The sequence below is a fragment of the Pongo pygmaeus genome, chromosome 9 (assembly GCF_028885625.2).
Source record: "Pongo pygmaeus isolate AG05252 chromosome 9, NHGRI_mPonPyg2-v2.0_pri, whole genome shotgun sequence".
Classification (NCBI taxonomy): domain Eukaryota; kingdom Metazoa; phylum Chordata; class Mammalia; order Primates; family Hominidae; genus Pongo; species Pongo pygmaeus.
The window spans coordinates 121979283-122120505 of NC_072382.2; the positions used below are offsets into that span (position 1 = coordinate 121979283).

At 48.2% G+C, this 141223-nt stretch overlaps 4 protein-coding genes and 1 long non-coding RNA gene across 18 annotated transcripts in view; 4 read left to right on the forward strand and 1 right to left on the reverse strand.

The window, feature by feature from the left end:
• The first annotated feature begins 5544 nt into the window (after positions 1–5544).
• On the forward strand, positions 5545–25191 carry OAF (out at first homolog). Its single transcript, XM_054439143.2, has 4 exons — positions 5545–6306; positions 20948–21082; positions 22073–22253; positions 24129–25191. Exons 1-4 carry the CDS (start codon positions 6076–6078, stop codon positions 24401–24403), a joined length of 822 nt encoding a protein of 273 aa, XP_054295118.2. The 5' UTR covers positions 5545–6075; the 3' UTR covers positions 24404–25191.
• A 10178-nt stretch (positions 25192–35369) lies between these two features.
• Positions 35370–118091, forward strand: POU2F3 (POU class 2 homeobox 3). 7 transcript variants are annotated; one of them, XM_054439146.2, is made up of 14 exons: positions 35423–35601; positions 41320–41431; positions 41683–41751; positions 66018–66052; positions 95057–95182; positions 96427–96529; positions 99080–99162; positions 101856–102038; positions 102470–102611; positions 104255–104391; positions 106187–106348; positions 112126–112192; positions 113997–114132; positions 115124–118091. In XM_054439146.2, the coding sequence occupies exons 2-14, from the start codon at positions 41416–41418 to the stop codon at positions 115161–115163; spliced, it is 1299 nt and encodes a 432-aa protein (XP_054295121.1). In that variant the 5' UTR covers positions 35423–35601; positions 41320–41415; the 3' UTR covers positions 115164–118091. The 7 variants fall into 7 exon arrangements, with proteins under 7 accessions (XP_054295119.1, XP_054295121.1, XP_054295125.1 ...); XM_054439145.2 differs by lacking the exon at positions 35423–35601 and adding an exon at positions 41085–41188; XM_054439144.2 differs by lacking the exon at positions 41320–41431 and having other exon boundaries at positions 35370–35601.
• Positions 45007–62170, reverse strand: LOC129007849 (uncharacterized). The gene is made up of 8 exons (XR_008492405.1): positions 62105–62170; positions 61566–61679; positions 57570–57600; positions 52326–53307; positions 51137–51289; positions 50427–50489; positions 49899–49969; positions 45007–45653 (listed from the first exon to the last, which is right to left on the reverse strand). It is a non-coding gene; the product is annotated as an uncharacterized LOC129007849 (long non-coding RNA).
• A 3800-nt stretch (positions 118092–121891) lies between the features above and the next one.
• Positions 121892–130408, forward strand: TLCD5 (TLC domain containing 5). Of its 5 annotated transcripts, none has more exons than XM_054440724.2 (3): positions 121892–122098; positions 124168–124367; positions 126707–130408. In XM_054440724.2, exons 2-3 carry the CDS (start codon positions 124169–124171, stop codon positions 127243–127245), a joined length of 738 nt encoding a protein of 245 aa, XP_054296699.1. In that variant the 5' UTR covers positions 121892–122098; position 124168; the 3' UTR covers positions 127246–130408. The 5 variants fall into 5 exon arrangements, with proteins under 5 accessions (XP_054296699.1, XP_054296700.1, XP_054296701.1 ...); XM_054440725.2 differs by having other exon boundaries at positions 124179–124367; XM_054440726.2 differs by having other exon boundaries at positions 121930–122098; positions 124193–124367.
• Positions 130409–132776: 2368 nt separating this feature from the next.
• Positions 132777–141223, forward strand: part of ARHGEF12 (Rho guanine nucleotide exchange factor 12) — a 154288-nt gene continuing 145841 nt past the window's right edge. Inside the window, exon 1 of one of the 4 annotated variants that reach the window (XM_054437882.2) lies at positions 132777–133900. In XM_054437882.2, the coding sequence (XP_054293857.2) occupies positions 133869–133900 (32 nt within the window). In that variant the 5' untranslated portion in view covers positions 132777–133868. The remainder of the gene's footprint in view (positions 133901–141223) is intronic. The other 3 variants (XM_063671504.1, XM_054437881.2, XM_054437883.2) reach the window with 3 other exon arrangements.

The following is a 141223-nucleotide window of genomic DNA, read 5'->3' on the forward strand; positions in this document are numbered from 1 at the left end:
TGCTGAATTCCGACCCCTCTCCACACCCCTACTGCCGCCACCACCATCCCGCTCACCAGCACTACTCGTCATGGCCACAATCCATTTCCCGAGCACAATCTTTTTAAAATACAAGTCTGATCATGTCACCCCTTATATAACACCTTTCAATGACTGCCCATTGATCTTAGGAAAACAAAACAAAACCAAGCCCAGTGCTAATATTGCCTCCAAGGCCCTGTGTTTCTTGGGCCCTGCCAAACTGTCCTGCATGATTTCAAGCAACTCTCCTCCCCCGTCATGCCCTAGCTACTTGGTGATGTTTCTGGGAAGCCCACCAGACTCAGGTCCTGTACACAAGCTGTTTCCTTTGCCTGGAACATTGTCTTTGCCGGTCAATGCTGATTCATCTCTTAAGATTAGGCTACACCTGGAAAAGCCTTCCAAGAAGGCCTCCTGGTCTAGGCTAGACTCTCCTCTAATTCTCCATTATAACAATTGTAATTATTTTGTTTTGCCATGATTTTATAGCCTGCTTCTCTTGCATGTTCCATCTCAGGGTAAATAATTGTTGCATCTGCCTTGTTCCACTGCTGTGCCCACAGCATCTAGTGCAGTGACTCACTCTTCACGTGCTAGATGACTGAATGAACGAGTGAATGCATGAGTCTGGGGGTGGGGAGCAGGGAAGGCCTCATGGAGGAACTAGCATGGAGGAGAAGAGGTTATGTTTGGGAGGTTATGCTTTTTTCTGTTTGTTTGTTTGTTTTGAGGCAGAGTCTCGCTCTATTGCCCAGGCTAGAGTGCAGTGGCATGATCTTGGCTCACTGCAACCTCCGCCTCCTGGGTTCAAGCAATCCTCCTGCCTCAGCCTCCCGAGTAGCTGGGACTACAGGCACACGCCACCATGCCCAGCTAATTTTTGTATTTTTATTACAAACGGAGTTTCACCATATTGACCAGGCTGGTCTCGTACTCCTGACCTCCTGATCTGCCCGCCTCGGCCTCCCAAAGTTCTGGGATTACAGGCATGAGCCAATGTGCCCAGCTATGTTTGGGACTTTCAAGAGTCAATGGACAACATGGAGCTCTGTGCGGTGTCAAAGGAGAAGATGAGCCCTGGCTTCAGAACGCCAGGCTTCTAATCTGAGCAGCACCACTTACAGCTGGCCTAGGTTCTTTTGTAGCCTCTGGTTTCAAACACAAATACTGTGAAATAATTATAGCAAGAGGTAGAGGGTAAAAGGCACCTGAAGAGCTACCATAATCAATGGACTAATCAACGGACTGAGATCTGCCTTGACTTGCAGCTCTGATCATCCAGGCTTCCTTTTCCTTCCTGAAAGTCATGGATCCAGCCCATCTCCATGACAGCTTCCCTTCTGCCTGGTTTTTCCACCTGGAAAGAATGGCTTCTCCATGCCTACCCCAGCCATCTCCGCTTCTCTTCCCTTTCCACTCAGTATCCCCACCAGCTGTCTCTCCAATCCACTTTCCCACCACACCCTTGATGGATGGAACTGCATAATTGTGTGATGGCGGAAAGCTAATTTGTACTTCTGTGCTGGCAATGAAGTGTCTGGAGCTTTGCAGTTGACATTGAGAAGCAGAGGGGATCCCTCACCCCATCCCTGGTTCTCCCTCAAACTCAAATCACAAATCCTCCACTCTATCTGCAAAGGCCCAGAGACAGAGGGGCTGTAACCTAACCCAAACCAAACAGCCTGTCACAGAAAGTCATGGGAAGAAAAAAATCTTTCCAGTCTTGCAAAGACAAGCACCTGGTGGTTCTCTCCCTGTCTCTCGGTAAAGGTCGTTGGTTCAGTTTCCCTTTCCACTTCCTGCAGGGTCTTGTCAGCACCTGTTTTCTTGGGCACAGATTAGGAGATGGTGTGGTGTTTCTCTTCCTCCCAAATTAAGGCACACTCAGACCAAAACGCAAAGGGAAGTTGCCTCCCGAGGTTTTGCTTCTATCCATTTTTCAGTTTCAGAGGTCTCAAGACCCATACAACTTAGACACCTAAAGAGGGTAGAGAGGAAAAAATGTTTCTTTTCTATGTATTTATTTTTTTCTTTGAGACCAACTCGCTGTGTTACCCAGGCTGGAATGCAGTGGCACGATCTCAGCTCACTGCAGCCTCTGCCTCCTGGGTTCAAGCGATTCTCGTGCCTCGATCTCCGGAGTAGCTGGGATTACAGGCACCTGCCACCACACCCGGCTAATTTTTGTATTTTAGTAGAGACGGGTTTTGCCATGTTGGCCAGGCTGGTCTCGAACTCCTGACCTCAGGCGATCCACCTGCCTCGGCCTCCCAAAGTGTTGGGATTACAGGTGTGAGCCACTGTGCCCAGCCAAAAAAATGTTTCTGAAAGAATATGTGTATGTGCACGCGTACACATGTGGCAGGGGGTGAGAGGGAGAGACTTGTATAATCAGAGATTTAGTATTTGATACAATGGGAAAGAATAAACAGAATTAAGTGATAACAACCACCATTTATTGGATCTGTACTATATGCCAAACATGTTGTGAAATGTTTTATGCACAATGTTTCATTTAACTTTCAAAGCAACCCAGTGAGGGAGAAATGTATGAGCCCATTTTACAGTTGAAGAAACAGGCTCACTGACACACAGCTCATGAGTGGGGCCGAGCTCCAGGACTGAGATCCTGATGCCCATTTTCTGAACCACTGCTGGCTACTGCTTTCCAAGGGCTAGAGATGAGAAAAAAAAGGAAATTGGTTTATGGTGTGGCAGAGGTCTTGCGATGAGACATAAAGAATTCTCTGACAATGAGAGCTGTTTGGTTGTAGTCGGAGTAATTAGGCTTGTTAGAGCTCTTCCTCTGAGGGCCTTTACATTTAAGATGAATGGATGCTTCTATGCCTGGATTGTTTGAGGGAAACGCTGTCTATTCCCAGCGCGGGGCTGGCCTGTTTGAACTAACTGACAGCCTCACTGGGGATACAGGTTTGCCACACGCGAAACCGTTAGATAACAGGAGAAGATAGCGCAGGATATGAGCCCCGAATGGGACTGGCAGAAAGTGAGGGCTACCGACAGGCAGAGGCTACTGTGGTTCAAAGCAAGGGCTTTGCGGTCAGGCGGGCAGACTTGTGTTTGAGTCCCGGCTGGCTCTACTGCTTTTGTGACCTTGGGTACGTTGCCTAACCTCTCTAAGCTTTGGTTTCCTAGTCAGTAAAAAGAGCCTAAGAATAGAACCTACTTTGGAGGGATGCCATGAAAATTAAATAAGATGATCCATGTAAAATGCTTGGCACAGAACCTGGACATAATCAGAATACAATGGGGGAGGAGCTGCTATAATAATGACTATTGTTGGAGTCCAGAGGCGGGAGACAGCGGCACAGAACAGAGGGCTAGGTCGGTGGGAGTCGAGAAAGTCTTCCTGGGAAACCTGAGTTTCGTCCTGGAGCTTGAAGAGGTGGTCAGGTGAAATGAACAGGAAGGCACAGAGACGGAGGTAGGCAGGGCTCAGGTAATGGAGTGAGATTTCAAATGCCCTATCGCTTTCAAAGAAAAATCTGGTTTGATCTGTGGTTGAAGTAGAGAAGGAAGTTGACTATGGGGAAGAGGTGGGAAAGAGATGAGGTCTTCCATCCTTGTTTCCAAACCCAAAATGTGAACAGAGACGAACCTCAGGGACCTAAACAAGAAATCCGACACCCAGGGCTTCTTTGCCCACTTCTGGGCTGTTGTGGGAGGAGAAGGGGTAAGAGCCTGGGAAATGGCTGAGGGCAGAGCTGGTGGCGGATGGGGACAGGACCTGAAACAAGGGAAGTTAGGAAATGTGGGCGAGGCCCTTAATGACTGTGTGGGCTGACTCATGTGGGAGACCTAGCTTCAAGGCCGCATGGAGATCCAGCATCCTGTCAGGCGGGAGGCCAATTGCGAGACCCTGGGCATCTCTAGTCTAAAGAGTTGCCAGCTAAGCGTGGGAGTCCCTAGGGGAGCAATCCTTGTGCTAATCCAATTATTCCCTAACAGCCTGCCTTACCTCCCTGATGTGAAGATGAACTCCTTAGGAGCCAGGTTCTCCAGGAAAGATGCTCTATGCTTTTTTTTTTTTTTTTTTTTTGTAGAGACGGAGTCTTCCTCTGTCACCCAGGCTGGAGTGCAGTGGTGCAATTTTGGCTCACTGCAACCTCTGCCTCCTGGGTTTAAGCAATTCTCCTACCCCAGCCTCCCGAGTAGCTGGGATTACAGGCACACGCCACCACACCCAGCTAATTTCTTTTGTATTTTAGTAGAGACGGGATTTCACCGTGTTGCCCAGGTTGGTCTCGAACTCCTGAGCTCAGGCAATCCGCCCGCCTCGGCCTCCCAAAGTGCTAGGATTACAGGCATGAGCCACCCCGCCTGGCCCAGACGCCGCTCTATGCTTAAACATCTGCCAAATACCTGCTGTCAACCACTTATGTCGAGCATCATGTGGGCCTTGCCAAAAATGCTAATCCTCAGTTCTTTTCCCTAGAATCTGATTCCATGGGTTTAGGGATTCGGGAATCTATTTTCTAACAAGCATCCAGGTGATTCTTCAGGAAAGGCAAATTTGGAAAAGGCTGACTTGATAGTCTCTTAAATTCCCTTCAGTCCTAAATCTAGGCAGCAGAGAGTGTGTAGCAGGAAGAGCCCCTGGCTGATAGCAAGAGGCCGATTCTAGCCGGACCCTGCAGTTCACATGGCCCTGCGCTGGGGAAGCCCTAGAAGGGAAGGTTGGCTGCAGAGAAGGGAGTTTTCACCCATCAGTAATCAAGGTCCCAATAGAAGTGAAAATGGAAGTCAGGGAACAATTGGTTTTGAGCATCTTCCTGGGGCTTTTTCCCTTGCCTGGGACTGGCAGGACAGTGTAGGTCTGAGCCGCTTCCACGATACACAAGGGGGCACTTAAGCCCAAAGAATTTTTAAAACGTGCCTAAATTCCACAACTAATCAGAGGAGGCAGCAATCCAGATCTCCTGGTCTTCACCCTCCTCATTGTTGGGGTGCACCGCAGGGCACGCATGTTTCCTTGTGGCTTGTGGGAAAGCCATTGTCGTGGAGCGCCAGCGTCCTGAGTCCCTGGAAATTCTCCCAAGTGACCTGGAATCTAACATTTCCCTGGATTTGCACAGTCTATGATTGAAAGAACCGGGTCTGCGGTGGTGGGCAGGACTGAGGAAAGACCGTGAAAGCGGTAAGCACGGGAAGCAGGACTGAAAAGGAAAGAGGCACAGGGGCTCACAAAACCTGAGGGCCGCGTCCCAATGGGTGACCTGACCCATCAAGGTCTAACACCTGGCGGTGGCAAAGCTGGGCGAGAACCCCCGATCCACCTTTCCAAGCTGGGGCAGGGAAAAGGCAGAGTGCGAAGCGAGGTCTGATTTTGCAGAAGCTTTTTAGAAATTCGCTGTCAGAGAAACCGAAAGACCAAACAAAACCCCTAAAAATCCAAGCCCGATTATTTCATCCACGTGGCACAAGAGCAAGCCAAAAAAAAAAGAGGGGGGTGGCGTCGTAGGGCGGGGGAAGAGTCACCCGTCCCGCCCCTGCTGGAAGGAAGGGATTTGCCGGGAGAGCAAACTTCTGACACCGCCTGGGTCGCTGACTCCGCGCGGCCGGGCGGGAGGGAGGTCGAGGAGGCCGCTCGCACAAAGCCGCGGAGCCGCTGCCCCCTCTCCCCGCCCCCTGCCCGGCCAACGCCGAAGCGCGGAGAGCAGCCGCGGGCCCTTTAAGGGCCGCGAGGTGCGCGGTCTCTTTAAGGCGGGTCCTGGTGGTTTCTGTTTTCTGAAGGAAGTGACGGGGGGTGGGATTGAATGAAAAGTGCAAAACACAGGCTCGCAGCGCTGAAGCCCGGGGCCGCGGAGCCGGGCCGGGGCAGCGAAGTCTCCGCCTCGGGGCCGCCGGGGGCGCGCTGCCGAGCGCTACCCACGTGCGTCCGCGCCACCTCGCGGGCGACCCCGCGGCCAAGGCCCCCGGCGGAGCGGCTCCCGGGCGCCCCGAACTAGCCCCCAACTTTGGGCGAAGTTTGCCTGCGCTTCTCCCCGCCCCCACGCGGCGCGCCGGGGCCGCGGACTGCAGCGGCCCCCGGGGATGCGCCTTCCCGGGGTACCCCTGGCGCGCCCTGCGCTGCTGCTGCTGCTGCTGCTGTTCGCGGCGCTGCTGGGAACGGGTGCGTCGGCCGAGCTGCGGGTCCGCGTGCGGCTGCCGGACGGCCAGGTGACCGAGGAGAGCCTGCAGGCGGACAGCGACGCCGACAGCATCAGCCTCGAGCTGCGCAAGCCCGACGGCACCCTCGTCTCCTTCACCGCCGACTTCAAGAAGGTGAGGCGCCCTCACTCGCCGGGGTGGCACCTTCAAGCCTGAGCCCCCCGGGATCCCAGGCGCCCTCTTGCCTGCAGACGGAAAGACGGGCCCAGGAGGGAGACGCGGCTGGCCCAAGGTCACGCCAGGCTCTTCTCTACACCTCTTTGCCCACTCCCCAGGGCCCACCCCTTCATTCTCTCCAAAGAACCCCTCTGCTGCCCTTTCTCACTCCCTCCTCCAGCGCTCCCAGAGCCCCCCAGGTGCTAACCCTCCTCCAGAACTCCTACTAACGACTGGACTCCCTTCTTGGAGTCATAACCCTGTGCTCTAGTGGGAAAGTCCTAGGCGAAGTGTTCTCACTGTGGGCTCTCACTGTGGGTTCTCGCTGTGTGATCTAGAGCAAGCAAGTCTCTTTCCTCCTATGGGCCTGGCTTCTCACCCCTGTACAGGGCACTGAGGGGTATGCGAGGCCTCCCAGCCCTGACATTTTGGAGTCCCTCTGTCACCTCTCCCTCTGTTTCACTTTTCTGGGGAGAGCTGGTTGCCCCGGTCCCTCTCAAGCCGGGAGAAGTCCTGTCTCCTCTTTGGTCTGGAAGGCTGGGGCGCTTGCAGCAGGAGGATCCTGGAGAGATACCCCAGCTGAGGCCCCCTCCCTCTGGGAGAAGTGCTGCCCTTCACTCTGCCTGGCAGAGAAGCGAGCCAACCCCCCTATTTTGGCCCAGATTAGTGTGTGTGTGTGTGTATGTGTGTGTCTGTCCGTCCCAGATTAGGGTTAGGGAGTTAGAGACCAGCCCGGGGTGTGTGTGTGTGTGTGTGTGTGTGTGTGTCCCAGATTAGGGTTAGGGAGTTACAGACCAGCCTGGGTGTGTGTGTGTGTGTGTGTGTGTGTGTGTGTGTGTGTGTGCGTGTGTGTGTCCCAGATTAGGGTTAGGGAGTTACAGACCAGCCTGGGGGTGTGGGTGTGTGTGTGTGTGTGTGTGTCCCAGATTAGGATTAGGGAGTTACAGACCAGCCTGGGGTGTGTGTGTGTGTGTGTGTGTCCGTCCCAGATTAGGGTTAGGGGTGTGTGTGTGTGTGCGTGCGTGCGTGCGTGCGTGCGTGTGTGTCCCAGATTAGGGTTAGGGAGTTACAGACCAGCCTGGGGTGTGTGTGTGTGTGTGTCCGTCCCAGATTAGGGTTAGGGAGTTAGAGACCAGCCCGCTCTTGGTGTGTGTGTGTCTGTGTTGGAGGGAACAAGAAGGGCCTTGCACCCAGGGGGCTGGGGGATTATCAGGAAATGGGCCTGGATGGTGAGTGACTAACAGTGACCCAGGAGCAGGAAAGCTGGAGGAAAAGACGGTGGGTAAGTCTTAGGTATTCAAAAGGAGCGTTCTGTCTCCTTCCCCCAGCTAAAGAGAGGCCCTGTGAGGCTCTGTCCCTGGGAGAGTGCAGGGGTGAAGCAGATTAGATAGCTGGGGGAGCCCCGGGCCGTGGGGACCCTTGCTGAAGCGCCTGTCTTTCCTCCCTCGTAGAGACAGGGCGCTTTAGAGGAGAGGTGGCGGAGTTTGGGGAGTCAGTTAGGGACCCAGCCGGATTGCCATAGTTAGCAGGGGTGAGGGGTTAGGCTTGATCGCTAGAAGGAGGTGGGGTTGGGGGTTGAGGCTTGACCACTGATTGCCCCAGGGCCACGGAGTTGTCACTGACATTGGACATAAGCAGGCAGATGGGGGGTGGGGTAGTGAGCGTTCACACATGGGAAGACTTTGTAGCCCATCCTTACTCCGCAGGCCTAAGCTAGACTCTCAGATGCAGGTTGAGAGAGAGGGAAGCTGAGAGGGTCGGCTTCCCCCCCACTGCCTCCCCACCTAAACCCTAGGAGAATTTTATCAAGTGTGTTCTGTTCCTGAAAAATCTATGTTAGTGGCTGGATCCATCAGGAATCGGGGATCTAATCTTCTGTCCAAGCCCTTTGTCCTTGAAAGTTAGCCTTAGGCCAGGCTGTGAGGCTCCCACCCCCCCTGCCCACTGGACGTCATCTTGTGGCTGCACTAGAATCCTGCAGAGACTTCCCTGGCTGTGGCCAGGATAGTGAAAGGCAATGGGTAGGGCTGAGCTTTTATAGCCTTTAGCTACAGCTGGAAGGTTTTTATTGCTTTGATCTGAAGGGAGAGGCTAAGAAGTGCCCAGGTAGCTGTGCCCAGGCAGCCACTAGTGCCCAGGCAGTAGTGGCTGATGGCAGGGGTGGGGTGCTGGGGATTGGAGTGAGGGTATGCTGGGCATCTGACTGCCCAGTTAGAAAGTACATTTGGAGATTGTGAGCACCTCATTTGAATCTCTGCAGTGGTTCAGACCTCCATCCAGGTTTCTGAAGTCTGATTTTCAGGTTAGCCTCTGACCCAGAAGCTACCATTTCATACCCACCTCTGGCATCTCCAATTTCATCAGCAAGGGAGGGAATTGGGAGTGGAAGACACAGAAAAGAAACCAGCTTTCCCGAGTCCCTTTAACTCCAGGTTTCTCCATTGGCCTAGGACGGGATGGAGTTGGAGAGTGCAGTGTGGGGGAGAATAGCCTTATCCTCACCCAGGCTACTCACTCACTGCCTGCACTGGCCATAGCAGCTTCTATGTCCAAATCCTTCCAGGGTGGGTCACCTCTCAGTTCTCAAGGCCTCATGCCTCATAGTCTTTGTCAGATTTCTACAAGAAAGTTCGGTCTAGAAGGAATGATTTTTCCTATAAGAAAAAGACTCGGGCTGGGTGTGGTGGCTCACATCTATAATCCCAGGATTTGGGGAGGCTGAGGCAGGCGTATTGCTTGAAACCAGGAATATGAAATCTTCAGGCCAAATGAGACCCCTGTCTCTACAAAAAATTAAAAAATTAGCTGAGCACGTTGGTGTGTGCCTTGTAGTCCCAGCTATTCAAGGAGGCTGAGGCAGGAAAATCACTTGAGCCCGGGAGCTGAGGCTGCACTGAGCTGCAATTGTGCTACTGCATTCCAGCCTGGGAAGTCGTGCTTTTTGTGTTTCTTGTACCAAACTCATTTGCAGTGGTTTGGGAAAAGTCCTAATCTACTTGGGAAGAGTCTTGTTTGCCATTTGATCACATTGGGGAGAACAGTCCAGACAGAATGAGACAGACTTGGTTTACCACTTATTAGCAGGTTCACCCTGGGCAAGCTATTTGATCTCTCCAGGCCTTCATTTCTTCATCTGTAAAGTGGGCATATCCCACGGTTAGTAGTGCCTATGACATACTCACTCTGTATTAGATACTGTGTTAAGTGCTCAAGACATAGGAGCCGTTAGCTTTGCTAATTGTGGCTCACACAGCATTTCAGCAAGGATCTTCTCTGCTAAACTTGGACTCAAAGACATTGAACAACAGACCCAAGGTCATGCAGAAAAGTCAGTACTGAGCCTGGAGGAGCCTTGAGCTCTTCATCGTAACCTTCTCCTTGAAGTTCCATAATTGCTGGCCAGCCCCTCAGAGCAGGAGCAGCCATCCTTGTCCTGACAGTCCACCCAGGGCAGCAGTGAGCCCCGCTGTGTGGGATGGGACCAAGGCCTGTATCTGATTCCCAACCCTATCCAGCCCCCTCTCTCCAGCCCTTCCCACCCGTTTGCCTCTACCCGCGTCAGAGTTCTGACAGTCTAACTCTTTCCCACACTGCCACCCTGAACCTTGACGCAGCACAGCAGTCACAGTCGTCAACCCACTGGAGGACACTTAGCCTGGAGCCCAGGTGAGGCTTGCAGACTCAGTAGCTTGCAGCTATCAAATGGCCATCATGCATTACTGCAAGCCCTGCCCAGAGGCTGAGTGAAGGCCATCAGGCTGACTGAGCCGCAGCTCTGAAAGAATGCCACAGCTCCGAAAGAATGCCACAGTTCAGTGGCTCGCAGCTTTGCCGCACCTCACAATCACCTGGGGAGCTTTGAAAACTCCCAATACCTGGGCTGCAGTGATTTCACCCTACCAGTGAAATCAGAATATCTCAGGATGGGAGTCAGGCAGCAGTCGTTTTGGTTTTGTTTTTTCTTTTAAAGAACCCAGGTGATGTAATCCCAGCACTTTGGGAGGCCGAGGCAGACAGATCACAAGGTCAGGAGTTCGAGACCAGCCTGGCCAATATGGCGAAACCCCGTCTCTACTAAAAATTAAAAAATAAAAAAAATTAGCTGGGCATGGTGGCATGCACCTGTAGTCCCAGCTACTCAGGAGGCTGAGGCAGGAGAATCGCTTGAATCCAGGAAGTGGAGGTTGCAGTGAGCCAGGATCGCGCCACTGCACTCCAGTCTGGGTGACAAAAGAACCCAGGTGATTCCAATGTGCAGCAAAGTTTGGGAACCACTGGCACAATTGCTCTAGGGGAGGGGAGGGGACCTGGAGAAGGAGCCAGGTCAGGTTAAATGAGGGTAGGGCCCAAACTCAGTCACATATTTGAAACCTGTCATCTTACCCACAGTAATCCTAATGTGTTTTGAGCAGCACATATACTTCAGGCCTAATGCTGTGTGCCCTCAGTACACAAACTAATTCACAGTGTGCCCTCGGTGGGCAACACTCTCCTTTATACTCCACATCCTATGGGTGTAATTAGCCCTGGATGTACATAATCACTGGCATATCTAATCATAGGTGTGTCACCATCCCCTCTCCCTAACCTGGCTGTTTGACAGCCCTTCTGGTCTACCTCCTGGAAGCTGGTATTCTTGCCAATTTCTCTTTCACCTCTGTCCCCCAGTCCGAGTGGCCAAAAGCTGGGAAGAGGATGAGTCACGCTCCAGGCTGCCTGCCTTGGGGCTGACCGGATGGGGAGGGTGATACTGACAGATATGAAGAAGGTCATGTGTGATGGCATCAGGGTGGTGGGTGGTGGGGGTCCCTTTCCCCTCCCAGCATCAGGGAGGATAAGGAGACACAGACTCCAAAAGTGTGGAAAGAGGGGATCCTGAAGGCCCACAGCTGGAGCCTTGGAGGGAATAAGCAAGATAAGGGGAACCGTACAGCTGTGTGGGTCAGCTCAGGGCCACTTCGAAGGGACGAGGACCCATGGAGGCTGGAAGCTTGAGCCCTGTCCTGGGCACTGATGAGTGAGTGGGAGCCAGAGGAAGGGATAGTCCAAAGAATGCTAGAGCCCCTGTGCCGGGGGGCCTGGTCTGGGGGTAGGGGAGCAACACGGGAAGCCTTGAGTTGCAGTCAGTGAAGATGTGGAATGTGCAGTGTCCACGTTGTCACCTAAGAACGTGTATCCCAAGGAGATATCACAGCACATAGATGTGGCACTGAGAAGCTTTCAGGGCCCAGTCTGCCTCTACCCTGTCTGTGTTAGTACCCTTAAGATTTGGCATGGAGACATCTGATGGATGGAAAGTCTCCTTGGGGAGGAGAAGGCAGTGGAGGTGCTTTCGGGAGAGGCCCAGACTTTTCTGGAGCTCAGAGCATTTCCTCACAGGTATTTACAAGAAGTCGCCAGATGGAATGACCAGGCTTACTGACATGGGGCTCCTGGGTCTAACACCTGTCCCTCCTCTGCGTGTGAGGAATTCCTCCTTAGATCAGGGATGGGCAGCCCTGCCTGAGGGTTCAGACCCCCTCCCTGGAGCTTGGCCAGCATCTCCCACCCCTGAATGCTATGTCCACTTGGAGTCCTAGCAAAAGATCCAGGCAGGCCATGAAGACTGCCACCTGGGATAATGGAGGATCCTGCTGGGAAGCTGGTGGGGAGAGTGAGTTAGTTCCCTCCCAGGCTTCCCAAGGCACAGAGAGGTGGTGGAGATAAACTTAGGACAGGCTCCTGTTCCGCAGGTGGAGGGCCCAGCCTTGAAGTGAGGATTGCATAGGGTCTGGAGATCACCCATTGAGCAGTCCCTCATGTCATACATGGTCTTATTCGATCCTCACTGCCACAGACAGCAGGAGGCAAATGGTGCCTCTCTATGTAGACGTGCAGGCTGAGGCCTGGAGCTCTCAAGTAAGGCTGACAAGATCAAGCAGCTGATGATCCGATATTAGGACCCAGGGTTCCTTTCAGTATATCCTGACTGCCTGTCTGCCATGGTACCATGAGTGGGCTCCTTCCAATAGGCTAAAGAACCCTGGGGAGGGAGGTGGAGGGGAGAAGGAGGCTGGAAAAAACCTTGGTGCAGAGGAACAAATCCACAGAGACCCTCGTTTGTACAGACGTGGGCTGGGCCACTTCCCCCACGCTCTTACCTACAGTGGATGCAGTATTGGCTACTTGGCCATGCCTGCAACTCCTCTCTCCCTTGCATGGCCTCTTGGGGAGCTGGGTGAGGGGGATGAGTTTGGAAAATATCTCACCAAGGCCAGATGTGGTGGCTCATGCCTATAATCACGGCATTTTGGGAGGCTGAGGCAGGCGAATTACTTGAGGCCAGGAGTTCGAGACCAGCCTGATCAACATGGTGAAACCCTGTCCCTACTAAAAGTACAAAAATTAGCCAGGCATGGTGGTGTGTGCCTATAATTTCAGCTACTCTGGGGGCTGAGGCAGGAGAATCACTTGAACCAGGGAGGCAGAGGTTGCAGTGAGCTGAGATCACGCCGTTGCATTCCAGCCTGGGCAATGGAGTGAGACTCCATCTCAAAAGAAAAGAAAATATCTCACAGACATTAGTGAGCAATCACTATGTACGTTTTTTCCTGCCACTTACCCACTGTGTGACTTGGCAAGTCACTTAACCTCTCTGAGCCCCAGGCCCCTTGCCGGTACACCAGAGACAACAGTGTGATGCTCGGGGCTCAGTGTGCGCAGTGACTAAGAGGCCTTTCGCAGAACAGAGGCCCGCGTGGGCATGTGAGGAGCGAGGTGCCAGTGCCTGCAGGCCGGGAGGTCCCTCTACCCCACCGTTAAGCATGTTGCTGCTGCTGCTTTTCTGCTGTAGGGACCAAAGCATCATGAGGAGCTAACATCCTTGAAGTTGGCAAGTGTTGAAGTGGCTGCCACTAGGGATTCAGATAAAGGGCAGGGAGCAAGGGAGGCATCACGGCTGGGAATGCGGGTGAGAGGGAAGCATGGAGACCCGTCTTAGGAGCACTGAGTCAGCGGCACAGTGGGGCGCAGTTGATCCACATAAAGCCTCACATTTTTCCTGCAGCAGTCAGGACAGTGGTGACCTTTGGGATTCGGCTGACAGAGCACTGGTCTGGGGAGGGGCTGGGGGCAGGAGCACTGCTCTGGGTGAGTGGTTGTGCTAATGCCCCATGACAAGCGGCCTCTGTCCAGGCCTAGCCCTGAGGGGATGCTGGCATCTCATCATGGGGCAGCCTAGGTCCCTGGGCACTGGCCTCGGGATGTGCGTGACCTGGCTTTGGGTGGAATCCATCTACCCCGTTCCTGCTCGAGAAGCCTGGGCAGAGCAGCCAGGGTGCTTCCAGCTTTGCCGTGGGGCTAGGAAGGCACTGCTTCCTGGCTGGCTCTCCAGGCTAAACCCCCTCTCCCCTCCCCAGCCCAGCGAAGCCAGCCCCTTCTCTAGCCATAAAGCAGCCCCAGCCAGGAGCAGAGGAATAAATATTTAGATTGGCTCAGCCCGGGCCCCAGAATCACGCTCTCTGGTGTGACATGAAGGAGACCAAGATGGCAGAGGACACTCCCAGGAGACAGCGCCAGCTGTCCAGGAGCAAGGGGGCTGGAAGAGTGGGAGGGGGCCAAGTGGCTTTGTGTGGCCCTAGAGCGATGACCTGCAGCCTGGGCCGTGACCAGCACTGGACAGTGGTGGCTGGAAGCAGGGTGTGGAAGGAAGGGGCAGTCTGCTTCTCTGGCCCCCTTTGCTTTCCATTCCCCTGCAGGCGGGCCTCCCCTCAACCCCCAGGGCTTTCTGGGGAGGGGCTGAGGAAGAACGCCTGGAGAATGGGGCCAGCTAGGAGCCATGATGGGAAGGCAGGGTGCCAGAGCAGACTAGGCAGGCTGGAGCGAGGTGATGACATGCGGTGAGAGTTTGTGCTTCTGCATGTACGCATGTACACGTGTGTGTGTGTGTATGTGTGTGTACACATGTTATGAGAAGTGGTGTCGGGAGGAGGCGTGTGAGGAGAATCGAGCAAGTGAGGAGGGTGATGCGGGATGTGCCCTGACACTGGGCGTGGGATGGGGAATTCACAGGGGGGTGTGTGTGGGGACTGCGGAGAGGGGTGTGATGAGAGGGTGGGGAGTCACCTCTGCCGGGAACAGGGAGACTGAGGGAGGAGACAGGCCCAGATGCGCCCCTGTGGAGGGAATGGGAATGTGGAACAGGAGCCACTGGGAGACCTTGCGGGAAGGAGACTGAGACCCAGCTTGTCTGTGAAAGAGGACTGTGTGCGCAAATGGGGAAGCTGTGTGAGCCTGTGTGTCAGTTCAGATTAGGCTCGGCCGTGAGTAACATAAACCCCCAGGAACAGCGGCTGAGGCTGTGGCAAAACAGCCTGTTTCATTCTTCCCAATGTTATCTGAGTCTGGAAGCCAGTCAGGGCTGGTGTGACAGCCCTGCTATCCCCTGGGATCCAGGGGCTCCCTCCCCACCCTCAGTGCTGAGCACAGGATGTCTGCCCAGGGGTGCTCTGCCGTGTCTCAGCACATTCCCCCAGTACGGCTGAACCAGAGCAGCCTTCCCTCTGGAGACACAGGTGGATCCCAGTCAGACAGCATGGCTGGGATGGGCACAGGGAGGAATTGAGTATCTAGACAAGGGCTAAGAGGGGAGCCAGGACAAGCATGAAGATCACTGGACTCAGAGTCAGGAGGTCTGGGCTTCTGGCCCTGGCTCTGCCACTGTGTGACTCATGAAGGTTACTTCCCTGCTGAACCTCACTGGACCATGAACTAGATGATCCCCTAAACCTTCTAGATGCCAAAATAGCAGCTGTAGCACTACCAGCCTGCAGGAGCCCAGCTACAGGAAAGGCCAAGAAGAAAGAGTGTCTGCACATTGGAGGCCGGTGGGTTGATGGAGGCCCTAGAGCATTCATTCGTTCCTCCAGCTACTAAGCATTGAGTCCCAGCTGTGCGACAGACCCCAGGGTCACTATGTGAGTAGGCTAGAGTCGCTGCTCTTGAGCCAGAGGCAGGTCACAGAGGGCCTGGATGACTTACTGCCTGGGCAGAAGGTGCTCCATGAGGACAGAGATCATCTGCCCGGGGCATTGAGATCCAAGGCACTCTCACAACCTCAGGCGGAGTCTGATTCAGCTCCAAACCACAGGTCCCTCATGTCACCCCAGGCTCAAACCCACCAATGACTTCCAGAGAGGCACAAGAGGAAGCCTCCCACTCCTCCGCCTGGTTCAGACCCTGCGTCCTGCTTGTGTCCTGGCCCCTTGCCAACCTCATCAGCACTCACTACCCTTCCCTTCCTCCCCTAGTACATTCCACCACTTTTCTCGGAGAACTTTTCCATGCTGTTGTTCATTCACCCTTCACGTATTCCTTATCAGATGTTTATTGAACACCTGCTGTGTTCCAGGGGGCAGGGATGCACTTCAAGCAAGCCACTTTTCCCGGCTCAAGAAGTTGAGTCTGGAAAGAAAGACAAGTAAAGAGGTCAGCACAAACACAGTGGGAGGAGACAGTGGGATTTGTGCTCTAGAGGCAGCGACTGGGATTGGCCAACTCTGCAGAAGGGCTGGTGAGGGCAGCACTGGGAGGGCAGTCAGAGGAGGGTCGTTTGTGAGCTGTGCCCTGCACACAAGGCACAGATGAGACAGCTCTAGACAGCTGAGCACAGGGCATCCAGGCTGAGGAACCTGCTCACAGAAAGGCCTAGGGGTGACAGAGCATCGCTCATTCTGGGAACTACAAGCTCTCCGGTTCAGTGCATGGGAAGTGCAGCAGTTGCTGTGAGCAGGGACCTGGGATGCCAGGCTCTGGGGGTAGGCTTTCTGGTGAGGACAAAGGGAGCCCTTGAAGGGCATTCGGCTGCTTGGGTGATAGTAGCATGGAGGGATGATTGGGTGGGGCATTGGGAGACTCACGCCTCGCTGTCTTCTGTAAACGCCTCATTGCTGGAAAGCCCTCCAACCTTTAACTGTCAAGGGCCAATGAGGCGTCCCTCACTGTGCGAAGTCTTCCCTCCCTCATGCCACCCTCAGCCCCAACCTTAAGGGGACAACAAGCACTCCCTCATCCACCCTTTACCTCCATTGCACTTGGAGTAAACCTCAACCCTAGGCCTATTGTTCACTGACTTGAGTTGTCAGAAGTCAGCCTCCTCCACCATCCCCTGGAAAACAGGAATCTGTCTTGGCCAAGGCCACTCCCCTGCCAGGTGCTTGTGAAGGCTCTGCCCCAGGTCATGCTAATCAGTGCTCTCCCACTGATTGGCTGATTACTTGCAAGCCCCAGAGGAGTCAACTGACCTGTCTAGGCCGTAGATACATCTAGAAGAGAAAAATCTTGGCTCCTGGGTCTTCAGGAGTGGAGTAGATTTCAGTTGGAGCAAGGCAGACATAGAGCCAGGAATTGCAGCAACAAGAGAGAAACCGAATGTTCAGCCCACTGTGTTCTGAAACCTTTCACTCATTTATTCCCTGCAACAGTCCCTCGAGGTAGATACCGTCGTTTTACTCATCTTGCCAATGTGGAAACTATGGTACAGAGAGGTTAAGTAAATCCCCTCAAGGTTATGTGGCCAGCAGAGGCAAAGCCAGGATCTGAACATGGGTAACACTGGCTCCAGAGCCTTTGTTCTTAAATTCTGTGCTATCCTAGAGCCTACTACTCCTTACTTAAAACTACAGACGAGGACCCTAGCAAACACTGATTCCCTGAGGTACTTGCCACACCCTCTGCATGGCCCAGATCCTGGCCCTGGATGTGGTATGTTCCAGTTCTTCCAGGTAGGCTGGAGTTTCCTGGAAGCTTGTGGGAGAAGGAGCCTTATAACAACCTCCCGTCTTGGGGGCTCCCGTCCTGAGCCTCAGGAGCCTGCCTGCAGCCCCTGTCGTAGGCTCTTCCCCAGCTAAGCATCTGCTTTAGGCATTAGGCCACATGAAGTACATCATCCCAATAGATTCCTGGGCAAGGAGGAAGCCTGGGAGCCAGGCTTCCATCTGGCCTGGGCTTAGCATCTGAGGGGACTTTCACCCTTCCCTGTGAAGGTTGGAGGAAGAGGGGGCCCCAGAACCTTGCCAGGGAGTCTGAGGTGCAAGGAGTGGAAAGCAGGAGGGACACTGGTCAGGATGATAGAGCCCTGTTACCAAATAGACCCAGAAAGTAGGGCTGCCCGCTCCTTCTCAGGGATCAGCAAGTGGAATGTGCTTTTCTGGGGAAATAGGACGAAAGGGCCAGGCGCAGTGGCTCACGCCTGTAATCCCAGCACTTTGGGAGGCCAAGGCGGGTGGATCACCTGAGGTCAGGAGTTCGATACCAGCCTGGGCAACCTGGTGAAACCCTGTCTTTACAAAATACAAAAATTAGCCGGGCATGGTGGCACATGCCTGTAATCCCAGCTACTCCAGAGGCTGAGGCAGGAGAATTGCTTGAGCCTGGGAGGTGGAAGTTGCAGTGAGCTGAGATTGCACCACTGCACTCCAGCCTGGGTGACGGAATGAGATTCGGTCTCCAAAAAAAAAAAAAAAAAAAAAAAAAAACACGCACACAAAGAAGAGACTGGAGAATTTGCGGTTTAAAAAGTCCTGGCAGAGGCCGGGCACAGTGGCTCACGCCTGTAATCCCAACACTTTGGGAGGCTGAGGCAGGCAGATCACAAGCTCAGGAGATCAAGACCATCCTGGCCAACATGGAGAAACACTGTCTCTACTAAAAATACAAAAATTAGCTGGGCATGGTGGCCCATGCATGTAGTCCCAGCTACTCGGGAGGCTGAGGCAGGAGAATCGCTTGAACCCGGGAGGTGGAGGTTGCAGTGAGCCAAGATCGCGCCATTGCACTCCACCCTGGTGACAGAGCAAGACTCTGTCTCAAAAAAAAAAAAAAAAAAAAATGAAGTCCTGGCAGGGCAGGCAGGCGGGTTAGAAGGATATTCCTTCCTCCTCTTCTCCTCTTATTTGTGTCATGCTTTTTGGTAGTTGCAGGAACCACGAGCCAGAGCTGCCACATTCCAAGGCAGGTGTGCTGACTTAAGGCAGGCTGCCGCCAGATGGGCATGATGGGGAGCGGGTCCTAATCCCACCTCTGCTGCTGGCCAGCTCAGGCATCAAGGGCAGACCCCACAACCTCTGTGTGCCCGAGTTCCAGCTTCTTTAGCTGAGCATCAAGGAGATGAGACTAGCTGATCCAGGAGGCAATTATGGATTCTGGTTAAGACAGCTCAGGCTTTGAAGTCAGACTGTCTGGGTTAAGATCCTGGCTATGTTTCCTCTTAGTCCATGACCTTGAACAGCTTACCTAATCCAAGCTCGGTAACAATCATAGCTCCTACCGCCTGTTGTAAGGATTTTAAAGAGGATCATACATCCTTTTGACCCATAGAAACAATGTTTTTTCTCTTCTAGTTACAAATTTCAGTACCTCTTTTTCCTATACAAATAGGAGATACGGAGGAATTCTTCTCTGTGAGAAATTATCATTCCCTTCCTGCACCCCCAGTCAGTTCCCATTTTGACAGCATTTTGTTATTGTCATTGATGACATTATTAATATAGAAGCAGGAAAAAAGCTCAAATAGATTTCTTTCATCCTCTAGTCTGGTCTGAAAGTTCAAATACCTTCTCTTGCCAATGGTAGTCAGGTGATGTCACCAAGCAAAGAGACCCCCTGAGCAGCCCTGAGACTTCCGGATATTTCATGCACCTGTGGTATTGGAGAAGCTGCTGTGAGTATCCAGATAGGCTTCTCTCCAAAGAGTCAGAGCTGAAAATACCAGGGAAGTGGTTTTTGGATCCTTCCTGGGGGATCCTGCCAGGGACATGGCCTGGCTCAAGCTCTAGCAGGGGAAGTCTGGTATCAAGTCTCACCTGGCAGGAATTGAGCCCAGAATGGAATATGCTACAGGCAGAGCAGCCTCCCATCTCTCCTCAGCCGACCTGAGTGAGGGGAAGATCAGATAGCCCAGGCTGGCAGGACAAGGAGATTGCAGCATCATGACCAAGAAGGGATTTCCTGTTGAGAGGAAGCAGGGGTTAAGCTGAGCTCTGATTCACCTTCTTCACAAATCTCTGGGATCATAAGGAACCTAATGGAACCTTCCTCAACAGCTGAGCCTCAGTTTCCCTTTCTGGAAAACCTCCCCCTATACTTCCATACCTCATTGTTCCAGAGATCATTTACAATAAAAGCAAGTAAGAGAAACTCTGTGTAGAGTTAAAGGATTGCAGAAATACATGGGCATTTATGAGATGACATGCACTTGTTTGTTGCAGACTACCTACGATGCTTGCTGGTCACCTACAAGAGTAATCCCAGCTAGCGCTTACCCCATGTGAGAATCTTCCAGATAACTTACTTAGTCCTCACCACGACCCTGTCACATAACTGGGATCATCCCCATTTTACACATCAGAGAAATTAGGGGAAAGCCTGGAGGACTCACTAATACATTGCAGCTTCGGGGCAGAGCTGTGAGTCCCTTGCCACATGTATTGGACTCCAAGGGGGCCACTCAGAGCCTGTTGCTGAGACACTTCTGTTTTTGAGGGTGTACAGCAAGTACTCAGTGACTGTGTGGTGGGGAGCTGGGGCCCGGGCATTAATAGATGATCCACAGAGCTGTCATTCTAAGTCTCAGTGCAGAGCCATAGGGGTTCCCAGCAGAGAATGGTCACTGAGGCCAGGGTGCCTCCACCACAGGAGGGGTCTTGACAGATGTAGACCACTTCTGACTGGGACCCACTAACTTCTCACTGGGAGCAGAGTTAATCAAGTCACAGAGATGGGTAAGAAGGCAAGGGGCCCCTTCTCATGTGGTGAGCAGTGCAGGTGGGCAGAGCACAGGGCTCCAGCAGCCAGATAGGGAAGGGGGCCCCAGCCCACCCTACAGCTCTACTCCCTCCATCCTGCTGCAGACCCCCCATTCACACAGTGAGTCAGTAACAGGAAGGAGCCCTTGGACTGCGGCAATGCCATTAGCGACCCCATGGGGGAAAGGGGAAGTGGGGAAGGAAAGGAAAAGGCGAGGCATCCTAGCTCCCTCAGGCCGGAAGGCTGCAACAGCTGCAGCCAGCCTCCCTGTCTGCCCTCACCCCGTCCCGGCTCCGCCACCCCACTCACTCAGAGGTCGGTGGCCAGGAGCCTGGCCAATCAGAAGCACCAAGGGCATCTTGAGACCTCTCCCCAAATCTACTGAATAAGAATGTCTAAGATTTCTAGCCATTACAACTACAAAGAAAAAAAAAGTCAGAGAAAGGAACTCTGGAATCAGTACTGGAAAAGTCCAGCCCTCCTCCATGATGCCCTGGTCAGGTGCCTGTAGAGGCCCTGACCCACCCTGATCAGGGTGAGGTTAAGGGGTTCCACCAAGAGGAATCATCAGCTGGAAAAAACTCTAGTGGTTCACTTTGTCAATTTTCCAGGAGGCTTTGGAACATTTGGGGTGTGTTCTTTCTTTTAAGTCACGGGTTTAAATGGAAAAGATAAAAATTCCTAGACCAGCAGGAGGGAGGTGTCTGTTGCCGGGCAGTGTCCAGGCATCCTCTTCAGGGGCCAAGCTGAGCACCCGGTGGGCCAGTGGGAAGGTCCCGCACCCTCCAGCTGTTCCCATCCTCCTGCCCTTCTTCAGGATGTGAAGATCTTTCGGGCCCTGATCCTGGGGGAGCTGGAGAAGGGGCAGAGTCAGTTCCAGGCCCTCTGCTTTGTCACCCAGCTGCAGCACAATGAGATCATCCCCAGTGAGGCCATGGCCAAGCTCCGGCAGGTAAGTGCCCCACCAGGCCTGCCTGGCCCAGATCCCGACCCGCAGACCCAGCCCAGATCCCATCCCACAGACGCGGCCCCTGCAGCCAGCCTAGCTCTAAGCTCTGATTCCCCAATCTTAGCCTCTCACCCAGCTCCTCATCTTCATGCTGTTCCTGGACCCACTGCCCTTGACCTGCCCTCATCCCTGGTACCCCATTCACCCTAGAGTCCTGAGCCCCTGATTTTGCCCCAGGCCAAACCTGACCCTACAGCTGCAGATCGCTAACTGAACCCCAACTCTCAGATTTCTCCCGTCTGGTTCCAGCACCTCCCCGTGTGTGACAGGCTAGGGGCTTGGGCTCTGAGGTCAGATCAGGCATCACATCTCCTCCGTCACTCATTAGTTGGGTGACATTGGACAAGTTACTTTCAAAGCCACAATTTTCTCATTGAAACTGGGTTATGGGGGAATTCAGTGAGCTAACATATGTAGTGTTCAAGACCCTCAAAGCTGCCGGCCTGCTCCTGCTGTCTTCTTAGACCCAGGGCCTTGCCCCAGCCTCATCTAAGTTCCCTGGCCTGTCCAGCAGAGCCCGCCCTGGGGGCCTCCTCGCCCCTGCGCTTCAACTGCTTTCCCAAAGGGACTTGGTTCCCTGGATGTTGGAAAGTACGTGATTCCAGAGGTCATATGCCCTGGCACAGCTTGCCTGGCCCACCCACCTCCACCTCCCATCCACACCTCAGCATTCTCCATCAGGCCCCAGAGGTCAGCCCAGTGGCCAGCACATAGTTTGGGAAGTGTCCATTCTGGATAGAAGCTGAAAAGGCTGGACTGTACTCTAGGCATCAGTTTCACTACCAGTTGGAGACGGGTGGGGCTGCCACCCTGCAGATGGCCCCAGCATTCTAAAGGCAGTCAGCCTGGGCTTGCCTGACTCTGGAGGGTCAGGGGAAGATGGACAGGGGGCATTCTGAAGCCAGGTAGGAGTGACTTCTCTCCCACACACAGAAAAATCCCCGGGCAGTGCGGCAGGCGGAGGAGGTTCGGGGTCTGGAGCATCTGCACATGGATGTCGCTGTCAACTTCAGCCAGGGGGCCCTGCTGAGCCCCCATCTCCACAACGTGTGTGCCGAGGCCGTGGATGCCATCTACACCCGCCAGGAGGATGTCAGGTTCTGGCTGGAGCAAGGTCAGCTGGGAGCTGGGCACTGCCCACTGCTGGGTGGAGGGAAGGGGACGGGGAGACAGCACAGAGCAGTGGAGGAGGGCAGAGGCATCATTAGCCGAGTCTCATCATTAGCCAAGTCTCATCATTAGCCTTTCCTTTGTTCAGGAGACATTTACTGAACACCTACAGAGATGTATTGGCACAGGAATCAGAGATGTAGACACTCAGTTCCTGTCCCCCAGCAGGGTAGATCTGCACAGAGTTAAGTGTGATAGAGTACCATGATAGCTACAGGTGTTCAGGGAGGGACCCCCAAACCAGGCTACAGTTGGTCTGGGAAGGCTTCCTGGAGGAAATGGCACCTGTGTGACTATTCAGTGAGAAGATTCAGCCAGAGGAAAGGGCCCTACTCCAGGCAGGGCACACAGACTCTGCTAGGCCCTGTGGAGGGAGATTCCCAGGTACTTCCCCTTGTCCCTGCTCTTAGTGAGGACACAGAGATGGGGCCTTCTGTCATGGGTGTGGGGCACAAGGACACCCTGCCCCCCTCCACTGTCACCTCTCAGATATCAGCTTCAGGCCCTCCCTGGTGCCAGCATCTCTGCCCCAAGATCCTTGGAAGCTCCTCTCCATACTACATGGTCCCTGCCTTCTTGACCTCTGTGACTTCAGCGCTGACCCCTCTCTGGGTACCTTTCCCAGGACCGCCCTCAGGTCCTCTGTGTGGAGGGGAGAGGGAAATGGCGCCATTCCAACTCTGGGCCCCTGTGCCTTCTGCCAGCCAACTGAGCACTGGAGAAATGCCTGCTCCTCCCAGGGCAGGCCCAGATTTAGAAATGCCCAACCGAGCTGTGGTCTTGCCCTCCACACGTATACACCCTCCCCCATGGCCTGCACCCCAGACTATGCCACAAGCTTGACATAAGCGTCCTCCAGAAGCTGGCCTTTCCCATACAGCCCCTGAGCCTAATAGGGCCAGTCGCTTCCGTCTCCTCCAGCGCCCCAATATGCACACTTTCCCATTTGATACGAGCCCTGGCCACCCTGACCGGACCTGCCCCTCTGTGGGTGTGCTTAGCTGGCCCTTCTCTGCCTAGCCCTACTCAGATGTCACTTTTTTTTTTTTTTTGAGATAGAGTCTCACTGTTGTCCCCCAGGCTGGAGTGCAGTGGCACGATCTCGGCTCACTGCAACCTCCGCCTCCCGGGTTCCAGCAATTGTCCTGCCTCAGCCTCCAGGGTAGCTGAGATTATAGGTGCCCGCCACCGTGCCCAGCTAATTTTTGTGCTTTTAGTAGAAACGAGGTTTCACCATGTTGGCCAGGCTGGTCTCAAACTCCTGGCCTCAGGTATCCACCCACCTCAGACTCCTAAAGTGCTGGGATTACAGGCATGAGCCACTGTGCCCGGCCAGATGTCACCTTTTTTAAGAAGCCTTCCTTGACTTCCAACCTTGTCTCCCCACGCCTCTATCTCAGCACACTCCAGTATGGTGATTTTTTAAAGCACTGGGTGGCAGTGTGGTCGAGTGGAGGCCTTGAAACCTTGGCCAGATCATTAAACTCTGGGTCGATGTTCTCATCAGTAAAACAGGGATGACGATACTTAGCCCATGGAGTGACAGATGGAGGTACTGTAAGTAGAGCCCGTGGCACACGTTGATGCCGTAGAGGAGGGTGATTCCTATTTAATCTGTCTCTCCCACGAGCCCAGCACGGAGGAGCCTAGTAACCAGGTCTTACCTCTGTGTCCCATGGCAAGCTTGGAAATGGAGGTGTCTGTAAATGCCTATTGGATGACAGAGGAGACCAAGTGGGGAATGGCAGAGGCCTCTGGCTAGGGGAGCTCCTTCCCTCCCTCCCTACCTCCCTCCCTGATCCTTGCCTCTCTCCCCCAGGTGTGGACAGTTCTGTGTTCGAGGCTCTGCCCAAGGCCTCAGAGCAGGCGGAGCTGCCTCGCTGCGGGCAGGTGGGGGAGCGCGGGCAGCCTTGTGTCTGCCGCTATGGGCTGAGCCTGGCCTGGTACCCCTGCATGCTCAAGTACTGCCACAGCCGCGACCGGCCCACGCCCTACAAGTGTGGCATCCGCAGCTGCCAGAAGAGCTACAGCTTCGATTTCTACGTGCCCCACAGGCAGCTGTGTCTCTGGGATGAGGATCCCTACCCAGGCTAGGGTGGGAGCAACCTGGCGGGTGGCTGCTCTGGGCCCACTGCTCTTCATCAGCCACTAGAGGGGTGGCAACCCCCACCTGAGGCCTTATTTCCACTCCCCTGGCCCTAGAGCCTGGGCCCCTCTGGCCCCATCTCACATGACTGTGAAGGGGGTGCGGCATGGCAGGGGGTCTCATGAAGGCACCCCCATTCCCACCCTGTGCCTTCCTCGCAGGCAGAGAGGGAGAGAGGGGCTCCCCAGGCCTACACCCCTCCCTCCTGCATCTCCCCTGGAGCGTTCACTTACAAGCTGCCAAAACGTGATGGCCTATGGTTGTTCTGTTGAACTCCTTAAATGTTTAGACCCTAAAAGGAGTCTATACCTGGACATCCACCTCCCCAGACACAACTCCCCTCCCCATGCACACATCTGGAAGGAGCTGGCCCCTCAGTCCCTTCCTACTCCCCAACAAGGGGCTCACTATCCCCAAAGAAGGAGCTGTTGGGGACCCACGACGCAGCCCCTGTACTGGATTACAGCATGTTCTCATTTCTGGCCCCGAGGCTGCCTGTGGGGCGAATGGAGACCTCCCACCACTGAGACAGATCACAGACCACGAGTGCCTTTCCCGGACCTGGACGTTGCCTCCAGAGCAGGCACCAGCTCTTTCCCTCTCTACACAGAAATATTTTTGTAAGCTTCTGGGGCAGGGAGGGAGCATGAAGTACGAGGAAAACTTGAATTCCAGATTTTTAATGCAAAGTATTTATCATTTCTACCAGAAATAAACGTTTTAAGTTTTTACTTGACTGACGAGACCCAGAGTTTGGAGAAAACTTTTGGCCAGTGCTGCCACCTGGTGTCAGAAGTGTCCCCACACCCTAGCAGTGGCCTATCTTGGAACAACAACTTTGAAAGCACCTACTGTGTGCTCAGCCATTTGAGGAAGGAAGGAGGAGAAGGAAGATGTTACTAGGGAAGGATGAGATAAAACTTCTCCACCCAAGACAATGAGACAGACATAGCTGCAACCGTAGTAAGCCAGTCAGAAATAGCCAGCGCGAAGGCAAGAGATGGGATGGAGATTGGAACCCCGCTTCAGATCTGGGCTCAGCTACTTACCTGCTGTGCAGCCATGGGTCAAGTTGCTTGACCTTTCTGTGCCTCCACTCCCTTAGCTATAAAATGAGCTTACTTAAGAGACTGAAGTGAATTCTTGCATGTCAAGCATCTAGCACATAGTGCTGTTAGCCATTCTTAGTATCATTACTATTAGTGAAAAAAACAGACATTCCTGCAGCTATAAGTCTGACTCAATGAAATCAGACATCTGGAAGGCTCTCCACTTCCAAAGTATCTTTCAACATGAAAAGGCTGTAATAGGAAGTGCCGGGCAGGGTTCTGGATGGTTCCAGAACGAGGGATGTGCAGGTTGCATGTATTGGGAAAGGCTTTCCGGAAAAGCTGGGGTGTGGGTTGAGGCTGGAAGATGGCAACGATTTGGTAAGATGGAGGCAGGAGTGTTTTAGGGGCTGGGAGAGTCTCATGGGTTCCCCAGGGGACTCAACTTTCTCAAGGAAGAGATGGGGAGAGTCAGATCCTTCCCTGAAGGCCTTGGCGAGGGAAGGGGTTTGCAGGGCGGTCCCCTTTACTCTGCTCCCAGAACTCCCAGAACAGGCTGCAACCGCCCCTTGAACTCATGCAGGCCAGAGGGTTGAGGGAGCTGGGCTTGCTTGGCCTTGGTTGAGCTGAGGGTCAGCGGGGAGATAACCCTTTTCAGGTGGGCACACCTCCCTTCTGAACCTGTTTTCAAGGACCAGCTCAGCCTTGCTGGGGGATGGGGAGGGAGCTGTCCCATCAGTCACCCCCCAGGCCTTTTTCTCCTTCCCTTTCTGCCAGGACCTCCATCCCGAGCCCCAGCCATTGCTCCAGGAGGGCGAGGGACACTTGGAGAAGGCACCTGCTACCTCCTGTGTGCCTTTTTTGATGGAAGGGGAGTCCCCAAATCAGTATGTCTTCCCTTCTGATTTCCAAGTCACCAAAAATAATGCTTTTTTAAAAAGCAATGTTTTTAAGACTTGGAGTGTTTTTCTGACCTTCCTTGACTAGCACCTCCTAGCTTGTCTGGCCCCTGCAGTGAGGGGGCTCTGGACACCATCACTACAGACATCAGCTGCCTTGGGCTCCTTCTTAGTCTCAAGGGATGGTGATGAGAAGATTCCCTGAGACTGTTGGCTGACCTTACACTCTGCAAAGTAGGCACCTCCCACAGGGCCACATCCAAGGGCTCGAGTCCACCATTCCAAAGCACTCGCCCAACCGCCTCAGCCCCACTGTCACAGCGCCTGAAATCCTGCCGTGACAGTCACTTCTTTGCTGAAAAGCAAATTTTAGTGTGCGTCAGAATCACTTAGGAGCTTGTTGAAATCGATGTAGGTGGTCAGCTGTTTGGCAAACACTGAGATAAGACTTCCCTATCGCAGGAGGCTTTTGTGGCCATGTAAAACACTTGGGAGTGGTAATATCGGTACTTATTTCTCTGCGGACTTCAGGGTTTACAATGTGCCTTCATATAAATTGGCCATTGGCTTCTTGTAGTGATTCTGTAACATTTTATAGATGTGGCTCCCTTATAAAATTGTGTGACCAGCCCAAGTTCAAGTCCAGGCATCTTGTTAGAACAGAACTGAGATCCAACCCCTGTCCTTCCCAACCCCCTCCCAACCCAAAGGGCTTTATGAGGTTGGCCAGCCAGAACCTCCAAGAGCACAGCTCACCCACAGGAGGGGGACCCAGGCTTCGGTGGGACGGGGAGTAGTGTGGAGTGTAGAGCACCTGCTGGGCCAGTCTCTAGTAGCAATCACTGAACATGTGGGCAGGGGGTGGTGGGGACAGTGTCCAAAGCTTCCTGGGACCAGAATTGGCAGGAAGAAGTGCCTGATTTCCCTTTGCCAGGGTAAGCAAAGCACCCTTGGGGAGGCCAGAAACCCAGCCCTGACTGCTGCAAGCCGGGAGGATGAGTTGTGCCTGGTTCCCTGGGCAACCTCACCCAGGCTGGGCTGGACCTCACTGTGGACTTCCTGTGGGTTTTCTTCAGGCATCTCTCCCTTCAGGCTTGTTAGCCAAGGGAGGCCTTCAGTGGGGGAACTGTGGGCCACAGCTGGAGGACCTCTGCCCCAGGGTCTTTATTGGACCTGGCTCTGGTGGATGAGGGGACAAGGACTCCGGCAAAAAGGAGGGCAAGTGCCACTCTCAAGAACCAAAGGCTCGAGGCCAGCATTGTATGTGAGGAGCATGGGCACCCGCTGGGGCCCAGCTCTATGTGACCTTGTGTGGGTCACACACATCCCATAAGAGAGAGGGTCTCACTGGGTTATCTCTAAGGTCTTCCCCAACACTGGCATTCCATGTCTAATTGCCTAATATTCTCCCAAATGGTCTATTGGCCATTTGGCTACTGATGGAAAATCGAATTGTTTACTGTGACTTGCTCTTACAAGCCAGGTTGTAGGCAGGAATAGAAAAAACAGGCAACTGACTCTAATCCCAGCACTTTGCGAAACCGAGGCGGGCGGATCACCTGAGGTCAGAAGTTCAAGACCAGCCTGACCAACATGGCGAAACCCCCTCTCTACTAAAAATACAAAAATTAGCCAGCGTGGTGCTGGGCGCCTATAATCCCAGCTACTTGAGAAGCTGAGGCAGGAGAATCGCTTGAATCCGGGAGGTGGAAGCTGCAGTGAGCCAAGATCGCACCACTGCACTTTAGCCTGGGTGATGGAGCAAGATTCAATCTCAAAAACAGAAAAGAAAAAACAGGCAACTGGAATGTCTGTGTCACAGGCATGAACATTGTAGATGCTGTCAGATCATCCTACAGATGGGGCTGTTCCAGTTTACACACTTAACTAGCAGTGTCTGAAAGTTCCCATTCTCTCATATTCCTGTGGTATCAGCCAGGGCTCTCCAGAGAAACAGAACCAGTAAGATACATACACACAGAAAGATTTATTTTAAGGAATTAGCCTGCTGGATTTTGGGGTCTGGCAAGCCCAAAATCCTAACAAACTAGCAGTCTGGCAGCTGAGGCAAAAGTTAATGTTGGGGCCATCCTGGAGTCCGAAATTTGTAGGGCAGGGCAGCAGGCTGGAAGCTCAGGCGGGATTCTTGTGTTATAGTCTTAAGGCAGAATGCCTTCTTCAGGAAACATCCATTTTCGCTCTTTAGGCCTTCAACTGATTGGATGAGGACCACCCACAATACAGGGGTGATCCTTTACTTAAAGTCAACTGATTATAAAGGTAGTCACGTCTATAAAATACCTTCACAGCAACGTCTAGGCTAATGTTTGACAAAACAGCTGGGTATGAGAGCCTGGCCAAACTGGCACATAAAATGAATCACCATGCCTGCCATCGCTTGGTATTGTCATAAACTGTTCTCTGTTTGACCAGTGAGAAACATGACAGTATTCCAGGGCTTATTCTCAGTATCAGCTATTGGCTGTAGCCAGGTGACAGCTGAGCTGGTTGTTCCCCTCCACCCTTCTCTGCTCTCACCTGGGATCCCTCACCCTCTGGCTTCAGCCGATGAGAAGCACTGCAGATGGGAGCACAGGACAGCAGTGGGGTGTCAGTTCCCTGCTCGCTGCCTCAGCACCACACCTGTGGCACTGGCTTCATTCCTCCAAGCCTCCAGATCTTCCGGGGCTCCCATACCACTGTCTCCTCCTGTTGCCTCTTCTGCCCTCACTTCTCTGTGCCGCCCCTCTCTGGGTGCTGGTTCCCTTAAGCCTGCTGGCATCTCTGTCAATAACGCCTTTGTTAGAGGCACTCCGAGTTAAGTTGGTTCTGTTTTCCTGCAGAGACCCTGACTGATAACCACAGTGGCCCCTGTGGACCTAGAAGGTTAGTGGTAGAAGGGAAGAGGGTAAAAGCAGGTGGAAAGTGTGGGCTCACTTGGTGGGGATTCAGTGCAGACCTCCACGGAGAAGGGCTGGACCTCAGGAGCTCTCAGTGGAGCCAGAGAAAGACAGTCACAAGGGTGGTGTCCACATGCCCCTGGGGGGCAACAATCTCACCAGCCCTGGCTCCTGTGACAAGGTCCGGATTCCTAAGCAGGGAGAGGCAGGATGAGAGGCAGCTCCCTCCCCTCCTACATCACAGAAAGCAGAAGCCTCGAGAGGAAAAGCCTCTTCACCACTCCCTGGCCTATGCTGGCACCCACCTTCCCAGTTCCCCTCCTGTCCTCATGGAGACATGTCTTTTCTCCCCACTCCTCCGGACCTCCCTCTCTGGGGAAAATGATCCCCTCTTCCTCTAGCATCGCTCCCTTTCCTGCTTCCTTCCCAGTGGCCCTGGAGAATTCGCATTCTTTCTCATCTTAAGAACAAAATAAAAAACACCTCAAAACCAGGTCCCTCTCCACCTCTGCCCTATTTCTCCCTGCTCCTTCACAGACCAACTTTTTGCCAGCATCCTCCTCCCCAGCACTTTCCAACCTTAGAATCGCTACTCAAGGCTATGCAGCAATCAGCTAGGATGTGTGTCACAAGTCATCTGTTACTGAAATGGCTGAACTATTTTCACCAAAGTCAGGGCAGATTCCAGGTCCTTCCCATGTGAATATCACCACCCTCGTGGCTCCTGCTTTTGCGCCTTCACACTCAGTCCTTGTCTATACACTGATCCCACAGGGATCAGTGTCCTTTGCAGCCGCAAAGGGAAGTACAGGAGGTAGGACATTTTGACTGGCAGAGATGTCCAGCAACAGGACGGATAGCCCAGCAGGCCAGGAGCACCTGTCACTGCATTGACTGAGCAGAAACAACCAAGCTGGCTGACTCCAACTGGGGTTCTGGGCTGAGGTCTGGTCTTTGATGGGGAGCAGGGATTAGAAGACCCAATGGTGGTCTGAAACTAAAATTCGACATCTCCATCTTGCCTAGACCTGGGGCCCTCCCCTGTGCATCCCCCAGCCATGGATGGGCACTCCTGTGAAAAGATCTCTCCAGGGTCTTGCAGGTAGAGGTGCAAAAGTCAGGGTCACACGCCCCTGTGACCACAAGAGGGCGCGCAGGGCCTAGACTTGCCCTGAGCATGTAAGTGGATTGGGAAGGTTACCTGGGGTGAGGTGGGTCGGGGCAGCCAGGAAAGGGCTGACTGAGGCAGAGGCTGGGGCTGGGCTCTGTGGAAGGTGCAGTTAGAAAGATCCAGCTCAGGCCCAATGCTGGCCTCAAAGTCAAAAAAGTTGATTGGAAGCAGAGTTGCTGTTATGTTGTCTTTAAATTAAATATATGTTGCTATTATCCATGATTCTAAACTTTTAAGTGCAAAATGGACAATGAATGTGTGTGTACTGCCCCCCAACATGGGTGAAGGCTGGGTATGGGGAGATGTCCCTTGGGCAAGGGCAGGGGGTATTCAGCATTAGAGATATCAGAGCAGAGAATAATAGCTCTGTATACTGACTCTGGTGTCCTCTACCCATCCCCTCCCCAGACACAGTTACCTTATCCTGGTTCCCAAGACACCTTTCACTGTGTCACCCTGACATGAACCCCACCTCCACCAAAAGCCTCCCGGCAATGATGCCCTCAGATGTACCTTGACATATGATTTAAAACAGGCCTGGAAGTCCTTCCTAGCCTCTCCCTTGCTCCCATCTGCTTTTATGGGGAATCTGAGTTTGGATCCATTCTCTTTGATCACCCCGAGGCAAGGAGCTGACCCTCTCCTGTACCCCCACGCTCTGGGCCCTATGGCCCGTCTGCCAGAAGGAAAGGGCTAGAAGGGACTTGTTCCTTGGTGGCCTTCCAGGACGCCTCACTCTCCGCCCTTCTCCTAGCCCTGACAACTCAATCCAGCTGACAGGACAGGAAATGGGAGTGAGCCCAGGGTCTACAGCCCAGAAGGTCCCTTTTCCCTGCTGAGGTGGGGATGGGGCTCGGGCCCACTCCGCGCAGTACCCTCTCCAGGGCTGTGCACCATTTCCACCCACTGTGTCTGGAAAGGAGGCTTGACTCTTAGAGCTTTCTGTCCTTGAAACAAAAGAAGCTGATTATATGTTCAAATAGAAGTGAAGCCTGGGGCACTAGTGACTCCCTAGAGGTGCAGCCAAAGGGGTTAGATGTCACTCCAGGAGGTCCCGGAGGACCTGGGGAGGGGTCAGATTTGATGACAGTTTCAAAACCACAGCATCCCAGAGTAAGGCTTCTGCTACTCTGAAAAAAGTCCTCCAGCTGTTGAGAGAGGTGGGGTAAGGGAGGTAGTGATGGATGATTTGCATTTAATTTGCATTTCATTTACATATAGTTCTTTTGATGTCCAAAGGCACAGAAATTTCCTGTCCTGGCTTCTTTTTCCCTTTCTTTCTTCTGTTCCTTTCTAACCTCCAGGCAAACCCCTATCTCTCTCTCTCTTCCCCACAGCTTTTCCTCTCCTAAGCTAAACAGGGACATGGAGTATCAGGCTCAGGGGGATTGACACTTTTCCCCTCTACCTCACTCCAGCACAGAGGTCAAAAAGCTGGTTTCATGGAGTCTCCAAGAACTGCAAAGGAGGAAGGGATAAAGGAGTTCTCTACATTCCCATTCTAGCTCATCTAACTGAAATGATCAGCGAGTAAGTCTGAGAGAGAAGGAATAGAGATTGCTCACCATTCCCCCTCACCCCCATGCGCACGTGGGACTTAGAGGGCACCCCAGCCTTCTAAGCCTCAGGGCACATGAAGGAGAGGCAGGGAAGAGTAGAAAGGTCTCTGCTGAGCCATATATTTGTTCTGTTCTCTGGGGTAAGTCCCCCTCCTTGTGGGCCTCAGGTCCCTCAAATGAGGGGTTCAATGATATCTAGGTTCTTTCTACCTCATTATCTGATAAGAGAAGGGGAAGCTCAGATTCAGAAACTGGAGGGCAGGACTAAAATCCTGGCTTTGGGGTCGGCAGCCCTGGGTCTAAATACCAACTCTGTAGTCTACTAGCTGCGTTTACTTCTCTGAACCTCAGTTTTCTCATCTGTAACGCAGGGCTAATAATTGTACCTTCCATCTAAAGTGGCACTGACTAAAATCAGATGGTGTATGTTCAGCATGGAGCACAGTTCTTGGCACGTAGGAAGCACTCAATCTATATTCATTGAGTGAATGAGTAAATGAATGAATGCGAAGGAGTATCTGCTATCCTCTCCCCACCTAGCCCCTTCTGCCCCGTTCATCCTCCTACTTCCACACTCCAAGTTTGGAACCCAAAGCTGTGCCTCCAACTGTGAACCTCCAAGGTCCTATCTGTGCCTCAGTTCCCACCCCAATCCCCACAAGAACTCCATCTCCCCATTCCCCTCAGCACCCCAGAATCCTACGCTGCTGGAGACAGAAGGCCCTTTGAAATTATCAAATACGGGCCTCTCTGACTTTTGGAAAACTAAAGCCCAGAGAAGAAATGTGACTTTGCACATGGAAAAGGGCAACAGGCCCCAGATAAGGTGGTCAGAGAATGAGACCCTCGGTGCACATGGCCATGCAAATAATATACAAATAGAGATATGGAAATCACAAGCACACAGGGGTATATAAGCTGTGTGCAGGCATTTTTCCAGAATGGTGGCTGGTGAGTGCAGTTGTAGGTAAGAAATGGACTTCAGGGAAGGAGCCAAACCTGAAGTTGGGGAGGAGAAGAAAAGGCCGGAAGGGGGTGGGAGTTGGGGGAGGGTTGAATAGGAGGGAAGGAAGGAACAGAGGCTGAGAGTATCCTGAGAGGGACTCCCCTTGGGCCTCCAGTAAGCCCTTGCTGGTCTCTTTCCTCACCCAGAAGAAACAAGAAAAAGTGCCGGGCTTGGTGGCTCACGCCTGTAATCCCAGCACTTTGGGAGGCCGAGGCAGGAGGATCACCTGAGGTCAGGAGTTTGAGACCAGCCTGACCAACATGGAGAAACCCCGTCTCTGCTAAAAATACAAAATTAGCCGGGCGTGGTGGCGCATGCCTGTAATCCCAGCTACTCGGGAGGCTGAGACAGGAGAATCGCTTGAACCCAGGAGGCGGAGACTGCCATGAGCCGAGATGGTGCCATTGCACTCCAGCCTGGGCAACAAGGTAGAAACTCCATCTCAAAAAAAAAAAAAAAAGAAAAAGAAAAAGAAACAAGAAGTTTCTCTCCTCCCTTCTTTTCGGGAGCGTGGGGAAGGGAGGTCCATGTGACTGGGGAGGTTGGTGTATGTGGACCTGAAAAAGCACTTAAGTGCTTCCTGTTCCTCTGGGGCCACTGTAGCAACCACAGAACACTTTCTGATACCTGTTGTGTGCCTAGCCCTGTTCTAGTTGCTGGGGTGGGGGCAATAGAATGAAGCAATTTATCAGTTACCAACCAGGAGATAAGCTAAGAAAAGGCCTTCAGAACCTGCCACGAAGGCTGTTAAGAACATGGAACTTAGGCTGGGCGCGGTGGCTCACACATGTCATCCCAGCACTTTGGGAGGCTGAGGCGGGTGGATCACAAGGTCAGGAGATCGAGACCATCCTGGCCAACATGGTGAAACCCTGTCTCTCCTAGAAACACAAAAATTAGCTGGGTGTAGTGGCATGCACTTATAGTCTCAGCCACTCGGGAGGCTGAGGAGAATCGCTTGAACCCAGGAGGTGGAGGTTGCAGTGAGCCGAGATTGCGCCACTGCACTCCAGCCTGGCAACAGAGCAAGACTGTCTGAAAAAAAAAAGAACACGGAACTTAAACTCACTAAGCCTCATTTTCCCCATCTATGAAATGGCAATAATCATAGTACAATGTACAGGTTTTGAGGACTAAAGAACTAAAGGCACGAAAGATGCCTTTCAAGTATTGGTCACCCCAGTGCTTGGTACACAGTGAAGGCACATGAAATGCTGGGTGTTATCGTGGGCATGACTGGAGTGCACGGTGGGATGGGCGTGCCACGGGGAAAGGACACTGTAAACAAGGTGTAGAGGCAGGAAAGCCCAAAACCTGTTCTGTGCTCAGGAAGTAGCCCATGGGACTAAGGAGAAGACATGTTCATGAGGAGTCCTGTCTGGGAAGGAAAGCGAGGCCCTGCCCTCCTGTCTGCACACAGCTTTCTGGGCTTCCATGCAGGCCATCCCGTGGTGACAGAACCACTTACTGGGACTTGAAGAGAGGAAGAGAAAGGGTGAGCCTATGATGGGTGCTGCAAAGAGCACTGGAGTGGGAGTCCAGAGACCTGATTCCAGCCAGGCTCTGTCACTAGGGAAGTGTGCACCTTTGAGCAAGCCACTTCCTAGCTCTGGAAGGTGGCTGTCACTAAAAGCCTGGGCACTGGTAACTTTCACATCCATCCTCTGGTAGAGCCTCACAGCAACCTGGGACCTGGGGCAGGAGACTGGGAGGGGCAAGCAGGAAGCAGTTGTGTGCACCTGGAAACTCTGCTAATAATAAGCTGCACCCCGTCTAAATCCCACAATGCTGTGAGGATGCCATGGGGGATAGGTGAGCTTGGTCACCTGCTCAGCCCCGTAGAGAACCCGATTAGCACCTGTCCTGTTTTACAGATGAGTTAAATGAGCTCAGGGAGGTGAAGAACCTTGTCCCAGCCACACTGCTGGTAAGCGGTTGAGAGGTGAGATTCCAAAACTGAATTCTTTCCAGCAGACCCCCGCGACTTCTCCAAACACTCCAACTCCTTGCAGCGCTTACACTTCGGAATCTGTCCAGAAGGCAGCTCGGGCTCAGGCTGGAGAACCCGCCAGGGCTTCCTAAAAAGGGCGAGCAGGACCAGGAGTTGGCGCCACTCCGGGAGCGGTAGGGAGGTGCTGCCAGGCCGGGTTGGAGCAGGCAGGTGTTCCGCGGGATCGAGACCCGCCCCGGCAGCACCCCCCGGCCCCCTCCCCAGGCCCCCAGCTCCATGTATGCAAATCGCTGCTTTGCATGGGCCCGGGGCCAGGCGCGGGGCTCTGCCAGGGGGCGTGGCCGGCGGCCCCCGCCCCGCGCCGCGTGCTCACCTGGGGAGTGTGGCAATCCTGGCGGCGCCGAGTGTTGCCCGGGCCGGAGCAGCGGAGCGCGCGACAGTGGCGGCGACGGCTCCGGCAGCGGCTCCCGCGGAGGCGGCGGCCGGGGGCTGGAGGAAGGAGACCCTGGCTTCGCAGGGGGCCCGGCTGGGGCAGAGGCGAGGGGCCTGGGGGGGCGCCGGCTTTGGCCCCGCCTGGGGCAGGATGGTGAATCTGGCGTCCATGCACACAGGTGAGGGGCGGAGGGATTGAGCTCTGACAGGTGTCACTGCGTGTGGGTAGGGGTGAAGGAGAGGGACAACGTTCTGGTTGGGGAGGGGGGCTTGTTTCCCAGCGGCCAGGAGAGGGCGGTGTGGATAGCGGGTTGTCCTGGGGTGGGCGCCGGTCAGTATTTGGGGACTAAAGGGAGGGGATCTGGGATAAGAAACCCTGGAAAAGAATGAGGGTGAGGGCTGGTGGAGGGCAGGAGGGCTTCGAAGCCCCCGGTCTGGGGAGTGGCAGTTGTATGGGACGTGGGTGTGCTGAACTGTCATAGTCTCAGGAGGTTGCAGGAATGGGTGGTTCACTCACTCAGGGCTGTGGACCTGGGAGTGCATAAGTGAGGGAAGTGTGTAGGTCCACACGCCGTGTGCTGGTGTCCAGGCATATGTGTGAAATGGAGGCAAAGCGGACATTTAGGTGGTTGGGGGGCTTAAGAGAAGTGGGTGAGGTGGGGCAATTACAGAGGTGCCCCTGGGGCAGGGGCCATGCCCCCATGTGTTTGAGAGGGGATGGTGACAGACACATCCTCTGGGTTCCATGTCCCATGCCTTCCTTCCCTAAGGGGTGGAAACCTAGGAGATGCAAATGCTTTGCCGGGAGTCAGGCTTCCCTGCATGAATGAATGAGAGGTGGGCATGGAGGGAACCCAGCCCCTCCATTCACCTTGCTGTTCCTCCTTCCACAGCTGGGCTAAGGCAGGAGCTGCCAGGCAGCCAGGTTGGGCTTGGCTTGGGGCTTCGTGTTAGGGTGGGCCTTCTGGAGGTCACAGGGCCTGAGCAAAGAACAGGTGAAGAAAGCAGTACCTGACCTGGCCATTTCTAACTTAGCAACTTACTCTCAAAGTGGGCAGGACCCAGTGATCTTTCTTTAGGATTTCAGGGCTGTTGATGGGAATGTTGTTACCTGGTCTCCTTTCTGGGCTAGTAGGGAGGAGGCAATGTTCCAGACCCACCCCAAGAAGCAGAGCAGGCCTGAGGCCTACCCAGCCTGAAAACAAGCGTCAGTGAGTGCCTGGAGGGAGGGGACCTGGAGTGCCCAGTTCCCCAGATGCTGTTTCCTGGCAGGGCTGAGTGAGAGGCAGGCTGGCAGTGAGATGCTGGCGCTGAGTGGCTCCCCAGGACGTGCCAGAAGGGCTAGGTGAGGCGGAAGAAACCATCCAACTGGGTGTCATCCAGAGTCTGAGGAAGGTCTGTTTCTAGAATGGGCATACCTGGGGCAGATCCCCGGGTAGGTGCTCTCCCCTTCACTGCCCGCAGAGAAGGCCAGGGTTTGAATGGGAGCAAGGCTTTTCAGAAAGGTGGGCTTAGCAGTGGATGGGAAGTTTTTTAGCACCAAGATCACAGACTTCCTGGGAGTTTTCCACCTCCTTGTCTACTGGAGGCTCCCATTCTGTGGAAGTGGGAGGGGGTGGGACAGTTGGGACCCAGCAGGGAGGCAGCCTGGGGCCTCAGAGGATATAGCAGAGAGCAGAGAGCACCAGAGGATGAGGTTGAGGCATAGGGCTTGGCCTCTATGCCTTCCCCAGAAGTGAGCTCCTGGCTGATGCTTCTCAGAAGCCCAGATGCCTTCTCCACCCTGTCCCTTTGAGCAGGGATTCCCGACACATGGGGGGAGACTGAGCTAAACCCCAGGTGGGGTGACTCCTCAGGGCAGGGTCTCCATGTACCTGGGGGTAGATTCCCCAATTCATCTCTCTCCATTTGCCTGCTCCCTCCCCAGCCCATTCCCCACTCAGGGCTACCTGGCCTCCCTGTGCAGTTTCTGGGTCTTGGCCCCTCTGTAGTGTCTGAGGGTTCCCCTTCAGTGGCACCTCCAGAGGTCTCTGAGTTTAGGACTTTCTGTCCCCTCTCTCTGACTGGGTCTCTATTAGAGGGCTCTCTTTGCTGGGTCCTCCTGGTGGCCTTTACTGTTCAAGATCTTCTTTGTAGGGTCTTCCAGTGCATACCCTGCTGTGGGATCTGTGAAGGAGGATCGCTCTTCCCTGTATGGAATATCTCATTATGGGTCCCTCTCTAGGGTCCCTTAGTCCAGGATCCTCTTTGGGAAATGTGGTCTCTTTTGAGTCCCATTTTCCCCCGCCAAGGTAATCCTGTATCCTACTGATCTTGATAAATAGTACTTCTCCTGTGAATTCCCAGGGCTGGGTCCTTGGGGTCTCCTCCTTAATTGACTTACTGGAGGAGTTTGGATGGTGGAAGGAGGAGGAACAGGAGCACACAAACTAGAGCATAGGCTTGCTCCCGGGTCCCCCACTCCAAGGACTCCACTCGCATTGAGGCCAGCTGGAGTTAGCCCCATTGTCTTGCTCTGATAACGTGGGTACAAGCCATGATTCAAGTCTGCCTGGAGCCTTTGCACCTTATACTTTATAGAGCATCTCTCACCTGGAAGCACAAAGACCTGAGCAGGCAGAAGGTCACCAGACACAGGGGCTCTGCAGCAAGGAGGGGCTCCCTGCTCCCTGACTAAAAACAGGCAGAGAAGTAGACCCTAGGCGGCCAGCTAGGGAGGCAGATAAGAGACAAAGGAAAACAGTGGGAAGCCAGCTGGCGGGGGCACGCCTGGTTTGCCCCAGGTGTCTCTTTCTCTGCCCTTCTCCTCACTGTGAGCTTTTCCCCACCAAGGTTGGGAAAGAGGGGCTGAGTCTCACAGACAGGTGCCAGTTGGAGCTCAGGAATAGCATTTGGGTTGGAAGGCCTGATGATGGGACTGAGAAGAAATGAGAGAAGTCTCCTCTGGCGGAGAGTTAGAGCCTTGGCTGGCTCAGAAGTGGGGCCAGTGGGTCCTTTGAAGTCTCCCAGTGGAAGCGCTGCCATCAGCAGGTATGTGAGAGAGGAGCCAGAGGGAGCTCCCGTCCTTCCAAGAACATGAAGATGGACACTAGGAGAGAGGCCTGTGGCTTCTGCTTTCCCAGAGTAGCCTGGTCCCAGGAGGTCCAGGACCCTCAGCCTGCAGCCTGCGGGGAGTGCTGCCTCTCGAGCTTTCCTCCCTGGGGTTCACAGATGTCTAAGGAGGGGCTGCTCCTGGTCAAGCCAACACTAACTTCAGGGTGTGATGGTGCTGAGTGGGGCAGCCGAGGGTCTGCAGCTGGTGTCTGGGCTCTTACACAGAGCAGCTAAGCCTCCCCAGGGAAGGGAGTGATGGCAAGGAGCCTACTCAGTCTCTGGCTGAGATAACACAGAGGAGCCTGGCCCCACCCCACACCTCTCTCACTCACCCCTGGCAAGTGCTGTCCGACAGGTGAAGGGTTACAGCGTCTCAAGGAGTTTCGGTGTTGGCCCATTTTTAGGCTGAGACCCAAAAGCTCGTCCCACCCATCAGCCTCAGCCTCCTACCCAACAGGAACAGGTTCTCAGTGTCTTAGCATCCTATGAGACTCAAGAAGAGGCTTGATAGGTCATCTCACCCTGCCCCTCCAATCCTGAAGTTCCACCTTGTTGCTCCCATAATGGATACATCAAATGAGTAGACATCATGGCAGATGAGGAGGGGAGGGGGTTGATGCCGTTAAAAGTTATTTTTAGACATGATTAAGACTAAATGTTAGGCTAACTTAAAGGATGAATGAGAGCTTCTGTGTGTATTTGATGAAGGTGATGTGGAGAATGGGTGTTGGAGGAGAATTTGGGTTCTAGGCATGCGATTACAGTTTAGCTAAAGAATTACTTTCTTAAATGTCAGGAGTTTGAAATCAGTTGATTCAGAGACTCTGGTCATCATCCCAGCGTCACTGCCTCTTAACTTTTTCCTGCCCTCATGAACACTTCTTCTATGAAGTCAGAATTTGGAGAATCCTAATGGTTTCCCAGATAAAGGACAAATTACAATGGTGCTGAGACAGAAAACCAAAGCTATTCCTTGTAATGGGCAAGGGGTTAATGGAGGGGCATGAGAAGAAGGCAGGAAGGGAATGGGACTAGCACCTAAGCCTACGTGTCTGTTTAATTAGTTCGTTTATTAGGTGCTTACTTTGTGCCTGGAACTCCTTTCCTGGCAGTTTTCATTCAGTATTTCATTTAATCCTCACAAAAACCCTGGGAAGTGTGTATCATTATTCTCATTTTTAGGTGAGAAAATTCACATTCGAATATGTGGCTAGGGTCCCCCAGCTAGTTAGTGATGACACTGAGATTAATCCGTGTTTGTCTGATGCCAAATCCCATGCTCTGAATCGTGGTGCTGATGAAGCAAATTGAAACCACCAGTGGGGAAGAACTTCCTCTGCACCTTTCCAGCAGTCTCTGACTCAGGGCCTCTTCTCAGCACTGTTGAAGAATCCCCACGGTGAAGTATGAGCTGAGCAGATCTGCGTTAGGCAATGCCCAGCTCCAGAGGGGATAGTACTTAATGGATGGGACAGGGGAGCCCGTTTCTCCATTGGAACAGAAGGCCAGTGGCAGCAGAGGCCCTTTGCAAATGTGTCTGGGTGGTCCATAGTAGTTATTCTGCATATTCATGCATGGCAAACTATACAAAGAGTTTGAGACTGCAGCAGGACGGATCCAGGTTAGGCTCAAGAAATGCCTCCCTAAACGCTGTGCACTAGGAGGTGGGGGGGGTGGGGTAAGGTCGCAGGTCTTCCTTAGAGCTCTGTGACCAGCCATAAAGTGCAGTGTAGATTGTCTGGGGAGGGTTCCATGGAGCTCTAAGTGTTTACCTTGGAGTCTTCCCTCAATTTGGCTGGTCTTGAAAATTCCTTAACCCACAGTGACTCCTTACTTTCTCCCCTACTTCTGGGGTATTCTAGGCTCTAAATCTCTGGATCCCCCATCTATGTCTTGTTTGGCATCGAAGCTGCTACACTCCAGAGGTGTACACCTCGGCCGGAGCCGCACACGTTAGTCCTCACACACACAAAAAAGAAAAAGTAGGTTTTCTCCCCTCTTTCCCTGGGGCACAGGTCTACCCTTTTTCCTCATCCTGATCATCTCCAGACCTGGGCGTCCAGACTGCCAACTGCCTGATTACCTGATGCAAATTAAGACTGCCTGCTTGACTGGGATTGGCTGAGGAGCCAAGTATGCAAATTGCCTCACCAAGACTTTATCTGGTTCAAAAGAGTTAAAGTGCTGCCCCAGAGAAGGGGGGGTGTGGGGGTCAACATGATTTGAATAAAATATTCTTCTGTCTTTAAGGCTTCAGTCTTTGGGTGGTTTAATAAGGAGAGGAGCAGAGAGAGAGTGAGTTGGTTCAAAGTTGCCTCTTTTCTTCCCCCTGCTGACCCCAAGAGGAGACTTAGGGGCCTCCCACATAGGTGGTGGCAGCTGTCTGTTAAGGGTAAATGTTTAATTTATTGAAATGAAGCAGGGCAGACAGGCCGGACCAGCAGGACTTGGGGGCTGAGCCAGGGGCCTGGTGTAGGTATCCTCTTTCTGTGGGGCACTGACCTGCTGCCATCCCTTTCTCACTGAGCCAGTTGAAGGAGTAGGAGAGAAGGTAAGGATCCCCAAAGGACAGGATCTCCAAGGAGGACAACACAGGAGCTAGGGCTTGATCCCCAGACAGTGGGCTGACCTCTGAGACCAGACAGAGAACCCAGGCAGGACCTGGGAAGAAAGGTGAGAAGGGTGAGCCTTGGTTTAAGGGCACTTTTACCTTCCAGGATGGGGTTATTAAGGGAAACAGAGCTGGGGAGGCAGGCGGGGAGGGATAATTCTTTCGCTATTTAAAAATAAAATAAATTCCTCAGATCCCAAAGGAAACGAGTGTTGGAAATGGGAAGTGTCCCCTCCACCCCCTTGTTAAATTTTTACCAACTGAGTCCTGGTGATAGAAGCAAGTGGCCATGAATGATGCAAAAGGTGAGAGACCCTGCAGTGGCACCGGGGAAAGGGGAAGAGAAAGGCAAGGAGAGGAGGCGAGCATGGGAGGAGGGGATCCGTGCCCTCAAGCTTATGAATATTCTAATGGTTGTATGTTCGGGAATCAGGAATTTGAAAGTCTGATGGTTGTTGTAATTACACTTTCATCTTTGCTATTTAGTTAAAGCCACATGTGTCACAGCAAGAAAAATTGTGACCTGTTATTAAAATCAGTTGTGTTTTCCCTGCAGATATCAAGATGAGTGGGGATGTAGCCGATTCCACGGATGCTCACAGCACTCTCAGCCAGGTGGAGCCAGGTAAGGGTCTTCTCTTCTAGGGGTGGAGGGGGTGGGGGGAAGAGAGTTGTTGGGAATTGTTGAACAACTGATGTCTCTTCTTGCTTGGTCTTTCAGCCAACCAGACCCCAAAGCTAGGTCTTAGGAACTAAGGGAATTCCCTGAGGACATGGGATATGATTCTGGAGACTTTGAACAGTAGATATTGGTCCACGGTGGAACAAAATCTCTGGAATTAGGCTAGGAAGAGACCAGATACTTAAAAACAGAACAAAACCAAAAAAGTTCAGGAGCAGCTGTGTTCCCAGCTGCTGTGACTGGCAGAGGCAGAACCTGTCTTTCTTAGATGGGGACCGGGGTCTTTTAGCCCCGGATACCTTGATAGTCCTACTCAAGGCACTAACCAAAGAGGCCTGTGTACAAATGTTTCTCTTCCAAATAACGTGCATGTGGGTGGCAAATAGGCTCAGAGAGGAAGGCTTGGTGCCTGGAGATGACTTTGCTTTGTAAAGAAGAGAAAGGATGTCAGTAGTCCCAGCTAGTCAGCAGGCCAGGGAGTTTGAGGCTGGACCTAGGCTCCTTGAGCCTAGGAGTTTGAGGCTGGACCGTCTCAAAAAAAGATGAGAGGAACAAAGAAGAATTACAAAAGAAAGTTTCATAGCTCTCTATTTTTACCTCCATAGTTCAAGCCTTGCTTTGAAAGCTCCATATAATTAAAAAGAACTTAAAGATGAGTATAAATTGTAACACCACCAAATAACTTTAATAGCATTCCAACCAGACCTCAATTAGTCTTTCATCTGGATCATTAGAGACACAGAAATTAGAAGTGGAAGAGAATCAATGTCCCCCAGAGCTAAAATCTTTTTCAAATCTTGTAGAGCAGTCTAGTTCCGTTCTTGAAGCTATGAGATTCTTGTCAGGGGCGAGATAATTGGGGGTCTTGGCGGGGAGGTCACCCACAGTATGCATTTGCCATAAACTTTTCTGCTCCCCAGTTTAATACTGAAACAGTGTTTCCTTGCACAGGTAGCAATACACATCAAACTACAATCTTTCTATTTTGCTTTGCATATGTACAGAGGCAGCTAGACTAAGGAGAATGTGGGCCGGTCACACTCATGTTTCAATAGATTATTTAGCAGAGTATCTTTTACTAAGGGTCTGTGGAGAGGGGCACCTCTTCTTCCCAGTTGAGAAGAAGATTCCCTTTTATCTCAAAAACCTGAGCAAGACTTTAAACTCAGTTCAGCTAGAGAGTGATAGATGTAGTCCCCACACTGACACCCTTCCCTAGAGAAAAATCAGCCCAGGAGCCATGATCCAGAGAAGCTGGTTTGCCCTTTTCTGGAAGCAGGCTGGCTGGAGCCAACTCTGTTTACCCGGGGCCCATTGCCCAGGTGTGTGGGGACACAGCTAAGAGAGTGTCCACATGAGAAGAAGACCATGCCTAACCAGCTTGCACTGGTGTTCTGTTACTGAGACCAAGTCAGGGTAACAGTGTTAGGAGTGAGAATGAGCCACATAGAACCCTGAAAGAGGAGCCAGGAAAGGGAGGGAGTTCAGATCCTGGTGGGGGTTAGGAAGGTTAGTGTGTTACAGTCAATATGAGCAAATTCTGGCTTCCTGTCTGGGAGCTATATATAAAGTAGGTTAAGAGAGAAAGAATCCAGACATTGGCTAAGACCTTCAGAATCTGTCTCTTATCCAGGGATACCACCAATTCAATACATGACCTTAAACCAGGCCACTTTGCCTCCCTAGGAGGTAGGAACAGATGATCTTTGAAGAGTATGGATCTAGAATCAAACAGACCTGGGATAAAATTTGCAGCTCCACTGCTTACTGGCTGCATGACCTGAAAATTTATCCTTGTCCCTTTTGTAAAGGGGGAAAATTAATGCCCAACTTAGAGAGTGGGTTGAGAGTTACTTGAGACGATATCTCAAGCCCTTAGCACAGTGCTTGGCACATGGCAGCTGCGATCGTCATTAAGATTCTGGAATATACAGATGGGCATCGCTGCTGAATACTTCTGGCTCATTCCCCGCTTTACTCAGGCCAGTGTGTCAGCCCGGAAGGCTGGTTTTGCTCCCTTTCCGATTTAGGAAAGGATTCTGCACAGGTCCCTTTTCAGCTCCAAGGAGCCCGTGATGTCTGGAACTTTACCACCACCAGGAGATCTTTCACTTCAGGGCTCCCTGGCTGGTAGCATCAATACTTAGGTGATCTTCAAATTACTGCCTGTGTTTAAGGGCAAGAAGAAAGAGGTGGCTAATTAAAGTAACCAAACTTCCTGGAAAGTCGTTCTGACTCATTTTCTTTTTACAGAAGAAAGCTTATTATGAGTCACAATGGTTACCAACTTGGTTTAATGGCTTCCTTTGGATTTTAAAAGGCAGATTCACCTTCTCAGCAGTGCATGAATTAAGGGGTGGTTTGTCTCTGGGTTTTAAAGGAACCATAAACAAAGGTGACTTAGAAAGCCCCAGCTCCCTGAAAGCACCCCCTGTGCTGCATGAAATCCCCAAGGGGTACTGCGGGTAGGAACTGGGAAAGGGAGGTAAATTTCCCCATCTGCACCGGTCAGGAATGCCCAGGGGAGCATTCTCAGGGCCGGAGACAGACCTCCTGGCTGGTGGAGACCTGGCCCGGGGCACATGTTTTCCTTTCTTTGGCCTGTGAGGAAGCTGAGGCATAGATGAAGAATAAGCTGCCCACTAGCTCAGAATGTCTTTGCAGCAGCACAAGGGACCAGCCAAAGCTCAGAGCCCCAGTTCGGTACTCTTTCCTCTTTCTAGATTTCTGAACTATCAGCTTTTCTGTCCTTCCTACCTATTGCTTCCTTATCTGTTGTTACTTTTCCTCCACTTCTTTTTTTTGAGACAAGTTCTCCCCCTGTCGCCCAGGCTGCAGTGCAGTGGTGCAGTCATGGCCACTGCAGCCTTGAACTCCTGGCTCAAGGGATTCTCCTGCCTCTGCCTCCCAGGTAGCTGGGACTACAGGCATGAGCCACCGCACCGGGACTTTTCTCCAATCTTGAGGCTGACAACAATTTTTTTCTGTTCTCAATTAGGTGGTTGATGAGAATATAGCCTTACCCATATTTCAAAAGCCCCCAGGTCTGTAACTGACAACCCCCAAGTGCAGATGTGGCTAACCCTGTGACTTTTGACCATGCTGGTCACATCATTGCCTCAATCACAAGGGAGGAAAGAACAGAGGGTCAGGGGGAAAGAGGGAGAGATTGTAACATTCACAGAGCCTCCTCCCACAGCAGGCACATGTAGGCAACTTTATTTACAGCATCTCATTTAATTCTTACAATAAGGCTATGAGATAGAGACACGATTAACCCCATCTTCATTGATGAGGAAACCATAGCTCAGAGTGAGAAACTAACTTGCCCAATATCACACAGCTTATAGCCAGAAATCAAACTTGGCCTTGTCTGACCCTATCAGACTCTTATCCTGGGTCTGCCATTAACTCCCTGCATATTGTCTTGGCAAGTGTTTCCCCACATGGACCCTTACTTTCCTTCCCATAGAGGCAGGGTTTGGACTAGATAATCTCTAAGGGCTGAATTTTAAAGGATGTGTGCCCAGTTCTGCTTTTCACAATTCTTTCCATCTGTTTCCAGATCTTGCATTTTTGTGCAGGTTTCCCCAGCTCTGAGCTCTCTCTCTCCATCCTTTTTCCTGGTTTTCTCCCCATTCCTTTCTTTCCAGCTTCCCTTTCAGTCTTTTCTCCTCTGACATCCACAGCTGTCTTCTCTGTTTGGGCTCCAATCCTCTTTGACTTAGCTTGTAGTTGTATAACCAACATCTTTGGAGGATGACTTGGTGGCAGATCCTGGGCTCAGATGAAGAGCATCCCTGTCCTCAAGGAGTTGTCCTTCTAGTGCAGGAATTCATGGCTGCCTGGATAACAGTGACAACATATGTCTGTAAAGGTGTTCTCAAATACTTCATCCATTTGGCCTTTACAACACCTCTATGAGAGTAGGCATTATTAGCCCACTTCACAGATGGAGAAATGGAGGCTGGTGATGAGAAAGAACCTTAGCTACTTTTCCCAAGCTCTCATACTTAGAGAATGACAGAACTAAGCCTGAGTCTTTCTAGTGACTTTCTACCTAAAGATGGTGGTAGGAAGACTGGGAGTCAACGTAGAGAACCAGGGACAGGGGACATAAGACAATGGTAGCTGTCTGGGCGCGGTGGCTCATGCCTGTAATCCCAGCACTTTGGGAGGCCAAGGCAGGCGAATCACTTGAGGTCAGGAGTTCAAGACCAACCTGGACAACATGGTGAAACCCCATCTCTACTAAAAATACACAAATTAGCCAGACTTGGTGTTGGGCACCTTAATCCCAGCTGCTCAGGGGGCTGAGGCGGGAGAATCTCTTGAACCTAGGAGGCGGAGGTTGCAGTCAGCCAAGATGGCACTGCTGCACTCCAACCTGGGCGACAGAGTGAGAGTTGGTCTCAAAAAAAAAAAAAAAAAAAGACAATGGTAGCAAAATTATGGAGCATGACACAGAGGGGCTGGAGGGGAGCCAAGTCCCCCACTAATCTAGTCCAAGAAGCCACAGTTTCGTCCCCCACTCCCCACCTCCATATCCCTTAGGCTCAGTTGTCATTTGGCAGGGGTAGGGCCGGGGCAGGGGGTGGGGCTTCAAGCCCAGATGACTGTAGAGCAAGTGCCTTGGCACCTTTGCTCTGCTTAGAGATCTGTGAAGGAAGGACTCCAAGAGGGAAGCCCGGGGTAAAAGGGGGAAGCTAGAGATGAGGGAGGGGATTGGGCTTTGTCAGCCCCTCCTGTTGCCCTTCCTCCCTGGCCTCCACTGTCCTGTCTGTGAGGAGGAATGACTAACATCAGCCCCACCCTGCAGAAGGAGGCGAGTCAGCTGTTTGGGGACCCTTAGCAGAAAGTCTCCCTACTTAACCCTGGGGATTTTCAGCATGGCTTTCAGAAGGCACAGACATGATTTTAGAGGGAAGCACAACTGAGGCACAGGAGGTTAGTGATTCTCATAAGGTCCTAAAGAAAGAATGAGACCCTGCTGCCTCCCCAAGAAAACAAGCTGAAAATGGCAACTGAGAGGTGAGGTTCCAGGTAGGAATAGGCAGAAGACTTTTAGGGATGAGTGTGATTTTTCAGTCCAAATATTAATAAAACTATTCTTAAAATGGCAGAGAGGACAGGAGAAATCTAGGAAGTACTTGACAAATATATTTATTTATTTTGTTCTTTCAAGACAGGGTCTCGGCCAGGTGCAGTGGCTCACGCCTGTAATCCCAGCACTTTGGGAGGCCGAGGCAGGTGGATCACGAGGTCAGGACTTAAAGATCAGCCTGGCCAAGATGGTGAAACCCCATCTCTACTAAAAATACAAAAAAAATTAGCCAGGCGTGCTTGTGGGCACCTGTAATCCCAGCTACTCAGGGGGCTGAGGCAAGAGAATTGCTTGAAGCTGGGAGGCAGAGGTTGCAGTGAGCCGAGACTGCGCCACTGCACTCCAGCCTGGGCGACAGAGCAAAACTCCGTCTCAAAAAAAAAAAAAAAAAAAAAGACAGGGTCTCACTCTGTCACCTACACTAGAGTGTGGTAGGGTGATCATAGCTCCCCACAAGCTTGAACTCCTATGCTCAAGTGATCCTCCTGTCTCAGTCTCTGGAGTAACTGGGACTACAGGTGTGCACCACTATGCCTGGCTAATTTTTTTAAATTATCTCTTTGTAGAGCCAGGATCTTGCTATGTTGCCCAAGCTGGTCTTGAACTCCCGGCCTGAAGCAATCCTTCCACCGTGGCCTCCCAAAGTTCTGAGATTACATGTGTAAGCCACCATGCCCACCTGACAACCATCTCTAGATGAAGCACACGTGTGAGCATGTGCGTGCACGCACACACGCATGCACACACACTCTCCCTCCCCTTTTGTGATTAAATGACAGAGCAAGTCTGAACTGTATTTGTATGATGGTATACAATTTTCACAGTCCATCATTAAGTCCTGCATGCACTTGTGCCCAGGACTTGAATTTCCTCATCGTAATAGAAGAAGGGTAGTGCAGGAATAAAATGAAGCGGTGGGCTAGGTGGCCTCTAGGATCTGTACCTCAGTCTGTACTGGCTCCATCCCTCACCTCTCTGGAGGAGAGGAATGAAACCGCAGCCCCCCCAGACATTGAGGGATCCTGATATTCCTGCTATGAATTCCTGAGAGGACATCTTGTCCATGCCTCTCTCTTCTTTTGGAGACGTTTCAAACCCATCCCTGGAAAATGAGAGAAGCTACTTTCTTAGAGACTTATTTTTTGTCTATTTTATATCCTTAAGAAAAACCAACCCCACATTTTCTCTTGGCTGCCTTTTTTTTTTTTTTTTTGGACAGAGTCTTGCTCTGTCGCCCAGGCTGGAGTACACTGGCATGATCTCAGCTCACTGCAACCTCTGCCTCCCGGGTTCAAGCAATTCTTCTGCCTCAGCCTCCCAAATAGCTGGGATTATAGGTGTGTGCCACCACACCCAGCTAATTTTTTGTATTTTTAGTAGAGACAGGGTTTCATAATGTTGGCCAGGCTGGTCTTGAACTCTTGACCTCATGATCCACCCTCCTCAGCCTCCCAGAGTACTGGGGTTACAGGTGTGAGCCACTGCGCCTGGCCTTGGCTGCCTATTCCTACAGGATGCCATCCTCAGTGCCTGGAAGTCCTTTCTTATCTCTCACCTAAGACCCTCATGCTGCTGCATAAGCCCATTACCTCTTGTTCTGCTTTTCTTTTTTTTTTTTTGAGATGGAGTCTTGCTTCATTGCCCAGGCTATAGTGCAATGGCACGATCTCGGCTCACTGCAACCTCCGCCTCCCAGGTTTAAGCGATTATCCTGCCTCAGCCTTCTCAGTAGCTGGAATTACAGGCACACCACCACCACGCCTGGCTAATTTTCATATTTTTAGTAGAGACGGGGTTTCACCATGTTGGCCAGGCTGGTCTCAAACTCCTGACCTCAAGTGATCTGCCTGCATTGGCCTCCCAAAGTTCTGGGATTACAGGCATGAGCCTTCGCACCCGGCCTTGTTCTGCCCTTCTCAGAGTGGCTCCCACCCCACCTTGTTTCTGCTTTCTGTGACAGGGAAATTAGTAGGTACTCCACCACTCAGCCTTCAGACTGTGGCTCCATGTGCCAGAGATCGCAGAACACCCTGTGGTGCCAGGAGTTGCTTCTCTGCCTCCAGCACTCACAGAACCTTATGAAATAAAACAGCCACAGCAGCCGCTCACATCTGTACCATGACTTACAACTACAGATACTTTCTCATCCATAGATTCCCACGCCAACACCCAGGACTAGGGTAAGCAGAGCGGGCAGGATTGTATGGTTCAGATGAGCCATGAGGAGTTGGCTAGCCCTGCCCGACACCATTCCCTCTTCCACTTGGAGATCTCCTTAAGGAAATGGTCACCCCTCGACCCCAGTTGCCACGTTTAGAACATGGTGGCAGCCCCCAGTAGAACATGGACTCCTTTTCTGTTCAACGTAAGAGGGGAAAAAGGAGGGGGAGCCTGGTGTGGGAGGCATCCATAAGCCATCTGTTACCACCCAGAGTTCCCTTAGTTTATGAGTGGTCATTCTTTAGAGCACTGCTTCTCAAACAGTCTGGGAGGAGGACCAGTGTTTATATTTCCAGCCTGTCACAGACATGCACCCAGACCTACTGTGCCTGACAGCATGCAGCTTGCACTTACCATGCATACTCAACAGCACCCAAATGGCTCACACCCAATTCAGCTGGAGGGCCTACTGATGGAGTGCTTGGATGTGCTATTAACATTTCTAATTTTTTTTTTTTTTGAGATGGAGTCTCACTCTGTCACCTAGGCTGGAGTGCAGTGACACAATCTTGACTCACTGCAACCTCCACTTCCCGGGTTCAAGCGATTCTCCTGCCTCAGCCTCCCACGTAGCTGGGACTATAGGCATGTGCCACCATGCCTGGCTAATTTTTGTATTTTTAGTGGAGACGGAGGTTCGCCATGTTGGCCAGGCTGGTCTCGAATCCTGACCTCAGGTGATCAGTCCACCTCGGCCTCCCGAAGTGCTAGGATTACAGGTGTGAGCCACTGCACCCAGCCAACCTTTCTAAGTTCTTATACTCACTCTTTGTCCATATCTGGTCCTGGACCTCCACAGTGCACAGACCAGCTTTGGTCGTTGCGGGGACTTTCTACCTAAAGATGGTGGTAGGAAGACTGGGAGTCAACGTGGAGAACCAGGGACAGAGGACATAAGACAATGGTAGCTGTCCGGGCGCGGTGGCTCATGCCTTGTGGTGCACTACCTTAGTGGAGTTTGCGTTGTGTATTAGAAAGTCTTTTTCCTGTGGTCTCCGTGAGAATTGGCTCCAGCTGACCCTGGGTATATCTTCTTCTGACCTCCTTACCATTCCTCTCGCTCCCTCCCTGGAGATGTTGGGGGATGATGATGGGAGACCCAGCAGGAGAGGGAGGTCCCAGTCTGTCCTTAGCTGACCGGGGTGGCATGACACACACCTACCCTGCAGACTGGAAGACGGAGCAGCATCCAGAGACTCAGGCCACTGCAGCTTTCTGAGCCTCAGCCCTTCACTAAGGCACCCAAAATTGCAGACTCCGCCAGCCCCAAGCTGGGAGTAAATCCTTTTTGTACCTTGGGTTCACCTTCCTCCCCCAGAAACCATTAGGGCAATGAACACCTGAGTGTGGAAAAGTGCTGAAAACGTGGGAAAAGAATTTAGAAAGAAATGAGCAACCAAATTAGGACGAGTCTTAGGGCCTCGAGGAGCAGCCAGAACCCAGGCAACTGACATGCACCTAGTCTGTCCCAGCCCAGCCCCCAAGCACCCGCATAGACAAGCAGACATACACTTCAGACCCCAGAGCGGGCGGTGCACCTAGAGGCAGTCTCTTTTCTGGTCGAGGTTGCTCTTTCAAGGCAGAATTGGGTCCTTGAGGAAGTTTGTGAAAATACAGGAGGGGCAGAGGAGATGACAAGTTGGAGTTTGGGGCAGCATTTGTTATGGGTCTGTGGAGACCACTTCTCCCCGGAAGGGCTTGCACAGGATGGCCCACTCCTAGGACTGTCTAGGAGGTGAAGAAGTGGAAAGGGGGAAAGGAGGAGCCCTTCCGCTCTCATCCCCACTCCTCATAGGCTTTGGTTTGGAGGAAGAAGGCCACAGTCAAGCTGAGAGTACTTAAAAGGAAAGTGGCATGAGGTCACCCCAGCAGGGGCTTCTGGGGTTCTCCCACCTTGGAGCCTGGGGGTCTGGCAGGACAGGGCAGGATGTGTGACCAGAGCCCTCATAAGTGGCTGGGTTTCATTCCTATGGGCTTCAGACACCAAGAGTTCCAAGTGCCCACCTGGGCTCTCCCTGGACTGGTGAGCGTGCTGGTGGGCGCTCCTGGGGTAACAGCAGATCTCTGGGAGACTCAGGGAGGGCAGGCCTTTGTGCCAAGCCAGGAGCATGGGAAACAGCTGCAGGCATCTCCCAAAAGCATCAGTGCTGTTGTTGACTCAAAAAATAATAGGTGTTCATTTGCATGGCATTTTACATACAGCTTCCACGCACTGCCTTTCATCTCCTACCACTGGCACCACCAAAGCCCCCCATGTGTCTCCTTTCCTGCCTGCCACTTCTGGGGGCCTCATGGTCTCCCCCAGACTCCCGGTCTTCCCCACCACAGCCTAGCCCACCCTTGGCTTAGCCCAGCCAGAAAAACCAGCGGTTGGCCTTGCCTGGGTGTGCCCAGTCCAGGTTTGTACGAGAGGTGTGGGCAGGTAGCCTGGCATATCTGGACCCCACTGGGCACTTCAGTTGGGGACACTCCACCTGCCCCAGTAGGGGGCTTGCCTTCCCTTCAGCTGCTTGGGCTGGAAAAAGGAACGAAAAATCGAAGCCAGGAAGCCCAGAGACGTGCGGAAAGGAGAGGAAACTGGGTGGTTGCTATGACGATGGGGTCTCGGCGCCCAATTTGCATAGGGCGATGATTTCCATACTGCAGGGTGCATTTCCATATCCCTGCCTCAAAGCCTGTTGGGGTGGGGAGGGGGAGAGGTCATTTGAAATTCAAATGAGGATGATTAAGGTTTTCTTGAGGAGGGAAGTGTGGACAAAAGGGGTTAAGCCTGCTGGCAAATGTCGGCTCCAGGGCTCCAAGTTATCAAAGGGAAGTGTGTACTTGACTGGCTCCCTTCCCACCCCATCTCCACGGGCCCCTGGAGAGCTGGGGGTGGTTGGAGGAGTTGGCACTGGGCTGGGTGTTATAACTTCTGCCTCACAGGAGAGCCGGCTGGGTCTCCGTCCCTTCCTGCACCTGGGCTCCATTTAGCCCCTTGGTGTCCTGAGGACATCTGAGTTCATGGGAAGGACCACTGAGTGAGTTCTGGGGCTGGGTTCATGCCTTCCTCCCTCTGGTGACCTCGGACTGATCATCTCAGGTTGTCCTTCAGCGAGACTGGGGAATAATCCCTGCACTTTCTTGTTTGGCAGAGGAGGTATGAGGACAGATGGATTCTGGACTCATCTTTATCACAAACCTGCGACCTCACCTGAGTTACCGTCCCTCTTTTGGCTGGAGTTTGTGCATAAGATGAAGGGTCTGAATCTGAGGGTCTCTAAAACAACTTCCAGCTCTGAGGTGCTGGGGTCTGTGAACACACTCTAATCCTTTTCACACATCAGTTAGTATTTGTAAGGCTCTTTGAGCAGTGTGAATTGCTGAACCCCTAAGTGTCTCTAATGTGTTGGGAAGGGCTCCTCTGCTCTGACTTTGGGGTAGTTACTTAAAGGCTATCTGCTCAGTTTCTTCCTTTATGAAACAGGGGTAATGATAGTCCCTACCTCATAGTGCTGCTGTGAGGATTACACGAGTCAACATTTGTAAAGCACTTAGAAGAGCGCCTGCCAGATGATAATGCTATTTGCTATTATTAGTATCAGCAGGACAAAGTGTCCACGTGGTGGGCGCTGTGACCACCAGCCACTCCAGGGAGCTTCAGTTAGAAATATGGCCTGTTTCCCAGGAAGGCTTGCCTATAAATTTACTCGTGGTCAGCACACTGTCGCGTCCACACACGTCCAGGACTCTTGAGTTGGAAGCATGCTTCAGTGACTGTCACCCCGCAAGAAGCCCACTCTGCCACCCAGGGAGATGCATCTGTCACATTAACCCACTGTGGGCTCCTCGTGTTGATCCTAACTCAAGTTTGTCTTTGCTTCTTAGGAAGTAGGAACATGGCAGGAAGAAGGGGAGGGAGCTGGTGGAAGAACCTCCTCCTCCCAGGACCCAGTGCTAAGAGATGGGGCAGATTCACTGAGACTAGATGTTGTAGTTCCAGAAGACCTAAAAGTCCTTTTTTCCCATTGAGTTTCTGCAGCAACTTCATATGAGGTTTCATTTGGAGATAACATGGTGTAGTATGGACAGCCTTTGCTGGTAGACAGATGTAGGTTTGAGTCTCTACTCAGTGATTTATTAATCAGTAACCTTAGGCGAGGTAATTAACCATTCTGAGCCTCAAGTGTCCTCATCTGTAAAATGGGGATAATAAGAACACCCACTCATAGGGTAGTTGTGAGGATTAAATACTGTCATGTGTATAAAATGTTTACTACAAAGCTTGGTGCGTAGTAAATGCTCAATAAATGTCAGCTACTAATTAATCCTTATTATTTGAAAACAGTGTTCTGCTGCCAAAATGTTTGAAAATTCTCTGATCTTGCCCTATTTTCCTATTTTATAGGGGAGGAGACTGGGGTCAGAGAAGGGGGATGATTTTCCCAAGGTCACAGCGGGAGTTCAAGACCCATGTTTCCTTAGGACCCTTTCCCTGCCCCAGAAACAGGTCCTCTGTCCTTTGCTTTTGTTTTGTTCCTTTCTGCTATTTTGTCCTTTCCTTGGACAGAGCTTCTCCTCTGCCTACCACCCTTCCCTGAGAAGTGGCCCAGCACCAGGTGACCTGCTCCTGCCACATCTCGGGGTCACCATACCCTTCGATTCACTTTCAGGGGCTCTCTGTGACCCTGGCCTGTGATCCCATGGCTCTAGCCTCTCACCGGCTCTTCCACAAGGGTTTTTGCTCTGTTCTCAGGGCCTCTGAGTGCATCTTTCCCCTGCACTCCAGCCCTGGGGACACCACTCCAGAGAGGAGTGGAGAGTGTGACCCTGATAGCATCACACCGCGTCATGGAAAGGACACGGCATCTCCACTCTCTGACAAGCCCTGACCCCTCTGAGCCTCACTTTACTCAGTGGTAACACAGGATTTCTGTAATTCTGGCCCTGCAGACCTCACAGGCAGGGTGAGGATCAAATAAAAAATGGACATGGAAGTGTGCTGCAAAATGAAGGAACAACTGCATTTGAACCAGGCATTTTGGTGGCCAGCACATGGACCTTGGAGCCAGGACTTGGAGCTCTGAGTTCTTTCTCTCCAGCTCTGGAGCAAATGACCTTGGGCAAGTTACATAACCTCGTCCAGCCTCAGTTTCCTTATGCGTAAGATGCATTGTGAGGAATGAATGAAATGAGAGTCTATCTGTAGCAGTTTTCAAAAGTGTGAGTTGTTTTACAAATGTGAGATTGCATCTCTAGGTGTAAGCTTTCTCACTCCACACGCACCCCCCTGAGCTGCACTGAGCACATCTTTGTGCCCATGTGAGAGCCAGCGCCCAGCTGAATCCTGCACCTCTGGTAGTTCCCCCTGCTCTTTCGCTCTCTACCCCTTCTCACCCCCACTTTCCTCAGCCTAGGGGAGAGGACTAGGAAAGAGCCCCTTGGACTCTTACTAACCTTAAAACTCTCTGAGCCCCTTCCTCTGGCAAGGCTGGGGTAAGGCTGGGGTAAGGCTGGAGCGGTGCTGGTCTGGAATCAATGTTTAAAGAACTCCATGGGCTATCGTGAACAAAGTCAAGTCTGGGCATTGGAGCTCAGAGATTTTGTCCCTGTGTTGCCATTTGCTGGTCGCATGACCTTTAGCACATGGCTTGTCCTTTCTGGGACTCAGTTTCCTTACCTGTAAATGGTGGGTCCAGAACAAGGAGTCTTTGGTTCCTTTCTAGCACAAAAAAGCTCTGATAGAAAAATAGCGTCTGGGTGGGGCGTTTCTCTGAGATGTGTTTTCGGGTGCAACTAGAACAGAGCTCTTATTTAACTTCCTTTGAAGTTGGACTTTTACTATTTTTCCAAGGCCAGGGGATTATGAGTCAAGGTTTTGATTGGGAACTGGGATCTTCTGGCCCCATTCCTTGCAGCAGTGGCCTGAGTGCCTGGACACTTTTTTCTGAAGCCTGGTGCTGTCTGCTCAGGATGCTCCTTCTGCTTAGCCCTGACCATGCTGCCACTTTTGCCCCTGGCTCTATGACTGCAGCATCAGTGTGTGGCCAACAGGCGATGGGGTTGAGGCAGGGATCTCCTGTTGCATGGGAAGCCCAGAGGGCCCCATCTCAGACCGAGAAGAAATGTGGGTTGTATTTCCTAATGAAAAAGGAGACCTTGCTGAGGAACCTTCCCTTTCTCAAAAAATGACATGAAAAATTGCAATAGGAAGCTGAGGGGATGCTGGGCTCCTCTGTAGCAAAGGTGGGTGCAGCAGAGCTCCTCTGTCGCCTGTGGCATGGCCCTAGCCTCCTGGTATCTGTGAGACCAGCCTGGAGAGCAGGCTTCAGGGTTTGATTTCATGACTGTGCATGTGAAGGAAAGTCATCAGGATACCCTATAGGCCATGTCACAAGGAAGCCCTGAGGTTGGTCATGTTGACTCTCCTCTGGGTAGAGAGGTATGAGCTTTAAACCATGAAAACTCCCCAATCCGCAGACTGTCAGGGGTAGAGAGAACCTGACAGATCATCCAGTCTTGGAGTAGTAAGTGAATGTCTTCAGGAGCACTAATTCTGGTCATCTCTAGTGGTCGGTGAGCCCTGAGTTTAGGGAAGAAAAAGGGAAAGCCAGGATCCATTAGTGATGTCTGCCCTGGGCATGGCTTGCACACATGTGGCATCTTTGCATTTGCTATCCACACCCTGGCTTGACCCAGGATTCTCAGCTAGTGGAGAAATAAGACTCAGACCTCCCAACTCCTAAACCAGTGCTCTTCTCACAGTCCCTCATGGGACCTCCTGGGTCCTATTCTTCAGATGGCTTCAAGGATTGCTTTCAGGCTCCCCCTGGATATTTCTTCACTCCTAAGAAGGAGGTAGCAGGAATGGAGACAACAACTTTTTGTTTTAATATAATGTTTAGAGGAAATTGAAGGCTACGGAGATTAAGCCACTTGCCAAAGTTGAGCATGAAACAGCCTCCAAAGTGACCCTAGAACCCAGTTTACTGTGCGTTTTCTGGACAGAACTCTGACCATTAGGCCACACTTCCCAGTTCCTTGGATGAATCTCAAGTACCAAAAAAGGTAGGCGTAATGTCTGGGGGCATCCTGGAAAAAAACTTGTTTTGGGCTGGTTTAAATGACCATGCTGGAAGCTTCTCCATTTGTTCTGGTGGCTGGCTGCTCAGGAGCGCTTCCAAGGTCCCAGTAGCTTAATGGTTGCTCTCCCAGGAAGTGCCAGCAAGGTGCCAAGTGGTCCTGTAGTGTCACTAGAAGTCTTACTGGGTTATACTGGAAAGCAGAGCTGGTGAGAAGAGAACCAGAGATGGGAGAGGCTCGGCCCCATTGCCGAATGTTCTCTGCATTGTTTACCAGGCAGAAGTGAAAAATCCTGCTTGAACAGTTTTCCAGCTTCCACCTCCCTCACCCAGAGAATTGCTCCCCAGGCAAACTCACATCCCAGGGCTGCCAAAGCTATGCAAATCAGCCTTCTAGCCTGGGCTGTTGGCTCATCTTGGAGGTGGGAAAGCAGGACCCTCCTAGGGGCCCCATGCCCAGCTCCTGGTGTTAGGGGCTTGGCCAGGGAGCTCAGGTCACTGTTGATCAGTGTCCACGGTGTCCACGGATGCCAAGGAGAGGAGAGGTGGAGGCGGAGGCTGCTTTTGACACTGGGCACCTCCTCCATTAGGATCCTTGGACTTTCCTCTGCAGCACTTCACTGGGTATTATGGCCGTCTTGGCCTAAGGAGATTCTGTTGGAATCTTGGGGCTCCCCAGAATTTTAGTGTGCCTTTTACCCTCTTGATCACTTAATTCAAATTCTGTGGACCTAGCTGTTCTCATGTTTAACCCAAATCCCTCCAACTGCAGCTTGGCTTCTCACTGGGAGCTGTTTGGTGGAGATGCACAGTCCTGGGCACTGTGTGGGAGCAGGGATATGCTGGCGTTGGGGGTTTAATTTGGGTCTTCGATGAGTCCTTAGACATTCTCTGAGTTTGAGATGCCAGAACCTCGCACGGTGACTCATGCCTGTAATCCCAGCGCTTTGGGATGCCGAGGCAGGAGGATTGCTTGAGCTCAGGAGTTCCAGATTAGCTTGGACAACATAGTGAGACCCCGTCTTTACAATTTTTTTTTAAAGTTAGTCAGTTGTGGTAGCACACCTGTGGTCCTAGCTGCTGGAAAGGCTGAGGTGGGAGGATTGCTTGAGTCTAGGAGGTCAAGGCTGCAGTGAGCCATGATTGCACCACTGCACTCCAGCCTGGATGACAGAGTGAGACATTGTCTCAAAAAAAAGAAAAGATTCCAAGAATGGGGTCTTGTCAGAGTGCGAAGAACACAGTGCTTTGGGGTTGGAGACATGGTTTGTTTGTTTGTTTGTTTGTTTTGTTTTGTTTTTTTTGCCTCCCCCTGAGGATCATTCCCCACATACCTGCATGCTTTAAAAGCTCTTTCACTTTGTGCAATCACTTACTCTTGTTCACGCTCAGGCTCAGTTTCCTCACCTGTAAAATGAGTTGAATAATAAAACCACATCTTCCCAAAGGCCTGGATGATCTCCTGCATTCCCACCCAGCCTTATGAGCCAGGGTTCCTGGGCATATGCCCTCTCCCACTTTCTTGCCATTGAGGCCTCCTGGCCCAGAGATTCCCAGGGGTCCATGAGAACCAAAAGAGGCCTGGAGAGATCCCAGCTGTTGGCCCTTCCTGCTTGGCAGAGATCTCATCCATTTGCTCCCAAGACCTCCAGATAGGGAATTCTGGCACTTCCTTTGTGAGCCCTTTCTGCCCCACCCCTACCTTCTGTGTACTTAATCTTTTATTTGTATGCAGAACCAACAGGACCCAGGGAAATGGTGAAGAGAGTTCTTTGGTCCTCCCTGTGCCTCTCTTTGCAGATGCTGTAGACAGTGACAAGATTCTGGGAGGGGAAGAAAAAGTCCTGGTACGTTTCAATCAAATGCATTGAATCCTAAGACTTTAGCAGATAGAGGGAATTTGGGAGGTCGCTTGAGATCCCCTTTGACGCTATCAAATTGACTCATCAATTCAAACATCACTTCTGTAACAGCCCTGAAATAAGCAGCCTCCACTTGAATATTCCTTAGGATGGGGAGCTCTGTTTCGCTGCAGGTTTCACTGTGGGACAGGTACACTTTTTACAGAGTTCTTCCTTATGCTGAGAGGAGGCCCGCTTCCCCACAGCTTCTACCATTGTTCTGCTCTTTGGAGCTGCAGGCTAAGCCTGCTTCACTTCCAGGCCAGTATATGGGGAGGAAGGAAAAGTCCACTGACGTTTATTTCAGCACTGACTGCACCAGGCATAGGGCCAGGTACTTTCAAATGTTCCCTCAATGAACCTTTTCAACTTTTATTTTGAAAAATTTCAGACCTACAGAAAAAGGAAAAGAAACTTCAATGAACAGCCACATATCCATCATCTGGATTTAATAATGAACATTCCGCCATATTTGCTTCATCTATTTCTCTGAAGTATTTCATTTATACATTTATTTTCAATATCTTTTTATTCTGGACATTTTCAAACAAACACAAAAGGAGAGACTAATACAATGAGCCCCCATGCACTCATCACCCCTTCTCAGCAACCATCAAATTCTTGCCATTCTCGTTACTGGAATATTTTCTTTTAAATTACAGACATTATAACATTTCAGTCCTAAATAAGGGAATATGCATCTCTAAAACATGAAGACATTTTCCTTCTTAAGCACAATATCATTATCACACAAAACAAAACGAATCCCTCATTTAATTCTCACGGCAATTTTGATGGTAAAGTATCTTAAAATATGCACACGCATTTTTAATCGCCTTATGTATCAGCTATGATTATTTCTATTCTTGGTTCCAGTTTGAGGTTGGTTGTTGGTATTGCTGAAAGCAGTCTTCATCAGGTTCCACCTTGTAGCAGGTGGTCTTAAAAGTGGAGCATATCTTTGCACAATTGGACTACTTTAGCTGATTATCCAATATGAAGTAGAAAAGCAGATTTCCAGTTTACATTATTTGTCAAAATAGAATTCCCTAATAAAACTTTTGGTTGACTTTTTTACATTTTTCTATCATGGTAAAAAATGCATAACATAAAATTTAATCTTAACCATATCTTTTCTTATTTATTTATTTATTTATTTATTGAGATGGAGTCTCGCTCTGTTGCCCAGGCTACAGTGCAGTGGCATAATCTTGGTTCACTGCAACCTCTGCCTCCTAGGTTCAAGCAATTCTCCTGCCTCAGCACCCTGAGTAGCTGAGATTACAGGCATGTGCCACCACGCCTGGCTAATTTTTGTATTTTTAGTAGAGACGTGGTTTCACCATGTTGGTCAGGCTGGTCTCGAACTCCTGACCTCGTGATCCGCCCGCCCTGGCCTCCCAAAGTGCTGGGATTACAGGTGTGAGCCACCGTGCCCAGCCTACCATCTTAACCATTTCTAAGCATATAGTTCCACCTCCCCTATCTTTGATTTTATGTAGTTGATTTTTTTAGCCTAAATATGGGACTTTGTATTTATTCCTGTTACATTTTATCTTGTTGGTTTGGGTCTCCTGTTAGAGCCTACCAAATATTTTCTAATCCTGATTCTGTGGTCTACTTTTATGTATTGCTTTCTGCTGTCTGCTTTGAATCACTTCCAGATTTGATCCGCCTCTATCTTTATTAGCCTAAGCTGTTGATTAAGGTCTAAAACCATACTCAATTTTTTTCTGCGTCACTCAATGCATTGGAGTTATCGGAAAAACTGTGTGAGTTTGGTAGTTAAGAAATCTGAACTGTTGTCCTAGTTCAGGTTTTCTGGGGCTATGTGTGGCCTCAGGAACGTGTTTTCCCCTCCGAGGTTAGAATTTGGTGTTGGACTCTGAAAATAATGCTGCTGGCCATATGTGTTCTGTCCTGTTCTGGTTTTTCTGCAGTGGCAGCCATCTTCCAAAGACAGAGCCAGGGCTTGGAAATAGAACATGTTCAGGTTTCTCTGGATGGGGATACCTGTGGTTTCTTAGGTCTGAATAGGAGGTTAGTTTATTTCACAGTTTCTCAGTGATTTGGATCTGTTAAACATATGATCCTTCAGTACCTACTGTTTTAGACACTTGGGGCACAAAGATGAGCAAGATGTAATAACCCTGGGCTCTGGGACCTCACAATCTCATGAGGGAAACAGACACATAAGCCACTGACTCTAAAAAACATGGTATGTGCTATAAGGGATAAGAGCTGGGTGCAGTGCCTCATGCCTATAATCCCAGAACTTTGGGAGGCTGAAGCTTGAGGCCCAGAGTTCAACACCAGCCTAGGTAACCTAATAAGACCTCATATCCACAAAAAAAAAAAAAAAAAAACAAAAAAACCACATTAGCTGAGCATGGTGGCACATGCCTGTAGTCCTAGCTACTCTGGAGGCTGAGGTAGGAGGATTGCTTGGGCCCAGGAGGCAGAGATTGCAGTGAGCTGAGATCGCACCACTGCGCTCCAGCCTGGAAAAGAGAGTGAGACCCTGTCAATGAATGAATGAATGATGCAGAAACACAGAGGAGGAAATCCTTTGTTTTGCTTTGGATAAGCTTCTTGGAGAATGACATTTAAGTTGGGTCTTGAAGAGTGAGTATTTTCTAGGTAGAAGAGGAGGAGAGAAGGGCCTTTCAGAGGGAACAGCATATGCAAAGTCCCCAACACAAGATCAGGCTCCACCTTTTGGGGGAGTGGTCTAAGGTGTCTGGAACCCAGCTCTGCAGTTTAAAAGCCTAGCCGTCAGCTTATCTCACTCAATTCTCACTGTATTCCTGGGAAAGGAATGAAACAAGAATCATGACCTTGTTTTACCACTGAGATATCAGGAAGTCCCTGCTTTGACCAAATTCACATAGCTTCGTGGTGGTGGAGCTCAGGCTCGAACCCCAGTCCTCTGACTTCCAGTCCAGGACTCTTTCTGAGTATACCCTGCTGCTCCTCCACACAGCATCTTACAGGAGTAGAAAAGTTTCTGGTGATCGTGGACCAGTATTTAACACAATATAATCATTGCATCTCTTCCTTTCTCTGGGAAAGAGGAGTACCTTCAGTACTGTTTCAAAGATGAATAAATTTAAGCATTCGAGGAATGATTGGCCAGTTGCCTTAATCTGGAGCATTGGGGCCACAGCAGAGCCCCCATGAGCTAAATCACAGTCTGCAGTTCCCAGGTACCACCTTCCATGCCTTCCTGTAGGCTGGGTGGGGACAGCTGCTCCATGGAACAAGTCCAGTGACCACGGAAGGAAAGCAGGAACAAGCATGGCAGTAAAATGAGGGCTGCGGTGGTTCCTCTTCAGCCAGATCTGGAGGGAGAATCAACAGCATCACCAGATATGAACCTAATACCTCCATTAGACTATGTCCCTATGTCTCAGCCTAGACACATGGGCTCGGAGACATGAGGGAGGCCATGTCTCCCAAGAGCTGTCTTACCTGAGTGCCAAAGGCTGAGCCATGTGCTACTCTCTGCCCTCCTGGAGCGCTAGGGGCCAGTCTCCTGGGAGGCCGTGGCTGGCCCCTGCACTCTAATCCTGCCCTTCAGTGTGCCTGGGAACAAGGAAAATGAGAGATACCGCAGCAGATAAGAATGAATTTGATGAGAAGGGGAAACTCCATCATCAGGCTCCAAGTGGAGCAGATGCATCCTCAGGGTGAGATGCCTCTTGAGAAGGGGGCCACGGCCAAACTTCCGGGCAACAGAAATGTTTGATTGTGTTGGTCATTTTCAAATTAATCTCTGAATTGTGCTTACACACCTTTTTCATGTTATGGGTCTCACTAACAACATCATAATGGCATTCACAGAAATCAAAAGTGAAGACATTTTTTAATTGTCCACAAACCTGATGACCCTCTCCAAGTCAAACTGTTATACAATGCTATTTTTCTCACTTTCTAGGTCTCATTCAAATGCATATTGTCTCCTTTCTTGAAAGCCCCTCTCCTCTTACACTCCAGGGCAGCACACTTACCTGGTCTTTCTTCCATTTGACTGCCCACTCTTTCTCAGTCTCTTTTGCTGGTGCCTCCTCATCATCCAACCTTGACCCTTTTTTCTTCCTCATCTAGGCTCAGTTCCTTTGTGGCCTCACTGGGTCCTGCAGCTTTAGTCTACCACCCATAAGCTGAGGGCTACACAATTGATACCTCCTGACTGAACACTTCTCCTGAGTCAAACTCATTTCCCCACCTCTTCTGGAATATCTAATTGGCATCTCAAACCTTGCATGTCCAAAGCATAACTCTTGAGTTCTTCCCCAAGTCACCCCATCGCAGTGAGTGGCACCACCACATCTTCATCGACGACGCCCAGACCCTAGGAATCATCCTGGATTCCTTTCTTTCCCCTGCCCTCCACATGCTCCCATCAGCCAGCCCTGTCAGCTGTCCATTTAAGTACATCCTGGCCCTGCTCACTGCATCTACTGCCACCATCCTATCCAGCCCGCTGCCCTCCCTCTTGGGCCATTGCAGCAGCCTCCCAGTTGGTCTCCCTTCCTCCTCTCTTACAGGTGTAAAGGCTTAGGTCAGATCATATTACTCCTCTGCTCAGAATTGTCAGAATGATCCATCTTCCTTGGATTGAAAATTGCAGTCTTCATCACAACCCAACTAGCAGATCCCATGCCAACTCTCCATCACTACTCTCTCCAGCCATACTGACCTCATTATTGTCCCTCGGCGTGCAAGCCTGTTCTTGCCTCAGGACCCAATCTTTCCATCGGAAATGATCTTTCCTCAGGCCTTCGAAAGACTGGGTCCTCACTTTGTTCAGAGAAAATATCACCTCCCCTGAGTGGCCCTCCCAGGTCATCCTGTTTCTGATCAGCCTCAGATACTCTCTACCACCTTACGGTGACTTCTTGTTCTCCACAGTAATTATCTGTAAATGAAAGCACAGTGCATTTTTGTTGGCTTAGTTCTTTCTTATGTCTTCTCAACTAGAAAAGAAACTCCATGAGGTCAGTGACTTCCTTCTTCTCCAATATTGTATCCCCAGTGCCTGGAACAGCGCCTTGCACATAGGCTGTGCTTAGTAAACACTTGTTGAATTAATGAATGTGTTCTTTTGTGAAGTCTTTGAACATTACTCCTTATTAACCCAATGTTACAACATCACAACGTCACAAAGGGATTTTTTTTAAGATAAAAGCAATTTTACCTTCATCTACCCCTTTCAACACAACTATTGTGGCTGTGGGTCCTTCCCGTCTTTAGCTCCCTCAGCAGATCTCTTTTTTTTTTAGACAGAGTTTCACTCTGTCACCCAGGCTGGAGTGCAGTCACGCAATCTCAGCTCACTGCAACCTCCGCCTCCCGGGTTCAAGAGATTCTCCTGCCTCAGCCTCCCGAATAGCTGGGAGTACAGATGCCGACCACCACGCCTGGCTAATTTTTGTATTTTTAGGAGAGGCGAGGTTTCACCATATTGGCTAGGCTGGTCTCAAACTCCTGACCTCAAATGATAGACCTACCTGGGATTACAGGCTTGAGCCACTGCACCCAGCTCCCCTAGCAGATCTTATATATCATCATAGCTGATCTTAAAACCAGGCTTTGCTCAGAGATCATTTTGCATCTCACCTCTTCCTCTTTCTCGGGACCCCACCTGCTCTTCATCCTCTGCTGCCACCTTGCCAGCCCACCCGCTCTCATAGATGTGTCATGACCTCATGACCACACAGGAAAGGGCTGCACTTGCCCATGGTTGTTTAGGACACAGTTGAGGAAAAGGGGTTAAAGTTCCAGGGAATTATCTTAGACCCCATTCATTCATCTCTCAGGTGTTTCTTGAGCCTCTTATCCGTGTTAGGAACTGTGGTCATTTTGTGGCCACTGAGGACAAAAAGAAATGGGTGTCACTGTCCAGCTCTCAAGGAATTCATAGACTAGCAGAAGAGGGAAACATACAAAGAGGGAGTGACACAATGAGTGCTACGCAACCAGCAGAGAGGCCTCCCGGATTCCAGAGGGGAGAGGGACTAACTCCATGCTAGGGAGCAGTGCATGGAGGCACGGTAACGTGAGTGTGTGTGTTAGGATGCAAGTGAGTACTTTGTGTGGCTGGAGCTCAGGGTACCTGGGAAAAAAGTAAGGTAGGATTGTGAGTGGCATAAGAGCAGAAAAGGTAGGCAGGAGACAGGACATGTGGGGAATTCCATGTTGTGCCAAGGAATCTGACTTTATTCCAAAGCTATTTTGAGAGTTTTGAATTAGTTTACTCATTCAACCAATGTATTTTGAGCTCCTACTATATATATATATATATATATATATACATATTATATATGCATATTATGTTTAGAACACAGCTGAGGAAAAGGGGTTAAAGCTCCAGAGAATTCCGTTAGACCCCCATTCATTCATCTCTCAGGTGTTTCTTGAGCCTCTAATCCATGTTAGGAACTGTGGTCATTTTGTGGCTACTGAGGACAAAAAAAATGGGTGTCACTGTCCAGCTCTCAAGGAATATATATACACATATATATAGTATATTGTATATGCATATTAATATATATGCATATGCTACACAGTGCTGGGCTCTGAGTGTACCGTATTTAATAAATAATTATTTTCCTTGCTGTTATAGAACCAATAATACAGGAGACCCAAAGGAAGGTTGTGCGGCAGCTCCAGTCCTGGAGAGCTATGTGAATAGGAAGTTTTATTATAGCAAAGAGTGAAAACGATTCTGCTAACAATAGGTATAAGTTTAAGCAAATCATGGTATATCCGTATAATGTAATATTATGTAACCATTAAAAATGATATTTATAAGCATAGAAGCATTTATGATGTTCCTTAATAGCATAGGAGAAATATTTGTGGTGCTCACTGGAAAAAGTGGGATAAAAGTCTATACGGAGTGGTATATATCCATGAAGAGAAACAATTATAAAAAATATCATAAAATATACAAAAATATTAATTATGACTTCCTCTCGGTAGAGTGATTTTTCCACTACTTTAGACTTTTTCTGAACCAAAAAGCTTTGCTTTTCTTCCTCTTATGTATTTATTTATTTATTTATTTTGAGACAGGGTCTCATTCTGTTGCCCAGGCTGGAGTGCAGTGGCACAATCAGGGCTCGCTGCAGCCTCTACCTCCTGGGCTCAAGCGATCCTCCTGCCTCCACCCCCTGAGTAGCTGGGACTACAGGCATGTGCCATTATGCCTGGCTAATTTTTTTGTATTTTTAGTAGCAATGGGGTCTCACTGTGTTGCTCAGCCTGGCTCAAACTCCTGAGCTCAAGTGATCCTCCTGCCTCGGCCTCTCAAAGTGCTGGGATTACAGGCATGAGCCACCATGCCCAGCCACTGAAAGATATTTCCATTAAGCACATATTTACTTTTTCAGCCCAACATTTATAGTAAGTTGAGGGTGAGAAAAAACAAGAAAGACAGCTGCCTAGCTGACATACTTTAGGTGTCATCTCTCCTGGAGGGCTGGGCTAGTAGCATGACTTCTGTCCTAGGGAGTCCTTTGGGATCCAGGCTGGTCTCTTCTTGGTCCCTTGGTCCCTGGAGGGATGTAGCAGCTGCCATCTGAGGGGGAAGCCTGGGCATAGAAGCATGTGGTGGAGTGAGCTCTCCGGTTGGCATGGCCAGCAGTCTTCCCCACAGACTCTGATTTGCTGTGTGACCTCAGACAATTCAGCCTCCCCTCCAACGTGACCCTTTACCTGGCTATCACCACCCTGGAGGAGACTTTCCAAAGGTGTTTCCAGGAAACAGGTCGAGGAGGAGGATCCCAACCACAAGGGAAGCAGGTGTTCTTTTTCAAAATAGAGCCACACGCCTCTCAACATCCTAGTTTTTTTCTAACCTTCAGCCTCTTCCAAACCTGCTACCAACTAATATACACATATTTTTATCTTTTCTAGGAAATGATCGAAATGGCCTAGATTTCAACAGGCAGGTAAGAACTTGGGTCAGAAAGAAACATTTATTCTATAAAATTTGGGCATCACCTATACTGTCTGGTATGGAGGAAGACAAGATTAAGTATAGTTTGGGGGTGTTTATTCACAAACCCCAACCTTTCAGGATCAAAGGACCTTGAGCCCAATCTCCCACCCCAACCCATGAGCCAATGTTGGGGTCTCTTCAGTACCCTCTCAAAAAAGGGCTAACAAATGGAGGACCTGTTTAGGGTAAACTTTATACCAGATGTGGTCCAGAAATCTAAGACAACAGCTCTTTTCCTGTCAATGCTTAGCCTGAGTTGCCTCTTGGGTGAGTGTTTGCGTGAATTCACTGTGTACAGAGGAATTTATGGAGCCACAAAGGATGAGGTGCCTGGGTTGCCACAGAGAATTCCTGATTTAAAGGGAGAAGCTAGAGAACATAACAGGAAACAGGCAGAAAGAGCTCAAAAAAGAGCAGGTAACCAGGCTTGGGGGCAATGTAGACATGCGCCTGGTTCTTTGCAAGGAAACCAAGTTGAATGAGGTTAGACTTAGTTAGGAAGGGCTTTGGGCCCAAGAAGGTGGTGTTGGAAAGATTGCAGGACAGATGGATGCGGATGTGTAAAGAGAAGGGGGAAGCCGAGGGAGAAGACTTGCCCTTGAGGTTGGAGGCTGATGGGAAGATGGCGGGGTGGGAGGTAGGACAGGGTGTGATGTCAGAAGCAGATGGCGGGAGTGGGAGAGTTTGTTGGGAGGAGAAAGGCTAAGCTGGAGCCAAGCAGGGAGCAATAATGGGAAGTCCTAGAGTGAGGGAGAGGGGTAAGAATTAAACACAAAGTTAGAAAGCCTGGGTTTTCGTCCCATTTCTGCCACTAACTAGGTGTATAACCTTAATCAAGTTATTTAATATTTTTGGTCTGAGTTTTCTCAACTGAAAAATTAATTTATTCCATAAATTTGGCAGTGGGGGAGTGCTTGCACTATGCCAGGTATGGGAACACAAAATTAGGACGTGGTCTCTGCCTTGAAGGAGCTCAAAGTCTAGTATAAGGACAGGGTGGAATGTCTACAGAGAGAGGGAGAAGGAGAAACTTACTCTTAAGTGAATAATTATAATACAACCTCATTTATGTTTTACTAGAGGTATGGAAAAAGCATAAAATCAAATAGAAATAGGAACAGTTAATTCTTCCCAGGAGCTCAGAGCAGGCATCATGGATGAGGTGATTTCTGAGTTTATCTTTGAAGGATGAGTAGGAATTTTTAGTCAGAGAAGAGTAACGTAGAAAGGGAGATGGCAAGAAGGAAGGAAAAGGGCTGCATTGGGTAATCACTAGGATTCCTCCCCTAGATTCTGCTATCCTGAGTCCAGATCTAGATGGAAGTCTAGGATGGGGGCTGGAGATCAAAGGCAGTCATAGGTTCTTCTCCTCCTTTATCTGCAGAGCGATATGAAGTCACTGTTTTGTTTTTAAGACAGGCTATCACTCTGTTGCCCAGGCTGGAGTGCAGTGGTGTAATCACAGCTCACTGCAGCCCTGACCTCTGGGGCTCAACCAATCCTCCCACCTCAGCCTCCCAAGCAGCTGAGATCACAGGCATGCACCACCACGCTTGGCTAATTTTCTTTATTTTTTGTAGAGATGGGGTTTTGCCACCTTGCCCAGGCTGGTCTTGAAGTCCTGGGCTCAAGCAATCCTCCCTCCTCAGCCTACCAAAGTGCTGGGATTACAGGCGTGAGCCACAGTGCCAGGCCTGAAGTCACTATTAACATTTCCTAAAAGGCTGTTAATTCTGGGTACATTCTTCACAGTCAGAGAGAAGAATAATGCTGAGTCCTAAGCCAACACCTTTTAGGCAGGCAAATTCTGCAGTTTTATTCATTGGGAAGGCTGGGGAGTTTGCTAACAAATGAAAGCTAACTACCCTCCCTTTACACCTGAGAACTAAAACAGAGATAGGCTTCAATTAAAGAGAGATCTAAGTTAGCTACAGAGAGGAAGGACTTCCAGCCAATGCAGTTTATTAAAAACTACCAAGGGAGGGAAACTGTAGAGTCAGCATCTCACTCAAGGTCTTTAAATGGGAGACAGGTTCTTATCTCAGAGATAGTTTGGCCAGGTTTGCTTCAAGGGCAGGAAAATGGAGGAGATGCCCAAGGATTCTGTGATCCTGATCCTAAACAGGTTGGGATGTGGCCTGGGCCCTGTGCTTTCTGCCCTGAGGACTCAGGATTCCCCAGCCCAGGGCCCACCTCTCCCGGCCCCAGCCCCTTGGGACGAGATGCATGGGGAGGATCCTCTTCCATACCGAGACACGGCAAGGCCAGCCTTGCAGGGAGGTGGCCAGCTTCACAGGCCCCATGGGCTTGGCTGCCCATGTGATTTGTTGGAAGCTTGAGACACACTAGTGCTGGAGAGAAGGATGAGGGCAGCCCCTCTGACCCTGGGAGGCCCCTGACCCTTGGAACATCTTTGGGGTGTGGTTTCCCCACAAGGTGGCTGCTGCCGGGAGTGGGCCTTGCTGGAGTTTGTTTCCCTTGGATGAGCCCTGTGGGGTGGGTTGTCCCCTCCCTCTTCTGGGAGGGGTTTGGATTCTCATCACTGGCAAGAACAGACATGACAGATCTTTCCTTTAAAGAGGGTGGAGGGAATTTTGGAGGAAGAGACACTCTGCCCGGTCACGTTCATTTACACACTCAGGCTGGAGCTCTCCTCTGCTCACACTCACAGCAGCTCACCTGCAGGTCAATGGGTGGGCACCCAGTACTTCCCAGGCCCCTGCTTGAGGGTCACACCCTCACACTTCACAGCAAGGGAAGCAAACTAAAACTTGCTGACCGCCAGGCTCGGGGCAAGGCGCTTCTGGCACTGTGTCTCCTTTAATTCTCACTCTAAACCAATGAGGTAGGTGATACAATCCTCATTTCATAAGTGAGAAAACTGCCTCCCAGGCAGCCCCGCCTTTTTCAGAGAAGGATTTGAGAGATTAAATAACCTGATGAAGTTTACACAATTGGTTGACGGGCTGAGCCAGGATTTGAACCCATATCTCTTTGACTCCAGAGCCCATTTTTCCCATGAGGCCTTGCTGCACCTGCCCTGCTCCCTGTGTCCACACACTGTCCCTGGGGAGAGGCCTGGGAGCCAGAGATTGAGTGTGACCTCACCATGACTAACTGGGAGGAAATGGGAGGTAGAGGGAGCAGGGAGGGGAAGAAAGAATGGTTGTGTAGGAGCAGCCTCTGCATCTGACACAGACAAGGGGTTGGCAGACACAGGGGAGCAGAGAAAGAGTCACTGCCCTGGGTGAAGCTCCTGTTGCAAGGCCCCAGGCCAGTTGGTGCAGCCAGATTCTGGGTGAACAACAGTCCTGAAGTTGCATGAGCAAGGAACGCTCATGGCTCATCGGGAAGTTTCCACACTGAGCCTGTTAACTTCCTGGTCCCAGGAAGGCAGACTGAGTCTGTCTGGGGGAAAAGGGTGGGAAGGTCAAGGGACCCAGAAGCAAGGCCAACCCTCCATCCCCAGGGCAGATAAGATAGACTTGAGAGGCAACAGGCTAAGGCCCTGGATAGGGACTCAGAAGCCCTGGGTTCCAGTGCCGTCTGTCCCTCACTAGTTGCTGCCTTATACAAACCTCTTCTTTCTGGGGTTCTGTTTCCTGATGAATAAAATGGAAAAGCTTGGCTGAGATGCTGTCTAAGGCTCCAAACAGTCTGCATGTTACTGTGTCATTACTTATCTCTTGCCATATTTTGGATGGTTAGTTGGACTCTGACTTCCACTCGACTTTCATTTTATTTTATTTTTCCATTGAGGAGAAATCAGGAAGAAAGTCACCCTTGAGCTGTAGAGAGTGAGGGGAAATATGTCACGTGGAATTTTTCCAGCCTTTATGATTGTGTGTGAGCCAGCTAAAAGAATCATTTGAAATCTAGAGGGTGAAACAGAAGGACCCAGTAGGCTGGATCTAGGACCATCCATTCAACCTTTGAATATGCAGCCATTCTTAAGTGCTGGATAGAGAGGTGTCCGTTGTTAGAAGATAAATTGCAACGATACATAGTGAATTCTGTGAGAGACATGAGAATGCTAAGCTCTACCTAAGGATATTACAGAAGAGATGGTGTCTGAAGTGGGTGGTGAGGGAAGAGTAGGGCTTTGACTAGCAGAGAGGGTTGGCAAGAATATTCCAGGCCTAGGAGATAGTGAGTTGTCTCCCTTGCTGGGTTAGGCCAGGCTATGAAGATGTTGAATGCCTAGCAAAGAAGTCTGGGGCTTATTCTGTGGGCAGTAAGGCACTACTAGGTGTTCTCAAGCATGACTAGTTTCATTTACTAGAAGGGCATTGGAGGGGAGTGTGGGTGAGAAGGGAAGGGAGGATGAGTGATGAACTGATGCAAGAGAGGCCGAGTGGAATGCTGCTGTAGCCAGAAATGTGAAGGATACAGACAGAGCATGAAAGTTATGCACACAGGCCAGGCGCAGTGGCTCATACCTGTAATCCCAACACTTAGGGAGCCCTAGGTGGGTGGGTCACCTGAGGTCAGGAGTTCAAGACCAGCCTGGTCAACATGGCGAAACCCCATCTCTACTAAAAAATACAAAAATTAGCTGGGCGTGGTGGCAGGTGCCTGTAATCCCAGCTACTCGGGAGGCTGAGGCAGGGACAATCGCTTGAACCTGGGAGGTGGAGGTGGCAGTGAACTGAGATCATGCCACTACACTCCAGCCTGGATGACAGAGCGAGACTCTGTCTCAAAAAAAAAAAAGAAAGAGAGAGAGACAGAGAGAGAGAGGGAGGGAGGGAGGGGGGGGGGAAGAGAGAGAGAGAGAGAGAGAGAGAGAGGGAGAGAGAGAGAGAGAGAGAGAAAGAAAAAGAAAAGAAAAGAAAAAAGAAAAAAAGAAAAGAAAGAAAGGAAAAGAAAGAAAGAAGGAAATGCGCACAAACATAGAGCCTGGCTTCCTGGCTGTGAATCCTGGCTCCAGCACTACCTGACCATGTGACCTTGGGCAAGTTCTCCAATCTCCCTGTGCCTCAATCTTCTCATCTATAAAGTGGGGAGAATAGTGATATCTGTCTCACAGGGTTATTGTGAGGGCCAAATGATGTGTAGTTACCTCTTAGACAAGTATCTTGAACGTATACACTGTATATTTGCTATTATTATTACTATTTCAGTAGGCATAGAGAGACCCAGCTTTAAGAGATAATTCTGAGATAAGATCAGGAAGATTTTGGCAACAGATTGGGCATGGACAGCAAAGAAGAGGGATGAGTTAAACATGGCTGAGAATTCTAACTTGGGATGCTGAACATTGGTGGGACCTCAACCTATCATCAAGAAGACAGAAGGTGAAACAAACTTATCCAGATGATGGGAGGAGAAGGAAGGGCAGAGAATGAGCTTTGGGCGCCCAGTGCATGGCAAGAAATTTGGATCTGGAGCCCAGGAGACAGGCAGGACTGAAGATGCGTATTGCGGAGTTGCCACTGGATCATATTACATGGAGTGATGAGAGGGAATGGGGTTACCTGGGGAGGATGTGCAGAGTGGGAAGAGGACCAAGGACAGACCTGGAGAAAGGCACTTAAGGGACAGGCTGAGAAGTGGATGTCTATAGATGAAACTAGGAAGGAAGGTCAAAGGGACAGGAGGGGAGCCATGCTTACAAAGGAGAGATGTTCATGAAGGTAGGGAAACTAACAGCATCAGAGCATATGGAGCAGTACAATAGAGTCTGAAGCCTAAAAGTTGGCTAGGAACTTGGCAGTCAGGCAGGCAAGGATAGCCTTTGCCTGGTGTCTGTCTGGTCCACAGTGAGAGTGGATGTCAAGCTTGCTGCAGCTGAGGGGTGAGTAGGAGTTAAGGAAATGATGGAGACTTGGATTGTAGAATTCCGTTTTGAGGAATAGGGTGATAAAGAGATGGAGGTGTTGGCTTAAGATGGAGGCAGTGTGAAGAGAAGGTTTTTGTGGAGGAAGGGGACTTGAGTGAATGTGGCCTGGGAGAGCTAGGAAAGGCAGTGCAGGAGAAAGGAAAGAGGGGCCTGGTGGTGGTGGCAGTGGGAGGACTCCAGTGGAGAGCTCTTCTGAGAGGGAAGGAGGGTTGAGTGCCCTGGCAGCGTGTTCAGGAGCCCAGGGCACAGCTATCCTCGCCTGGAGTCTCTCCACTCCATTTCCTGCTCTTTGGGCCAACAGCTAACTTCAGAAGAACACTGGGAGGTAGAATTGGATTAAAGGGACTTGGGGGTTCCAAAATGACAAGTGCATACCTAGGTGGCGTCACACCTGCTCTGTTCCGGTAACTTCTGGAACCGTCATCATCCAGGGTCATGGGTTTCCACCAGGCAGATCAAGATAGTGTTTTATGTATGCTGTTGAGCATTGTGTTGCTTGAAGACCTCCCAAAAGTCCTGTGAGGCCAGAAGAGAGTCTGAAGCAAGTTGGCAGCTATCCTTGTCCCTACGTTTCCTGCCCCAAGAGGTGAGAATCAGTGGCCTGGGGTTTCCTCTCAGCCCCACACTTCGCAGCATTCTAAGCTCACCTGCACCAATGGCTTTCCCATGCCTGTTTCTGGACACCTGTGCCAGCTCGTCCTGAGGAGTTGCCCTGGTGTGCCCTAGTGTAGCATTTAGTTTTAAACCAACTGGGATTTTCCATCATTGTTTTGTTGAATGTGACCAACCAACTACCACGGTCCTGTAGCTGCTCCGAGTACAAATTGACTTGTAATTAATTGGCTCGTTGGGGCATCTTCTTTAAAATCAACAAGATTCAGGTACGGAAAGGTCTCCAAGGGCCCAGAATGATGGAGAGGTTTCTTCAGGGAGGCCAGTGAAGGAGATGCAGGGGCAGCAGTGCCAGACCCTGCAGCTGGCAATGGAGGGTCCGCGGTGATGGCAGAGTAAGTGCCCCCCCACCCCCACCAGGAGCAGCCTGAGGACAGTAGGCACCAAAGCCACTGAGCCTGAGAGAGCAAAGGAGGGAATGAATAGGCCATGTTGGATTGTTTAGTTCCACAAACCTGCACTTAGTTGACTATTGGGAAGACACAGAAGAGTATATCACGGTCCCTGCCCACAGGAGCTCCCAGCCCAGTGGGGAAGATATAGGGTCTGCCACAGAGAGGGAGGTCAGTGAGGCTGGTTCAGAGGGCCTAAGAAAGCCATGCCAGGAGAATAGAGCCTCAGGGTAGTGGGTCCAATGGAGGTAGGCTCTGAGACCTCTTTGGGAGGATGAGAACTGAGGGCTGAAAGACTCTTGTTCCCCTGAGGATTGCTTGCTTCTGCTCCAGGATCCAGCTTCCAGTCCTGTACTTCCTGGTGGATGCAGGATTTGGGGGTGGTGGGGCAGGGCAGGGCGGGGCAGGCTAAGAAAGAGAAGAGGATGAGGAGCCAACAAACCACATTTTGCTCAACCCTAAGCAGTACAGCTGGGTTTTCAGGGTCAGTCTATGATAACCTCTCTCTCCCCTCCAAAATGTCAAAGCAGAAATTTAAATGCAGGAGCCTGACAGATAGAGCTATGTTGGAGATATGGTTTTGATGCCTGGCCACAATAGGCTTTCTAAGACCTCACTGCAGAATTAAACACATCCACTAGGCACAGATAGAGCCGGCAGAAAACAGACCTAAAAGCACCCTTCTGGCCTGGTGCAGTGGCTCACACCTGAAATCCTAGCACTTTGGGAGGCCGAGGTGGGTGGATCACCTGAGGTCAGGAGTTCAAGACCAGCCTGGCCAACATGGTGAAACCCCACCTCTACAAAAAATACAAAATACAAAATATACAAAAATATGCATTTTTTACTAAAAAATACTAAACTATAAAAAATACAAAATACAAAAATAAAAATACTAAAAATACAAAAATACAAAAAAATACTAAAAATACCAACTAAAAATACAAAATACAAAAAAATTAGCTACTAAAAATCCAAAAAAATTTAGCCGGGCGTGGTGGTGCACGCCTGTAATCCCAGCTACTTGGGAGGCTGAGGCAGGAAAATCACTTGAACCCAGGAGGCAGAGGTTACAGTGAGCTGAGATCGTGCCACTGTACTCCAGCCTGGGTGATAGAGCCAGACTCTGTCTCAAAAAATAAAAAATAAACAATTTTTAAAAAGCACCCTCCTAGTCAACAGGCAGATCTGAACAGAAGGCCCCTATGGGGCCAAGCCACACCCTCAACCTCCTTCTAACCCTGATGTTCTCAGTTTTATCAGATCCAGTATCTCTTGTAAGGAGGCTCCTGTAAAACCCCTTTAATATCTTAGAGTGAAATTTATAGAAAACATAGGCCAGGTGCAGTGCCTCATGCCTGTAATCCCAGCACTTTGGGAGGCTGAGGCAGGTGGGTCACCTGAGGTCAGGAGTTCCAGACCAGCCTGGCCAACATGGTAAAACTCCATCTCTACTAAAAATGCAAAAAAAATTAGCCAGGTGCCGTGGCTCATGCCTGTAGACCCAGCTACTCAGGAGGCTGAGGCACAAGAATCACTTGAATCCGGGAGGCGGAGGTTGCAGTGAGCTGAGATCACACCACTGCACTCCAGCATGGACAACAGTGAGATTCCGTCCCAAAAAAAGAAAAAATAGATATACAAATAAAAATCAGTAATATTGTCTAATTTGAATAAAAAGGAAAAAGCAAAGTAATTAATAATAAAACAATGTGTATTTCAGCAAGTATATCCTTAGACACATTCCCCTAAAAGGTTTGATGAGACAGTAGGACCCTCGTGCCTCTATGAATGTGACAGACACAAGTACAGGCTGATATTGGTATGCCATCCTGGCTGCTCAAAAGCCATGATCTTTCAAAATGTTAAACAACTCTTCGTAAAGCTCCAGCCAAATCTAATATTTCCTCGATTAACACAGAAAATGGCATCCCTGGGTAAAATGCATATTAAGAGTGTGCAAAAGATACTTTGTGTTTGCATAAAAAATAGAATTGGGTTTTGGGCTTATGTGATTATAGGCAGGTTGTTCACCGACACAGATGTCCGGTGGGGCACTTGAAAGTCATGTAAAAAGTTGTATGGGATGCAAAGAAGTGTTTATTTGATACTGTCTTCTACAGTGCAAGATGTCTAGAATACCTGCCCTCAGCCCAATAAATGCAAGCCACGCCCCCTCATTATTAAGACAGCCAGAGAAACCACGCCATGGATTTCAGAAAACACCTCCCGGGGTAGCTATGATCCCCAGTGAGAACAAGTGACGTTGACCCACCAAGGGGATAAGTCACTTCTCTTAGCAGGAGACAGAGCCAGGTGTGACTGGCTGGAGACCTTCCACATAGAAATACAACACCAGGAAAAGGCGCCCCCAGAAAGAACGCATACAGCCTCTGCCCTCAGAGAACTTACTTGCTGTCTATCCAGTGAGGGAGATGGGTCTGAAAAATTCCTTAAAATGTCAGAGCAAGGGGTGTGTAAACCAGCGCCACCCCCACGGGGAATGAGCTGGGCTGACTGAGTGATGAGGTGGGTATGGAGCAGAATGTTCAGGCAGGAGATAATTGGAAAGATTAAACAACTCTCCATGGACACAAGGGCCTGTTGGGAGGTGGAAAGGGAAGGGATAGCATTAGAAGAAATACCTGATAAAATGACGAGTTGATGGGTGCAGCAAACCACCATGGCACGTGTATACCTATGTAACAAACCTGCACATTCTGCACATGTATCCCAGAACTTAAAGTATATTAAAAAAAAAGGTTAAATAACTCCCTTCTCCAAAGTGATGTCCCCATTGTAGTCAAGATACTATAATAATCATAGCATTTCTTGAACTCTGACTGTGTGCCAGGCATTGAGTATAAAAGTGTTTATATACTTTCTTTTGTTTAATATTTAGAGCAACCCTGTGAAGTAGTTGTTATCATTCCTATTTCATAGATGGGAAAACTGAGGCACTGAGAGGTTAGGGAATTTTCCCATCATAACATTTTTCACAGAGAAGTCTGTATTTAAAGACAGGCTTGCCAGACTCCCAGCTCTGTGGTTCTCCTCACACTACTGCCTGCTTGTCTCGGGAGGAGGCCGTGTGATATGGTGGTTGGGTCATGTTGTCTGTATTGGTCAACTCCTCTGCGCCTCTGATTCCTCATGTGAAGATGAGAACAGTAAGAGTATCTGTTTCCTAGGGATGGCGTAAGAATTAATAGTTAAGATCTATAAAGTGCTTAGAATAATGTCTGGTATACAATAATGCACCAATAAACATTAGCTCTTATTATTTTCTGATGAATGAGAACCCATCATTTTCTCTACCACCCTTCTCCCTGTGTGGTTACTTAGCTGGGCTTGCACCATGTTGGAGGGCTGCAGATGCTATTAGAAAGGTAATTTTTTTCTGGAATCCATCATCTCCCAATCTCAGCCCCACCACCCTCTGCAAGCGTGGGCGGGGAAGCAGTTGGTAAACGTGTTTGTTTTTGGAGAGGTGGGAATTTGTTCTCTTTTGCCAGCCATGCTTGGTGCTTTGGCCTGAGGCTCAGGTGTCAACTGTTTCCTGTTTGTAGGCTGGGCAGCAGCCCCAGTACTGGGTGGACCAAGCCCTGTGGCAAGCCCCATAATGAACAGCACAGAGGAACAGGAACAGCGGTCTGGGTTCTCCAGAAGCCTCTGCCTAGAGGTCTACCAGACAGCCCCAAACACCACCAAAAAGCCCCTCTGCAGCATGGGATTTGGGCCTAGCTGGTTCCAGCTCCAGCACTGGCATGAGCTCTGCATGCATTCTGGATGGGTAGCGGAGACCGAATGTTCCTCTTGGCTCAGGTGTTGGGTGGAGAACAGTGAGAATGAAGGAGGGAGAAGAAGGTCGGGGTCCTTCACCTGATTGTGCAGGAGCCAAAAAGTGGCTTCTCTTTGGAGATTTCAGTGAGTTGCCTTTGGTGGATGCAGACACTGATGACACTAAAAGCAGGGCCAGGCCTTCCCTTTTTCAAGCAGGTGTCTCTTTGGAGCAAGGCTTTTGAAAGGGAAGCTGGATTTAGCCCCAAACAATAACAGGGAAAGTTAATACTATTTATTGAACCTTTAGTTTATAACAGGCACTGGGCTGAGTGCTTTGCAAGCAGTATCTCATTTAAACCTACAGCCACCCAGAGCAGTAGATTTTGTATTTCCATTTTAAAGATGAAGAAACTGAGGCTTAGGAGAGGTCAAGCAACCTGTTTAGAGCCAGAATTCAAACCAAAGTTGATGTGCTGTGCCAGGCACTTTACATAGGTGATATCTTACTTGAGATTACCTAATTAATCCTTACAACAGCCTGGTGAGGTAAGCATTATTCTTCCCATTATATAGCTGGGGAAACTGTAGCTCAGAGAGGTTAAGTAACTTGCCCGAGGTGGAGCTCAGATGTAAGACAGACCTGTCTGACTTTCTACCATACCAGGCTGCTTTTGAGAGAAAGAGGACAGACAGAGAGAGAGAGAAAAAGAGAGAGAGAGAGTGTGTGTGTGTGTGTGTGTGCACTCCTGCAAATGAGACATGACCTAATGTTACCCAGAGCCCCTCACTTGACATGTGTCCAGTACTTTTCCATGTTTCCAAAGCCCTGTCAGTCATACCAACACCCGCAGACCTCTTCTGGCTGAGGCTTGCCAGCTGAGATGGTAGAGATAGTATCTGCAGGCTCAGGGAGGGTTGCCAGGTAAAGGGTGGGGTGGAGAAGGGTTCCCACCCAAAGAAGGTTCCCCTGGCCCTTCGAGAAGCAGCCTCCCTGGGCCTGTGCGTGAGAAGGGTCCAGGGAGGAGGCAGTGTCTGCCTGTCTGTGTGTGCCTGCAGGGAGGGGCGGGCCCTGGCTTTCTCTTTGCCCCCAAGTCAAAGAGGGCTGTGCCTGCAGCTCTTGTAACCAACCAGAGAGTCGTCTTCTCCCAGAATCACAGCCTTGGCTAAAAATAAACTTTTTCCACCTTAAAGCTTCCTTCCCCCTAGTCTGGCCCTTAAGTGGCTTTGGAGGCCACCCTGGGGCTCAGGTGCTGTTTCTGTGTCCCTGTACAGTTCCTACCTGATACCAGGTCACATCTAGTTTTATGTCCCTCTCTGCTTGACAAATTCCAGAGTGCTTCTCTAAGCCAATAGGTTTTTTTCCACTCACAAGAACTGTGTGAAGGGGGTGTTAGTACTTTCATTTAACAAAGAAGATAACTGAGGCTCAAACGGTTGAGTGGCCTGCAACTCAGTAGCAGAGCCGGGACTTACTCCATTCCCTTTTCTCTGTGCCTGCTGGATCACAGGGACTGTGCTCACTACAGGTCTGTTATCTCCAAATCCAGCTTGTCCCACTGATCACCGCTGCCTTCATGGCCCCCATACCCTCCTGGACCTCTGCCGCTTGTGTTCAGATCAAGTGTTGAGACTTCCCTCCCTTTTCCACCAAAGCCCTCTTGGCTCCCAACTGCTGAAGATACTTAGTTCACATCCTGCTGTGCTTTTCTTTCTTGGCAGCCCCTCCCCTGCGCTGGCATCTACTCATATTTCCTCCCGTATACTTCATCAGCATGGACTGCTGTGGGGTGTCCCTGGTTCCAGTCCTGTAGCAGACAGTGTGGTTGCAGATTGAGCTCTGGCATTGCACAGACCTGGCTTTGAATCTTGGCTCCACCAGCAGAATCTGTGTAACCTGGTGACTTATGCTTTCCAAGCCTCAGTTTCCTCTCTGTTCAATGGGAGGAAAAATAGGATCAACTTTATAACGCTGTTAGGAGGAGGATTCAATGAGATCTTGAGTGTAAAGTGTCTTGGACACAGTAGACACTCAATAAATGTGAGTTGTTGTTGTTGTTCCCATTGCAACAATTTAGCAGCAATATTGGTTCCTGTTGCCCCATTTCACATCCATGTGGCTCTAGTTCACCCCTACTTCTTAGCTTTGCCCTTGGAAGGCTCTGAAGACCTCTGGTTCCTCCGTTTCCAGATGACAGTGCTGCTCAGATTCCCCCAACTGCTGGCCTTCTTCTGAGTGTTCTTACCTGTGCCCTTGTGCTTGACTCAGTCCTTACTAAAGCAGCCATACGAAAGCCATGCTTTCAGTCTGGGCCATGCAAGACTCAGTCTGGGCCAGGCAAACACAGGTATACCTCACTATACCTAACAGGGTGGTTTTTGAAATGTTGTATACAAATCAAAGTTTCATCAATGAAATATTATTTTCCTTCACCAGAGAACCTGTGTTTAAAGAAATATTAGGCTAGGCGCAGTGGCTCATGCCTGTAATCCCAGCACTTTGAGAGGCTGAGGCTGGCGGATCACTTGAGGCTAGGAGTTCAAGACCAGGCTGGCCAATGTGGCGAAACCCTGTCTCTACTAAAAATATAAAAATTAGCCAGGCATGGTGGCGGGCACCTGTAATCCCAGCTATTCTGGAGGCTAAGGCACAAGAATCACTTGAACCTGAGAGGTAGAGGTTGCAGTGAGCCAAGATAGCATCACTGCACTCCAGCCTGGGTGACAGAGACTCGGTCTCAAAAAAGAAACAAACAAAAAAAAGAGAAGTATTAGACTGAATCTTTTCAGAGAACCAAGAATGAATTTTTATGGTCAGTTAGAGCCAAATATCATCTATAGGCTTTGCTTAAAGCAAGTTATACATTAAGATTTTTATGTTTATATTTTCCCCTTTGATGACATTTCACAGTGTGTGATCCTAACAAGAAATTTTTTGAAACTTAACCTAGGCCATCACTGTGGATGGTTTCATCTGAGGGCTTGGAAGTGGGTTTTGCAGGCCACTTATGTAGCTGGCAAACTGAGCCTAGAAAGATTTGGATACCCAGTCACTGGCAGTAAACGTGGGTTCCTGCAGAGGCCAATGGTGGAGAGCTGTGCTCCTAGCTCTGGGCTGGGACTTTTGCAAGTGTGGCTGAGAAAAGTGATCAAGCTGCACTTGGACTCTAAGGTGAGAGCTGTCAAGCCAGAGAAGGCTAACCACTCTGTCTGGGAGGGGGAAGCAGTGAAGCTGCCTGAAGACAAGGAGTCCCTCCCTAGGTGTCTGACATGAACCAGAACCAACTTCCTTTCCGAGGATTTGGTGCCTCCCTTAAGGTTGGCTTGTCAGCATAGGAAGAGGGCAGCTTTCTGGCTATTTAGGGCACTCCTCAGACTGTGTAGAGGCTGCCCTTGCCCATGTGACCTGGGAGGGACAGGTGCTTTTCTGGCATAAAGCAAGGTATGGAGCAGCAGTGTCTGGGGTTTGTGACTTTGTCCAGGATGTGGCAACCCAGCAGCAATCCAGTGGGCTGCCCCGTCCTGCTCAGGCAGGCCTCTGAGGATCTGGGGAGTCTAAGTGCATAAGAGGCCTCCAGTTCCCCTCCTTCCCTGGGCCCTAAGGACTTTCAAGTACCACCTGGGAAGAAACGCGAATCCTGCCTGGAATGATGGAGGCTCCCGAAAGCAGACAGGAACAGAGAAGTAGGTGTCTTGATTCTGGTTTGCATGATCCCTGACACTAGCCTGCCCCCGCCCCCTCCCTTCTCCCCGCTTCCCATCTCATTCTCAGGTTCCTGTTCATCTTTCCAAACTCAGTTCAAATGCCTCATTCTCCAACTTGCCCCCCCCACTACCTCCACCTGTGTGCCTTAATAGGCTTCGTGTGTGTGTGTGTGTGTGTGTGTGTGTGTGTGTGTGTGTGTGTGTGTGTCTGCCCTGCCCACCAGTTAGTGGAATATTTGGGAAAAGGGTCTGTATTGTATTTATGGTAGAGCAGTGCCTGCGCTGTTCAGTTACTGGTGCATTCAGTAAGTGTGTTCTAAATAAATGCATGGAGGCAAGCGGATCACTTGAGGTCAGGAGTTTGAGACCAGCCTGGCCAACACGGTGAAACCCCATCTCTACTAAAAATACAAAAAATTAGTGGGGCACAGTGGTGCGCACCTGTAATCCCAGCTACTTGGGAGACTGAGGCAGAAGAACCACTTGAACCTGGGAGGTGGAGATTGCAGTGAGCTGAGATCTCACCACTGCACTCCAGCCTGGGTGACAAAAGTAAGACTCCATCTCAAAAATAAATACATAAATTAAGTAAGTAAATAAATGCACGGTTGGATTATTGGGCTGAACCTCTCCACCTGCCTATCACCCCTGCTTCCTGGGGGCCGCGAATGCCCATCTCCTCTGCTCTTGTGGCTGCTTTGCTCCCTGTTGTCTTTTCTTGCATCCAGTGATCCACAAAACCTGCCCCCTTTTCCCAGGAAGGTGAACTTGTTGGCTTTATGCAAATAGAGTGTGGAGTGGGCTCCATCCAGTCAGCTCTGGTAAATATTGCCTAACCCTACCACTTGCTGGCTGGGCCCAGGAGCTGCTTACAGAGACATCTCAGTGTTGGCTCCGTGGTTGTTGGGTGCTAGGGCCTAGCCTCTAGGGACCCGGAGTGTGTGCAGGACTCTGACCAACCCAGTTTGAGGTTGGTAGTTAGGTCAGCTAATTATCCCAAGCCAGAACAGGGCTCTTACTAAACGCCCCTTAGGAAGTAACGTGGCCATCCTGGGGCTGCCCTCTCCTGGCCATTTGAATGGAAACAGTGTGGTTGGGGACATCCAGTGACACATGACATCACTGTAACATTATTTTTCATAAACTGTGGAGATAAATTTGTGTTGAGCCTTTAGCCCCTGGGTGAGTGTGAAACTCACAGACTCTTAGGGCTAGTGGGTCCTTGAGGCCGTCTGTCCCCTGTTCTCAGCAGCATCCCACAGAGCCCCACTGCTCTGGCACAAGGCTGTCTTCCTCCCTTTAATCCTGTGTGTTGACACGTTTGTTTATTCATAATATAATGTCTTTCACCCTCAGCGGTGAAATTTAAAAAGGAGAAATGGAGTGCAGTGTACAGAACTAAATATATTCCATTTTTATCATTCAAGATTTTGCATTTTTGGTGTTAAAGTATTTAGTACACGTAATGAAACGAAGGTCAGAGTTGATGATGTTAGTTACTTTAATATTCTTATTTGACAAAATAAAACAACTGTATCTGACTCTAAAAAAAAAAAGTGTTTACTAATCATGAGCCTCAAAAGCCTAAGAAAGAGTGATTCCAGTACGACCTATGCCTCATATACAAATTCTGCTGACACCCCTGTCAGATGGCGTGTGGTCCCAAGTCTCTGCCAAAACTCATCCTGGGTTTTCAGACTTGCTACCAGCCTGCTTCAGGACTGAGTGGGTTGAAATGCTAGACGCCATCACCTCTCTTGGTCACTCTGCCCACTTCTGTTTCAGGGCCTGTGTCTGTCCCAATCACATGGCAGCCCTTCAATATTTGAGAAGAGTTATCACCCTGAAATCATACCTTTTCTGTGTAAATATCCTGGATCTGTAAATGATTCCATATGTTATGCTGCTGAATGCTTTCCTTAAACCAGTTATATACTTACTACATGAATACTTTCTTGTTATAAAAAAATTTCATAATAGAGATAAAAAAGGAAGATTATTTTTATCCCTGTTCATGCTCAGTCCTCTTCCCAGAGGTAACTCCTATTATCAGGGTAGTGTATATATGTCTGGAAGACTTTTTCTCTGGATATATATTACAAATGGAAATGTATAGATTTTTGTGGCCTACACACATATGTACAAATTATACTGTATGTATTCTTTAGTGGCTTTTAAAATTTTTTAATAATATTTTTAGGTTGTTTCATGGCAGTACATATAGAGTTATATGATTTTTGTTAATGACCACATAATGTTCTATTGTTTGGGGGTTTTCTGTTTTTTTTCTGAGACAGAGTCTTGCTCTGTCACCCAGGCTGGAGTGCAGTGGTGCTATCTCGGCTCACTGCAACCTCCGCCCCCAGGGTTCAAGCAATTCTCAGCCTCCCCAGTAGCTGGGATCACAGGCGCCCACCACCATGCCCAGCTCATTTTTGTATTTTTTTAATAGAGATGGAGTTTCGCCATGTTGACCAGGGTGGTCTCGAACTCCTGACCTCAAGTGATCTGCCTGCCTTGGCCTACCAGAGGGCTGGGATTACAGGCATGAGCCACCGCACCTGGCTTGTTCTATTGTTTTAACATAATCTTACTCTTCCATTCCCCAATCGATGGATATTAGGTTGCTTCCGATACTTTATTTTACAATGCTGTGATGAACTCCTTGAATTCGTTTGTGCCTTGTTGCCTTTACATGCATGTGTTTTGGTCTGCCAATCACTCCCTTTAAGTATGAAATCCACAAGTGTACAGCATAACACTCATTGCTCAGGTGAGATCCAGGCAGGCCAGAGCATGGTGCAACTATTTGTTCATCTAGCCATCCATTTACCCATTTGAATGTATTTATTGAGCAGGTACTATGCCTTTCTCTTGCCCTGATTTCTACTGGCGCCAGCTGCAAATAAGTAATGGGGCCTGCCCTCAAGGAATGATGCAGTTCAGTACGGGAAACTCCCTCCATTCAGCTACTCTACTTCTGTTAGTACCGCCTATCCTATAGGGTTTTTTAAAGGTAATTATGTCACACTGTCAACTTATATGCTCTTTGAGTCAGTTAATGTGTCTCAAGTCTTTTTTCATATAAATTATTGTCTCAACTTGTGCAGTTAATTTTCATATTTCTAAGTAAAGGATTTTTATATTTGTTCCTATGTTTTATCTTATGACTTGCTTCCCTTCCTGCCATATGTTTGAGCTTTTTTTTTTTTTTTTTTTGTGAATCTTGATGTCTGCGCAGAGTATTAGCTGGCCCTGCTCCTCATGCAGAGATGTAATAAGTATGTATGCTACATCTTCATCCACGTTACTGATAACATTCTTAGCCACAGTGGACCACAAGCGGGGTACTGTGGCATACCATTGGAGATGTCTCTCCTAGATGACAGTGACCCATCATTAATCAACCCTATCTCAGCCCATACCAGCTCATCTTGACCTCCAGGACAGTACCTAAATACATATTTACATATTTCAATGATAGTATCTGTCTGATCCCCCATTCTAAAAACCTGATGTTAAAGGAAACGAACCTAGTTTGGCATGACTTTATAAGTCACATGATATGGTGGAAAGAGGGTTGATTTGGGGGATTTGGTCAGGCCTAGATTCAAGCTCTGCCACTTAGCTATATGGCCTTTGGGAAATCATTTGACTTCTCCGAGACTCAATTTCCTATACGTGAGGACTGTTAAACGTATTTATGCAATAATACCACATATGTTTAATAAGCACTTACTAAGTGATGGACATTATGCACTGTGCTGGGCAGGCCATAGTAAGCAAGATAGGTCTCTCAGGTATTAAGTGTGCAAAATTCATATCTTCAATCATTTTAGTGACAGAAATAAGGAAAGCCCTCCCTGGAATAGGTTTTCTAGACATTCAGCCCTAACCCTTGAGACCTGGGGATGTATCAGAGATTATTTCCCTTTTATACATACGGAAACTCAGATACACTGATAGAGTCCCTTGGCTCAAGTCCACTCAGCCTTTTGGTAACAAATTCGGTAGCTGTTCCCTAGCCTTAGAGAATTTATATTAAACTGTCAATTGAGTAGGTTCAGCCAACCCTTGTGCCTAGAGCCCTGTCCCCAGCTAATAGACGTAACAAGATAGGCACATAGTTAATACAAATTAAGCCAAAGCACAAGTCAAGTGTTAAAGAGAGCTTCATGGCAGTGCTGCATTGCCTCACTTATCCAGAGAGCCAGTAGCCAACCTATTTATACAGCTGACAGTAAGAAGGAAGCAAATGAGACCTCAAGCCAGGCCCTTTCTCAGAGCCTTAAACTCTTATTTTAGGGATGGTCTACTGAGCTTAATGATCTGGTTTTTCTATCCCTTAGCAGATAAAAGTGCAAATTCAAGCTGGAATAGGGGATTTCTAGAAGGAAGCATACCAACAGAAGCAGAGATAAACTTGATTGTGAGAAAGGAAGAAAAAAAAAAACCTGAGAAAAGCAGAGCTCAGAGCTGAAAAAAAAAGAAAAGAAAGAAAGAAAACAAACAAAAAAACCAAAAAAAAAAAAAAAAAAAAAAAAAAACAAGAAAAAAGGGCAGTCTGGGGCCATACAGTACTACAGCCAACAGAGGTCAAACACATCAGTATCCCTGAGGGCATGGTTGCTTTTAAAACAAGTTTGAAATTATGACTCTGAGTCATTGACTAAATTATCTTTCAGTTATGCTTTAAGACAAAATAGGGATGTATATGATACCTTTTAGCAAGATCTCTATTCAAAAAGAAACCAATAAATATCTATCCAAAACTGAAATAAAAGGCTTTGGAGCTTCAAGAGATAGATTTCTGTGACTGAAAATCCACTTCTTTAGGAAGGATTCCTGAGAAAATCCTAGGCATTTGAAAGGTATGCTGAATTTTAGATGACTTGAGTTCAAGTCACAGCTCTCCTGCTAGCCAACATGTGCCTTGGACAAATCTCTTACCGTTTATGACCCTGTTTTCCACAAGCAGGAATAACATTACCTACCTTCTCAATCTCATGAAAGTACTCTGAAAATCAACAGAAATGTGTTTGAAAGTGCTTTGTAAACTCAGAACATCATGGAGATGTACAAGTGAGGTCTGTGGGCCACACCCCCGGTGTTGCCTACTGCGAGACAGTGACACAAAATGTGGACAAAGATTGATTCCAAGTTGTTGCTTTAAATATATACATACGTACATGTATGTATTACATACATATGCATATTTTCATATATGGGTGTATGTCTGTTCATTTAGATAATGTACCTTTAAACCTCTCAAGACGCCTTTTTCACAGGCAAAAGAAGCAGCTCCACAGCTTTGTCATCTTGTAAACTGTAACATTCTATGTAGATACGTGACGTTTTGAATGCTTACTAACTTTCATCTTAATCTTCTCTAATCTAACACTAAGAATTTGCTTTTAAAAATCAAACATTGCAGAAATATATGGCTTAGAAAGTGGATACCTTCTAGAACCCCAAATGCTCTCCGCTGCATCTATGATTAGCAGTTTGGCTTAGGGACCTTCAGATTTTTTTCTGTGCTAGTTCTGGTCCTGGAGGCATTCAACAGACAATTCCTGAAATAAACAGCCCTTTGTTAAAAAAGAGAAACCTTTAGGGGTGGAAATACATGTTATATTCTAAAAGCTCTCCAGTCTGGCTGTTTGGGCCTTAGGCTCATCTTCTTGAGTTCTTACTTAGGCAATTGCAGTAAATAGCTTTTTAACTGGCTACCCTGGCTACAGTCATGCTCTCTTCAAATCCATATTCCACAGGGCTGTTAGGATAACTGAACTAAAACTAAAATCTCACTGCAATCACTCCCCTTTAGTTCCACCATGCCCTCAGAGTCCCTTCTGAATTCTTTTGTCTTCTGCCATGGGCCCCTGCCTGCTCACCCACCTGTCCTCTCTCTCCCCTACAACAGCAGTCCCAAATTGCTGGTAGATCCTGAACAGGAAGAGAAAGCGCCGTTTCACCCTCTGCAACTTTGGACAGAGCCGCTTCTTCCACTTCCGCTTCCTGGGATGGCTTTCTTTGCTTTTGCTGCCTGGCAAACTTTTCTTCATCCTTCAGGGTTGCTCAGAAGGACTTTTCTTCTGAGAGCCTTCTTCATCTCATTCCATTTTCTCTAGCTATTTTCCTCCTTGACAAAGCAAATGGCAGCCTTTTCTTTGCCACCTCGTACCTGCTTCTGAATGTTAGAAGTACTAAATGTTAGAAGTCATCCGGAGATGACTCTGACTTGCACAGCCTCTCAATTAACCTGGGGGCTTCCTATTCATCTTTGTGTCCCTAGTGCCTTTTGGTATACAGTAGGTGCTTGGTAAATGTTTGTTGAACTAAACTGAACTGGAAAGGGAACCTTTATAGGGCAGGAAACTGTTTCATTCACGCCACATAGAAGACCACCTTTTCCAGCTGCTGTTGAAACAGACCTCGGGCTGCCTCACTTGATTTGGGGTGCCACAGTAGTACAAGAGACAAGGAAGACCTCAGTCTTCATGGAAGACTAAACCATGAAAATTACCAGAGATAACCATTTGCTTCATTTATCCAATGCCCTTCAGAGGCAAGCTTCCAAATCACAGGTTCACTCAGGAAATGCCAAAGAGATTCCCATTCAGACCTGTTGAAAACTTCACTCTCAATAACTATTTAGGCCACAAATATGTGTAAAGTCCCAGACTACACTTGTAAGTGTAGCCTGGAAATGTTTACCCCAACTGTGCACCATACATAAAAGCAATATAGTACACAGAAGAGGCTGGAGTGAACAAGCACCTCTCAGTAGCTTCCAGAAGCCCAGAATTCTGTGTGGGAGGCCCAGTGCAGGTGCCTCACAGCATGGTACAGGCAGAAGGGAGGAGTCTGGAGGCCAAATAACCATGTAGAGAGTCAGGCTCTCCTCTTCCTAGCTGTGTGATGTTGGGAATGTTGCTTAAATTCTCTGAGCCTTGGTTCCCGTGTCTGTTACAACAGTTTGGTAAGATTACTTCCCTCATTGAATTATCAAGAAGAATAAATGATGGTATATTTGAAAGTGTTTCTCATCTCTACAGTGCTTTAAAAAATATTTTTTCTCTTTCTTGAGCTAATGCTCCTGTAACTAATCTGTGTAGTGCTTCACGATCATAAGTTGGTGTGTACACGTGTGTGTGTGTGGCATGCGCATGCACGCATGTGTACATTCAGGACAGGGCATGTGCACTTCCTTTTATTGGATTCATCTGGAACCCCATAGTAAAATACACACTGGGACAGAGATTTCATGACATTCCTTTTTCCTCTCTTCACCTCTTCTCCTCCTAATGAGGGAGGTAAGAGCAAATATCACACCCTGTAGTTACTTTGTATATGTGAGACTCAAGGAAATACAGGATGCTGGCTCCAAAGCCAAGTGCATTATGTTTCCGTATCAAACAGATGTGTGTTTATCTGATTCTGAACCTTGCCCTGCATAGTCATTGAGAACTCTGAGTGGGGTTCAGAGTTCTTTCTTTTGACTGTGACTAAGTCTCAGTAGGGGAACAGCAGGATTAGGGCTACAACTGAGTTATTACAATAGCCAGAGTAGGCAACAATTTCAGAGTGATAATAACAGATGACAGAGACATGCCGCAGTGCAGTAGAATGAACTGGACACTGGATAGGGAGTTAGCAGATTCATGCTAATCAGCCCTGGCTTGGTCTTTAGGACTAACTTGACTGCAGCTCTAGCTGTGTTTCCCTGAGCAAGTTATTTTCCCTCTCTGGCTTCAGAAGTCATACTGTAAAATGAACCAGGTGATGTCTATATTTCCTTCCGGTTCTGATGGCGAAGGAAGGGAATCAACGCATTTTGGAATATCTGCCATAAACCTAGTGCAACCTACACCAAACAACTTTGAAGAGTCTGTAATTCTATAATTCCATCACACACAGAGAGAGTGAGGATTGTGTAGAAATATGCAGTCAGACCAACTTAGACTGAAATCTCAGCTTCATTATTTACCAGCAGTGTGACTTTATGCAAATTTATTAATGTCTTTAAGCCTCAGTCTTTTCATCTATAAAATGTCTTGTAACATAGTAAGTATACTTATATGCTTACAAGTCTACTCCTACTCTCTCTTTATACATTTTAAATTTCTTTTCTTTTTTCTTTTCTTTTTTTTTTTTTTTTTTTTTGAGATGGAGTCTAGCTCTGTCACCCAGGCTGGAGTGCAGTGGCGCAATCTTGGCTCACTGCAAGCTCCACCTCCCGGGTTCACACCATTCTCCTGCCTCAGCCACCTGAGTAGCTGGGACTACAGGCACCCGCCACCACACCTGGCTAATTTTTTGTATTTTTAGTAGAGACGGGGTTTCACCATGTTAGCCAGGATGGTCTCGATCTCCTGACCTCGTGATCCACCCGCCTCAGCCTCCCAAAGTGCTGGGATTACAGGTGTGAGCCACCGTGCCCGGCCTAAATTTCTTAAGTAGATTTCATCTGGTCTATTTCTCTTCTTTTTGGAGGAATAATCTAGGACTACAGAGATGAGTGAAGTAATGTAATATTAGGTCATGCAACTAGTTGGAGGCAAGGATGGGTCCTGAAGTCAGGATACTGATTGATTCTGAGCCTTGTGCTTATTTGCTGGATGTCTTCTTTATCATCCCCATTGGGGACAGCAAAGTCCTTCCCTGATAAGCAGCCCAGGGATATGTTAAAAAACAAAACAAAACAAAACAAAAAAAAAGTGTGATGATGAACTGCATTTATACACTAGACGCTTCCCAAGAACAGCCACTGGGCTTGGAAACAGTTCTCAGAGTTTGATGCTTAGCATTTCTTCCGCCTCCCACACCCTCTCCTTCTGCCATTTCACTTATTTAGGGACAGAACAGCCTTCTGTGGGGGGCAAATCAAAAGTTCTGTGTCGCACTTTTCCCTAGTCAAAGAACCAGAGAGGGTAGCTCTGTCCTCTTTTCTACCAGGTAGGCCACCAAAAGAACCAGCAGATGCTGGCTCGAGGTGATGAGGTTCACAAAAGGGAACTCCCATCAGTGCAGCTGCCCACTGGGGAGGATGCTGCAGGTGTCTCAGGAGGGCTCCGCAGCAGTGCTTTGGTTAAAATGATTCAAGTCCTGGGCACCATAAAGCATTAGTGAGGGTGGGTCTGCCATGAGGGCACAGCCCCCTCCCAACATTTTTAGAACTGAATTCAGGGGATTTATATTCCAGAGGGAGAAGAAAACTTTTATGGGCTTAAAATGAAGGAGTTTTTCATGCATGTGTCAGCACTAGCAATGCTATGTCCTAAGAACTGAAGCCAAAGCATTAAATAACATGACTGATAAGATTGTTGCATTTCCAGAGTAGGCACAAGCGGGAAAAATAAGGATGGCTTTTTGGAAAGTGTCTTTTCAGCAGTAGCAACCCCACGTGGTTCCAGCCTCCTAGGAGCCATATGTCTCCTCTCTTCCATCCCTCCTTTGTGTAGAAGTTTGATGCTCTCAGGGTGATAATCTCAGTTTGCATGGCCAAAGGCACACCTAGGCTGCTATATAGTAGGTTTGATTAGAGTCCAGGGGCTAGATGAGGTCATCTCCCCAAGCACTTCCTAGAGGGATCTGAGGAGGCAGGAGCCTTGGACTCCTAAGGAACAGCTGGGAGAATCCTCCAAGCAAAAATGCAGCCGTTATCTCTTGGGGTACTTTCAGCCCTGTTCACTTGAGAGGAGTTACCCGTCTGCCCCATTCCAACACTTAGAATATATTTTAAAAATGTTTTCATTTGCCAATCCTTTATATATCAGTTACAAAACAGAAACTCTTCCTCACTGCTAGAGAGAAGTGTAGAAGGAGGGAGAAAGAAAAAAAAATCTTGCCTGTAATTGAAGGCAGGTTGGGAGATGTTCACGCTTTGAAACGCTCCTTCTTGTGAAATGTTTATGAAACTTTCCACAAACGAGTTATGCAACTGGGACAACAGCTTTGATCATTTTCATCACCAGTGATATATTCATTAGTGTTGAGCTGTCTTCCCCCAGAGAGGGCCCTGTGAAAATGTCATGGGGAAGGGGTTAAAATGAGTACCCCAGCCCCACCGTGCCCCATCCCATGAACCCAAAACAGATGGTCAGTAAGGAGGTCCCAGTGTACGTCTGGGCCAGAACACCCCCTTTTCCATCACCGATGGTCTGTTCTCTCTCCTACCCTTGGGATGTATGTAATATTTTTTGGTAAACAAAGCACCAGAGGAGGGTCAGGAGACCACTCTCTTGTCAGAGTTTTGCCGGGGTGTTGTTGCTATATGAGTTTATAACCATCTCTGAGGCGCTCTGAGCCTCTGTGAGATGGAAGGGTGAACACTTGTCCTCACACCTCCTGGCTATGAGGGTAAAGCCAAGAAGGGATGTAGAAAGGGCTTCCACCTCCTTGGAAGGGGCTCTCTCCTTCCAGAATGAGGCTACTGCTTTCTGAAGTAAGTGATGTCAGAGAGTTCACTGGGATCAGAAAAGATAATCATCCCTGATACCTTTTTACCTCCCTGGTCACTGCCCAAGACTCAGTGTAATACCTTTGCACAGCACAGTGGGTGGAGAAGATCCTAAACTAACAAAGCTTGTCCAATAGCTGGACGGGCTGCTCAGTGGCTGTGGCAGGGCAGAGCACCCTGTGGTGGCCCACGTCTCCAGGGATGCTTCCGTCCCAAGTAAAGTCTGGAGAAACACTCCACTTGCATGAGAAGAACTGCCAAAGAGACCCTGGAGATGATCTTCTTGATTCCAGGCAGGCTGTGGGTTTGGTTGGGTTTTCACAAGCACAGGAGAGATTGGGTTTTCATCCAATTTGCCTCCGGTTCTCACATTAGAAGTCAATGGGATCCAACAGAAGTCTCTCTATCTCATCTTCCAGATCCACAACCAACACCCAGTTGCCTGGAAAGGTTCCAACCTTTTCCCCTTAACAGCTGTAAAAAGGGATTTTTGTAAATTCAGGAAGACTTTATTTCTTAATTTCTTCATTTCTGAACCCCTGAAAGTGTCAAAGATGTCTGTCGGAGGCCATGGGAATTGTCAATGTACCCTTCCTCCTTCCTGTTGAACTCAGCTAATAGAGACCGCTGATCAAAGCTGAGATTTGAGAACTTGTCCTCAAGAAAGCAGTGTCCTTTATTATCTTTCAATTTGGTTTGTTTAGGATTGTCTTCTTTTGGGGTTACTATCAGCACTTCACATCCAGAAGGTAATGAATTATGAAAAATAAAAGATTCCATATCCAAAGGAACCGTAAAGAAGATAAAAATAAATAAATAAATAAATAAATAAATAAAAATTATAAAAGAGTAAAAAGTCGGTCAAACAAATCAGAAAAATAATGCAGAGGTTGTCAGAAAGCCCCCAAACTTACACCCAAAGGGCTTTTCTGCTATCACGCACTTCATTTTTACATCTGGGAGGTCGGGAGTGCCCCCCAAAGAGTCTGAAAGGCAATTGATCCAGGAAGCAGATGAAAGGGTGCGTTTTCTTTTATGATGGCGCTGGTTTCTGAAATTAAGTGTTGCAGGAAGACCTGGCACAGATTCTAACAGATAGCACCCAGGTTGGAGGCAAAGCACATGTTTTCAAGCTCTGTCATAGTTGCCTCTCCTTATCTCTCCCTTGTGCATAATGAGTCTACAGAGGAACCCTGCCACTTGCCTCCGAGATGGAAGTGGGCCAAGCTGCCAGAGGCTGTTCCACCAGCATGATTTTACCTCCAGTGCTCCATGTTCTCCCTCTGTCCCCCTTCCTCCATCCTGCCTCCCCAGTACCCTCTGGGATGGCGGATGCCTGGGGGCAGGAGGAGGTTATGCAGGGAAGAGGTGGGGACCACAAAGGCTTGGCTTAAGTAAAATCTCCTCTCAGAGCAAACCTTAAAGTTGTAGTGGTGGTGGTCATTTTGAAATAAGTAGTTTATCATCTATTTCTAGTTTTTAAAAACTTGCTAACACATGTTTTCCTGGAATCTAAGGATGTGGAAACTCTAATTTTGGGGAGAAGAACTAGGACACCAGAGTTTCTTAGAGGTGCCAAGTGTGGATGGGCACAGTTGAAGGGGCATGGGGCAAAGAAGTGGGACTCTTGGAGACAACTCCCAGGAAGCCATGTTTTTTGAATTTTCTGAATGTCTGACTCTCTGCCCCCACAGTGCTATTTCCCATCTCTCCCGCTTCCTTCTCTTTGCTTCCAGAGTTCCATAATAGTCTCCTTAAGTGAGAGGAATGATTTCCAAAGACTGTCCCTGAAACAGCCATCTTCTTACCAACTTATGTGCAACCAGGGCTTCTTGGTGTTATTTAGATCTGCTTTGTCTAAGAACACAGCAGCAACCTGGACGGGCCAGGTCTACCAAATGCACTAGGGAACTGGAATTTGTAATTCCATTTGTCGACAGGGAGAAAAATCATGGGCTATCATACAATAGATGGGGAAACTGAGTCCCATAGAGGCTCAAGATTACATAGTAAATTAGAGTCAGAGTTAGGGCTAGAAACAAGATCAGCATTCGATGCACCTGTTCAACATTTTCTCCCCTGTAACTCATTGGAGGCTGTGGAGAAATGGGTTTTGCTTGTGTCTTTTGTTCAATTAATGTTCATTGGGTTTTCACTATGTGAAAGGTACCATATTTAGGACATTAGCTCCCTCCTCTAATGTTAGTAGTATCTTCCTAACTGTCCAACCAAAGAGAATTCTTTTTCATTTTATCTAACTTTTATTTGAAGTTCAGGGGTACATGTCCAGGTTTGTTATACAGGCAAACTTGTATCATGGGAGTTTGTTGTACAGATTATTTCATCACCCACATATTAAGCTGATTTTTGCTGATCTCTCTCCTCTCACCTTCTACCCTCCAATAGGCCCCAGTGTGTGTTGTTCTCCTCTATGTGTTCTCATCATTTAGCTCACACTTATAAGTGAGAACATGTGGTATCTGGTTTTCTGTTCCTGCATGAGTTTACTAAGGATAATGGCCTTCAGCTTCATCCATGTTCCTGCACAGGACATGATCTCATTCCTTTTATGGCTGCATAGTATTCCGTGGTGTATATATACCACATTTTCTTTATCCAGTCTATCATTGACCGGCATTTAGGTTGATTCCATGTCTTTGCTATGAATAGTGTTGCAGTGAACATAACCTGTGCATGTGTCTTTATAATAGAGCTGTTTATAAGGAATTCCTTCTTTAGTGATCCAAAGCACCATTTTTTTCCGCAAGGATTAAGCACAAGTTTAGCTGTTAATCTGAACTTTTGACTTAGGTTAAACTAACACAAACAGAAGGTATTCCAGGATGCCAGTGATACTCACAGTGTAGACCAAGAAAATGGTTTAAGCCAGCGTCTCTATGGCCAAGAGTTTCTATCTGGATAGGGAACAACCAGATGTCCGCATAGGAGGGTCTTCCCAATATCCCTTATAAGGTATGGTCTAGAGCTCGTGCCCCTGTCACATTATATGAATTTAAAGTCACATGGACACCCTCCCAAGGGACTTCCTGAAAAGCTGCAAGAGGGTAGCTTTCCTGGGATAGGAGGAGGGGTAGGCACAAGCAGCACTTCCTGCCCTGCCCTGGGACACCTGGGAAGCCCACGCGTGGGTGGTTAGTGCTGTCATTGCAGGGTGGTGGAGACTGGAGAAAGGTTGGAAACCACCACGGGCCCCTCAGGCTGTAACTACAGCATTGGCTGTGAGGGAGACATGCCTTCACCTGTAGGGAGACAGGCAAAGACTGTCACTAAAGCCACACAGGTGAAGAGGGCCAGCTGCAGAGGCAGACACAGAGGATGGAGAGGTGTGGAGACAAATGGGATGGGGAGGGAGACTCCTCCAGATCAGTGGTGCCCAGATTTTGGGGTTTCATAGATGAGATTCCATTGAGGAAAATAAGACACAGAATTTGGGGGAGATCAGTAAAGGGTTGCCAGTTTTTTACTCTGTGAGGTAAAGAGTTTTAAGAATGGCATTTAGGATCACTATGCTGTCCTAAATATATTTTAACCTTCTTCCTCCTAAGAAAAAAAAAAATCATCTCAGAATTTCTAAGAATTTAATCCATTTTTTTTAAGAGACAGGATCTCACTATGTCACCTAGGCTAGAGTGCAGTGGCGTGATCATAGCTCACTGCAGCCTCAAACTCCTGGGCTCGAATGATCCTCCCATCTCAGCCTCCCAAGTAGCTGAGACTATAGGCATGTAACACCATGACTGGCTAATTTTTTTTTTTTTTTTTTTTTTTTTTAGTTTAGAGATGAAGTCTTGCTATGCTGCCCAGGCTGGTCTCCAATTCCTACATTAAGCCCTATTTTTGAAAGTCACTACACTATCATTTTTGTCATTTCAGGGTCACTCACACAGGCCTCTGCCCAGCTGCCCTGGCTGGAAGGGCGCACACAGGCAGGAAAAGTAAGCTGCAGCCCAGTAGGCCCTGGGCTAGCTCTCTCCTCTCTAGGCTGGTCACTCCTTTCCTGCCTGGATCTTCCTGCCGTTTCCATCTCTGACTGCCTGATGGGATCCAGCACTGACACTCTCCTCTTGCTTCCACTTGCAGATTAAAACCGAAGATCTCAGTGACTCCCTGCAGCAGACCCTCTCCCATCGGCCATGCCACCTGAGTCAAGGACCTGCCATGATGTCCGGAAACCAAATGTCTGGGGTGAATGCCAGCCCATGTCAGGTAACCCTGATTTTCACAGTGGGCCAGTGTGTTTAACTCAATCCCTCTGTGAAATGCTCGACTTCCATGCTTGGTACTCTGTGAATCCATATCAGTCTAAAGAACCCCCTGCAGGCAATGTGGGAAAGAGATCTGGAGGCTGTGAGTGGGGTTCTAAAACAGTCCTCTTACAGGTGAAGCCTAGCTAGGGATGTGAAGAGGGAGGCCTCTACTTCTCAGGGACAAAAAGGAGCCAGGCTTGCCAAAGCCAAGGACCTAACAGCTGAGCTGCTGGTGTCTGCCAGCCATGTTCAGGGGAATCCTAAGTTGACGGCTGCTGCTGCAGTTGGAGAATGTTTCTGTCCCCATTGGGCCCACTCTGCCTCCCCTAAGGTTTTATGTTAGAGCCAAACTAGAATGGAGTGCTGGTGGGGGAAGAAAGAGGCGTCTGAGATAGTAAGAGCCAAGGTCCGGGAGGGCGTTCACGTGATGAGACCTCTTCTCAGCAGGGATCACCCGGGGGAGAAAGAGCCACCCCTTTCTGGAAACACATAAGAATATGCATCTGTCCCTTCACCTTCCATTCAGCAAGGCTTCTCAGGTCTTCTCTATGTGCACAAACCTAAGCTCAACCCCATGGGGCACAGAGCTCTGGGGTCTCCATTGCAGAGGACTCCCCGATCCCCCAAGCATTGGAATTATTAGTCCTATGTCCTGGGCTGGTAGGAGAAACCCTGGACTTTTTGTTTAACTAATTGGTTTTGTTAAGAATGAGTAGCTTGCTCCACCCCCCAACTCCCACCCTGACACCCTCCAGGAAAGATTCGGGCCCAGGAAACAGCCAAGGCATGGCTTTTAGCATAATCAAGTGGCATGAGATTAAAAAAGAATTGGACAGTTGGGGATTGCATGTTATCTCTAGGATAAACTTTGAGAGATGGGTCATACCCAGGTTTGCCTTCAGGGCATTTTACAGTCTAGTTGGGAGACAGGACTGACACATACAAAAATTAACTCAGGAGGCAAGGGTTAAGTAACAATATGTAGTAAGGACTCCTAGGCTGAGGGCAGAAGCTGTAACAATACTAGCGTTAATGGAGTAGCTACTATTTGCTAGACACTGGGGATACACAGTGGCATAAAGCAAGGTCAGCCTGCAAAGTCTCCGAGTCTGGAGACGCCTGGGACAGATGTGTGGCAGGCAGATGGGGCTGATGTCCCCAGCTTGTAAATGCCGTGGTGTATGTGTATCTTTCCGTGTGTAGGACATGGCTTCCCTCCATCCGCTCCAGCAGCTTGTGCTGGTTCCCGGCCACTTACAGTCTGTATCCCAGTTCCTGCTATCTCAGACCCAGCCTGGGCAGCAAGGTAAGAACCCTGGGGGTTTCCACATAGACCAAGTCCAGTCAAGTGCTGCTGCTGCTGCTGCTGCTTTTTGCTGGGTGAGGGGGCCTAACTGGAGAGCATGCGTCAGTCAGTCACCCATCTGCTATTAAGACCTACTTATCCACCCCAGGGTCTGAGGAAGGGACTCTGGCAATGCTCCTCCAGGCTTAGTCTCCTTCTCTGCTTCCCCTTCCCCGCCTCCTGTTGGGTGGTCTGGCCCACCTCCTCAATTTCGTGGTGAGTGGAGATGGAAGGTGCAGGCGTGGAGCAGAGCTATGCTGTACAAGGGAGGGGAAGCGCCCTGGGAAATGCAGTACAGACAAGTCCCAATTCCTTGGAAATCTCTCCTGGACACAGATTCAGACTTGCTTCCTGGAAGCCTGGCTGTGATTCTATTTGGAGAGAGCAGCAGTGCCACCCACAGGTTGTAGAAAGGGTGTTCAGGTTTTCTTTGGCAGGGAGGTAACTCGCAGAGAACTTCTCCCTGGCCAAGAGCAAATAGATTGAACTATTAATAAATAGCTAACATTTCTTGAGCATGATGTGCCAGGAGCTCTTCTGAGTAATTTTTCTGACATTCCTCAAAATAACCTTGTACAGTATGTAGTTCTATTATGCCTCTGGTGACCTACTGGGAAGTTCTAGAACCGTTTAGCTGAGACCCATACTCTTGGTCATCACACTGTTCTGCCTGTCCCACTCCCATCTCCACCAACTAGGGTCAAAAGTGATGGAGGGTTGGCCAGGCTCGGTGGCTCATGCCTGTAATCCCAGCACTTTGGGAGGCCAAGGTGGGCGGATCACTTGAGGCCAGAAGTTCAAGACCAGCCTGGCCAACATGGTAAAACTCTGTCTCCACTAATAATACAAAAATTAGCCAGTGTGGTGGTGCATACCTGAGGTTTAGGCAAGAAAATCACCGGAACCTGGGACGCAGAGGTTGCAGTGAGCCAAGATTGCACCACTGTCCTCCAGGCTGGGCGACAGAGCAAGACTCTGTCTCTGGAAAAAAAAAAAAAAAAAAAGTAATGGAGGAAGTATAAACTCTCTCCTGTTGCACAAATCCCAAGTAGAGGCTTTGGAAATCCAGAATCCAAACAAAATGCAACTCTGCCTTCCGCCCTTAGCACCTGCACAAATGACAGTCACTATCTTTAGTTTCCAAGGTACCTCAGAATATTATGGTGATGAATGAGACCCTATTTGAATTTTTAAGTGTTTATTTTGGTTAAAAAATAAACATCATACTCCTGGAATGGAAAAGGGAAGGTAACAGTTTAATTTGTTTTCAGAAGACTGGAGAGTGACATGAAAATGGCCCAGGCTTATAACCACCTAGGTCAGTGTATGATGTAGTGGTGGAAAGACACTTCCAAATTTGGAGTCAGAAAAATTTATCGGTTTCTTTAAAAGGTCACTTACTAACTGTGTGTTTTGGGGAAAGTTACCTAACCTCTCTGAGCTTCCATTTCCTCTTCTGAAAAAATGGGATAATAGCAAGGCTCTGCCTCATGAGATTATTGAGAGTCACTCGAAATAATGCATGTGAAAAGGCTGTATCCATTTCAACTGCCATGTCAGAATTGCCATTAGTACCCAAGCCTCTCAACTCCCAGTTCAGGATTCCTTATAAGAGCTTTCTTGACTATGTATTTTAATAATGAACAATGAAGCCCTGACTTTTTGAGACTGAAGAGCATAAAGGTTCAACATCAGCAGATGCTGTACATTGTGACCCAGAACAGCCTAGGGAAAACAGAGACCCCAAGGTGCTGTTGAGTGACAAGCGATTGGGGTGACCAACCCCATTGTCTGCTTTGGTGGTTTGATGGCCCCACTCCTGCTGGGAGAGTGAGCCACCAACCAGGCAGAGTCCCTTATGTACAGTTTTCCTGGGGAGGATGGAGAAGCAGGTGTAATACATACTGCCCAAGGGAGTTTCCAGAGGCTTGGCCCTGGACTTTCCCTCCTCTCTCAGCTCCCCCTCCCAAGTATAAAATGTCCTGGTCAGCCATATGCCTCTGGCTAAGGCCCACTGCCCTTTAGAGCTGTATGGTCGCATCTGCTTGGTCTGGCATCCTCGCAGATTTGATTGGGCCTCTGTAGCCGTAACCCAGCTACTTCTCCTGCAGGGAAAGCCAAAATCCTCAGCCCTAGCTTGAATTCTCAGCAGCCACCCTGCATCCCTTCCCTTCCTGGGTTTCTTCAGCTCTGGTAATCAGATCCCAGAGTAGATCCTCTTGACCCTCCTTAGCCTCTGCGCCTCTCCAGACAGGCGGGCAGGTGGAAGGACTGGTTTGGGGACTGCTGTTTACATGTCTGTTTATCCCTGTATCTGATTTGCCTCCACCTGTATGTGGCAATGCCTGGCAGTGCTAGGAGGGCCTCTCCATGGGACTTGAGGTGGGTGGAGGGACATGATCAGGTGGCAGGGGGTGGGGACAGTGATCCTGGTGCCAAAGTTGTAGCACATGTCTTTCAAATAGCCTGGATTTTATTTGTCTGTTCCTTTGTCCCTCCCCTTTCACCCAGGTCTGCAGCCAAATCTCCTCCCCTTTCCACAGCAACAAAGCAGTCTCCTCCTCCCACAGACTGGGCCGGGACTGGCATCCCAGGTAAACAACCCCATTCTTCCTGTTTCCTCTAGGAATGTCTCAGCTCTCACTGAGTTTAACTCACTGGTTTCCCCCTACCCCTTTAACAGGGCACTAACCCCTCTGGGGAGAGGGGATAGCAGGGAACTATCCATTGGCACAGGGGAAATCCAAGCTACAGCAAGAGGGGGACAATTTACCAAGTGTCACTGGTGGGGCCACAGTTAGAACCCAGAGATTCCAGCTCCCAGGCCAGCCTCCTTCATGCTCTGGGCACTGAACTCCAGCCCTGCACAGGCCCCAGCATTGCTCCTCTGAGAGCCAGGCTCAGCTAACTTCTCAGGCATACCAAGGTGGCCACGAACTCTACCTAGGTGCTCTCAAGCCCCAAGAGGGAGATTAGAATACCACAGACCTGATGTCCGAGACCACAAAGCCAGTGTCTTTCACCTCTGGGCCACTATTCCAGATTGCCTCCTGCAGTGGGCACGTATATAGGCCAGTGGGCTGAGGTCTGGGAGAGTGGTTGTTTGCAGAGCTGCCATGGTTCCACACAGCACCTTTTTTCCAACTAGGAAAAAGGCACCTCTTCTTCTGGCCAGGTGCAGTCTCGTGCCAAGGTGCACAGATTGGCGACAGCAGCATGAGCTGTATCTTAGCTGCCATTCCTCCCCTGATCTTGGTGCCCCTGTACAGTTAATAACCTGCACAGCTGCATGAGATGGCTCCGCACAGATGGTTGGGCAGAATGGTTGGGAATGACTACAAAGATCTCTGTGCTAAGATCCCCATGGCTCACCAAGAGCCCTGCCTTCAGAGAGGGCTGAGGCCACTGAAAGTACCTGGAGGGGAAGCTCGCCATCTAGTGGTTGAAATGGGGACACCGGCATCATAAGCTGCTCTTCCACCTCCTCCTGGCTGCCCTCTCCAGAATCTCATAGTCATGGGCTTACAGCTGGAAGAGATCTTAGAATATTGAAGATCAACTCTCATCTCTTATCATATTTTGGCATGGAGAGACTGGTAGCAGAGAGACCACATAGAAGATTATGAAGATCATCCAGGGGAGGGGTCATAAAGGATTGGCTTAGAGTTGTGGCAATAAGAAGAGGGGATGATTGAGGGGATGCTTTGGGAAGTTGAATCAGTGCAGTTTGCCAGTGGATTGGAGATGAAAGGAGGAGGGAGACGGTGTAGCAGAGAGCCCCATAAGTCTTTGTCAAATGAAAGAACAAATGATTTAATGAAAAGGAAGGTTCAAAGAGGACTGGGGCTTTGTCCTGAGGGTCTGGTCTATGCCACACTCTCCTCATACATCCCCTCCCTGCAAACTAGGACCAAATTCATGGTGGTTTCAGACTAAAAGACCCTTCACTGGGGGAAAGACTCCTAAACTTCTCTCTAGGGGTCCTTTTACCTTCTTCATCATAAGGATGCCTATCTGAATGGTAAACCCAAATATCCCAGAGGAGAAGAAGTAATGTTAACCCTAGCCTACAAAAAGTAAATCAAAAAGGAGAGAAGAGGTGGATTTAGCCCTTTGAGCTGGCCACAGTGCCTGGACCCCTAGGCTCAGGTTCTACTTTATCCTTGTGGAATGATAGATGTCTTTAAGATTGGATTCATTCCTGACCCCAAATAGACACAACATGGTTCTAGGTTTAAGGGTACATTTTCCTATGCAAATAAGCTCAAGAAATAATATTTGGTTGGGCACAGTGGCTCATGCTTGTACTCCCAGCACTTTGGGAGGCCAAGGCAGGTAGATCACTTGAGCCCAGGAGTTTGAGACCAGCTTGGGCAACATGGTGAAGCCCTGTCTCTAAAAAAACAAAAGTTAGCCAGGCGTGGTGGCACACGCCTGTAGCCCCAGCTGTTCAGGAGGCTGAGGCAGGAGAATGGCTTAAGACCAGGAGTTTGAGGCTGCAGTGAGCAGTGATTGTGCCACTACACTCTAGCCTGGGTTGACAGAGTGAGATCCTGTCTCAAAAAAAAAAAAAAAAAAAAAAAAAAGAAGAAGAAGAAGAAGAAAAAGAGAGAAAGAAAGAATATCTCCTAACAACCCAAATGTGATCAAGGTGCATTTTATAAAGGTACTGATTAAAATACCTTTGATTAAAAACAAAACACTTTCATGAAAGAAAATGGTGGTTTAGAAAGTAAAATGAGGCCCAAGAGTTTGACATTTTAGAAAAGTTCTATGAAGGCCATGAGTTATTGGATGGATGTCTCCTGTTATCTTCAGTTAATGCCTGTTCAACACCTCAGTTACCTGCTTTATGGGGAAAAAAAAAAAAAAAAAAAAAAAACAAAGCAAGCAACCTTTTCTTTGTACAGTTATGTGATTTGTTTTTGGAATCTTTGTAAACAACCCTGCTAGCTCCTTTTATGGTAGAAAACTGAAAGGAGGAAGTAACCTGCTAAGACTCAAAAAGTGAGTCACAGGCTAAACTCAGGCCACCTCCCTATCCTGCACTCCTGATGTGTCTACCCAGATATTCCAGTTATTTGCTATACATTCATAGAAACTTTAATTTCCACTTCCATGCCGCTGGAAAAAAATAGGACTCAAATGTACCCAGGGTGTATCCAGGGATCTGTCATCCTCTAAGTGGGCCTATTAGTAAAAAAAAAAAAAAAAAAAAAAAAAAAAAAATCAGAAAATGTTATTTATTGATCTTTGTGGTGGATCTGCTTGGCGTGTTTCCTATCAGGCAGTTGGGCGCCCTGGGCTGCCAGGATCCTCTTTAGAACCCCACCTGGAAGCATCCCAGCATCTCCCAGTGCCCAAGCATCTACCCAGCTCTGGAGGGGCTGATGAGCCCAGTGACCTCGAGGAGCTGGAGAAGTTTGCCAAGACCTTCAAGCAGAGGCGCATTAAGCTGGGCTTCACACAGGTTTGGTTTTAGGGGAAAAGATAGAAGAAGTTGAGCCGAGCGGCTGGAGACTGGGCTTCCCAAGTGCAGGTTTCAAGAGCGACCAGAGGCTCGATGTGTTTGGGGTCTCCTCATCATGTCTCTGAGTTCTCTGAGAATAGGGCGCAGTTGCCATTGGTAGGGAAACTGAGGACGTTGCTGGTGGAGGAGAATGAGAGGTGGAAAAGGGGCTGGCTCTCCTGAGCACATGGGCGTGGTCCACTGAGAGTCTAAGGAGAGAAAGAAACTGATTCTTCACCTTAGAGGGAAGAGACTTGGAAAGGAGCCGAGCATGGGTGAGCACTCAAAGGTTCAGGCTGGCTGTGTGATCGATGCTAGGACCATGCAGGATGTGGGCAAACAAGAGGAGGAGGCTGCCTCTCATGTTCCTCCCCCTCGGTCCCCACGCTTAGGGAGATGTGGGGCTGGCGATGGGAAAGCTGTATGGCAACGACTTCAGCCAGACCACCATCTCACGATTTGAGGCCCTCAACCTGAGCTTCAAGAACATGTGCAAGCTCAAGCCCCTGCTGGAGAAGTGGCTGAATGATGCAGGTAGGCCTCGCAAACACGGATGCCAGGGGCCCTAGAGGGCTCTGCAGGGAAGGGCCAGTGACTTGTCGTGTTGGGGCTTTTGGGAGTTGATACCTAACACCCCTTTCTTCTCCTGAGACTGGAGCCGATGGAGAAACAAGACACAGGACACAGGCAAGTGTAGATGAAAGTGTCAGCTCGACTACTGAGAAGCCCTCAGAAGGATGTGGATTTAGGTCTGTGTCCATCAGGATTTGTCCCCATTCCATTCCTACCCCATCCCACCCAGCGTAGACCTTAGGACAGCTTGCCAGCGACAGAGTCTGGATCTGCAGAGCAGATCCACTTACGCAGATTTCTGTCTGGAATAAGTCTAGGTCAGGGAGATAGGGCAGTGGAGCCTCTAGGGTTTCACTGGGAGGGGGAGACCACAGGCATGACACGGGGTCTTTCCCTGGCTAGTTCTTGAGTAGATTTTCAGCAGACAGGGACTTACTGCAACCCAGGCTGGTCAGGAAAGCCTGACAGCAGGAGTGGGGTTTTCAGGAGGACTCAGTGAGGCGTGGTGGCCAGGAGGCATCCCAGGAGATCAAGGGTGTAAGCCAAGGGACCACACATTTGGCGGCAGGGGCTAGCATATAGGATGGGGCTTCTCAACCTTGACACTACAGACATCCTGGGCCAGGTCATTCTTGTTGCCAGGGACTGGCCTATGCATTGCGGGATGTTTTGAGCATCCTTGGTCCCTACCCACTAGTTGCCAGTAGCATCCACCCCCAGTTGAAACAGCCAAGAATCTCTCCAGACATTGCCAAATGTCCCAGGGGGAGTGGTGGTGATGCAGAGTCCCCCCCGGTTGAGAACCGCCGGCCTAGGCAGAGAGAGGGAGTGAGCCAGTCTCCAGGGCTGGGCTCTATTCAGTAGATTCACATGGATTCGTGGTTACACTGGAGAGGGAGGAAAGGGTGGGGCAGCCAGCCAGGGCTGTTATTCCCACGGAACATGGGAGGAGGCAGGAAGCTCCCCCTACAGGCTGTCCCTTAGACAGCCTTTATGGAAGCACTGAAATGAGTGAAATGATCCGAAGGTCTTCGAATCTCTGGGGAAGGGCCCTGTGACCATTTCTAGTCTCCATCAGATGCCTCAATCCTTCCTCAGGGATATCCTTCCTATGGCCCCTACAGCCTTAGCTCAAACACTTGCACTGGCAGGAAAATGCCTCCAACACCGACAGTCTGTCACCAAGTGCCATTGCTTTTGGCTGCAAATCTCATTTCACATTTCGCTCAGTATTCACATCCAGGCATATCTGTAAACAACCTCATGAGCGTTACTCGTAGGAGCCCTGCCAGTGCCCCCTTACACCCACATGTGTCACCGATGCATAAGCATCCCTCAGCTGTGACCCCAAACACTGGAGACACTGCTGTGGGGGACACAGAGGGCTATGGAGGGCAGTGGAGGGCCATGGAGGGCCTTTGCCCTGAGCAATGAGAAGAAATAGGATTCTTGATCTGTTCTGGGCTCCCTGCTGGGGGAGGGGATTGTTCCTGAAAATGCCACTGCAGAGCCCATCGGGAAGGGTTGTTGGACCTGAAATCCATGAAGGCACCAGCCACTCATCCCCTTCTCTGAGCTTCCTCTGCTCCTTCGTGTCCCCACAGAGTCCTCTCCGTCAGACCCCTCAGTGAGCACGCCCAGCTCCTACCCCAGCCTCAGTGAAGTATTTGGTAGGAAGAGAAAGAAACGGACCAGCATCGAGACCAACATCCGCCTGACTCTGGAGAAGAGGTTTCAAGATGTGAGCAGCACCTTCGGGTGGGCATGGGTGGGCTACCTCACACAGGTAGGGAGAGCAGACACGGCACAGGCCCCTCGGCACCAGCCCCTCCGCACCTCACACCTGCTCTGGGACACAATCAGAAAACACACTGTCCCACTCCAGGCACCCAGGTATTGGAGTGCAAAGCTGCCCTCCATCTCAGGTTCCAGGAACCTCCTCTTCCACTGACCCTTCTTGCCCTGACATCTATTTAGGGCCCTTTGTTTCTCTCACTGGGAGATTTAAAGAACGGGCTATAGGGTCCCAGAACCCAGTGTAGCTCCGTATCCAGTTGAGGTAAAGGGAGCAAAGCCAGGGGATTGTATATAAGTTCTCTATTTTCTGTGCAGTACATTTTGTGTTTTTCAAATTATAAATGTAATAAATGCTTATTGTAAACAATTTGGAAAGTACAGGGAAGTAGAAAGAAAAAAACGCCCATCGCCAAATGCCATCTGACCTCATTTCCTTCTACTCCTTCTTTTCTATGCACATTTAAATACTTGTGATCATGTTATACACCTACATTTTTTGGAATTTGTAGCAAAAGCATATTTTTGAGCCAGTATGTGGAAGCTGTGAACCCCATGCGGGCTGGGGAAGAGAAGAGGGAGAAACAGATGTGGCCTAGCCAGCTTCTAGCCAGGCTCCCTCAGATCCCAGCCTCCAGAGCCGCCATGGGTACCATGCGTCTCCAAAGGCCCCAGGCCTCCAGGACTGCTGCCCCTCCGGCAGATTCCTCGCACATTTGGCTCAAAGATTTGGTGCCCATATCCAGCTAGCAGAATGACAGGAACTGGCTTTTCCTTCTTTTTAGGCTTCCTAGAGTGGCAAGGTTAAGGAAGGGTGTAGGAGTGGGGGAAAGTGGCCAGGGCTAAAGACCAGGTGTGAGGGATCAGAACAAGGGGGTAGCACCCGTGTAGCATGTATTGCTATGCCACAGTCCTGATGGGTCCACATGTTTTAGCTTTCTCATTTCCTGCTTTGAGGCAGGAGGACAGGAAGAAATGACAAGGCAGTCCAGGCATGGTGACTCATGCCTGTAATCCCAGCACTTTGGGAGGCTGAGGCAGGTGGATCACCTGAGGTCAGGAGTTCAAGACCAGCCTGCCCAACATGGTGAAACCCCATTTCTACTTAAAGTACAAAAATTAGCTGGGCGTGGTGATGTATGCCTGTAATCCCAGTTACTCAGGAGACTGAAGCAGAGAGAATTGCTTGAACCTGGGAGGCGGAGGTTGCAGTGAGCGGAGATCGCGCCACTGCACTCCAGCCTAGGCAACAGAGTGAGACTCCGTCTCAAAAAAAAACAACAACAACAAAAAAGAAATTACAGGGGAGAAGGACATCAGGTAATAAGGAAGAACACAGAAGGGAGCAGCAGCTCTGGGGACTCTACCTGCCCCACATAACTCATCCATGGACTCCTCTCCTCCGAACTCATGAATGAAGGAAAGACAGCCTACATCTATGGAGACCCCACTTTGTATCAGGCCCTGTGCTTGACAGTTTACACACATTTTCTCATTTAATTCTCACAATAATCCTATGTGGTGGGCATGATTATTCTCATTTCATAGATGATAAGACAGGCTCAGAAAGGTTAAGAAAGTTTTGTAAGGACACATAGTAAGTGAAAAAGCCAGTATTTCCTCCTAGGTCTGACTCTAAAGCTTTTGATCCATGTATAGTTGTATCCTGTTTCTTTGGGACCTCTGTTCCCTGCCCCTGATTCCCTTCTCTTGACCATACTCTGTCCTTTCGGTCCCTATAGAACCCAAAACCCAGCTCAGAGGAGATCTCCATGATTGCAGAGCAGTTGTCCATGGAGAAGGAGGTGGTGAGGGTCTGGTTCTGCAACCGACGCCAAAAGGAGAAGCGAATCAACTGCCCTGTGGCCACACCCATCAAACCACCTGTCTACAACTCCCGGCTGGTGAGTGGCCAGGAACCAAGCTGTCTGCCAAGCACTGGAGGGACATGATGCTTGGAGGGGAAGGTGGTGGCTTCAGGGAAGAGGGGAGCATCCAGTAAATAAATAAGCAAAGAGATACTGTCTAGAATATAGTATAAAGAAGGGCGAGGGAATAGAACGGGATAGCAGGGAGATACTCTTTCAATAGAGAGGTCAGAGAGGACCTCCCTGATAAGGGTGTGTGAACAGATACCTAGAGCTGTCAGGGAATGAAATACATGGATATCTGGGGGAACGAATGTTCTAGGCAGAGGGCCTAGCAAGTGAAAAGAGCCAGTATGCTTAAGAAACAACAAGACAACCAGTGTGGCTGGGGACAGAACGAGAAAGGGGACCAGAAGTAGGAGAGGAAGTCAGAGAAGAAACAGGAAGCAGAGCGCCCAAGATCTTGGAGGCCATTGAAAGGCCCCTGGCTTTCAGTTTGGGTAAAATGAGAAGCCATTGGAGAGCTCTAGCCAGAGAAAGCTGAGCTGGTTGACACAGGCTGCTATGTGGGGAATAATCTGTGTGGAAGCAGGAGACCAGCTAGGAGAATGACAATGGTCAGGCTGTGTGATGGAGGCTTGGCCCAGGGTGGTAGCCATGGAGGTGAGGAGGAGTGGTTGCATTCTGGCTAGACTTTGATGGTGGAGCAGCATGATGTGCTCAGATACGGTATACAAGAAAGGAAGCAAAGATGACTCAAAGGGTTTTGGCCTGAGCAATGCGTTGGAAAGCACTGCCATTTTTTTGAGATGATGAAAACTGCAGGAAGAGCAAGTTTGAGGAAAAAAACTAAGAATTTGGGGCTGGTCATATTAAGTTGAACATACCTACAAGGCATCCAAGAGTAAGTATGAAGGAGTTATATCTGTGACTCTGGAGTTCAAGGGAGAAGCCAGGGCTGGGAACAATTTGAAGTTCTAGGCAGACAATGAAGTTTAGGGGGCAGGAAATACCTTCTCCATGCAGGGAGAAATGGTATCTGGAGGGTGGGGGTGGGAAGGTTCTTCTCTGGGGATGGTGATGGTTGAAGGTTAAGGGAGTTGGGGAGAATGATGTTGCCCTTCAGTCTTTTAGCACTGTAAGATGGGTGAAATGCAGCCTTGTCAGGGTGGGACACAGCTGTTTCCCAAAAACTACACCATCGTTGATTCTTTCACCAACCAGCTACCGACTACCTTCTATATATTGTGCCAAGTGCTGGGGATACAAAGATAAATATTGTTTGTTCCCTGTGCCAGAGGACCTCACTGCCTAGCAGAGGAGCAGGTAAATAAACAAATGGAAAACAGCATGATCGTTTCTCCCAGAGAAGTTAGGAGCAGCAGCTAACCAGCCTTGGGAGCTGGTGGTTAGGACAGGCTTCCCCGAGGAGATAATTAATACCTGAGCTGAGTCTAAAGGACGAAGAGGAATGAGAGGCAAATAAATGTGGGTGGAGCTCTCCCAGGGGAAAGTACGAGGGCTGTGGAATGGGGCAGGGAGAGTGTGTCATGCTCACAGAGCTGCAAGTGGTTCCATGAGGAGGAGTGTTGAAAGATGAGGCTGGACAGACCAGCAGGGGCCAGACTGTGCAGGGATTGTACACAATGCTAAGGAACTGAAGGTTTGGGGGAATCACTGAAGGATTTTCATAGGATATTGGCATGATCATTTTCTCTTTTTTGAATGATCGCTCTGACTGCAGGATAAAGGATGGCTTGAAAGGCCCAAGATGGGTTGCAGGGAGGCCAGTTAGGATGGGACTGCAGGTATCCAGTAGAGAAAGACTGAGGGCAAAGCAACCCCACAAGGTAGGAATGAGAGGGTGGGAGGGATTCAAGAAATCATTAGGTCTTGGTTAATGAATGGAAAGTTGGATGGGGGCAGGGAGAGAGATGAAGAAAAGGGAATCCTCTGCGATGACTCTTGGCATTCAGGCTGGGCTAACTGGGTAGACGGTATGGCCATTTACGGAACAAGAAAAGCAGGAGGAGATGGCTTGGGAGTGGGAAGAAGTGATGATTTCAGTTCTTATGTCATCATGATGTACAGGGAGGCCTGCAGGATACCCATGTGGGAATGTCCTCGGGCACTTGAGATTATGGGTCTGGAGGTGAGACTGGAAGGCTGGGATGGAGACATGGACTAGGGAGTCACAAGTGTGCAGGTGGTGGGTGAAATCCTGGGTGAGGAGGAACTCGCCTATGGAGTTTATGTAGAGGAAGCAAAGAGCAAAGGCCATGCCAACCAGCTTTTGCGAGACGGGCAAAGGAAGAGGATCAGGGAAGAAACTGAGAAGGAGGGACCAGAAAAGACAAGAAACTACAACCACGTAGATGTGAGGAGTGTTGGCAGGAATGAGCCCCATAGGACTGCCATGGGAACCAAGAGGAAAGACACCCACATCAGAATGGGGCCCGGGAGGGTGAATATCTAATTTGTTTGGAGAACAGATTAGTAATTAGCAAGAGTAGTGCACAAGGCAGAATGAACAGCCTATGAGAAGGCATGGAATTTTTTTAATTTTTTATTTATTTTTATTTTTTTTAAGACAGAGTTTTGCTCTTTTTGCCCAGGCTGGAGTGCAATGGTGCGATCTAGGCTCACTGCAACCTCTACCTCCTGGGTTCAAGTAATTCTCCTGCCTCAGCCTCCTGAGTAGCTGGGATTACAGGCACCCACCATCACACCTGGCTAATTTTGTATGTTTAGTAGAGATGGGGTTTCACCATGTTGGCCAGGCTGGTCTCGAACTCCTGACTGCAGGTGATCTGCCCACCTTGGCTTCCCAAAGTGCTAGGATTACAGGCATGAGCCACCGCACCCAGCCTGAAGGCATGGAATTATAAAACAACATGATGCATTTGGGAAATCACAAGCATTTCAGTCTGGCTGGAGCAAAGGGTTCAGGATTAAAATTAGAGGGGCTGATGAGTGTGGGATCATAATGGGCCATGGATGCTGAAGTACCCTAAACTCTCTAAGAGATCATTGAACATGTTAAGTTGGAGGCAACATGATATTCTTTCATTATCTCTTCCTTAAGCATTCACTGAGCACCTACTATATGTTTGGTACTGGGGCTCCAGTGGTGAACCGCACACATGACCCCTGCTTACAGTGTAGCAGGAAAACAGATACTAAACAAATGCTATTTGTGATGAAGGCTTCAGAGAAGAGGTACAGGTATTTGAGGTGCCTAACCTAGTCCAGGGTATCAGGAGCTTCTCTGAGGAATGATGTTTAAACTGACACCAGAAGAATGAATGTCACCGTTGATATTAACAGGAAAGTGTCTGAGTTGGGGGGGCAGGGAGGAGTGAGGGCAGGGAATAATATTCTAGGTAGAGGAAATAGCATGTACAAAGGTTCTAAGGTTGATGGTGGGGTGGGGTAGGAGGAAAGAAGCACAGAAGGCCAGAACAGGCTGGAAACCAGGGAGTGAGGGTGTGAATGAGGAGGCTGGAATGGTAGGCAGGGGCTGGATTATGTCGGGAATCGTAGGCCTTGTTAAGAAACTTGGGTCATGTCATAGGAACTTTGGAATCTTTAAAGATTGGGCTTTGTTTAGAGCAGATGGGAAGTAGTAGATTTTCCCTTTGGTTCAATGCCAACCCAGGACATCAACATGATGAGAAATGGAGGAGGCCTAGAGGAGCCATGCAGGGGCCCCATTCCTCATCAGCTTTCATTCAACACATATTTACTGAGCACCTGCAACGTTCCAGGCACTGTAGAAAGCACTGGGGGTGCAGCAGTGAACCACACAGGCGTTACCCTGCCCTCATGAAGTCTACAGCCTAATGGCTATGAAGGACATTAAATAAATAGTTACACTAACACTTGTGATATCATGAAGGAAAAGGAGAGAGAAAATTTTCTGATCCTATCTTTGGGTCTCATTGAGACAGTCCCTTGGGACTAGGACATAGTTTCTTCTGCTTCTGGAATAAAATGATTAGCGGGTAGAAAGGCAAAATGGTGCAGATCAGTGTGGGCAGAATGCTACAATATATCTAGAAAATAAAAAAGGGGGAACCATGTATATGTCTGTTCGCATATGCCTAGCCTGTCTCCAGAAGGAAACAGTCTGGCCGCAATGACCAAATACATTATCACTTATTTAAAAACAACAACAAAGCCAGGCATGGTGGCTCACGCCTGTAATCCCAGCTATTTGGGAGGCCAAGGTGGGTGGATCACCTGAGGTTAGGAGTTCGAGACCAGCCTGGCCAACATGGCAAAACCCTGTCTCTACTAAAAATACAAAAGTTAGCTGGGCATGGTGGCGGGTGCCTGTAATCCCAGCTACTTGGGAGATTGAGACAGAAGAATCGTTTGAACTCAGGAGGCAGAGGTTGCAGTGAACCGTGATCGTGCCATTGTACTCCAGCCTGGGTGACAGAGCGAGATTCCATCTCAAACCAACAACAACAACAACAACAACAACACATGTCTTGGGTGTGACAGCAGGGAGGCAGGAGGAGAAGAGGTAGGGAGATTATTGGTAACATCTCTTACCACTCTGCCACCCCTCCCAACCTGTGCCCGTCTCCACCCTTCACAGGCCCCCAGCCTACTGAGGAGGCTCATTGTATAAGGAAAAGTAAATGAAAACAGGAAAACCATTTCTGATTAATGAGGAAACAAGTACATGCTGCATCCTGTTTGGGTGGGATCTTCCAAATTGGGGAGAGCAGAACTACCTTTCAATAGCCTTTGCAAACACCTGGTCAGAGCTTCCCCTGTTAGCATGAGAAGAATAAAGGGCAGTGAAAATACACAGATTTTAGCTCAAAAGAAGAGTTGAATAACATCTAGAAATATACAGCAGTTGACAGCTGCTTCTTCCAGAAAGGGAGAGAACTAGCATTTAACAAGCTGACACTTTTTGCCAGCTGTTGGGTTGGAAGCTTTACAGACATTATCTCATTATGACTTAATTAAAATATATAATGGAAGTATTGCTGCTATTTTACAGATGAGAAAGCCAAATCTCAGTAGGGTTAGATAACTTGCCCAAAGTCACACAGATAGTGGTGGAGCTGTCTTACTCCCAGACCTGTTGGGCTCCAAAGTCTATTCTTTCTATTACATCTTGTTCTAGGTTGTTCTAGGATAGTAACAGTGAGAGAGAGGTTCCTGAATTGCATGGGAGGGTAAACAAAGTTATCCCAGGTCCCTTTCTAATCTCAGAGCTGATGATGCTATGAGGTCTCCAGGGCAAAATAAAAAGCTTCGGAGACCAAAGTTCAGTGCCTCCAGTTACCTCTGGAGAGTCCATGCTCCATTCATCCATCAGAGTGGGAAAGCCCGTGAGAGGCTGCTGGGCTGAGCAACCCTGCTGTCCTCAGCAAAAGCAGGGTTCTTTTAGAAAAAAAGGAATGGAGACCAGAAAATGGCAGGCAACCATCAGTATCTGCCACAGCAGGGCCCAAGAGGCTTGTCTTGCTCACCTCCAGGGCTCTCAGGCAAGGCAGCCTTTGGCTTGGCAGTGTCGAAGAAACCTTACCAGGCAATACACATTGTCAGGGGCTGGAGGGGCCTGGTGTCAACACCAGGGAACTTCTGGAGCAGACTGGACCTGGTTCTGGATGCCAGTATGTGGTCCAGAGGCCTTCCCATAGAAAGGAGGATGGCATGTAGGCTAGGAAATCACCAAGGAAGCCAAGCCCTGGTCTCTGTAGAGTCTGGGGCCTACTGTCTTTGGAGAATGATCTGAAGTTGGAGAAGGGAGCAGAAATGGACATTTACAAGCTTCTGTTGTTTTTCAGGTGTCTCCCTCAGGATCTCTGGGCCCCCTCTCTGTCCCTCCTGTCCACAGTACCATGCCTGGAACAGGTGAGCTTTAAAATGAGATTTCTGAATAACACCAGAATTCTTTTAAAAAATGGGATATTAGAACTGAAAGGTATCTACCTAAGTCAGGCTTCCCTAAATGCATTTCAAAGGATATTAAAATCTGTGTTGGGGAAAAAGGGTTCTGTGATCAAGTAAGTCTGGAAAATGCTGAGTAAGCACAGTTTAAACAAGCGTATTTCTTTGTTTTGTTTTGTTTTAACTGCAGCACTTCTAAGCGCTTAGGTGCATAACATTCCAAAATGAACTGTATGGAAGGCCCAAGGAAGGCAAGGCTTCCCAAAGTAATACTCTATTCCTCAAAAAGCACCTAATTATTTCAAAGAACTAGACAGGATGATCACATGCCCAAGGGTGGCCAGGACAGTCCCAGTGTCTGCTTCATGTCCTGACATAATTATCAATAGCACTTCCTTCCATTTTCTTTCTTTTTTTTTTTTTTTGAGACAGAGTTTCACTCTTGTTGACCAGGCTGCAGTGCAATGGCACGATCTCAGCTCACCACAACCTCTGCCTCCCAGGTTCAAGCAATTCTCCTGCCTCAGCCTCCCGAGTAACTGGGATTACAGGCGTGTGCCACCACGCTCGGCTAATTTTTTGTATTTTTAGTAGAGACAGGGTTTCTCCATGTTGGTCAGGCTGGTTTGAACTCCTGACCTCAAGTCATCCGCCCGCCTTGGCCTCCCAAAGTGCTGGGATTACAGGCATGAGCCACCGCACTTGGCCCCTTCCACTTTTCAAAGTGTCTTAGGGTCTTAGTTTGGATGGTAAAATGTATGTCACCCTATCCATAGAACACAGTTTGGGAAACACAAACACAAGAGTTAATCCAGATACAAATCTGCCATTTCACAGAGGATGAAAATGAGTTTCAGGAAAGTGAAACAAATCAGCACAGGCCACAGAGCTGCTGCGTGGATGGCCAGGGACCAAGACAGGGCTCAGGTCCCCTCACTCCCAGTTCATTGTTCTTTTTGTTGTTGTTTTGTTTTGTTTTGTTTTTTGAGACAGGGTCTTGCTCTGTTGCCCAGGCAATGTGGTGACACAATCATGGCTCACTGCAGCCTCGACCTCCCAGGCTCAAGTGATCCTCCCACCTCAGCCTCCTGAGTAGCCGAGACTACAGGTGCATGTCATTACACCTGGCTAATTTTTGTATTTTTTGTAGAGACTGGGTTTTGCCATGTTGCCCAGGTTGGTCTTGAATTCCTGGGCTTAATCGGCCCCCTGCCTCGGCCTCCCAAAAGTGTTGGGCTTACAGGCATGAGCCACCATGCCCAGCTCGGTTCATTACTCTAGTTTCTAGAAAACCATGCACCTTTTATTTGTAGAGACTGGAGGACTAGAGCAGCTGGCAATCTTTCATCATGCCCTCAAGTTCTCTTTCTCCCCTATGCACTTGCCTTTCTTTCCTCCTCTCTTCCTTCTTGTTCTTTTTCTCCTCCCGCCTCTTGGTCTGGGGCTGCATGTGCCCAGCCTAGGGTGTGTCCTACAGTAGGATGATTTTGGCATCTGTCCTTGGATTTGGCAAGTCTTAGACTTGCAGAACCAGCCACACCACTCTCCAGGGCCTGGGCTGCAGAAAGCATTTGTGACGAGAGCCCCTCTGGGTGTGGGCAGAAGTTGATGCTAATGAAGCAGGAGGTAGTCAGATGGGTGTGGGTAGGGAGATGGTGAGGTCCCTTTGGGGATACACCAGGAAATTTGTGTCTGAGGGACTATGTGCCGATGTCCCGGAATCCAGCAGCATTATTTTCCCCTTGTTTTTGCCTCTCCTTATCCTCAGTAACGTCATCCTGTTCCCCTGGGAACAACAGCAGGCCTTCATCTCCTGGCTCAGGACTCCATGCCAGCAGCCCCACTGCATCTCAAAATAACTCCAAAGCAGCAGTGAACTCCGCCTCCAGTTTTAACTCTTCAGGGTAAGGTGAAGGGGAGGGTGCAGAGACATCCCAGCAGGGCCAAGGGACATGTGAGAAGCTGAGCTTATGCCTTGGGAAATAAAGCTTATCATAGATAGGGTTGGAAAAGAGGAATGGGGTGGCAGAGAGAGGACAGAGTGACAGCCAGACTGGACTTTATCCCTAGGGAGTGGAGATTTTAAAAAGAAGCTTCAGTCAGTGAGCCATCCTGGCAAGGAGCTGATGTCAACAAAGCCAAAATTTCCATCCTTTACTTTGAGGGTGGAAATTTCCAAACACTCATGACGGAAAGAGCCAGGTCCTTTGCTGGGCTTCATGCGAGGAACCCAGTTTTCAGGAGGTTCTGATGTGAGCCTAGAGCTTAGGCACAAAGAAAACCCTGGGCTTCAAGCATGGCTGACACAGGGAGAGAGGGAAGTGGTGCCAATTCCTGTCTCCCACTCCCACTGGGATGCAGTGGGGCAGGCAGCCTCCTGGGCTTCAGTTCATGAAGCAAAGAATCTGCTCTAAAATGTATTTTCAGAGCTGATGACTTGTAAAAGAGAGATTCTGCCCTGATTCAGAACAAAACAGAGATGTGTAGGTTACAGACCTGAGTTTGTCAGAAAAGATGAACCCAGCTGTCCAAATCCAGGCAGTTCAGCAAGGCAGCCAGCTCTTATTGGCCAATTGTTGCATAGCCCGAAACGTTGGAGCTCCTCACCTACCCCTACTGAGAGAGAGAAAGAGGACCGTATAATATACATTACCAGCTTTAAAAAATTGTTTCGAGGTATAATTCATACACCATAAAATTCACCATTTTAAAGTGTACAGTTCAGTGGTTTTTAGTATATTCACAAGGTTGTGCAACCATCAGCATTATCTAATTCCAGTATGTTTTTATTACTCTTCCCCCCAAAAGCCCCTGTACCTGCTAGCAGTCACTCCCCATTCCCATCTTACGCCATCACATTATTAGTTTTAGGATTGACTTCTTTCTTCCTTCCAGATCTTGGTACCGATGGAATCATCCCACCTACCTCCACTGAGACCAAAAAGTTTCTCCTACTCCACCTGGCCCTGTATTCCCCCTGGAAGGAAGGGAATCATGCCTTCTATATACAGACAGATTGCCTTCAGAAGAGTGGAAGAAAATCTCCACTATCAATGAACCCAGACTCTTGTCTTCTTCAGGAGCAAGGGCCTCCGGAGATCCAAACTGTGATTGAACCAAGTGCAGACTCCTAATCCTCTTGAAATATTCAGCCCCTCCTAGGAGCTTACCGTTTTCACCTTCCTTGCCTATGCCCTTGCCTTCTAGTTCCAAATATTTTAGCCAGCTTCACTGTGGCAATAGTCTTTCAGAGAGAAGACTTCTTGCTGTTATTCTCCAACTCATTTGTGGGCTTCTGGGGACAGCCATTTGGCTGGGGTGCCAAACACCAGAAGGCGAGATAATAGTTTTGACTCTGAACTTGGCCACAACCCCTGAACTGATCCCAAAATCTGTGAAAAGATTTGAATCTGATATCTCCACCAAAGCCTTGATGTTTTCTCTGTACAGCTAAGTTTTCTGATGGAATCTTCATCTCACCCCATTTTCTTTTTAACCTCGCCCCCTTTTGTACCATCAAATCCATTCATTATTGTGCCCTCCAGGTCCCCTCCTTTTTGCAGAAGGTGTAAAAGAGCTGCCCTTGGTGGGTGCCCTGGGCATGGTGCTCCGCCCACTGGTGCCCTTCTGTCTGTCCATGTCTGCCTAGGGCTCAGGAGTGCCTGTTCTTTCCCTTCCTCCCTGTGTTTCTCTTTATCCTGTCCCTTCTCTTTTCTCCTGGCAGCAGAAAAGGAAGAACACAAGAGCAAACACACAACAATGATGGTGGCAAAGTACCTGTATATAGCCCTTTCCCATTTTTTGCATTATGTTCTTAACTCCTTAATGTGGAATTCTCCAGCAAAATGTTTAACTCAGGTGTGATTTTTGAAAATGTCTCTGTAATATTTTATCTTCTTTTAAAAAAAAGCGGGGAGGGGGGGAAATACCAAAGTGTGAAATACTATGCTAGCTTCCAGAGTTCCCACATGGGCTGGGAATTTTTTTTCTTTTTCTTTTTCTTTTTTTTTTTTTTTTTGAGACAGTCTCGCTTCAGCCCAGGCTGGAGTGCAATGGCGTGATCTTTGCTCACTGCATGCTCTGCCACCTGGGTTCAAGTGATTCTCCTGCCTCAGCCTCTCAAGTAGCGGGATTACAGGCACCCACCACCAAAAATTAGCCCAGCTCATTTTTGTATTTTTAGTAAAGATGGGGTTTCACCATGTTGGTCAGGCTGGTCTTGAACTCCTGACCTCCTGATCCACCCACCTCGGCCTCCCGAAGTGCTGGGATTACCGGTGTGAGCCACCGCACCCGGCCTGGGCTGGGAATCTTTGTTGACTTCTTTGGGAACATTATCTCTAGAGTCTCATTTTTTGTGGGCCAGTTCATAGAGATGTAACATGAAGCCATTCCAGAAATGGTAACTTAAAAAAAAAAAAGACTACATGTCTAGGAAACTGTTGAGATTCAAAGGAATCTCACTGTTCCTAAATAAATGTGTATAGTGATTATGAAAAGTATTCCACTGTTGATAAGAAGAGGTTTAGATTCTTGTTCTGTGCCTTTTTGTTGTTGTGGGAGGCATGTGAGTGCATATAATGAAATGGGATGGCAGGAAATGTTTCAAATTGGGACATTAAGTATATTACTCCCCAAACTGATGCTAAAAATGACATATGTTATTACAGGGCCCTGAAGAATTCAGAGTTGTTACTCCCTGTAACATAACTACCTTGAGGGCAGAGTAGGCCAGAGATATTGTAAGTGGCAGGATGGTGAATGTTTAAGGTGAAGTCATTTGAACACTTAAGTGGTGGGGACTGAGGCTAGTGTCTCATGTCTCAGATACCCTGAATGGCAGTTATTCATTACTCACAACATAAAGCAATAAATAGTTAAGGCAGAGGATAATTTAATAATCACATATTGGCTGGGCTTGGTGGTGTATGCCTGTAGTCCCAGCTACCGAAGAGCCTGAGATGGGAGGATCTATTGAGCCCAGGAAGTCAAGGCTGCAGTGAGCAATGATCATGCCGCTGCACTCCAGCCTGAACAACAGAGTGAGACCCTGTCTCAAATATACGTATTTGTCATATATATATATATATATATATATATATATATATATATATAGCTTCAGAATGCATTGTGACTTTTGGTGAGGAGGTTGAAAGGCAGCAAACCTATTCTTGTGGTTTTTCTTAGATTAATACAAATTTAAATAGTTACCGTTGGAGCTTGCAGTGAGACAAGATTGTGCCACTGCACTCCGGCCCGGGCGACAGAGCGAGACTCCGTCTCAAAAAATAAAATAAATAATAAATAGTTACCATTGCTGAGGTAAACGCTGACCTGTGGGAAAGAGAGGCCCTTCAAAAATGTAATGGCTGATGGGGAAAAACTAAAATTGGGATTAAACACTTCTTGCAAATAATAATATCCACACAGGAAACCTAAATATTAATAATCAAGAGTTAATCGCTCCCTGATGTTTGAATGGGGCTTAAAAAATTCCTATTTCACGTCATGAAGTGGGAGAAGGCCTAATGGTAATGTTTACTTTCTCAAGAAAATATCTAGTTAAAAGGCGCCAGGTATGTAGCAAAGAGACAGCAAGAGGAGCCTTCGGCAGTACTTTAAGTAATTAAGGGGACCACTCCACCACCCATGAGCCCATCTGTGCATATCTCTGCACACATACACATGCATGCGTGCATTCCTCCCTGTATGCTCATGGATGCTAGAGCTGACCCTTTTCTACAGAGGTCCTGGCTACCTTGACATCCTACTCAGGTGAGTGCTGAAAGCTGATCCTCTGCATTGTCCAAAACTTGGATTTTCATCCATTTGCCCATGATTTTTTACGAAAAATAAACAGAATTGTAGCCTGTTCAGACTCCAGTAGCTTTCCTTGCCAACTAACTTGGACATTGCTGAACAGAATCAAGCCTGAAAGTGAGCAAGGTCACCTTTCATGTCTGCATGATTCTGTAAAATCTATAATTCCAGGGAAGTTTAACTGAAGCTTGATTCGCCACCTCAGCATCTAACTAGGGACAAGAGAATCTAAGGGCGACCACCAGTCATTGCCAAGGGAGGAAAAAAAAAAAAAAGATTGTTGCTGCTACATTTCAAATTGTATTTTTTTTTTTTTTTTTTGACATGGTGTCTTGCTGTGTCGCCCAGGCTGGAGTGCAGTGGCACGATCTCGGCTCACTGCAATCTCCGCCCCCCAGGTTCACGCCATTCTCCTGCCTCAGCCTCCTGAGTAGCTGGGACTACAGGCGCCCGCCACCACGCCCAGCTAATTTTTTCTATTTTTTAGTAGAGACGGGATTTCACCATGTTAGCCAGGATGGTCTAGATCTCCTGACCGCGTGATCCGCCCGCCTTGGCCTCCGAAAGTGCTGGGATTACAGGCGTGAGCCACCGCGCCCAGCCGAACTGTATTTCATACTTGATATTTAGTTGACTCAAAACGGGTGGGCCCAGCTCTGCGCTCCTAAGACAAAGTAAGGACTTTTGGTCTGACTCAGAGACTGAGTTTATTAACCCCAGGACTCAAAGCAGGAACCCTGGCCGGAGCTCCCAGGTTGCCAGGGCTCCTCGTGTGCTCTGTGTGGCCCCACCATAGCTCACCTGCTGACTCTTCTGCCTCTTCCTTCTGTGGGGGGACCTCCTTGCAGTTGAGGCTTTTTTTTTTTTTTTTTTTTCTGTATCCCTGTGGCTAACATTGTGACTAGCGCATAACAGGCAGTTATGTTTTTTAAATATAAAATTCCCTTTTTTTCCCTCCAAACTTTTAACGCCCTTCACTGAGATAGGAGTTGTGAATACAGGAGAATACAGTGCAAACCTGTAGGAATTTTTAGGTAAGTGGAGGCAGCATATCACAGTGGTTAAGGGCATTGTCATGCCAGACCCCTATTAACTTCAGGAGGGATAGCACCAGATTCAAGAGGCCAGAGACCAAGAGCCAACAAATGCGACATAGGATTTGTTGAGGGGATCTTACATAAGAGGGATCCAGTGGCAGCAGGCTGGACAGGAGAACCATTACTGCCTGCAGAAAGCATGCAGTTTATATAGCACTTTCATCTAACACCCTCCCACTAACCTCCACCTGGCAACCTTCATTTAATCCAAAACAAAGGGCCTCAGCCCCCTGTATGGCCCATGTTCCAAGGGCTGGGCCAGGGGCTCAGATGTTCCTCATACATAAGGAATGAATCTCTGGGTTGGCCACTCTTGGAACACTAGACACACATTCAGGTGCATCTGCCACACAGGGTCATTCTCAGGGTATACTTGAGTTACCGCTGTCAGGGGCATCTGCCATACAGGCATGATCTCCAGAGTCATATTGCCTGGGTTTGTACCCTACTCTGCCTCCTACTAACCGTGTCATCTTGGGAAAGCCTTGACTGCTCCATGACTCAGTTTCTCACCTGTAAAATGGAGATAACAATAGGTCCCATCCCATAGAATTGTTTGTGAGGATTAAGTGAGTGTGTGTGTGTGTGTGTGTATATATATATATATATATATATATATATGTAGTGCTTGGAACAATGCCTGGTACATTAATAAGGGCAATATAGGTGTTATTTGTTATTATTGTGATTATTATTCTCATTGCTATTAAATTGGTGGAGAGCTTCCTGTCCCCTGCTCTCCTTAACAGCCCAGAATTTCTGGGGGATGCTACCGGTGACAAGGATCTGATTTGGTGGAACAGGGATTGTGGCCAAAGATAGATACATCAACAAAATTTAATCCCAGGTCATGAAGCTTGAACCTAGAATCCCAGTCACCCTAGGATAAAGGCCCAATATTTTATGAAGAACTGGCTCCTTCCCTTTTCCCTTGCCCCCTCAGCCTTTAGACTCCTGAAGGCTTGTACTCTATTTTTGTGGGAAATGATGGCAGCAAGAAGAAAGTCCAGATTCAGATACCAGAAAAAAAAATACTGCAACAAAAACAAATGGGGGAAGAGGTTGAGCTCTGCATACTCTCCATTCAGTGAAGTGGAGCCTTCCATGTTTTACTTCTCCAGACTATCATTACCTGTTATCCGGTCTATCCTAACACATGTGTAACAGGCCTTCTCCAATTCATCTTACACTGATTTTAATTGAGTATTGCTAGAGCTGGGGTTCTCAACTTTGGTTGCACATTGGGATCACCCAGGGAGCTTTTAAATTGATTGATATCTACACAGAGATTCTGATTTACTTTTTTCAGAGTGTGGCCTGGGTATTCGGATTTTAAATAGCTCCCAAGTGATCCTACCATGCTATCAAGGTTAAGAACTACGATCCAAATGTGTATACGAATCACTGGGGAACTTGTTAAAATGCACATTCTAGTTTGGTAGGTCCAGGGGTAGGTTCTGAGATTCTGAGTCTCTGATGAACTCCAAGGTGATGCAGGTTTTGCTGGTCCATAGACCACATTTTGAGTAGCAAGGGCTTGGAGAGCGTGATAATATGATACCCTTGTTCAATAACATTACGAGCTTCCACATAATAAGCTATCTCAGCCTGGCATCTTAGGCTGGCATCAGAGGCATTTAAAGGACTCTAACAGCAATGGTTATCAAATGTGATCATCTGATGACTCCTGGGCAGGTTTAAAAAAATACAGATCCCTGGACCCCATACCAGACCTAATAAATCATAATATTCAAGGTACAGCCTGCACAGGGTATTTGAAAACACTTCCCAAGTGGCATAGATGATGAACACACTTTAGGAACTGTGATATGCTTCCAAGATAGTTTCCCAGGCTCGTTTCACATTAATTCAACATACAAATATTTACTGTACCTGCCTCATGCTAGGTACTAGAGTAACAAAGATGAAACCAGTGCCATCCTTACCTTTGAAGGGTTGGTAAGATAAATGACCAAAACAAGAATATTTACTATTCCCCAGGCACAGTCTAAAACACTCACACCTCTGCTAACGGTCTTCTCCTTTGAGAATGTCTAGGTTCCTCAGCACCCAGGATTGCCTGTCCTGATCAATCAAGGCAGACACCGTCTTTACCCCATTCGAGCCTCCATTCTTATCGCTCAAACTTACTCTGCTTAGTATTAAAATAGAACCAGAGAAGAAAAGGATTTACCCAAAGTGAAATAAAACAGTTGGTATTTATGTAATGACTTCCACGTGCCAGTCATTGCTCAAAGCACTTTACATACGTAATATTTAAAAATTCTCAAAATAACCATATGAGACAGGTGTTATTACTATCCCCATTCTGAGGATCGAGGAAAGGGAGGCAACAGAAAAGTAACTTGCCCAAAGACATACAAAGCAAGGCTCACTCTCAAGCCTTATGCTTTACTGCCAAGTTGGCGACAGGGCTGACACTGGAATACTGTAACTTCTAATTCTCAGGCCTGAGCACTTTCCTGCTCATCAATTCCTGTTTCACGACTTAAATTCAAGAACGAGGGCAAGAACGATGTCTTACATCCCCCACAATGCCTAGTAAGGGTGCAAGCACTTAGTAGGTACTCGATAAATTGATTGGATGAGCTGTCCCATTGAGGGGAGGGGAGAAATGGATAATGATTTAAACAAACAACAACAGCTAAACAAGAGCAGCGGCCTGCAGGTCTCACGTCACCGCTAGATCCCTCTTGACCCCCCCCCCGCCAGAGAAGGAGGACCCTCCCGCGCGCTTTCGGAACGTCGGTGGCCCGGCTCCGGCTCTGCGCTCCATCCTCCCAGCCAGCAGGTGCCCCCAGACCCCGGCTCCTCCTCCGCCTCCGTCACAGCCTCATCCTCCCCCTCTGGCTCCTCCGCTTCCTGTTGCCGCGATCCGGGCCGGGAGCTGCGGGCGCCCGCGCGCCCGAGGCTTCCCGGTACGCTCCGCCAGGTAACCGCTCGGCGCGAACCGCCCGGCCGGGGTGGGCACCGGGCCCGCGCGGCCCATTGGTGGGGAAGGAGGCGGCAGAGGGCCCGGGCTGGCCTCCGAAGGGGAGCGGGCCTCCTCCTGCCTCGGACGCCCGAGGCCTTCCTGCGCCAGGCTGCGGCGCCAGCGGTATGCAGGGATAACGGTGCCTGGCTCCGGCTCTTGGTCCGGGCGTGGCCGAGCGTCGCAGGCACCGCCGCGCGGAGATGCGATCGCCGTCCCTGCGAGGCCCCGGGGCCCGCGCTCGCCGCCAGCCACGCCTGCTCCAAGGCTCCTCCTCGCCAGTCTGGCCCTGGAACGGGAGAAACCAGGAGAGGAGCCTTGGACCTCTGAGCGGCGATGGCCTCCCAAATGCCCTTCCGTTCTTTGGCAAAAACCAAGAGCAAAAAGCCGAAACCCACACAGGGAGTTCCCAAGGTCACAGAGTTGTGTCTGCCATTTACCAATGTCTGTTCTTTTATTTAAGTGTTTGTAAATGGGCTACTGTCTTCTCTGTTCTGCCAAGGAATTAGGATTCAGAGAAGAGGACTCTAAAAATACTAATAGGCATATCCAAATGAGCTGATCCGCATTACTGGCCAGTGACCCCGGCCTTTAGAAGGAGATAAGGCAGGGCAGTTCTCTTCACGAGGGATACTTTGTATTTCTGGCCCTTACTCTGAGAATTGGCCGTGATGTTTTACAAAGTTTATCTCAGAACTCCATGTCAGAACTGGACCGGACTGTAGAGTTCTTCAGTCCTAGTCTCTTTCTTTCCTTTCCCTTCCTCCTCTTCCTCTTCCTTCTTTTCTTTTCTTTAATTTCTTTTTTTTAAACTGTGGTTCTGGAGGTTAAAGTGATTTGCCCACACTCTTATGGCTAGTCTCTCTAGGGTCAGAGACAGAATTAGAACCCAGGTCTATTATGGACACCTACTGTTTTCTTGAATGGAAATCTGATTTCAGATGAAAGCTGTACAGAACTTGACCTTCATGAAGCCCTCTCTGGATAGCATTCTTGGGAAGTGGCTTGTGTATTGACGTCCACAGATAACTATTTCACTGGTCAGAATAAGGTTAAGCAATAAGCATAGCCATGCAGAAAATGTCTGCTGAGATGAAGCAGATATCTGATATGTTTTTGACTTTTTATTTGTATGTTTCAATGGAGGAGCTAATGAATACTAACTAATAACAACATCTTGCTCATTTTTAGATTTTAGTCCTGTGTGACTGAATTGACTCAGTTATAGTTGTTCTTGTCCTAACGTATTTGTCACCAGTAAAAGTTCCAAGGTACAGCTTTCTGGCTTCATTTCATTTTTAACTGAATAATTGCCTTAAGGATATTTTTAGATCTCAACAAAAACTCCCCAGCTCTTGAACCTTAGAATCCTTCTGCTTCACTCTTGGCAAATCTTTGGGTTGGATTTCAGAACTGAATAAAGCCAGGATTTCCCCCCAACCTCCAAGATGTCTGGACTCTTTGTTTAGTTCTATATTTAAGTTTATCCCAAGTTTTGTTTTTGACTGATGAACCTGTGACCCAAATCCAAACCTCAGCTGAATTTAGTATCAGCTTAAAACCACATTAAACTGCCACGTGTCATGTGACCTCTAGCAGAAACCAACGTGGCAGTGTTCTGTTTTTTCATGACTGCGTTTCATTGGGGTTTTTGAACTGTGAAGACATTATTTAATACATGTGCTTTATTTTCTGTGTATTATTGCCCAAGGTCAGTCATCGCTAGAGGGTTATTATTGACATTTACACATCATAAAATGTGATGTCAGCCTACCAGCTTGGAGTGCAGTTCTTGGTTTCCAGTTTACAACATTCACCAGTCGCTAACATGTTATCTCTGAGGAACTTGGAATGATAAATACAGCCATACTTAAATAGAAGATTCTTGGCTGTGTAGATAAGGAAAATAAGATAAGGCAATATTTTTGAACTATTCTATAATAGAAATGAGGACATATACACAAAATGACCCAATGCTGTTTTCTTAGGGTGCATCCTTTGTTTTTCTGGTTTTGGTCTTTTCATCACAGGATGGCATTAGTTCTGTGTCTGCAGGTGCTGTGCAGCCTGTGTGGCTGGCTCTCGCTCTATATTTCTTTCTGCCACCTGAATAAGCACCGAAGCTATGAGTGGAGCTGCCGGCTGGTCACCTTCACCCATGGAGTTCTCTCTATAGGCCTCTCCGCTTATATTGGCTTCATTGATGGCCCATGGCCTTTTACCCACCCAGGTAGGTAGGGGATTTTCCCTTAGGGATTTATGATTTGGGGGTAGTCTTAGAAGCATGGGACTTTTACACAGAATTTGTACAATATTGAAGACTAATTACCATTATAATTTTGTATTGGAATCCTTATTCTTCTTCATTTTTAACTCTGTTATTGTTTATGTCACCTGTTGTTTCTGCTTTTCGTAACTCTCTACTTTTAAGACAAATTTTAAATTGCTTGTTAAAATTTAATCGGAAATATAAAAACCATAAAGCCAGTATCAACATCTTCCACTACCACCCCCGAAAAGACACAAATAGAACTGTATTATACATAGTTTTGGCAACTTGCAACATTTACTTGACTGTCTATTCAAAAGACAGCATCTTTCCATGTCTATGTTGAGGATGAGATGTTCCTTATCCTTTTTGTTACTAGATGTACAAGTGTTACTTTCGCAAGTATGCAATTTTTTTTTTTTTTTGAGATGGAGTCTTGCTCTGTCACCCAGGCTGGGGTGCAGTGGCTCAATCTCAGCAAGCTCCACCTCCCAGGATCACGCCATTCTCCTGCCTCAGCCTCCCGAGTAGCTGGGACTACAGGTGCCCGTCACCACGCCTGGCTGATTTTTTTTTGTATTTTTAGTAGAGACGGGGTTTCACCGTGTTAGTCAGGATGGTCTCGATCTCCTGACCTCATGATCCACCCGCCTTGGCCTCCCAAAGTGCTGGGATTACAGGTGTGAGCCACCGCACCCGGCCAAGTATGCAAAAATTTTACCCCCTTGTATTAATTGGTTGGGGCTGCCATAACACAGTACCACAGAGTGGGTGGCTTAACCAGATGTTTATTTTCTTAAAATTCTAGAGGCTAGAAGTCGAAGTTCAAGTTGTTAGCAGGTTTGGTTTCTTCAGAGGCCTCTGTCCTTGGCTTGCAGATGGCCGCCCTCCCACTGTGTCCTTCCATGGTCACCTGTGTGTGTGTGTGTGTGTGTGTGTGTATGTATGCATATCTGTGTCCTAATCCCTTCTAAGGATGACAGTCATTGTGTGTGTGTGTGTGTGTGTGTGTGTGTGTGTGTGTGTGTGTGTTTATGTATGCGTATCTGTGTCCTAATCTCTTCTAAGGATAACAGTCATATTGTGTGTGTGTGTGTGTGTGTGTGTGTGTGTGTGTGTGTGTGTGTATGCATATCTGTGTCCTAATCCCTTCTAGGATGACAGTCATTGTGTGTGTGTGTGTGTGTGTGTGTGTATGTTTATGTATGCGTATCTGTGTCCTAATCTCTTCTAAGGATAACAGTCATATTGTGTGTGTGTGTGTGTGTGTATGCATATCTGTGTCATAATCCCTTCTAAGGATGACAGTCATAGTGTGTGTGTGTGTGTGTGTGTGTGTATGTTTATGTATGCGTATCTGTGTCCTAATCTCTTCTAAGGATAACAGTCATATTGTGTGTGTGTGTGTGTGTGTGTGTGTGTGTATGCATATCTGTGTCCTAATCCCTTCTTTTAAGGATAACAGTCATATTGGATTACTCTAATTACCCCATTTTGACTTGATTACCTCTTTAAAGGCCTTATTTCCAAATACACTCACATTCTCAGGTACTACCAGTTAAGGGCTTTAACATATGAATTTGGGGAGGGAGGACACAATGCAGCCCTTAACTCCCCTGGAATATAATTTTTAAAATATTTCTTTAGCTTCTCTTACTGAATTTCTGAGTTTCCCCCCCAAACTGTCAAACTAATGAAAGCAACTGTTAAGCTTTGTGTTTTATATGAAGATTCTAAATGGTTTCAAATATGTCAGGTCCTTAAAACCTATGTTCCTGGACATGAGCACACACTAACTTTTGGGGCCCTCTCCAGAATCTACTTTCAGGATGGGTTAGGGCCAGAGTGTTCAATAACGTAACCCATTAAGCTGAGAAAAAAATCTGACATTCAGGAAACAATGATTCAAGAGTCTGGAAATAAACCTTTAGCAGAGTAAAAAAAAAAAAAAAAAAAAAAAAAAAGTTTAGGATTTTAATTGAAGGAACAAAATAACTGGATTTTATGCTGTTCCACGGAGAGGACACTGAGATTATTGCCTGTGTTCATTGAAGGATGCAAACTCATTGAAGTCTGATTCATCAGAACAGCATTTCCTGGGGTCTGAACATCGTTTAGTTTGATAAAGACTTAGATTTTATATTTTAGTCTTTCTTTGGTCCTCATTAAAAAGCATGTGCCTGCCATTGTTTTTGTTTCTTTAGTGTCTAGTAAGGTTTGAAAGACAACAACATAGGATCCCTGTGCAAGGTAACACAATTCCCAGTCACTCAATTTGCTTCTGTCTTGGTTTGTTTCAGGCTCACCCAATACACCTCTCCAAGTTCATGTCCTGTGTCTCACCTTGGGCTACTTCATCTTCGACTTGGGCTGGTGCATCTACTTTCAGTCTGAGGGTGCCTTGATGCTGGCTCATCACACGTTGAGTATCTTGGGCATTATCATGGCCCTTGTGCTTGGGGAGTCTGGCACGGAGGTCAATGCAGTCCTCTTTGGAAGTGAGCTTACCAACCCCTTGCTACAGATGCGCTGGTTTCTCCGGGAAACAGGGCACTATCACAGTTTCACTGGAGATGTAGTGGACTTCCTCTTTGTGGCTCTGTTCACAGGAGTGAGGATTGGTGTGGGAGCTCGCCTCCTTTTCTGTGAAATGGCCTCCCCCACGCCTAAGTGGTTTGTGAAGGCCGGGGGAGTAGCGATGTATGCTGTGTCTTGGTGTTTCATGTTTAGCATCTGGCGCTTTGCATGGAGGAAGAGCATCAAGAAGTACCATGCCTGGAGAAGCAGGCGGAGTGAGGAACGGCAGCTGAAACACAACGGACATCTCAAAATACACTAGCCAAGGCTTGCTCCAGATTATGGATTGGGTTAAGTCAGCCATGAGAACCAGGTTGGAAATATGACTGTTAACATAATTACGCTTATAACAAACTTAGGTTTCAAAAAAGGGCTAAATGTATTGATCAGTTTGGTCAGTCTTCAAGCCGAGCATATACCAGTATTAAAACACTAACTTCTACAGTAGCACAGTTGTAGAAAGTGAGAATACTCCGTGGTAGTTGGGAATAAGTCAGAACTGTGAAGTGAGTACAACTGGCATTTGTTTTCATTTGTGGTGACCCTGGGTCCTCCTGTCCCTGGGAGGTTTGATGTTCAGGCAGTTTAGAAAGGAACTCGAAAAAGATTAGTGCTATTTCTTGTTCCTTTGAGAAGTAACTCTTTCAATAAACACTTATTTCTGCTTTCCATGTAGCAATTTATCTAAGTTTACTCCATTTACTATAAAGTGAGGGGCTTTCAGGAAGAGACACGCCTTTGACATTCTGCACATTAGATCAGGGAATTGGGTCGCTTAAACAGGGGCGTAGGAGGGCGAGAGTGAAACTGTGGCAGTGTGGGGGAGGGCTACTTACTGAACCTCCTATACCAACTGTGCCAGAGGTGCCCAAGACCACTGCCAGGTTCTGTAATTCTCTGGGAAGACTCAGTGGACTCAGCATATAGTCTTACTCATAGTTTTGGTTTATTATAGTGAAAAGATACAAAGAAAAATCAGTAAAAGGAAAAGGCACCTGAGACAAAGTCTAGGGTAAAGCAAGCACAAGTTTCCAGAGTCCTCTCCCAATGGAATCACACAGGATATGCTTAATTCCCCTAGCAGTGATTTGTGACAACATGTGAATGAGTTGTCTACTGGACAAGGTCATTACAGACTCAGTGCCCAAAGTTTTTACTGAGGACAGGTCATCTAGGCAGCCTTTCCCTGGCAGATAGCAAAATTCAAGACTCAAAAGGAAAGCAGGTGTTCAGCATAAGCCATATTGTTTGCACAAGCAGTTCAGACACAGTAAGCCAGCCTTATCAGTTAATGGTGGGAGCCCTTCCAAAATCTAAGTTCCCAAATGCCGGCCAGTGGCCAACCCTGTCATCAGGCCTCTCCAAGGATAGCAGTTTAGGCCTGCTATGTTAACTCTTTTCTGCACAAAACCTATAGAGTTAGGGCTTTGGATTTGAGATGAATGAAGTGTGGGTAGATTTACTGAGTCCTGTTATATGGGTTCTGCCCTACCAGGAAAACTATGCCAGTTCTCAGGGCTTTTGTGCATTAATCTCCTAGGCATTTGAGGCTATGACTAAATTCCATAGGGATTTATCATGTGGATTCCACTGTGCTTGAGATGGCAGTTTAGATTTCAGCTCTGCTGTACATATTGCAAACTAGAGCCAAAGACTTTAAAGTGTGTACTGGCCTCAGGGGGATGAGGTTAATTTTTTTTTTCATTTTAGATACATTCCCTTTTAGTACTCCTCCTATTTTTCTTATTTTTACTAAAAAGGTACCACTCTATGAACAAACTAATAAAACAAGGCCAGTCTTGGAAGGAAAAAAATAATAATTCTTAGTGTGACAGTCTCCAAGAGAAGCAAGAATATAAGCTTAGAACAAGGGGTTAAGAATCGAGAATTCCTGGGTTCTTTTAACTAATTTTGCTACTCGCCACTTTGGAGAGCTACTCACTCACTTTGGATAGGTTACTTGTTTCTTCTTTGCCTGAGTTTAAACCTATTGTGAATGAATGAAATACCCTGTAGTATATTTCATAGATACATTATGCGGCATTTTATTAATGGAGGTCTTTAATGTAGGGCTTTTATGGAAACATGAAGTTTTTATGTATTTATTGATTATTTATTTTTACCATGTTATTTAAGTCAATGGTGTTTGATTAGCTCAGTGGGTGAGCAAGCGTATGGTGCTACTGGAGTCAAGGCTGGTCAGTAGGAAGCATCAGTCCATTCCATGGCCACTGGTAATCTAACGTAATGAGTGGTGTTTTTTTTGTTGTTGTTGTTGTTGTTGTTTTTTGAGACAGAGTCTTGCTCTGTCGCCCAGGCTGGAGTGCTGTGTTGTGATCTCAACTCACTGCAACCTCCGCCTTCTGTGTTCAAGTGATTCTCCTGCCTCAGCCTCCCGAGTAGCTGGGACTACAGGCGTGTGCCACCATGCCTGGCTACTTTTTGTATTTTTAGTAGAGACGGGGTTTCACCATATTGGCCAGGCTGGTCTCGAACTCCTGACTTCATGACCCGCCCTTCTTGGCCTCCCAAAGTGCTGGGATTACAGGTGTGAGCCACTGTGCCCAGCCATGAGCGGTCTTGAAAATGGAAAATGGTCTTGGCCACAGAAACCAGGCATGAGGGAGTGGTTGGAATGGTATAAAGTCATCACTGTTAAGGAAACAGTAACTTTAAATGCATGTTAACAGGGGGTCTTTAAAAATGAATGTCATTTGGTTAAAGAGTTTTGCTGGGCATTGAGATAATCTGACAGCATCTCCACTTCCTGTTTTTTTGCTTAATCTCCGCTTTTTTTTTTTCTATGATGAGTGCCCCTAAAATGCTGGTAAGCTTCTTTCCAACAAAATTGCGGTCAAAGTAGGATGCTGGGGAATGCTGATTTTAGCAAAAGCTCGTAGAAAAGAGTGGCTTGGCACATGAGCTTAAAAAAAAAAAAGAAAAAAGCTGGCTCTTGAATTTTGGCACAGTGCAACCTGTTCCATACCAGACAAATGAACAGGCTTAATCGGGTACCAATTCTTTTTCTCTCTTACTCCTCAGAAGTGAAGGGACTGCAGATCTTGTTGTTTTGGGGACACTTTCATGGGACTGTATGTAGGTTTTTTTGAATGGTGAGAAATCTGAATAATTGGTAAGGAGAAGGGAATCCCTCACTTCAGCTTTTCTTGATGTTGTTACTAACAACTATGAAAAAACTTCTGAGAGAACAATGTGAACTGAAGATGACTCAGCAGTTAAGACAATGCTAAGTTCTGAAACCACAGGTAAATGAAGGGCTAATTAATGTGTGGTATACTCGGACAAAATGAAGTACTCATTTGCACTGGATTACTATGTAATGATAACGAACACTGTTCAAGAAGGATTTATATTTCCATAAGATTTGTACTAAATTTTATAAAAGTAAAACAACTTTTTATAAATCCAGAGTCTGTCTTTATATTTATGTGGTGGTTTTGCCAAGAAGTTAAAAAAAGCCTTTTGACCTGTAGAAATGTTGACCTGTATTCATACTTACTAGTGAATATCTCTAATCTGCTGTTCATTATCCATCATTCCCCTTATTTTTTTTTATTTTGGGGGGTAACAATTGACATACAGAAAACAGTTTGCCAAAAGAGAGAGGAAGAACCTTAATGTGTTTCTTGTTCTGCCACCTGTTTGGACACTTGTCTTGAAAATGTTGATGTCAAGTGAGTTGACATCAGAGACATCATCTGAAGACAGCTGGAGGCCCTGTCTTGAGGACTGTACTACCAATACCTAAAACAGTCTGGGATGCATAGTAGATACTTAGTAAGCATGTTGAAAGAATGGACAAGAGGATGAGAGTGTGGTTTAGAATAATCCCCACTGGAAAACCTCCTCAAAGAGCACGTCCAGTGGATTGGGTCATCAATGTCATTTTTCTAGGTAAAGTACTACGGACCCTGAGGAGTGTGTTCTACCCAGACTGGCTTGACTTTCTGAAGACATCCTATAGTTACAGCCTTTAGAACAGTTGAGCTACCGGCAGCTTTAAAGAGGCTTTCAGTTTTGTTTTGTTTTTAATCATTAATGCTTTGTAGGTGACTGTAGAGATTTTCATCATTTAAAAAAATTAGTTCTGGAATGAATAACCACTGGCTTACTTCAATCTTTTGCTTACCATCTTCTGAAGCTTTCCCACAGCCAAATGCCGTCTTTGCTCACAGCTAGAACCGTGGGTCTTTTAAGTTTGGAAAAGATCTTGAAAGCAGCTTGCCAAGAGGTTTTGTATGCAAGGAAGAGAAGGTGAATTAGGAAAATTTCCCAGTTTGTTTTATTCCTGAAGCTTAAGTATTGAGGCTTCCCTCAAGTATTAAGGGAAGAGAGGAACTCCAAAATGCATGATTTGATGAGTCATTGGGTTCGATTAATTTTATACTTATACTGTAACATTATTAGAATAGGGGAAAATAAGATACTTAGTACTCTTAAGAAAGATTTATTAAGTTTGGGGATAAGGTTTGCATTTTGGTTAGTGTATATATATATATTTTGGTCAGTATATATATGAATGGGATTCGTTCCAGTTACATGTAAACACTCAATTTAAGTCTTCAGAGTAGAATTGTCATGCTAGGATACACCAGCAGGTGGCAATGTGTCCTGGTCTCATCATTAGGAAAGTGCCTTGGCTAATCTGCTTCTATTCTTTCCAAAAATAAACATTACAAAATTAGCTGGCTGTGCCTTGAACCTAAAAAATCGAGCAATAAAGAGTCGTCTCTGGTCTCTGTTTATCTTTTCCTATTTTTTTCTCCCGTTCTAACTAACGTCAGCGTGAGCTCATGCCTCTATTCGGGGATAATGATCCTTTCATGAACTGTTGCGGAATGACTTTTTGCAACAGCATTGTTAAGAGGTAATTGTTTCCTCTCTCCACATCCACTGTTTATTAGATTTGATTTGCTACTTGGATTCCACAAAATGGCTGAAATCCCTTGCCACCAACATAGGTTTAAGCTCAAAAGTCTGAAAATAGTTGGATAAAGGGAATAGCCACTTTAGATGTTTGCAGGCAGAACTGAAGAACTGTATTATATGTGGTACCTAAATTGTCATAATACTGAATTATTCAATCATAAAACTAGATGGGTATCTAAAGCTCTCTACCCAGTAGGGGAAAAAATCGAGAAACCGTTTGGGAATCCTTCAGAGAGAACCGTAATGCTGTTTACTGGATAAATATACTTCATTTTCTTCTCCTAGTTCTCTCCACAACACGCTTGTTAAGTCGCCATGGAAAGCATCATGCTTTATCAATTTGGCAAATAACACATTTCATTTTGCCAAGGCAGAAACAGCGTACAAGTAATATTTATACCGAGAAGCCCTGGCTGCAGTCCCCAGCTGCTCTCCCGCAGCCCTCCGCCTCCCGTTCCTGTCGCGCTCTCCCCCGGGAGCCGACAGGTGCCCAGGTGAGCGGGGCCTGCGGAGGCAGGGAGGGGCGCCGGCCGGGCACCGGCAGAAAGCGTGCAGCCAGAAGACAGGAGAGAGAGTACATTCCCTTAAGTAATAAAAGTTTCCAGGACAAGGGGGACTGGTAATTTTCAAAGAGCCTCCCGGCACGATGTCCTCGGGATCTGGGGGGCGCTCTCGGGCGGTCTCTGGTGAAAGTCGACTTAGTACAAACTGGACTCGAAGGGACACGTCTCGGTACTCAGAGGCCCAGGCGCCGCGGGAGGTGGGTGGGCCTTCCGGGGCTGCACGGGTCCCACCTCCCTCCGCCCCGTAGGACTACTTTTCCGCTCCCCCAAACCGGGCTCTGGCGGAGGCGTCCGTTCAAGGGCTGGAGCGCGGCCCTGAGCGGCGGAGGGATCCCGGGTGAGGCGGCTTCCCGAAGTCAGAGGGGAGGGGGCCAAAAAAGTCGGCGGGGGGAAGGGAAGCGCGAGCTCGCGCCGGACGCGGCCAGGGCCGGGAAACCAGAACCGGAACCGGAACCCGCGCGCGCGCCCGCGGTTGCGCGGCCCCCACTGCCGCCGGCCTCCTCCGCTGCCTGCGCGCGCGCCCGCGAGGGCCTCCAGAACCCGGCGAGCCGGCCCTGCGCGGGGAGACGCGGCCGCCTCCGCCTCCGCCTCCCGGACCAGGGCTTCCAGGCCGGGCCGGACGGGCATCTCCCGCCCCTCGCGGGGAGCGTCGGGGAGGAGTCGCCGCCTCTGGCGATTGCGGAAGAGTCCGGGCCTCACAGGGATGGGGAGCAGTCCGCGGCGCTGAGAGACCCGGGTCCCTGTCACCTCCGGCCGCGGGACCTCTTCCCCGGCGCCCGCGGCTCGTCCCAGCACCGGGAGCCTGGTGGGGCCGGCGAGCACAGGAGGAGCCCCGGGCCCGGGACATGGAATCGCGCGAGCTCGGCGCGGGACAGCCGGAGGCGCGGCCAACGCTGCGGCCACGAGCAGCCGGCAGCCCCAGATAGAGAGCTGGGAGGGAGGGCCCCGACCCTTGCCGCGGCGGGGAGTTCGAGGCCCCGAGACTCCGGAGGAGGAGCCGACACCCGTCCGTGAGCTGATCCCGCCCCAGCCCCGGCGGGAGTCCCGGGTCCACTTCCCACGGCGCGCGGATTTCCCTCTCTGAGGAAGTTTATCCTTGTGCCTTCTGGAGGATCTCTCGCTAGCTCGACTCACTCTGGACTGACTCACTCCCTGGCTTTCTCAGTTTGTTTTGGGAGATAACTTGTTTTGCTCCAAGCCGCATCCGTTGACCCCTTCCAATCGGATGGTCTAGATGACTGAATGGAGTTTTGAGTTGGACTTTTGTGTCCCTGACGGAGTTGGGCCTGATCCCAGAGCACTGGGGGTGGGGAGGAGGTGTTACTGTAAAATGCAAGTTGGATAAAAGGAGGACCTCTCGCCAAGGGCCCCAATGAGTGGCACACAGTCTACTATCACCGACAGGTTCGTATGAATTCCTCCTTCGCTCGGCCTCCCGGAATCGGGCCCGACCTAGCAGGGGAGTCGGTGATTGCAGATTGCCTTTGGCCAGCGAAGTTGACAGGCAGAGGAAAGAGGGTCGTTTCGGAGCCGTGCAGTTAGCCTGGGGTTGCTGCCGAGTTATCCAGCTGATTGGCTTTTGGAAATGTAATTTTTCCGGAGAGAAACTTCCCTTCCGATTCTCAGAGAAGGGGGAGGCAAAACCATGATTGTGGTTTTCCGTCTGTAGTGTGCATTAGGATTGTGTACTCGTCTGGAAATCAGAGGAGAAGGTCATTTTAGGTGAAGGTCGGTGCCTGAAGTCGGCTCAGTATTGGTGTATTATTTATCAGCTTTAGCCGTGTCCTGCAGTAGATTCTCAAGACAATTACAATTTAGGAATTTCTACCTGTGAACTTAATGTTGAGCCTACTGCATGGTGATCTGGGAACTTGATCTCTTTCAGATGTTGACCTGCACAGTGTTTAATTATTATCTAATAACTTTCCAGAATGTTGACATTACCAGTAAATCACAGGTTCTTGCTGGAAGCAATGCCCAAGAGCTGAAGAAATGAGGGTAAATCATGGGGTTTGCTTTTAATTCTTGTATTTAAATATTTCATCTTCCAGAAACACTTGGCGTTTAAGAGATATAAACCGTAAGCATAGTGTAAGCGCGCAGCTGAATTTGTTGAGTTCTGTGTCTGTCCTTTATAGCACCTACCAGTGTTGCATGGTGGTGGGTGGCGAATTGAGCTAGACCATGTGTGGTTGAAGTGCAGTTTGCTTATCCTAAGTTACTCTTGTTTATAGGGTAAGGGATGAAAAGCATATTGATTCCTTGACCACATTTCATTCTCAATTTAATTATGACACTGCATGCTAGTCCCAAATTTGTCAGCTTGCTTTATTTTTAAGTGAGTCTTCGAATTATTACATCGTGAAAAAATAGATCAAGTAACTGAATTAGCGGGCCAAAGCTCTTTTATGAAAAGTGCAACAATAGTGCTTCTGTACAAAGTAGTCTTAATTTCCTAATAAGAGTTTTACCGAATTGTAAGACTCATTTGTTGATTTTAAAAGGGCCAAATTCCATTATCATACCATAACAGCTACTCCAGAAACAGAACTTCCTCTTCCTGTTGATGCTTTCCAGCATCACATGAATGTTCACTTAAAAGAGTCTGTTAAATATTTAAAGTATTTATATTTACTCTTTGTGTATTTTTCAAAATAGGTTTTCATTTTCAATGAAATAATTTTTAACTTTTCCAGGAATACACTTAATATAATTATTGACAATGCTTATCTTACTTTCTTCTGGTTATCCCCATTTTTTTCCTTTCAGGGTGTTTTGCTTCTGAGAAATCACTTTTACGGGTGTGGGGATAATTGTTTTCCTGGTTCATTCAATTCTTGCTCTTTCTGTTGAGCCTGTAAACAAAAGTCTTACTAGGAACTAATGTAATGTTGGTTTTCATTGCGATGCTGAGGTGTTTCATTTATAGAAACAGAACGAACTCATTCCACACACAAGTGAGTTAAAAGCCCTCAAGTAATGGTTTTTCTTCAGCATTGCTTCTCAGGGATTTTCCTTGTCTTCTCGTTATCTTGGAAGTAGAATCTTGGGATTTGTATCTTCTTTATAACTTAGATGGCATATAAACTTTCAATAAGTATGAAATTATTGAAAGCCTGTTTCTTTTTTTTTTTGCCAGGCACTGTGCTAGGCACAAGAGATTACAAAATGAATATTGTTAGATTAATCTGCAAATTGGTTTGGGCATTAATGTTTTTTGAACTGGTTCAGGTGCTGCTGCCTAATTTTACGTATTTTTTTTTTAAAGAAAAACCCTTGGAAGGCCAATTAATAAGCACTGCTGAGACCTGTTTCATAGGAATTTTTTTTACTAGGGGCTTTTTTTTATTAAGAATTATTCTTATTTGACCACATTTAAATATATTTTGTAAATATAAAGCATCCGTTTGCTGTTGAGAGAGTAGTTGTTCCTAATTTGAATATACGTTGGGGTGAAATCTGGAGGTACTGGTTTAGTATTATTTCTCTGCCAAGGTGTCTTAACAAAGTTATGAGTATATAATAGTTTCTAGCTTTCTGTCAGCCCTACCTCATCCTTTTTTCGCAGTGTCTAACTCTTACTGTAGGTATATTTTGCTGATTCTAGAACTGTTGGAAAATTAACAGCGCCAGTATAGCTTTTTAGATAGAGATCCTTTCAAGTTTGAAGTGCTGTATGTGGTATGGCTTTGTTTCGTAGAGTGTGCAGAACCACCAGGCCAGCTGTGTGAGTTAGAGTTCTTTCATTGTGGTGCTTCTGACTACAGAGTGTGTCTGTCCTCAGTTGAAATCAGACTGGCTGGTTTTGGGCGTTGTTCTGTTTTGCAGTTTATGGCAGGCGACACATGGCTGAACAAGATAAGGGTTTTATTCTTGTGTTAGGGACGTGCTGGGGCTGGGATGGAATTCAGCTATGTTTAGGCTCTGATTGGTCACTTTGGATACTCAGAACTCTGTTACATCCTGTTATTATTTTGCAGTTAAATCACACACATTAACTTGCTCTCTTCTCTTTCCCTTCATCTTTTACTCCCCAGTCCGCACCCCTTTTCTTAAAACCTAAAACTCAAACTTTTTAAAAGACTTTAAACTCAAACTATGTTCATGGTAGCTATTACTTCTATGTAGTATATCTAAACAGCTTTAAAAAAAATGCTAAGCAATTTATGAGCCCTGGAGTCTGTAGTTTTCATCGTTTAGAATGAGCACTTGACAAGTGTAGAAATGTCTGATTGCTGCTTTTTAGTCTGCATTGATTGCTGCATTCAGTCTTAAAATATATCCTAATTGTTTCCAATCCTCCTACATCTCTTTCTTGTATCCCTGAGAGTTTAGGGGTCCTATAGCAATTGGAATTTCTTCTGAGAGGTAGAGAGGAGAGAATGCCCTTACCAGTAGACTCAGTAAATGATTTCAGGCCAGTGTCTATAACATTGAATTTTCAGGGACAGTACAGGTAGGAAAGTTACAAGGTTCTTCCTTGAAATAAATGGACTTTTGTTTTGGCTAGGGCTTATGAATTTTGTAGTTTTTGATTTATAGATAAAGACAGGTTTTTGATATAATTTTTTTTAAAGCACTGAATTCAGCTTTAAGCTGTTTAACTTAAGCAAATTTTTAAAGTGAGTGTGGAAACCTGTGACTTTATATGCCTGTACCCAGTAATTAATGATACTTTTCATTAATGATACTTCTTCTGTCAAAATTGCTATATAATGCTTTTGATTAAAAAAATAGCTACTCATGTTTATATGTTATTTTCAGCGTTGCATGAGTCATCTCTCGGCAAGGTGAAATTATTTGTAACCTTTTCTTGTAAAGTCAGCCAGTCCATAAATACAAAATTGAAATGGGGGCCAAAGATCACAGTGTTAGTTTTGTATTCAGTTTTATCTTTGCCTTTTTAGTTCAGTATAAAATCTTGAGTCATAAAGGTATGCAATAGTACATTCGCTTGTACGGTTTTACATGAGTCAACATGCAGAGTCTAAAGTAACTTTTTTTGAAAGTACAGCGTTGTAGTCTTCCTGATTAATGGTACATTTATATGATGTTCATATTCAGTGAGGTGACAAGAGAAGCTTTATTTGAAATCATTACAAAAATATGTTAACCTTGGAATACCACTTAACACATTGGTGGTTTCCAGTTGTTAACATGTATATACCATCGAGTTAACATGTAGGTTTTTTTTTTTTTTGAGTCTTGCTCTGTCACCCACGGTGGAGTGCAGTGGCGTGATCCCCTCACTGCAACCTCCACCTCCCAGGTTCAAGCGGTTCTCCTGCCTCAGCCTCCTGAGTAGCTGGGATTATAGGCACCCACCACCACGCCTGGCTAATTTTTGTATTTTTAGTAGAGACGGGGTTTCACCATGTTGGCTAGGCTGGTCTTGAACTCCTGACCTTAGGTGATCCACCCGCCTCGGCCTCCCAAACTGCTGGGATTACAGGCTTGAGCCATCGGCTTCCCAAAGTGCTGGGATTACAGGCTTGAGCCACCGAGCCCAGTGTTTTTTTTGTTGTTGCTGTTGTTGTTTTTTAACTAAGTTTGAGTTTTCAGTTTAAAAAATGAAATTTGAGGCAAACATTCATTGAATCCATAAATGGTGAATTTTACATATTTTTCTGTGGAGCATTGCGATTCCAGGGAAAACAGTTGGAAAATATTTCCTTGTACATATGTGGTTGCCTCTTCTAAATGTCATCCAGTGGTGGGTATGAATTGCTTCCCAAACTGATAGGGGTCACAGAAACAGCAAGATAACATACTGGTTCCCAGAGGTAATTGAGGGGACTCTTTTGCATCATGGTTGTCTGACATTATTAGAAATATTTCTTATATACTTGCTTGTTTCCTAGAAATTGACCATGACACATTTTCAAGAATAGTAGCTTAACTTCCTTTGGTCTTTTCTGTTAAAACTTGGTTTTGATGGTGTTCCTGAGCTTTATTTGAAGACATGCTCCTTTCCCTTATAATAATTACAGGTTTTCAAAATAGTGCCATGTGAATTAAAATTTTTAAATCAACAAAATTATATTTTTGCCTTCTTTTGAGTAAAATACCATCATGTATGTAATGATATCCTGTGGTAGTATAATTCTTTAACATTTACAATATTTTCAGTTCAGTACAGGGCAGATCATGTTTCTGTCATTTACACTTTAAGCTAACTCAGACAGTTTAAGTCAAGATTTTAAGTCAAGATTATAAAACTAGAAAGGGCAGACCCAAGATTTTAACATAGATTTTCTGGCTCTCAAGTCGCCCATTTTTTTTTTTCATTGTAAATTATTGTCTTTCTTTGTACTATATTTTTCTGTGCTATTTTCCTTTAGTAACTCTCCAGCTTGATGAAGTCAGTTGGATTTTTCTCTTACAGCATAGTTTCTAATACCTTACCCATTCTAATTTTAAATATCTCTTGAGGATAAAGCTTTTGTCACTTCCTCAGGAGACTGAAGTGCAATCTGATAGATCTTGCTGTCAGGAAGTTTTTCCTGATCTTTAGGTCTAACTTTTCTTTTAAGTTGTCCTGTTACTTGTATGTACTTGCTGTACTAGGCTAAATAATGCTCTCCTCCCATTTTATGTTTCTATGATTCTAAATGTTTCAGACGGTTATTCATTATCCTTTCCGGTCCCCTTCCCTTACACTTTGCTTAGCCAAGCTGTATGCTTTCTGTTGATCCATTGTCTAAAAATCAACTTGTTTATCTTAATATTTTATTAGCTTTTTCTCAGTTGCTCTCCTACTGCAAAAATATGGATAAAGAGATTCTCAAGGTCATTTTGATTCACTTTTATTTTAGATAGTCTTTAGAATGGATATGAGATACGTCACAGTCCAATGAAACAAATTTATACAAACAGCATGATTACCAAATCAACTAATTAAGCAATTACTCATGTTCTAAAAGGCTTTTTTACAAAGCGATTCTTTCAAATATGTGTACCCTCAATGTAACAAATGTTATCGATTCTATGACAAAAGGGTAGGGTATAGAAATAATGTTAGCCACCTTTGATTGAAAATCATCTTGTTGCAATATGATGAGATACATCAGGAAGTTGTTTCTTATTTTTTCCAGTGATTTTTCAGTCCATTATCTTAAATTGTAGGTCAAAACATTCCTCAATGTTTGGTTTATTTTTACCTTATTGTTTTGTCTCCTCTTATTTCCACGTTAGTGAAATAGCAGTGCTTAGCAGTATTTTTTTTCAGTAAAATGGATATTGTGAAAATTGAAATATTTTACTTTCTTGCTGTTGTATTTACAAGAATTGTTAATGACAAGACATTGTAACAGAAAAAGTGCATATTTAGATTATTATAAAATCTATAAGACTGTAGACCTTTTGAATATTTTATTAGCATATTTTCTTTAGTACTAATTTAGTTTCAAATTATTGAGATAGATGTCCTTGTTTTGTATTTTGCTAATATTAATATTTTGTATTTTGGTAATACTAAAATTTGCAAATATGCCAAATTTAGAGCATTTTACTTTTTCAACTTAGAATATCTGTAGTCATCAAGATAGTCATATAGGAAAGACCTCTGTAAGGCAGCTTCTAACTCCAGTAGAAGCCTGTGAAGCTAGTGCCTGGTCAGAGGCTGTGCCTAAATTGCGTGAGTATATAGTGTTGACTTTTGGTAAAAGAAAAAATACACTAACTTTACCTCTTGAATTAGCATGCACCAAATGCAGTTTAGATTCATACCAAAACAGGATCTTTTACTAATTCAAATGCTGAGTCCTGGTTTTTGAGATCACAGTCACATGACAGGCCTGGGTGGCTTCTCAGTGTCTAGAGACAAGCAAATCTTCTGGCCAGTGAAAAGTAGATTTCCTGTCTTGGACTGCAAGTAACAATTCATGTAGAAATTGGAACTATATAAGAGAGCCTGGTTTTAGTTAATGCTTTCAATTAGCTGCTTGTCACACTGCTTTTTCTTTTGATGTTATATAACACATTAGAGTCATTTAAAGGTACGCTCTGATACTACAGTTTTTGTCAAATATTACATATAAATGTTGATTTTACATTCATACACTCAAAAGATCAAAGAGTACTTTGTAGATCTTTATGGATTTAAAAAAATGTAGATTATTTTGTTGTAGAAAAACTGGCCAGGCGTGGTGGCTCATGCCTGTAAATGCCAGCACTTTGGAAGGCTGAGGTGGGCGGATCACTTGAGGTCAAGAGTTCAAGACTAGCCTGGTCAGCATGGTGAAACCCTGACTCTATTAAAAATACAAAAATGAGCCGGACCAGGTGGCACATGCCTGTAATCCCAGCTACTCAGGAGGCTAAGACAGGAGAATCACTTGAACCCGGGAGGCGGAGGTTGCAGTTAGCCAAGATTGCGCCGCTGTACTCTTACCTGGATGACAGAGCAAGACTCCGTCTCAAAAAAAAAAAAAAAAAAAAACTGGAGACTTCATCAGCCCCTGAAGGAATGATACCTGAAATTGATCTTGTAATGCAGAAAGTGGCTATATGTTGTCCAGAAGAGTAACAGATACCCCAAATACACTTAATAACACAAGAAATCCTGTGAAGGTGCTTAGACATATCCTTCCATAGATTTTAGATGGGTTATCTGCCTATGTTCCAGACACAAGCCGATATGTTGTGGTTTGCCCAGTACAGTCTCTGTGGTTTACTCAGAGGAAGTGGTTCTTGTGGGTGAAGGTCTGATCTTTTCAGAGATTGTTG

Coding starts and splice junctions, on each gene's coding strand:
- OAF (XM_054439143.2), top strand. CDS start 6,076: ATGCGCCTTCCCGGGGTACCCCTGGCGCGCCCTGCGCTGCTGCTGCTG. Junction 21,083..22,072: donor CCATGGCCAAGCTCCGGCAG/GTAAGTGCCCCA, acceptor TCCCACACACAG/AAAAATCCCCGGGCAGTGCG. Junction 22,254..24,128: donor CAGGTTCTGGCTGGAGCAAG/GTCAGCTGGGAG, acceptor TCTCTCCCCCAG/GTGTGGACAGTTCTGTGTTC.
- POU2F3 (XM_054439144.2), top strand. CDS start 35,574: ATGGTGAATCTGGCGTCCATGCACACAG. Junction 102,039..102,469: donor TTAAGCTGGGCTTCACACAG/GTTTGGTTTTAG, acceptor CCCCACGCTTAG/GGAGATGTGGGGCTGGCGAT. Junction 102,612..104,254: donor GAAGTGGCTGAATGATGCAG/GTAGGCCTCGCA, acceptor GTGTCCCCACAG/AGTCCTCTCCGTCAGACCCC.
- TLCD5 (XM_054440723.2), top strand. CDS start 124,103: ATGACCCAATGCTGTTTTCTTAGGGTGCATCCTTTGTTTTTCTGGTTT. Junction 124,368..126,706: donor ATGGCCTTTTACCCACCCAG/GTAGGTAGGGGA, acceptor GGTTTGTTTCAG/GCTCACCCAATACACCTCTC.